Source organism: Patella vulgata, chromosome 1, assembly GCF_932274485.2.
Source record: "Patella vulgata chromosome 1, xgPatVulg1.2, whole genome shotgun sequence".
NCBI classification, from domain to species: Eukaryota; Metazoa; Mollusca; class Gastropoda; family Patellidae; genus Patella; species Patella vulgata.
In genome coordinates, this window is record NC_065879.2 from 34,655,020 (window position 1) to 34,776,915 (window position 121,896).

General features: G+C 35.7%; 8 protein-coding genes across 18 annotated transcripts in view; 3 read left to right on the top strand and 5 right to left on the bottom strand.

Moving 5' to 3' along the window:
• Positions 1-9,690, top strand: part of LOC126823855 (uncharacterized) — a 19,315-nt gene extending 9,625 nt beyond the window's left edge. Inside the window, exons 3-4 of the mRNA XM_050552900.2 lie at positions 7,908-8,150; positions 8,902-9,690. Coding sequence (XP_050408857.1) covers positions 7,908-8,150; positions 8,902-9,494 — 836 coding nt within the window. The 3' untranslated portion in view covers positions 9,495-9,690. The remainder of the gene's footprint in view (positions 1-7,907; positions 8,151-8,901) is intronic.
• A 7,657-nt stretch (positions 9,691-17,347) lies between these two features.
• On the bottom strand, positions 17,348-24,129 carry LOC126823886 (uncharacterized). Of its 2 annotated transcripts, none has more exons than XM_050552954.2 (4): positions 24,035-24,129; positions 23,143-23,342; positions 18,253-18,625; positions 17,348-18,063 (listed from the first exon to the last, which is right to left on the bottom strand). In XM_050552954.2, exons 2-4 carry the CDS (start codon positions 23,296-23,298, stop codon positions 17,555-17,557), a joined length of 1,038 nt encoding a protein of 345 aa, XP_050408911.1. In that variant the 5' UTR covers positions 23,299-23,342; positions 24,035-24,129; the 3' UTR covers positions 17,348-17,554. The 2 variants fall into 2 exon arrangements, with proteins under 2 accessions (XP_050408911.1, XP_050408902.1); XM_050552945.1 differs by lacking the exon at positions 24,035-24,129 and adding an exon at positions 23,470-23,545.
• A 9,837-nt stretch (positions 24,130-33,966) lies between these two features.
• Positions 33,967-38,613, bottom strand: LOC126823898 (uncharacterized). The gene is made up of 4 exons (XM_050552968.1): positions 38,548-38,613; positions 38,212-38,411; positions 35,386-35,758; positions 33,967-34,677 (listed from the first exon to the last, which is right to left on the bottom strand). The coding sequence occupies exons 2-4, from the start codon at positions 38,365-38,367 to the stop codon at positions 34,208-34,210; spliced, it is 999 nt and encodes a 332-aa protein (XP_050408925.1). The 5' UTR covers positions 38,368-38,411; positions 38,548-38,613; the 3' UTR covers positions 33,967-34,207.
• Positions 38,614-54,927: 16,314 nt separating this feature from the next.
• On the bottom strand, positions 54,928-59,332 carry LOC126823976 (uncharacterized). Of its 2 annotated transcripts, none has more exons than XM_056101607.1 (4): positions 58,942-59,332; positions 58,073-58,272; positions 56,831-57,203; positions 54,928-55,658 (listed from the first exon to the last, which is right to left on the bottom strand). In XM_056101607.1, the coding sequence occupies exons 2-4, from the start codon at positions 58,226-58,228 to the stop codon at positions 55,117-55,119; spliced, it is 1,071 nt and encodes a 356-aa protein (XP_055957582.1). In that variant the 5' UTR covers positions 58,229-58,272; positions 58,942-59,332; the 3' UTR covers positions 54,928-55,116. The 2 variants fall into 2 exon arrangements, with proteins under 2 accessions (XP_055957582.1, XP_050409014.1); XM_050553057.2 differs by having other exon boundaries at positions 58,938-59,332.
• Positions 59,333-67,807: 8,475 nt separating this feature from the next.
• Positions 67,808-86,411, bottom strand: LOC126823795 (toll-like receptor 4). Of its 3 annotated transcripts, none has more exons than XM_050552800.2 (2): positions 86,113-86,411; positions 67,808-70,696 (listed from the first exon to the last, which is right to left on the bottom strand). In XM_050552800.2, the coding sequence occupies exon 2, from the start codon at positions 70,691-70,693 to the stop codon at positions 68,165-68,167; it is 2,529 nt and encodes an 842-aa protein (XP_050408757.1). In that variant the 5' UTR covers positions 70,694-70,696; positions 86,113-86,411; the 3' UTR covers positions 67,808-68,164. The 3 variants fall into 3 exon arrangements, with proteins under 3 accessions (XP_050408757.1, XP_050408772.1, XP_050408762.1); XM_050552815.2 differs by lacking the exon at positions 86,113-86,411 and adding an exon at positions 85,798-85,980; XM_050552805.2 differs by lacking the exon at positions 86,113-86,411 and adding an exon at positions 74,678-74,842.
• Positions 86,412-89,852: 3,441 nt separating this feature from the next.
• LOC126823910 (uncharacterized) lies at positions 89,853-103,473 on the top strand. Of its 7 annotated transcripts, none has more exons than XR_007681371.2 (7): positions 89,865-89,967; positions 92,368-92,496; positions 97,009-97,122; positions 99,937-100,112; positions 100,279-100,389; positions 102,446-102,592; positions 102,784-103,473. XR_007681371.2 is itself a non-coding variant. In XM_050552986.2 (7 exons), the coding sequence occupies exons 2-7, from the start codon at positions 92,444-92,446 to the stop codon at positions 103,051-103,053; spliced, it is 906 nt and encodes a 301-aa protein (XP_050408943.1). In that variant the 5' UTR covers positions 89,865-89,967; positions 92,368-92,443; the 3' UTR covers positions 103,054-103,473. The 7 variants fall into 7 exon arrangements, 1 of the variants encoding a protein (XP_050408943.1); XM_050552986.2 differs by having other exon boundaries at positions 96,974-97,122; XR_007681366.2 differs by lacking the exon at positions 92,368-92,496 and having other exon boundaries at positions 89,853-89,967; positions 96,974-97,122.
• A 1,542-nt stretch (positions 103,474-105,015) lies between these two features.
• On the bottom strand, positions 105,016-111,045 carry LOC126823969 (uncharacterized). Its single transcript, XM_050553048.2, has 5 exons — positions 110,734-111,045; positions 109,210-109,318; positions 108,263-108,330; positions 107,610-107,678; positions 105,016-107,386 (listed from the first exon to the last, which is right to left on the bottom strand). Exons 1-5 carry the CDS (start codon positions 110,873-110,875, stop codon positions 107,064-107,066), a joined length of 711 nt encoding a protein of 236 aa, XP_050409005.1. The 5' UTR covers positions 110,876-111,045; the 3' UTR covers positions 105,016-107,063.
• Positions 111,046-112,368: 1,323 nt separating this feature from the next.
• LOC126823832 (transcription initiation factor TFIID subunit 6) lies at positions 112,369-121,137 on the top strand. The gene is made up of 12 exons (XM_050552856.2): positions 112,369-112,628; positions 113,360-113,446; positions 113,953-114,106; positions 114,552-114,772; positions 115,922-115,987; positions 116,563-116,640; positions 117,637-117,738; positions 118,294-118,418; positions 118,657-118,789; positions 119,042-119,167; positions 119,687-119,854; positions 120,298-121,137. The coding sequence occupies exons 1-12, from the start codon at positions 112,461-112,463 to the stop codon at positions 120,763-120,765; spliced, it is 1,896 nt and encodes a 631-aa protein (XP_050408813.1). The 5' UTR covers positions 112,369-112,460; the 3' UTR covers positions 120,766-121,137.
• Positions 121,138-121,896: the final 759 nt, after the last annotated feature.

Consider the following 121,896-nt stretch of genomic DNA (forward strand, 5'->3'; position numbering starts at 1 on the left):
TAATCTGTTCTCACCACATCTGACATAAAGTTAAGATACTCCAACATGTTTTTCAACTAGAATTTTGCGATTCAAAAACAAACAAAAGACAGCAAGTTGCGCATGCACGAGTCTCCTAATGTCGGTCCAATTCAAACGCATTTTGTTTCTGTTTTGAATCTCAAAATTCTGCTTAAAATAGTATTGAGTTATTATAAATTGTGCTAGATGTGGGGTAGGGTGAAATTTTCATATTGAACCTTATAGGGATGGACAGGAATGGTCAGACAACCTCGTCCGTGAAAGTCCATTCCGAAGGGGGGGGGGGAAATGGCGTTTAACATCCATCCGACACAAATTTGGTCATTTCGGGACTAACTAACACATGATTCAATTTTATGTCAATAATTCGCTTGCGCGTAGAGGTCTTTAGCAGTGGGAGGAGACCGTAGGACCGGAGGAAAGTAGAAAACCCACGAAGTTGCACAGGCGACCCTACTCCTTGTCATTTACAATCGGGGAATCGAAACCACGCCAGTTGACTCAATGACAGACCTTATGATACAGCGCGCACGCGCTAACCATTCGGCCATCCAACACCCCCACCCCGTTCCGGAAGGACCTAACTTACCTGGGTCCTGTTTCTCGAAATCTTAACTAAAGATAAAATCCAAACTTTACCCAATCCGATAATTAAATTTGGATTTTATGTTAGTTAACATTTCGTAAACCGGACCCCATAGCGGTTTGATACCGATGGTGGCCCAGCGAGTTCCCCGGGATTTTTCCCCGTGGTTTTCTCTTTTTAGTGCTGCAGGGCGGATGGCTTGGCAAGTAACAGTAAAAGAATCCTTTTCATAATATTATACTATTCAAAAAAAGTAGGGGATATTTGATTTTGGGGGCATAATACTAAAATATGCAAATGACTACGAAAAAAGTCACTATAGAACCTAATAGAAGAAACATTTCCAGTTACATGTGACGCCCAAACGCACCAATAGCTACCGCATGGAATGCAGGTGATGCTTGGGATTATCATGGGGGTCCAACCCAAGATTTGCACGACTCTGACTTTGAATGTTACAGTCATTGTGGCATTGAATTCCAGGGTGGAAACATCAGTTTAATTGTTTTAGTGACCAGAAAACAAATTTTGATATGCGTCGGCTTACCCAAAATGAAAGGTTACGTGCCCTTGGCATGCTACAGATCGGCACAACACAGGCGGTTGTAGCGCGGACGACCAAGGGCGACAACTCAAGCCCAGGATCGATTTATCCGTACCTTGGCCTTGAGAAATCGTGTCATCACAGCAAATCAGATCAGCGCTCGTCTTCAAACAGACACTGGTGTGAGAGTGAGTGGCCAGACGATTCGGAATCGACTGCATAGGGGTCACCTTCGCGCCCGACGTCCTCGCGTGATCCCTTGTTTGAGAGATCATCACATTCAGGCAAGACGTCGTTGGTGTAGGGATCGTCAACACTGGGATAATCGACGCTGGAGCAATGTGATGTTTTCAGATGAGTCAAGGTTCACTGTTGATTTTTTGGACAGACGATTTGGGGGTGGTTCTGTTATGGTGTGGGGAGGCATCACTGTTGCTGGAAGAACGGCTTTACATGTTGTTGCAGGGCGTGTTACAGGCCAGTACTACCGGGACAACATCTTGGCAGTCCATGTTGTGCCGTTCGCACGACGTCATGGCCGCCGTTTCATCTTCCAGGATGACAACGCAAGATGTCACAGGGCCAGGATCGTTACAGGTTACCTCCAACAACAGAACATCACCACATTACCTTGGCCAGCACTGAGTCCCGACCTCTCCCCCATCGAGCATGTCTGGGACATGCTTGGACAGAGGTTACGTCAACGTCAACAACGTCCTGCCAATGTCCAAGAACTTGCTGCTGCGTTGCAACAGGAATGGGACAATCTGACCAAAATGACCTTAGACGTCTCATTAGGAGTATGCCACGTCGGATCAATGCTTGTTTGGCAAACAGAGGAGGATTTACCCGTTACTGACTTGGTTGTGATGCTGTGGTAACTTTGCTGTTTGACCCCGGGTATCATTTTACCCTTATAATGGTCAGTCTGTGCCTTACTTAGTCTAACGATCATTTGGAATAAATCGATGAATGTGAACTTCATTTCATTTTGTCATTTGTTTCTTCGTCAGTTTCATTAGGTGACTTTAATAACACTTAAAAATCAAATATCCCCTACTTTTTTTGAATAGTATATTTTTATACAAGCCAGGCGAATTCAGATTTTCTAATATGAATATAACAGTTGATAATAGCAACCGCCAGTTGGCAACAACACAGTTTTCAAAGGCAGTTTGTCATGGTAGTGCAGTTTACATTTGAAGTCCAATTAAGGCCTTTTTACGCGTTAACAAACTACCTTCTGAAGGACACATTTGAGTATCTAAGTTAAATCCCCCATAATAAGGTAAAGGGCAATAGAAGTACGAAAATATGGAAATAACACAGTTTGTTTGCTAAAGTTTGCAGTTGAAATTTTATGAAAGGAAATTGGTGGTCTATAGTGCCAAACATATCTAAGGAGAATAACAATATTTCACAAACAATGTCAGATTTGATCTTGAATAGAGTTGTCTGAGTACTGTGATCTGTGAGTGAACTGTAAAGGTTCTTCAAGATTGTTAGTGTTGGAGTAAGATGAAGAATAGTTTTCCTGTTGAGTAGGTTCCGGGCATTTACTGGTCCAAGCTTGCCTTCTAACAAGCTGACCTTGTTGTGGAATATAATGAGGTGTTGGTTATTGGAGTGTTAATATCTAGAGCAGATTTCTCCTTTAATATCCAAGTAGACAAAGGTTCTAGGTTTGGAATAGAGAATGGCGCAGTGCCCTGAAAAGCATTAACGTCATGATTCATTGTCTTATTCATCTTGAAGTTGGTAAAAACTGTCTTGAAGTTGCTGATCACTATTATTCACAGGACTCTCTGTTGTTGATCTATTTGGGAAAGTATTGATGACTTAAATCAGGTCTTTAGAAATAAATGAAATGAAATGGGGTTTAACGTCCTACTGTTCTACTCCGAACTGGGCTTTAGAGTCTAGCTTTATGTTATAATGTTTTATTAATTTGATATCAGAATGCTACATCAATTTCTTTAAAATCATTATAACGGAACAAGATTACACGTATTGTACCTATTGACATGTTAACTAACATCCCTGTCATCAATAATTTGAATGAATAACGCTTCGATCGCATGATTTGTTTGTAAAAGCTTGCATAAAAATAACCATTTTAAAGAATTGCAATTCACTTTGCTTGACACTTCATCTTTAATAGAGCTCTAGGTCCAAATATAGAAAATACAGAACACAGCAGCCAGAATCATATCACGAACCAAAATATCTACTCACATAACACCTATTCTAAAATCTTTACATTGACTCCCAATTTCCGCTTGCATCAACTTTAAGATCCTGTGCCCCACATGCAAGTTTCTGCAAAATCTGAACTACTAACACCATATCAACAAAGTCGGTCCTTGAGATCTTATAACCAAAACACTCTTGTCGTTCCAAAGTCGAAATTAAAATACTTTGGTGACAGAAGTTTTAGTATAGTTGCTCCTAAAATGTGGAATGATTTACATCCAACACCCCCACCCCGTTCCGGAAGGACCTAACTTACCTGGGTCCTGTTTCTCGAAATCTTAACTAAAGATAAAATCCAAACTTTACCCAATCCGATAATTAAATTTGGATTTTATGTTAGTTAACATTTCGTAAACCGGACCCCATAGCGGTTTGATACCGATGGTGGCCCAGCGAGTTCCCCGGGATTTTTCCCCGTGGTTTTCTCTTTTTAGTGCTGCAGGGCGGATGGCTTGGCAAGTAACAGTAAAAGAATCCTTGACAGTTTGAGTTGTCTACTGTCTTTGATTAACCCGGTTGGTGCAGTAAAGTATAGGACCTTCTAAGTCTCCACTATAGCTATATTAGTTTCTACTGTTTTACGTCCCCATCTTTCACTGTTCTTGTTCATAATATTATACTATTCAAAAAAAGTAGGGGATATTTGATTTTGGGGGCATAATACTAAAATATGCAAATGACTACGAAAAAAGTCACTATAGAACCTAACAGAAGAAACATTTCCAGTTACATGTGACGCCCAAACGCACCAATAGCTACCGCATGGAATGCAGGTGATGCTTGGGATTATCATGGGGGTCCAACCCAAGATTTGCACGACTCTGACTTTGAATGTTACAGTCATTGTGGCATTGAATTCCAGGGTGGAAACATCAGTTTAATTGTTTTAGTGACCAGAAAACAAATTTTGATATGCGTCGGCTTACCCAAAATGAAAGGTTACGTGCCCTTGGCATGCTACAGATCGGCACAACACAGGCGGTTGTGGCGCGGACGACCAAGGGCGACAACTCAAGCCCAGGATCGATTTATCCGTACCTTGGCCTTGAGAAATCGTGTCATCACAGCAAATCAGATCAGCGCTCGTCTTCAAACAGACACTGGTGTGAGAGTGAGTGGCCAGACGATTCGGAATCGACTGCATATGGGTCACCTTCGCGCCCGACGTCCTCGCGTGATCCCTTGTTTGAGAGATCATCACATTCAGGCAAGACGTCGTTGGTGTAGGGATCGTCAACACTGGGATAATCGACGCTGGAGCAATGTGATGTTTTCAGATGAGTCAAGGTTCACTGTTGATTTTTTGGACAGACGATTTGGGGGTGGTTCTGTTATGGTGTGGGGAGGCATCACTGTTGCTGGAAGAACGGCTTTACATGTTGTTGCAGGGCGTGTTACAGGCAAGTACTACCGGGACAACATCTTGGCAGTCCATGTTGTGCCGTTCGCACGACGTCATGGCCGCCGTTTCATCTTCCAGGATGACAACGCAAGATGTCACAGGGCCAGGATCGTTACAGGTTACCTCCAACAACAGAACATCACCACATTACCTTGGCCAGCACTGAGTCCCGACCTCTCCCCCATCGAGCATGTCTGGGACATGCTTGGACAGAGGTTACGTCAACGTCAACAACGTCCTGCCAATGTCCAAGAACTTGCTGCTGCGTTGCAACAGGAATGGGACAATCTGGACCAAAATGACCTTAGACGTCTCATTAGGAGTATGCCACGTCGGATCAATGCTTGTTTGGCAAACAGAGGAGGATTTACCCGTTACTGACTTGGTAGTGATGCTGTGGTAACTTTGCTGTTTGACCCCGGGTATCATTTTACCCTTATAATGGTCAGTCTGTGCCTTACTTAGTCTAACGATCATTTGGAATAAATCGATGAATGTGAACTTCATTTCATTTTGTCATTTGTTTCTTCGTCAGTTTCATTAGGTGACTTTAATAACACTTAAAAATCAAATATCCCCTACTTTTTTTGAATAGTATATTTTTATACAAGCCAGGCGAATTCAGATTTTCTAATATGAATATAACAGTTGATAATAGCAACCGCCAGTTGGCAACAACACAGTTTTCAAAGGCAGTTTGTCATGGTAGTGCAGTTTACATTTGAAGTCCAATTAAGGCCTTTTTACGCGTTAACAAACTACCTTCTGAAGGACACATTTGAGTATCTAAGTTAAATCCCCCATAATAAGGTAAAGGGCAATAGAAGTACGAAAATATGGAAATAACACAGTTTGTTTGCTAAAGTTTGCAGTTGAAATTTTATGAAAGGAAATTGGTGGTCTATAGTGCCAAACATATCTAAGGAGAATAACAATATTTCACAAACGATGTCAGATTTGATCTTGAATAGAGTTGTCTGAGTACTGTGATCTGTGAGTGAACTGTAAAGGTTCTTCAAGATTGTTAGTGTTGGAGTAAGATGAAGAATAGTTTTCCTGTTTAGTAGGTTCCGGGCATTTACTGGTCCAAGCTTGCCTTCTAACAAGCTGACCTTGTTGTGGAATATAATGAGGTGTTGGTTATTGGAGTGTTAATATCTAGAGCAGATTTCTCCTTTAATATCCAAGTAGACAAAGGTTCTAGGTTTGGAATAGAGAATGGCGCAGTGCCCTGAAAAGCATTTACGTCATGATTCATTGTCTTATTCATCTTGAAGTTGGTAAAAACTGTCTTGAAGTTGCTGATCACTATTATTCACAGGACTCTCTGTTGTTGATCTATTTGGGAAAGTATTGATGACTTAAATCAGGTCTTTAGAAATAAATGAAATGAAATGGGGTTTAACGTCCTACTGTTCTACTCCGAACTGGGCTTTAGAGTCTAGCTTTATGTTATAATGTTTTATTAATTTGATATCAGAATGCTACATCAATTTCTTTAAAATCATTATAACGGAACAAGATTACACGTATTGTACCTATTGACATGTTAACTAACATCCCTGTCATCAATAATTTGAATGAATAACGCTTCGATCGCATGATTTGTTTGTAAAAGCTTGCATAAAAATAACCATTTTAAAGAATTGCAATTCACTTTGCTTGACACTTCATCTTTAATAGAGCTCTAGGTCCAAATATAGAAAATACAGAACACAGCAGCCAGAATCATATCACGAACCAAAATATCTACTCACATAACACCTATTCTAAAATCTTTACATTGACTCCCAATTTCCGCTTGCATCAACTTTAAGATCCTGTGCCCCACATGCAAGTTTCTGCAAAATCTGAACTACTAACACCATATCAACAAAGTCGGTCCTTGAGATCTTATAACCAAAACACTCTTGTCGTTCCAAAGTCGAAATTAAAATACTTTGGTGACAGAAGTTTTAGTATAGTTGCTCCTAAAATGTGGAATGATTTACAATTTACCTGAAGACTCGCTACTTTGGGGAGTGCTATGAGAATTAGACTTTCTGTTCACTATTTTTCATTGCGCTTTGAGCAGACTTTTGAATGGAATTGACGCCCTACAATTGTATATTATTAATTATATATTATTATTACATAATATGGTTTCACAATGGAGCCTTAATCCACCATTGGATTGTCGTTAACATAGCCTACCCGTTCACACTGACATAAATATGTGCCCTGTTTAACATTAAGATACTAATATAGTTATCGCACTTGTTTTTTTGAAGAACGAATTTCCATGATTTTGATCAGAGTTATTGCCCTTACTTTAAATTTTGTTTTAGACAACCAAAGTAAACACATAATTTAAAGAATGGCGGTGATTACTGGTGGAGTTATTGTCATTGTTTCAAATATGCCATGACAGATTATTGTTAACAAACCAGTTATTATTAAGTACAGTGCAAAATGTCTATGTTCAAAGCATATTGTCTCACATTTACACGAACGCTCCAAAACTTTGAACCGATCTCCTATGACAAATCCTATAAACAAACATGAATCGTGACGACGAATAAGGATTAATTAAAAAAACACAGTTATGGTCCCTGGAGAGAGAAATCTTACAAAAAATTAAAATAAGAGTGTTGGATGATTTTATGGGCGTTGTCTAGTTACCCCCGTTAGATTTTGTTCATGATAATGTAAAAGACTGGATACTCTAGCGACCGACCTTTTATTCTCAAATGTTAACAACCCATCCAGACTAATATTCGTAGAATATTTTTCTGAATGATAAAGACTAATCTAGTCCGAACTTTTTAGCGGAGATAATGCGAAACTAGATAATCGACTCTAATAAGCCGCTTCTTCTATTAATGAACAAATTAACTTCCGCCAAATCTTTTAAAATGAAACATAATCCTGTAGATCTTCTCAATCACTAATGGAAATAAAACAACAGATCAGATCTTTATGTTTACTTAAATGAGAGAGGTTTAATTAATTAGACATTAAAACCTTATGTTAAAACGAATATCGAAATACAATTTATGATATAAAATGCAAAGAAATCAATTTGTTTTTTTATGTTTTTATTAATTTTCTTTTAAACGTAGATAATAGAACAATGGTCAAATTGGCAAGGTTGACTAGTGCCAACAAACCAACAACTTTTGAGATGGCAACCACAACGGTTGAGATGGCAAACCCAACTTCTATGAGTAAACCAACAACTAAGATGACAAATTCAGTCAATCACGAAATTAATTGCCTACCGATACATGTGTATGTGATATATGGTTCTTTGGTGATTTCATCAATTTCTATTTTGGTGGTAATTGTGGCCGTAATACTATGTGGTGAGTATCTATTAATGTCATTCTTGTCCTAGAGATAAACCTAGACAAACAATATAACATCTCTGAAAGTATGGTGTTAATTTATACTTTATATTTCACACTCATACAAGACAAACTAAACAACGAACTTAACAACAAAATTAATATAAATTCAACTGAATGGACCCGGGGATCAGCCGTAATGACCCACTACATTTGTAATAATACAGGTTTCACTCACATTGGAAAAAATATTGATACACAAGAAGAATGTAATTCGACCGATCTTGACGGTGGCCGTCTTCTGAATGGCGATAGTCTGCCAGTTGACACCATGAGTGAGCACGTTAAAAACTTTAATCCCCATAGAATTTTGGAAAACGCTTTAAAAAAACTTAAGAAAAAAACTGTTTGTCCCATTTGTAGTTTGGTGGTGACAGATGAATACATCTATTTGTTATCATGTGGATACTTTAGCAATGATAGAAAACTGTATTTAGATGAATGTTTCCATCACAGAATATGCCCTGAATATGTATCAACTGATGAATATAACATAACCAGTCAACTTTGCAAATTTATCAATTCAATTATGTCGAACTTTAAATAGTGCTTATATTTGTATTTTTTATTGTGTTTAATGTATTATCATGCATGAAATATTGGTATAATTTTAATTAGACTAGAAAATTTCTTGTAACACCGACAAAATATTTACCGCCGCCGTATATCATCAGCAATTAGACTGATAAAATCACCATTTTATTTTCAGTGATAAAGAAATGGACACGTAGACAAAAGGATGATACATATCAAACGATGGGGGATAGATCTAGAGAGAGTAGACATTATTACGACCACATATCCACCCAACCAAACCTTCCAATTCAAACACAAAAGAAGCGAAAAACGACATTATTCGATAGATTGTTGAAAGCGTTTAGTAAAAAACTCCAATTAGAAATTGGAAATGAATATGAGGAGGTTCGCAATTTAAATAAACCAGCAGTCGTTTCTTCAAACCCCCCTGAGCTCCCGAAGAAAAGGGACGTGAATGTTAGCCTAATCAATGAGAGTAACGGAGATAACTACTTAGAACCGGTAGTCACCCCAACTTTAAGAGAAAAATACAAAATTCGCATTGGGAAACAACCGATTCCCGAAGCACAAAAAAAGTTAAGTATGCCGTCTTGTGGTTCAGATTCGACTGTAGTTCAAGCGACTGTAGAGTCAAGGGCATTTAAGGGGCGTAACCCTGCTTCAGGGAGTTCATCTGTAAAACCCCAAAAGAACGTTGAGGTCTGTAAACATCTTTTAACTAGATCAATTTCTCTACCGAGGAAAAGTACTGTAATTGTCATATGAAATGATTTGTCACTTTCATGGGGACACATAGCACTAATTTGTGAAAAGAACCATTCTAGACATTTTCAATGTCGGGGTCAGGTATGTACTGTAACAACAAATATGACGACCCTCTCACGTTTCGAATTTTATGACAGCGACCTATTCTCTCGGCATGGGATAGTATTCTTCGAATTAAAATAGTTTGAAAGGGGTTTGATATAGACAAATTAATTTTTTTTTTTCCAATTTGATTGTATCTCAGAAACTACTTGTCGGATTGATTCGATGTCTTCGGTTTAACTGGAAAAGTGGGTGTGACTTAGAGATTAAAGCTATTTCGAACGTTCTGCGACAATGCGAAATGTCCGAAATCGTCGAATTTGTCGATTTTTGAAATATTGCCGTAATATTAACAATAATCGTCGGATTTTAACATTGGATACATTTTGACATAGCCAGAGACAAGGCACATAGCCATGGTTCTTTAGATTTTTGATTTTCCACGAATCGTCGGAGATATTTAGGCGCCAAATTTTGAAAATTTAAATTTTTACAAAAAACTTTTTTATTCATGAATATTTTAATGTGGTATTTTACCCAGGGTTAAAGAGTCATCTGATTTGACCAAAAATGGCACCATTTTTTGTCATCGTAAATTTCCTTGACCCCCATTGGCTAATTCAGTTTTTCAGTCCTGGATTAATTATTTATTGCTCGATTTGTATAAAACAAAGTTCATATGCTCCGTAATCCAAAATGTCATTTTTTTGGTACCGGTAAAGTTACCTTTCGGCAACGGAAGTGACGTAAATTTAGCAAAAACTACAATTTTGACAGTTCGGTACCACTTTTTGAAAGCAAATATTATTTTTTTCAAATCTGGTATGACTGAAAGTGTGTGCCCTGTAAAGGCGCAGAAAACATCGGGCTCAGTTTTTTTAATTTCGATTTCGTTTTCGGGTCATTTTGATTTAAAGGTGAAAAAAGGTGAAAAAATGAGCTATTTACAACCCATTCAGGCTTTTCATATTTTAAAATATTTCTTCGCAACTTTCATAAACTTGTAGCATTAATCCATACGAAGAGAATCTATCTCAAAATTAGTTTGTAATATGAGCAGTTGCCGAGAAATGGTCAATTTTGCATGAGTCACTCTTTACGCTATTGTGTCTGTAAAAGAGTCAATTATTATTGGATTTTCATAAAAGTGACACCATTTGATGCATAATGTCAATTGTGACTAGTTCAACTTAATTTAACATTTTCCATGTCACCGGAAATGACGAAATTTGGGTAAAAACTGTATTAATAGCCTTAGAAACAAATAATTTATTGAAATGAGTCGTATTTGTTGTTTGTTTAATATTTTGATATTTGATTCTAATCAACTAATAGAATGAACCCATACGATCATATAGGTATCACAAAATGGTTTCTAACTTGTTCAGTTGTAGAGAAATAGGTAATTTTCAACAGGTCACTTTTCAAGGTTTTTTGTCCATAAAAGTGTCAATTATTATTCGATTTTCATGAAATTTTCACTATGTGATACCTAATGCCATTTACGATTTCATACAAGTAATTTAAGATTTTCATTATCACCGGAAGTAACGTCATTTTGGCAAAAACTGTATTTTTAGCTTTCAAAACAGATATTTTATTCAAATGAGTCTGAGTTGTTATGTTTTTAAAATTATGATATTTGATTCCAATCAACAAATAGAATAAACCCATACAATCATACAGATTCCAGAAAATGGTTTCTAACTTGTATGGTTGCAGAGGAATTGACGGTTTTCTACAAGTCACTTTTTAAGGTTTTTGGTCTATAAAAGTGGCAATTATTATTCGATTTACATAAAATTTTCACCATGTGATGCCTTATGCCATTTCTGATTTCATAAAACTAATTGAATATTTTCATTATCACCGGAAGTACTGTACACTTACATGTAACAAATATATAAAATGAATTGATATTGCTGGATTTGGTTGATTCGGCGTCCATTTTATTTGATGTGTGCAATGATGAGGTGGAAACCTGTTTAATGGTTTCATTGGTACCGGAAGTGACATATGTTTAGGGTAACGTGGCACCGGTGAAACCCGTCATTACTGCATCGCAGTTCTAGTTTGTTTTATTTCTGTACATTGTAATTGTGGGCAGTGCTATGCGTCGCTATATGTGGAAAGTACTGGATATATTAAAATAAAATCATGCTCTACTCTCTCAAACCCAACCATTTCGTAGAACGAGTTTACTGACGGGTCCCACTACATGTATGGCTCTCCTACGACTTAACAGGACATTTTGAACCTCAATGGTCTCTCCCAACGAATCTACAACGTATATTTGCTCTCTCTCCAAATCTACACGGTGTCCCAAAGTTGCCCATTATTTAATTGATCAAATATTACGTAATTAATTATGATGATTGGTTACTCAGCCCAATGATGTAATGGTAATTTTCCAATCACGTGTTTTTATTTCCAAATAAACTCATACCAAAGTTAATTTTTTGACAATGGAGAAGGCAGATAAAACATATGTATCATATTATCAGAGATTTCCGTTGTTTCACGTGCTATCTATTTTACTTGACTATGAATCTGTAAACAATAATTAGTTAAGGCCATACTATTATTATACATATGTGTTCCTTTGCACAAATCTCGCCATCAATATTACTACAACATGTAAAATTTTTAGGTGGGGGCTTATATGGGCTTTACCTGTTTCCCAATTTTAAACTCATTTGTATGCCGATGATACTCAATTATATATTTCATTTACACCTAATTGTCCATCTTCTTTCAATTTATCAAAATTGCAACTTGAGAACTGTATTAGTGAAATTAGAAAATGGATGTCAAAGAACTTTCTAAAATTGAATGATGATAAAACCGAATATTTGTTATTAGGCTCAATGCATCAATTAAGTAAATCTGCACAAGATAACCCCCCTGTTGTAATTGGTAATTGTGATATATTTTCATCTTATTCTGCTCGTAATATTGGCGCTATCTTTGATAGTTTTATGCTTATGGGAGCTCAAGTAAATAATATTTGTAAATTGTGCTATTTTAATATTAGAAATATAGGTAAAATACGTAAATGTGTAACTGTAGAGGCCACTAAGTCACTTGTTAATTCTCTGGTCACTTCTCGATTAGATAACTTTAATTCACTTTTAGTTGGTTTACCTTTAAAGCTTATAGATATGTTATAGTACATATTTTGATATACATGTATTTACTTATCTTAATTGATTAATTGCTTTAAAGTGGATAAGTTAATCTTTACTCCGAACCCTGATCGTTCTAATCTGGACGCACTGTCTTATCTATTTACCTTTTCTACACAACAATCTTAAAATAATTTAATATTACTTAACATGCATCCTAGTCATTGATTTAGTATGTACCTATATTTGAGTTACGTCTCAGTAATGTAAATATGTTAATTTATATCACATTTTGTATTATGAATATCCCTTGTTTATGTACAGTTACTACTTCTCAATTTATTTATCCAGCACATTTAGGAACATGTAATCAGTTTGCAAAAGAAAATGTCACTTTTTTACATCCTGTCAATCTTGCCTTACTACAGCAATTTTTCGACGATAAACGTCTTGAGAATATTTCGGCACATTCACTTTTTCACACACCTATTCCAGTTACTATACCAAATTTCCACATGTATTCTCATAAATTTAATTCTATAATTGCTAAAGATCAAAAAGATCATTTAAGTCTCAGTCGAATGTCCAATAGCGTTTAAAATAATGCCGTTATTCTACAGAGTCTCACTGAATCACTTTTAGATGGTCAAATAAATGTTAATTCTTCATTTTGGAGTTTATCATCGGGTTTAACTGTTATTGCACTTGGATTTTCTGTACTGGCATTACTCGCTTTTATATGGATGTTCTCCAAAATAAGACGCTTGTCTGCACTAATATTACTTCTCCATAAATCTCCCTACGTACGTTCCAGTAGCTTACCCTCATTCGAATATGCATTTACCACTCCAAAACCTGGAGTAAATTATAACTTAGTGCCTTTAATGTTGGAATATGTGCCTTTAATACTTACTATTATCTGTATTATTCTCCTCGTTATAATTTCATATAAATTATATCAAAAGAAAACTGCTCATACTATATTGTTATTAGAATTAACAACAGGTTCATTGTGTGAAATTGTCCCTGTTATGTCCCTGTCATTATGTCCTTCCTATTGGAATTTTATGCTACCAGAGACCATTACTGAATTGTATGTACAAAACATGATTAGACCTTCACTTCATATAACTTGGACAAATTTCAAAATTGCTAATAAGTTCACCGGTCAATCGCTAAATATCCCAAGTTCGATTCAACTGACTCTTTTTTCGGCACGACGTATTCGCACAATACTGTCACAACCATTTGCTACTAATATTTTAGTGTCTCACCATGGATTATATGAAGTGTTGCATTAATGTTTCATTTATATGTACCTATTAAGTTCAGTATTTTATATTTTAAAACTAATGGGTTGTTAATTGTTGCCTGCAACATTTAAATTGCCCATTACTTAGTGTTATGCTTAGTCTTGATATATTTTGTAAATTTATTTCATTAATTGAATTAGTCTATAATCATTTTAAACACCTACTGTGTGTGAATTATTGTTTGCTTTTACGGAGAAAAGCGTTTTTCGGGGCGACGGGGTGTTGTTATAGTACATATTTTGATATACATGTATTTACTTATCTTAATTGATTAATTGCTTTAAAGTGGATAAGTTAATCTTTACTCCGAACCCTGATCGTTCTAATCTGGACGCACTGTCTTATCTATTTACCTTTTCTACACAACAATCTTAAAATAATTTAATATTACTTAACATGCATCCTAGTCATTGATTTAGTATGTACCTATATTTGAGTTACGTCTCAGTAATGTAAATATGTTAATTTATATCACATTTTGTATTATATGGTTAACCCTTATCATGTATATGTTCAAATAATTCTAGTGTAATTATTATTAAGATATTAAGTTGGCGATAGCGACTGGGTATAAATATAAGAGACGAAATACGAACAATTATGTTCATTCGTTAATAAACCCAGATCGACGTCAAATAATTAGTACTTATGTTTCTTATAGGTGAGTTAGTTTATAATTGTGTCGCCTAATAATTCATTTAGTATATATGTTTATGTTATTCCTAATATTATAATGTGTAATAGTTTACTATACTTATTCACATAATATGATAATACTTTATATTTGCTATTGATAAATGTATGTTTCTTTTATGCATAATATGATAATGTGAAATAGCTTACAATTGCACTTGATCACATAATATATGCTTACTTTATATATTCAACTATTCATTACTAGATAATTTGTAAATGATGTTTTAATTATGATTTCATATATCTTTATTTGTGTTATTCATGTTCATTCGTTAATAAACCCAGATCGACGTCAAATAATTAGTACTTATGTTTCTTATAGATTAAAGCTTCTTGAATAACAAGTATTGTGAGAGCGCTGTGTGCTTCGATGTATTAGAGCTACGCACCCCTCAACATAAGAAATCTTAAAATACGTCAAGCTAACACAAAAGAAGCACGCTCGCAGATAAATTACAAAAAGTACAGAATACTGCGGCTAGACTTGTTACTTTAACTAAGAAATGTGACCACATAACTCCTGTTTTATATAATTTACACTGGTTACCTGTTAAATATCGAATTGATTTTAAGATTTTATTACTTACTTTTAAATGTTTAAATAATTTAGCTCCTGTTTACCTCTCAGATCTTTTAGAACTTTATACACCTGGCCGAACATTACGTACATCAGATAAACTACTTTTAAAGCCCAAAACTGTTCAACTAGTCTCTTATGGTCAGCGCTCTTTTAGTTATCAAGCACCTGTTTTATGGAATAATCTACCATTTAGTTTAAGATGTTGTACATCTCTATATTCTTTTAAAAAACAACTTAAAACACATTTATTTAATCAGGCTTTTAACTGACTCTCTATACAATCGTTAACATGCCCATAATCTTGTTGTTTATGTGTGATTTACATTGTCACTTTGTAAAGTGCCCCTGAACATGTTATATGAAAGGGTGCACTATAAATATGCTGTAATAATAATAATAATAAAGTAACTTTCTTGATTATGACCTCTGATTGAACGAGAAATCGCTTCTTTTATTTAGCTTGTTCTCTGTCAATCTCTTGGAAAATGTGGGCGTATCTTTCATGGCAACCGCTTGTTTATATAAAATGTTGTTTTTGGTATAAAATCAGCCACTGTTGTCTTTCGACTTAGATGGGCGTCCACATATGCATGGGGTCGAGACAGCTAAGTTGGTTGTGGTGAAAAACGTTTTGCCGTCTTCTCCAAACGGTTTGATAGATTTCGACGTCGGTTGAATAGTGCTAATTTAGACTTTTTCACACAAAGCTACTTGACCCATTAAGGTAGGGGTCGGAGGAACACATTGGTTCGAAAAGGGATGTTTGACCTCAAAGAGGTGGTACATGGACACTTGTAGGAGCCATTCTTCAAAAAAGGTAGGGGATATTGAAATGCAAATACCTACGCAGGTTGTGATATGATAAATAGTCATGGACACTTGATATGCTTTGAGAGTTTGTTCACAGATGAAGAACTTATCGCCCCAACAGAACCACTGAGCTGCATGTGCGACACGCAATAGCGCAATACACGTGGGAGGGGTTCATTGTCAAATTTAACACTTCAAGGAAGGGTTGATGAAAACTGCCACGGGCTGGTTTATCCTATCCATGTTTGCTTTCCTATCGGTTCTTGCATAAGATTTACTGTTAAGCGTATCTTTGCTTTAGTGTGTTACGTTTAATTTGATCGGTAGACGTGTTCGTCAACGTCAACCGACAACACTGCAAGAATTGGCTGTGGCACTGCAAGAGGAGTGGGCCAGATTGCCCCAAATCGTGATTGGACGGTTGATTAGGAGCATGCCACGACGAATTGCTGAATGTCTGAGGATTGGTGGAGCAATTACTCATTATTAAGACAAAAATCAAAAACGTCCATTTTCACTTTTGATAGTGTATGTCTTTGCGAGTGAAATGGGGCCGTCAGATTAGCCGCCCATATGAACTGTTTATGTTCATGTGTGGGCAATTGGCCTGTTATTAATATACACTGGTTACCTCTAATAAAAACAGCAGTGCATTTCCACAGTTTTGTATTGTTTCTGAATATCCCCTACTTTTTTTAAGAGTATATAAAAGTCCACTCGACCAGAATCAGACCATTTCGGGAGTGCAATATGTTGTTTGTGTTTTTATTTCTCTAAAAGCGGATGGAAACTGTCGTGGCCCGAGAAAATCCCCGATGATTGACACGAGAACATACCCCTTGCCACGTGATAAAGCCCATGAGGTCACTCGTTTATTGGGTTTGTTCCAATAACGGTTCTATTATATAGTCTATAAATAAAATGGGGTTTAACGTCCTACACCGCTACGGCCTGCTCTTATATCGAATTCCAACTGCCAAGAGATATTTTACGTGCACGCCAATGTTTACACGGTACCTTGGTTTTTCGTCCCATCCGAAGGCCCTCCTTCCTGCACCCCTGCCAAGGGGAAACCAAGCCGGAAACCCGCGATGAACTTTCTCGGCCAACACCGGGGGCGAACCGGCGACCTTCAGGTTAGCGAATCACTTACCCACCGTGGCTCCTATATAGTCTATAGTCAGTAACTCAACAATATGGATATTAATGTTAGCAAAGTTGATAAGGATCTATAAATTGAGCCTAAATCCTTATAATAATAAGTCATCAAGACATAAAAATTACAAATTATGATGTTTTTACAATTTTTTATATAGGTACATCTATATGTATTTACCCCTCGCCGAAGAGAACGTGAATAATGCAATAACACCGATAACACATTGATTTAAACATGAACACATCAAAAGACATCGGATAATATGTAACACAGGTAACAGAAAGAAATCAAAAGTTAAAGAGAATGTCACCATTGAACCTGTTCAGTCTTGTTATTTATGCGCATGTGCAGTGAGTATGTGGGCAGAATCCCAGCTGACAATTCGTTTTACACCATTGATCCATATTGTTAGATTTAAAAATACCGTATGAGTTACATTCAGGGACATAAGGGGCACCATCTTCGTCATTTTCATCATCGCAGCTGCACAGATAATCTGGGCATGTACCAAGAGCGCAATTCGCTATACACCAATTATTATAAGCTTGGTCGTTTGCGAAAGCTCCGATTGCGTGACAATTTTTATTGATGGAAGGGCCTTGGGATGCTTGTACTGGTGCGGATGAGGAAGTTTTATGGGTTTGCGGTTGTCTGGTTGTTAGTATTTCTGTTGTTACCACACCAATGGCTGCTGTGGACTTTGTAGGTACTGTAACGCTAGTTACGGGGGACTTTGTAACCATACCACCCGACGCAATAGCAATATCCGCACAAGCATAGAATTCTTCTTGTGGTCCACATCCTACACAAGATTTACCGTTAGGGTCAGTTCCCCAACTATTACCTGAAACATAAAATACAATACATTTAAAGATGTATTCCTGTACAAACAATTGGGCCATCTATTTGGGTTGGTAAAAAAAATATTTACAAAGGTAAATTAAACTTCATCAATTGAACTCTTCCAATTCTACTAGCCAGTGAAAGTCTGTCCTTGTCTCAAGAAGCAATTAAAATGTATTAGAAGACTTACCGGCATGGTATTTCCATTGAAATACACATTGTGAGCAGACAACACCTTCAGGAAGCTTAAGAGAAACTTTTTTGTAGCCCGATTGCTTATCAACGTAAAACTTGGTCCCAGGTCTATCTCCAAGATCAAGCAAATGTTTATTCAAACACTCATGTGTTGCTGATTTAGTAACGTCATTATTAACACATATTCTGAATTCAAAAAATCCCATATGATTTGCTGTGACCTGGACAGTGGCTGTTATAAGGGATCCAGTCTTGTAGGTTCGAACAATTTTTCCCGTGGCGTAAATACCCCCTGCTTCATGAGGCTTTACTGCTGCATCCCAGGGATCACCACAAACCCCACATTGTCCATTATTCTTTTGCTGTCTCTGTGGAAAAAAATAACATTACATTACATGAATATCGTTGTGTAGCGCTGTCTTAGGACCGTTGTTTCGCTGTCAGACTATACATGTATTTGGTACCGTTGTGCAGAGAGGACAATACTTATATTTTCCGCTGTCGCTTAGCCAGAGAAGAGTACTCATACTTCAGGCTGTGGCGTATTAGTTACTCGATCGCCCCCATGTACTACCTACTACCAAAGAAGAGAAATGATATTTGACGTCCTACTTGTCTGCACCATCACGGCTAATGCCTATATGCCATGCAGTCTGCTATGGTTGGGGGTGCGGGGGTACACGGTCAGTGACGTTACGACCGACTCTTTTTTTGAGTTCTGGCTGTCAAGGGTTCTTTTACGTGTATGCCATTTTCCCATGTAATCCGAAAGACTGGGCACTCTTTCGTGCCAAGCCCTCCGCCAGAAAACACACCAGAAAACACGAGGGGCTTTTCCGGGACCCCTCAGGTTAGCGAGTTAGCACCTTATCCACTGAGACCCCGCGGCATATGACATGGGAGTGGCTGATCGACGATTGACCACTCGACATGTTGCCAGTGCTGTGGGAATCTCTCATTAGATGGTTGCGCATATTATTGGCAACGAGTTAGTAATTGACAAATTGACAAGATGGTTGCCAAAGCTCTTGACTTGGGATAAGGAGCGTGGCAGATTCCTTGAAGCAGATCCTGATTAGTGTAAATCTGATTTTTTTTTTCAAGACGTCTCGACAACAAATATGAAATGATGTTTAAAGAATTTTAAATTTCTATTCATTTCTGAACACCACCAAGATAGGGTGCCACCATATCCCAATATAACGTGTTTTTATCTCTATTGATGAAAATGGAAATTCAGATATTCTTTTTCGTTGATTTGATGACAATAATGACATAAATAAACAGAAAGTAGAAATACATTTTAAATATCTTTAACCTTTGGGATTTTTCCGGTGGTTTATACCTCAAATGTCCCTTTTCAGAATTCAGAAATACAAAGGAAATAGATACAAAAGTACAAAACATTTGCTGGGTGTATGACCTCCTCAAGTGAGAATTGGTGCCAGAGTATATAATATAACAATGGCATGGGCAGGTGTATCTGCCAGTACAATTATAATTATTTATATGTTACACATGGAGTAATTAAGTTAGTTAATTAGTCACTATCTCCTCATATTATTAGATAATAGTATAGCATTGAATGTGGTTTTTCGGTTTATTCCCGCGAAGGCGCAGTTATTGACCGTAACGGATTAAAAAAGTCGTTTTCGACGACTTCGCGGGAATCCAGCCCTAAGGATTAAAATGGATTAAAAACGTAACAATGGTGTTATAGATTGTTATGATAAGAATTTACACTTTCATAATCCCCACTGTAACTAATTAACCAACATTTTAGCACCAGATAAGAAATAAAAAACATAACTATACTATAATATTACAAAAATTAATTTAATTTCGTCAAATAAATAAAAAACATAACTATACTATAATAAAAATTAATTTAACTTCGCCAATAAAAACAACTATAATATAACAAAAATTAGTTCAATTTCGCCAAATAAGACATCCTGTCTAAATACTCGACTAATGTCAATTCATTTTGCTGGTGTCTTCGTTTCAATTCCTCGAGCTGGCTTTGAATTTGAGCATATTAATTATATCTTTTCATAAAATCTTTAACACCGTTAATTGGGTCCTAATAACAACATGTCTCTCTTCAAACGAAAGCCGGCACGTCGATATCTGCGCCTTCGCGGGAAAGATTAATTTTGGTCACGCTCTGTAACTGCGCCTTCGCGGGAATACACCATTGAATGTATGTTTATTACATCTAGTTAACACTCGTTAAATATTAATATGGTTGTTTATAACACTCTGGGCCCTGTTTCACAAAAACTTAAATCTGCTTCAAATCGTCTTAAACTAAAATTCCATCCTAACTTAAGATAGATGCGTTTTGGGGTTATGATAATTTATATTATAGGAGCCAAGGGTATTTTATATTAGGAAAAAAATCATTTTAATTTAGTAAGATAGATATAGGCATTATCCAATAAGGAGTTTTACACATTGGCATTTTCAAAGTATGATCGAAAGGGTCCATGGGATTGACATTTCAATCTAGGCATCGGAACATTGGTTATTTAGTGTATTAGTTTAAAAGCTATTAAATACTTTTAAAATTCGACAATACTTTAGTCTAGATTAATCGTTTGAGTCAGAAAAATCACATGTTTGTGACAATTGTCAATAGTTTCTGTTATCCAAAATACTATAAAACTGCGAAATTCAAGCGATTTAGTTTATCGATACGCATTATTTCCATTGAAGCCTGCGAGTAAATCAAATGCCAAAGTCACGAAAGCGATATGCAAGTTCAAGGCCAACCAACTGATACATTTCACACCCAATAATACACAATAAACTTATTTATTTCATCTCTCTACGACTGTCTGACTATGTGCAGACATTGTTACAACGTATGAAACTCTCCTCATTGGTATTGTAACGGTTAGTTCGGTTAGTTCAACCTGGTAACAGTTTTCAGTTCCGAAGCGTTTAAAGGACAATATTGGTGACAGTCATTATCACATATAGAGCTGGTTAAACACATTCCAAATATAATTTTAACACAGAGATCATTGCTACGATAGCTGAGTAATACAGGTTTCCTGAATCGGAAGTGACGAACGCCAAAGGAAAACACGAGTCATCTCTCTATATAACTGACTGATGTGACGAGTGATAACGGATATACGGGCAAATTTATGCTCCCTAATAATTCCTTCGAAGACCAAAAGTTTTTGTGTGAGATTGTGAGAGGATATCTGACAATTCATAAAAAGAATTGACTGCCACTAGATAAGTGAACACGAAAGAAAAACAGAAAAAGTCCGTGCATTACCATGTTTTTATAAGGTATAGAATGAATATAAACAAGGGAATGTACGAACTATTTCTATTTTTCTCGTGTTCTCTTATCTAATGACATTCAATTACTTTATTGAATTATTGAAAGAATTATTAGTGAGCAGAAATTCGGCCGTGTATCTGTTATCACTCGTCACATCAGTCAGATACATAGAGAGATGACTCGTGTTTTCCTTTGGCGTTCGTCACTTCCGATTCAGGAAACCTGTATTACTCAGCTATCGTAGCAATGATCTCTGTGGTAAAATTATATTTGGAATGTGTTTAACCAGCTCTATCACATATGTGATAATGACTGGCACCAATATTGTCCTTTAAGCTTACACCCTGAGTGCTCTCGCCGGAATTGTGCAGTGCGTCAGCGCAAGCAATTTTAAATAAATCTATTAAAACTGCATTTTAAGTTACAATCAATCGATCTTCGTGTAACGCATAAAATTTAAAATTTCATTTTGATTTTAGTTAAAATCTATTTTAGTGATTTTAGTTTTAAGTTTTTGTGAAACAGTGCCCAGGCCATTATAAATGATCTGTATTTGTAACGGAACACAAAAGGTGGAACGAGGACAGCAGACGACGGAAGATGATATAATTACATATTATGTTTCTGCATATTGTAGCCTACTAGAATTCATAATTATATATGTATGAGATGGAAGCGTTATTCGTGGATCCTTTGGTACAATATCACAAGCAAGAGTAAGCTAACTTTGCCTCGTGCCACTGTTGTACAAAGTATTCTCCGTCATTACATTCGTACGTTTTTATTTTTATATAATCAAATATATGAACTCTAATTATATAATTTCAACACAGGATATACAGAGGTAAATGACAAACGGTATCAAATGGCACAATGGCTGACAAGAAAAAATATGTAATGATCATATACAGTGCCTAATATTCAAAGCTCATGGATACTTAGACAAAAACATTTGCAGATAAAATATTTAGGCAGTGGATCTCATATGTTGCAGATGTAAAATTTATGACTATATTTTTTATGAAAACAATAATGTAATAATATCGGACTTCCTTGTTGTGTTTCCTTCTTGATCGTAATAAAACTACAGGTCAGATGGTTTCTGCAACTTTATTGTGGCTTCGAAGGTCCATCGTTCTCAATAAAGCATAGATGATAGCTGCTCGGAATATCTGGGTGAGCTTTGATAAATTTCGCTCAACACCCTCTTTTATAACCCCCTTATTTCTGCACGTTATAGACTGACCTTGGCGTTAATTTCCTTTCCAAATATGGAATAAAAAAAAAACCAGTCTCCCAACATCGGGGGGGGGGGGGCATTACCTTGTTTGGTCTACCAGATACATGACACATGCCATAAACAGATAGAATTTGATGGATATTTTGACAATGGTAAGGATTTTACCAAAATATCACTGTTTTTTATATATAAACATGTTATTTACTTTCATTAGTATGTGGGATTTTACTCTATAGAAATTATTAACCAATAATTAGTTAAAGATACACTATGTTCTTAAGGACCAAAGTACTACAATAATTGTAATGCCCAAATCAATGATCAAAGAATGAATTTAAACTTACATCTTTTCCACCACAAAATCCTTGATTATCATTATAATCCGGAGGGGTATTATATCCAAATCTAAACATGGACGCTCTGGACGGTGGATCGATCAAACGCCCATGTCCATTTGTTTGATGTAATAATACTAGAACAACCAACACGATATGCAACATGATGTTTCCTTTGTAAATTATACTGTTCACGTCCTGGTAAGATACTAAAAAATATAATAGAGACATTCGTAACTAGAATTGTATCAAATAAAATATTTAAGAGATAATTGTTTAATTTATTAAAAAGTGAATAAGGAAAAAATAGTTACAATTTTGATATAATAAGTATACCTCTCTATTTGGACGTAAAGCCACGGTTCAACACTATAGCGCTAGACTTCCGAAGATGTTTTAATATGTAGATAAGTATGTCACGTGGACTAGTTAATAGCCAATAAAACTTAAAAGCGATCTAACCCTCGAAGTCAGATATTGTAAGCTTAAAGATGAATAATTATATTATTTAAAAGCTAAAACTGCGCCTATTTGAGTCGTTATTGCCTGGCTTCAGTTATTATATAATAAATTATTATTTAGACATTTATTCACACAAGCCCATAATCAACTATCGGGAACATCGAATGTGGGTTAAAAAAAATGTCCGTTAAACGTTATGGTGAGGAGTACATTTATTATCGTGGTAATGATTCTTGGCAATCGAGACCATTTCTTGTCAAAAGTTTAAACAATCATTACTTCGCTCAGTAATTTAACTGAAATTTCAATATATTTTCAAATCATGTCATTTCCATTAACGAGAGTAATTTAGGCTTCTCATTTACAGAATGGTTTTTATAACCCATCTTACATAGATGATTTATGATATAAATCCACGTATTAATCAAGAGATAATTACCTATGAGTTTCAATCTGTCTTTCTTTATCCGTATTAAATTTTTTTCTGATACTGATATCAATGTAGTCGGTTTATATATGGCACCAGTAATTATGTTTTGTTATAAAGTATTTCCGTTATGACGTTGTTTACTAGCAATGACGCCTCTAAGCGTCATGGATATCCCTTGTAATTTTATATGATATTTTTATTATCATGGTATATCAAGATAGATAAAAAGTATTATATCAGTAGACCCACGCCTTGTCGTAAGAAGATTAAAGCAACGTAATACTAAATATACAGATAAAAATACACATGGAATAATATTAACAGTTTTATTTATTTTAATTTCGACAAATCCGCTATTCTTAAATTGATTTCAGTCAAAAATGAAATGAAATGAAATGGGGTTTAACTTCCTACTGTTCTGCTCCTAACCTGGGCTAATGAAGACGGGCATACGCCATACAGTGTGCTATGAGGGAAATTTTGCCCCGGCAGCGGCGCTATAGTCTACTCTTATATCGAATTCCAACTGCCAAGTGATCTTTTACGTGCATTCCATTGTATACACGGGACCTCGGTTTTTCGTATCAACCGAAGGACAAGACAGCTGTCCTTGTCAGGCCCTCCGTTCTGCACCACTGACAAGGGTATAGTGATGGGCGTGTACTCTTTGTGATTGGGTGACTTTGTAAATTATATAACGGAAGAGAATAAGATTTAATTGCTAACTGTTAGTTTCTTTGATTTCGTGCCTAATGTAAATATAATAAATTTCTAAAGTCTCTCTTTCAAAAATAAAACAAAAACAAAATTCGTGAACTATAACCAAAGTAAAAAATCAAACTGATCCACTGAATCCATAACTTTAAAAAAGGGACGATATATTATGTTAATCTAGACTATTATATTGACTGATAATAAATCTAGTCCAACGCTGGGTTTCAATAGTTCGAGAGGAAACACTTGAAGGATTGACAGGAAAAGTGGTATATCATAAATACGTTTCAGTTTTTATTTATCATTTGAAATCTGATATCGGAGTGGTGACGTTCTTGTTCATCCTAAGTTAGAAATATTTATTTTGTCATTTAGGTTGAATATTTAAGTAGAGGTACCAGTCAGATAACTTCCAATATGAACCCAATCTAAAAAAAAAAAAATCATCTCTTTAGATAAGCAAATTTTTGATATTCAATACTTGCGTGCATTTCATTATTGATTTTCTAAAATTAGACATATCAAATTAGAAAATTGATCACGATAAACAGAAGACCCGTGTTTGATATCTATACCTGTGTTGTGTAAAACGGGGGAGGGGGCGGGGGCGTTGTCATACATTTATAAGTTCAAGAAGCTAAACTAGTACATTCATTGTCCAGTTAAGTACATGTATTCCTGATTTGTTCGAGGTTTATTGAATCTCTTTTATAAATTATTCTTTTTACGACAACATTTTTGTACATATTTTAATTATGATAAGTAAATCATCACGTTCACATTCCAACAATGAGAACAATAATCGACTTAATTGGAGATGTCAATTAGTTCAAATACAAATGGGTCCACCCGTCGAAAACGACCTCTTTTAATCCGTTACGGTCAATAACTGCGCCTTCGTGGGAATAAACCTACCCGTCTCCCATTGTCTACGATATCACCCTAGGTGGAAGGGAACGTAAAACTCTAGAAACGAACGAACGAAACCGTCTGCCTCTATTACATTTTGGAACACTGCAGCTGTAGATATAATGAATGAGACTGACGATGAACAGTTTCTGCTTAGGTTAAGCAGAGACGAGAAATTTGAACGCAATAACGCTGCTTCTAATTGAGGTAGAACATTCAAGCTTGGTGTAGATGTTCATTAGGGGAGTTTTTGGCGGAGCTTGGTGATGAGCACTGCCGCTAAGGCTCAGCAGAGATAAGCAATTTTGGAAATGAAATGAAATGAAATGGGGTTTAACGTCCTACTGTTTTGCTCCTAAACTGGGCTAATAAAGACGGGCATACGCCATACAGTGTGCTATGAGGGAAATTTTGCCCGGGCACCGGCGCTATGGCCTATTCTTATATCAAATTCCAACTGCCAAGGGATCTTTTATGTGCACGCCAATTTGTACACGGGACCTCGGTTTTTCGTACCATCCGAACGACTAACCAGCTGTACTTGTCAGGCCCTCCGTCCTGCATTACTATAAGGGAAACCACGCCGGAAAATCGGGATGAACTTTCTCGGCCAATGCAGGGATCGAACACCCGACCTCCAGGCTAGCGAGCCAGCGTCTTACCCACTTAGCCACGTGATCCCCCAGCAATTTTGGAACACAGCAATTCTAATTATGTAAAAGAAATGGCGAAACCCGGTGTATAGTATCATGGCATCAATACCATCATTAAGTTCGATAATAACCATCTTTTGAACCTTTATAAAGATAAATATACAAGTAATTCACGAGTGTCATCTATCTTGGAATTTGTGTTTAGGGCACCAGTTTTACTGTTGGTTGGTATATGTATTTGTTTGTTTTAGTTAGGATGAGTCTGGTTTGTAGCTGAATTTCAGACCCCACCCGCCCACTCCCCCACTCCCCTTTACCTACACATATATAAGAAAATTGGAAAAATAGCTTCAGTGCTTCTAAGAGAAAACGTATCTAAATTTTGGCAAAGTGAATATATAGAAGGTGATAATTTTAATTAGCACATATTATGCTATTAATAGAGTATTTGAAATGGTGGAGGCGTTACTCGGTGCTGTTCTTTAGACCCAAGCTGTTTTTCTTGTTTGTAAGGGGGTTGGATGGCCGATTGGTTAGCGCGTGTGGGTTGTATCATAAGGTCTGTCATTGAGTCAACTGGGGTGGTTTCGATTCCCCAGTCCTACGTGACAAGGAGTAGGGTTGCCTGTTCAACTTCGTGGGTTTTCTCCGGGTCCTCCGGTTTCCTCCCGAAATCACCTAGTTTGTTTAGAGTGGACGTTAAACCCATTTCTCTCTCTCACTCTCTCTCTCCCTCTCTTCTTGTTTGTACTAATGATAAAGCATAAATCCAAGGGATATTTACATTACAATATTACATATCACAGCAGAGAACTATTAAATCGCATGAATCGTTTTACTTGAATCGTTTAAAGGAGCTAAATCGCTAACATTTGGGACCTAGAAATTCACAAAAGTGGGTCGCAACGCATATAATACTGTAATATGAATGTATATAAACTGATTTACATTTAATGGTTTCCGTTTTTTCTCCAATTTCAAATCAGTTATGTTCGGCGAAATAAGTCAGTAATCTCAATCGAGTGCAAATTTCTAGCGTCTAGTTATTCTAGTCTACATAACTCCATTTGATTTGGTGCAATGTGTCTAGCCTCGTCCCTCGAGTCTCTCAATACAACTGGGGCTGAAGCGCATTATGGTACACGATTCGTGTTCCAATGTTAAAAAAATTATTTTATCTTAAATATCGGATATCAGAAGCTCATCTTTTCCAGGTAAGTTTACATCATCAATGTTGATTTAAATTGACCAATAATTCGTGTTTTCGATGTCGAAGATTTTGGAGGATTTTGATTTTAATCCACATCCGTTGTTTCATTCATCACAATATAGTCTGCGACCTCACCTTCATCGTTCATTGATTATTGCCAGGACAGTGGTGTTTCTGTCTACTCATCTCCCAACTGTCAAGGGTTATTTTATGTGCCCGTCGATAAAATGAAATGAAATGGGCGTTTAACGTCCTTCTTTTCTGCACCATCAGGACCAATGAAGTCGGGCATGCCCCCATACAGTTCACTGTTTGTTTTACGGGCCAATGAAAGCGGTTATCTTATGTAATTTCAAAGTTGGGAATGATAGGCAAATGATAGGCAGTATGTAACTGTTTCAGCTATTTCATGGAAACAAGCCAATGTTATTCCTCTGTATAAAAAAGGTGATAAGTCGGATCCCAAAAATTATAGACCCATTTCCCTGTTATATATCTAAAGTTTTTGAACGATTAATTTATCAGAATCTTTTTAGTTATTTCTCAAAAAATACACCTTTTAACAAGTACCAATCGGGGTTTTTACCAGTCATATCTGCAATACATCAACTTATAGAAATATATCAATATATTTGCAATTCATTAGATAAAAAAAGAATACACAGGCTTAGTATTCTGCGATATTTCCAAATCTTTTGATAAAGTTTCTCATAAAGGATTATTGCATAAATTGAATAGTTATGGAATCCAAGATTAGAGACTCGTACTAATTTCTAATTACTTGAATAACAGAAATCAAGTTAGAAAATTGTTTATTTGATACTGTCTACAAATTCTGGCGTTCCGCAAGGTTCGATTCTTGGTCCTCTGCTTTTTTTGATCATCTTGATATTTAACGAGAATATTTGCTGATGACACAACGCTATGTTCTTCGTCAACAGATTTATCGAATGTTGAAGCTGCATTGAATTATAATTTAGGTGTGTTGTGTGCCTGGGCTAATAAATGGCCTATAACCTTTAATCCTGAAAAAAAAAACTGAATTAATGACCTTCTAACAAAAATGTTATGTTTCCTTTAAATATTAAATTTCAAAGTACGTATCTACATACGGCTTGCACTATTTATGCATCTCGCGAATAACTTTATTTTGAAACTGCATGCACTAAATTACATGATCGCAGAAAAAGAAGACGATTGTGCTTATTACACAAGCTTATTCACAAAACAGGGCCGTTTTATCTTCAAGAGATAATAGGTTATCGTAGAAACTGTAATGATTTAAAAGTACCCCTTTGTCATTTAACTGTAACAAAAAGCTCATTTTTTCTTAAAACCATTCAACAGTTCAATAGTTTACGTCCGGGTTTAAAATCCACACTATCTTTATCTGAGTTTACATCTAATATAAGGCGAAAGTGAAACCTCCAAAATTAAGAAACATTGGCAGCAGAAAATTATCCATTTACCATAATCGAATACGCCAAACCAGTAGTGTTCTAAATTATGATCTTAATAAATCAAACAGTGTTCAAAATCCATACTGTACGTGCAGTATGGATTTGGCCCACCTGTCAGGTCATTGACCAAGGCCCACACAAATACGCGCCGAAGACGTGTCACGAGCGCGTCGAAGGCACACGAGCGTTCGAGGGGGTTCTCCCCCCAGGAAAATTTTGAAAATTGACAACCGCAAACCCATTTTCCAATTATTTCAGACCAAAGGAGAAGAAGGCAAATTTTTTACTTCCTGATACAATTAGATAACAGAATGACCTAAGAGTGTCAAAAGAGGTTAAAAGATGAATTACACCTTCTCGGTATAATGAGGTCAAACTCATAAAGTTCTTTCCTTGTAGTACACTTCCTTTTTTGTGTTATTTGTCAGTCATTTTTTCCTATCTTTACTTTCTCCTGTCCTATGTCCTGTATCCTCCTTCCCTCTTTCTTTTCTTTCCTCCCCCTCTCCTTTCTTTTTTCTTTCCTCTCCCTCTCCTTTCTTTTTTCTTTCTCTGTTTTCTTTTTTCTTTTTTCTTTATAGGCTTAGGTCCACTTTTTTAATGAGCTTAGGCCCACCTGTCACGGACAGGTGGACAGGTGGGCCCAGTCCGGCACTGTGTACATGCGACAATAAAAGCATTGAAAATTCGTTTCACTTTTTTTTTGATTGCTCAAAAAATGTGTTACAGCGTCATCACTTAAAAATACATTTGACTTAAAGATACATTATGGGAGATTCCATAACGAGTTGGCAGTTCTCACTGTAATAGTTAAAAACTATATAATGTAAAGGCAATTTGCTGAAAATTTCATTCAAATTGACCCACTATGAACCGAGAACTAAGCGGTTGAAATTTCCGGCTAGCCTTGATCATCATTACTAAAGTCAGTACGATAAACAGCATAGACTCGATTATCCATTTAATCGTTAAATCGTGAAGGAAAATTATGCAGTAAATCGGCTCATAATCCAGTACGGATCGCAGGCTAGAAATGCCATCTAGATTTAATTATGGTCTGGATAGGTTAATTAATGTCTAATTAATAATTTAGATAACATTTCAGGCCCAAAGAAAGACCTGCAATAGACAGATTTAGCTCTTGCATAATGTATGTTTAATTGATAATCTTAACTTTATAGGCAATCTACCACGATCTGAGTTGCATAAAATTTATTTAGATTGTTCTTCCCTATTTCCTAAATCTTTTAATACCCATATATTTCTCACCGTACAAACGAAAAGATCCACGGTACTCTGTAGCTATTATTGTAATTCTCCATTGGTTTATTAGTATTAATATTCACTTAATATGTAACGATATGGTAGCATGTATGTATGTATATAACATATATTAAATCAAATTTCAGTGATAATTGTAAATATTTTAGATTATACTGGGAGAAGATTCGTAAATTGTACAATTTGTTCTGATCCCGTTTGTATTATACGCATATAGTATATGTATGTATTTTCTAATAAACTATATTATATTAAAGAAAAAGGGCTATTTCAATTACCATTTCGCTTAAAGCGAGAATTTCATACTTTCTAAGAAAGTCAAAACATAATTATTTCTATGTCTTTTGCTCAATAGGTTGTCAACTCACTATTATACGATCATAGGTGTCATTCTCACACTTAAAATTCTTTCACACCGGAAATAATAACACAATCACCTCACAATTACCTCCCTTGTTTTTCTATTCCAAACCATGGAATAGCTATCTTCAAACGCTTGAATTTGAAGTTGAAAATGATATTTTCGCCAATTTCTCAACTGGCAATAGTGAATTATAGGATTAATAGGATTATTCTTTAACAAGGTAGAACTGTTTATAGATACCATCTATTTTAAGGCTTTATTTTAATACATTTTAAAAATATAACTTAAAAATATGAAATTGTAACTTTAAATGCTGCTGTGACATGGGTTACCCTTTATTAACAACAGATTACGACGTAGGAATAATGTTTACACCGTCTAGTAAACGGCCAACACCAGTTCTTCCTAATGGATTTCGACAGAATGGGAATGTTGAAAATTTATGATAAATGGACATCGACTAAAAACAAATATAACCAATTCTGTATCCCCCACAATCAAGTTACGTGACAAACACGGCTTCTTAGTTTTGCTCGGATTAAAATCTTTTGAGAGGGGTTTGAAGCAAACTTTTGATAGATAAGTTAATTTGAATACGTTTTAAGTCCAAATATATTAACCAATCACACAGTCTGTACGCGGAAAGGCATCTGTAATAGAATATCCACCAACCAGTTTTATTGATACGATAACATAGCTGTTTCTGGGGGTGGGGTGGGGGGAGGGGTGAGGGTGTTTGTATAAAATGTTGTTGAGGTTTTTGTTTTGTATGAAATGTTTGTTGGAAATATGTCTTGAGGTAAAATGTATTTTTGGTACGGAACGTATTTTTTTTTATGTATATAAAATGTTGTTTTTGTTTTTTTTTTTTGCTTTTTTGTATTTTTGTTTTGTTTTGTTTTTTTTTGGGGGGGGGGGGAGGGGGTATAGATTGTTGGGGTTTCTTTGTTGTAAAGAATCAGCCATTACTGTCTTTCGACTTAGATGAGAACATTACCAGAGAGAAGTTCGGTGCATAGACTAGAATTTATAGGGTTATTCGAAGAAAGCTACTTAACCCATTACGGTCGTAGGCCGGAGGAACAAATTGGTTCGAAAAAGGTTACTTGACCCAAAGACGGTGGTACAAGGCACCTGCAGCCGGGACTATACTTAGAATATTCTTTGTTGAAATTTGTTTCAAGGCATATAAACTGGGTTTAAAGTCCATTCGACCAAAATCCGATCATTACTTTCGGGTCAGATGATATTTAACTCACACGCTAGAATAGCATAAAACGCACTTGTGGCGGTTAAATTTTCAAAATGTTCTCGAGAAGGGCCATTCCGCACACAGAGAACTATATACTCTACTTGGAGAATAGATCTCTGCCATAAATCATCGTCACCATATCCAACAATTACTATACTGTTCTGTCGGTTTACATCTGTTATATACACAAATAGACTAATTACACCTTTAGAATTGTGCTAAATGAAAGCAGAATATATACTTCTCATCAAATTTCTCGAAATATACTTAGTGTTTTTTACTACACCCCCCCCCCCACCACATGCACCGCAACCGCAAAGACTGGCTTCGCCGGTCCCGACTCAATGGACTTAACGATTTATTGGTTCTTTGGAATTCAGGTTAGGCTTAGTTTGGACCACGTTGAAGTTATTATATTCACGGACTGTAATAGAAGAAAACGCGTTTACTGCCCTCAAATGTTCAAATTTCCTCCCGTCGGTCGCGTCTTCGCGGACTGTAAACAATTGATTGGTATTCGGTTCAGCCACCAGGCTATATTTTGGATCACGGGCTGGAATAGCAGGAAAACTCGTGTATACGACCGTCAAATTTTCCAAATCTTCTTTGGGAAGCCCCTACACGGTAATCTCTGCGCCTACGTCGCTCTTTGAAGCTCTGCGAACGTGAACATTTTCGGTCATTTCAGTTCTACCCGCTCTAACATTCATCCTGGGTTGGATGGCGAATGATTAGCGAGTGCGCGCTGTATCATAAGGTCTGTCATTGAGTCAAATGGCGTGGTTTCGATTCTCCGGTTGTACGTGACAAGGAGTAGAGTCGCCTGCCCAACCCCGCGGGTTTCCCCCCACTGCTAAAGACCCCTACGCGCAAGCGAATTATTGGAATAAAATTGAACCATATTATGTTAGTCCCGAAATGACTTTGTTTGTGTCGAGTGGACGTTAAAATCCATTTCTTTCTCCCTCTCTAACATTCATCGGACTCGTACGCTTATGTCTGAGACACAGATTAAAGATACCAGGCACAAGTATTGGTAGCATCACTAACTTTAGATAATCACTGAATTCCAAGCAAATCATAGAAGTGGCAGCAGTAGTAAATGTTCCATACAGTAGAAATAAAGAGCATTTCTAATATTATCAGGTAAGCTCTGCGCCCACGCCACTACCTGGCGACCGGCAATGCCGTCTGTAAACGTGAATTGTTTTTCCAGGCATTTCAGTTCTGCTCCCCTAACATTCATCTGGCCCGTACGCCAATGAGCATAAATGAAAACTTAAAGTTTGTATTTTCTTTAGAAACTGTACTAATAAAGACGACTTTCTCTAAATTATACTAGAGACCACCCCTTTTATAACCGGTTTATTATACATGTATAGTATAAGTCAACATTTCCCGAAACTGCTTGTGAAAGAAAAGGCATGGTGTGCACACTTTCAATTTAACATTTAGAAAACTGCCGAATCCCGTATAATTTCAGCAAAAACTTTTTAAAACATCCATATCTTTCACATCAGAAACAGATAGAAATCAGAAATTCAAGGGCTAATTTCTCGGCTGCATCAAACTATATCTTGATCGGTCCACCCGAAGTGTCGCATGGCATTCTAAGATAGGGCTATTCGACGATCCGAAAATTATGGAACCATAAATACAAGGAGAAGCCACGCTGGCTCAGTGAGTAAGATGTAGGCTCGTTAACCTGGAGGTCCCGTGTTCAATCCTTGTGTTGGCAGAGAAAGTTGATCGGCGTAGATCCCCCTTGTCAGTGGTGCATCACAGAAGGCCTGAAAAGGGACAACGCATAGTCGTTCGGCTGAGACAAACAATTGATGTCCCGAGGGTAGCTATCCGGGTAATATTTTCCCTCATAGCACACTGTATGGCGTATGCCCGTCTTCATTAGCCCAGTCGGAACAGAACAGTAGGACGTTAAACCCCATTTCATTTTATTTCATTTATCCAAAACTGTCACTTGTTGGGTTTTTTCCCCGACAGAATGGTATCATTTTCAGTAAAGTTGATCGGGGTCTTTAAACTGAGCCTAATTTCTTACAATAGTAAGCCATTTTGATATAAAAGTTACAAATTATTATGGTTTTACAAATTTTTATTTATGTACTTTTCTGTTGGCATTTACCCCCCGCCAAAGAGCTAAAAAGAATAGTTTGTAATAGAGAAAGTTGGAAAACAAAAGAAAAAATGCGACAAAACCGAAAACACAGTGATTTAAACATTAACACTTCACATAACATAATAGAATTGAAAGTTAAAGAAAATGACCACGACCACCATAACACAAATACACAACACAAACAAACAGTTCAAAACCTTATTTATGCGCATGTGCAGTGAGTATCTGGACAGAATCCAACCTGACATTGCGTTTTACACCATTCGTCCATACTGTTAGATTTAAAGATGCCGTATGAGTTACATTCAGGGACGTGAGGGACATCTTCATCGTCGCTGCCATCATCGCAGCTACACAGATAATCTGGGCATGTACCAAGAGCGCAATTTGCTACACACCAGTTATTATAAGCCTGGTCGTTTGCGAAAGCTCCGATTGCATGGCAATTTGTATTGCTGGGAGACCCTTGGGGTGGTTGTACTGGTGCGAATGAAGAAGTTTTATGGGCTTGCGTGGTTGTCATTATTTCTGTTGATACCGTAGTGCTGGCTGTTGGGGACTCTGTAACCATACTACCCGGCGAAATAGCAATGTCCGCACAAGCATAGAATTCTTCTTGTGGTCCACATCCTACACAAGATTTACCGTTAGGATCAGTTCCCCAGCTATTACCTGAAACATAAAATACAATACATTTAAGGATGTATGCCTGTACAGACAACTGGACCATCTATTTGGTTTGGTGAAAAAATATTTTTATCTTTGAAACCCCTACTACTACGGATACCAAAAGAATAGAGCATACAGAGATTGGTGGGTGCATTCGTTGCTCAAAAGAATGGGCCATATTGTCCCGGCTATCGAAGAAATCTCCTTTTTTCATGAATCCGACTCAAAACTTAGGTCTGGCAACATTTTCGATTGACAGCTGTCAGTTTATAAAAATCAGCATACAATATAAAAAAAAAAATAATTAATGTCACATCTGAATTTAATAGATTCGGTAAAAGCCTATACTACCGACAAAGACCTATCATGCACTGGAAAATCTTCGAAATAGTGGGTTAAATTAAACTCCCTCAGTTAAACATTCCCATTTTTACTAGCCAACGAATTCCTGTCCATGTCTCAATTGAACTCTTCCATTTCTACTAACCAATGAAAGCCTGCCTTTGTCTCAATTTCTACTAGCCAATAAATAAAGCCGATAAAGATCTAACAAGGGATGTAACTTCTTCTAAATAGAAAGGTAAATTAAATGTAACTTCATCTAAATAGAAAGGTAAATTAAACTTCATCAATTGCACTCTTCGAATTCTACTAACCAATGAAAGCCTACCTTTGTCTCAAGAAGCAATTAAAATGTATTAGAAGACTTACCGGCATGGTATTTCCATTGAAATACACATTGTGTGCAGACAACACCTTCAGGAAGCTTAAGAGAAACTTTTTCGTAGCCCGATTGATTATCAATGTAAAACTTGCTCCCAGGTCTATCTCCAAGTTCAAGCAAATGTTTATTCAAACACTCATGTGTTGCTGGTTTAGTAACGTTATTATTAACACATATTCTGAATTCAAAATATCCCATATGATTTGCTGTGAGCTCGACAGTGGCTGTTATATGGGCTCCAGTCTTGTAGGTTCGAACGATTTGTCCCGTTGCGTAAATACCCCCTGCTTCATGGGGCTTTACTTCTGCATCCCAGGGATCGCCACAAACCCCACATTGTTCATTATTCCTTTGCTGTATCTGTGGAAAAAACGAACATTATATTAAAGGGGCCTTATGTAAGATTTAGGTAAAGAGCTGGTCGTTCTTGTTATAATATTTCAAAAATAGATAAAGCAAATATTTCATTCGTTTATTTTGAGCGAAGTTATCAGTGGTTATCGTTTTGACATGATGTGTGCATCGATCGTAACCACCGTACTGGTCATTCGAGTCTTAGCCTCGCTTCTCCATTTTTAAATTAAATCATTAAATAGCCGAGTCGTTCAAATCTACTTAAACCACCCGATGGCATTGAGAGATGATTATGGTCATGTTATGTCATAGGCATATTTAGCTCTGGGCCCTTATTCACGAAAACTTAAACTAAGATACAATCGAAATTTTAAGAAATACTGCAATTCGATTGGCTGACCAGTAAAATCAATTTGCATATATCCAATGAAGTTGCAGTATTTCTTAAAATTTCGGTTGTAACTTAGTTTAAGTTTTCGTGACTAAGGGCCCTGTTTAATTGCCAATTCTTGTATTTCGCATTGTAGCGCAGTCTTATGATAGCCAGGGGATTATACTTGTATTTGGTCCTGTAGTGCAGAGAGACCAATACTTGTATTTTTCGCTGTAGCTTAGCCACTGATCAGTACTCGTATTTCAAACTGTAGCGAATCGGGTACTCGAGATCCTCACTACCTACTACTTGTCTGCTCCACCAGGGCTCATGAAGATGGGTATATACCATGCGATCTGCTCCGGCGGAGGGGGGGGGGTTGCACGGCCAGTGGCCGTTACGACCGACTGTTATTTAGAGTTCTGACTGTCAAGGGTTTTTTTTTTACGTGCACGCCTATTTTTCGTGCAATCCGAACGTCTGGACGCTGATCCTTGCTAAGCCTTCCGTGCTGCGCGACCGAAAAGAAGAGACACGCCAGAAATCACGAGAAACTTTCTTGGGACCCCCAGGTTAGCGAGTCAAGAAAAGTAAGAAAGGGTCGAACCATTAATACAACAAGGACCACAACAATCCCTTGCATTAGTGATATTAGATACATTCAATTTTAGGCTAGTCGTTGATTAGGTCCTATACGATATGCTATGGGACAAAATGCTTAGGACGCTCTGTTAGAACAAGCATTTAACGTGTTAAACCATCAGAGAGTACCGTCTGGGTTACGGCAACTTCATTTAAATGAGGACTAATTCTCGATCAAAATTTATATTCAGGACATTTGGGGCACATGCTAATATATAAAAAATATTTTAGTGTAAATCTGATTTTTCAAGACGTTTCGACAACAAAATATTAAGGGATGCTTAACAATTTTGAAATTTCTATTCATTTCTGAACATCTCAGAGATAGGGTACCCCCATATCGCAATATAACGTGTTTTTGTCTTTATTTATGAAAATGGAATTCAAATATTTTTATTCGTTGATTTGACGGCAGTAATGACAAAAATAAACAGAAATTAGAAATACATTTTAAAAAATTCTATGATATACAATTTTAAAGCTTTGGAGTAAATACGTTAGTTAATTAGTCAATATCTCCTTATATTATTAGATAACAGTATAGAATTGAATGTATGTTTATTACATCTAGTTAACACTCATTAAATATTAATATTAACACACAATACGGAAAGGGGATAGCAGACGACAGAAGATGATATAATTACATAATTATGTTTCTGCACGTTGTAGCCTACAATATGTCATAGTTATAGATGTATGCGTTACAAATGTTGGTCCTGTACTGTTAAAATAAAGAAGTGAAATGAAATGAAATGGGGTTTAACGTCCTACTGTTTTGCTCCGAACTGGGCTAATGAAGACGGGCATACGCCATATAGTGTGCCATGAGGGAAATTTTGCCCGGACAGCGGCACTACGGCCTACTCTTATATCGAATTCCAATTGTCAAGGGATCTTTCACGTGCACGCCATTGTGTACACGGGACCTCGGTTTTTCGTCGTCAGACCCTCCGGCCTGCATCACTGACAAGGGGAAGGAAGTGAAAGCCATAGTTGAAAGCGTTATTCTTAGATCCTTTGGTACTATATCACAAGCAAGAGTAAGCCTCGTGCAACTGCTGTACAAGGTATTCTCCGTCATTACATTCATACGTTTTGATTTTTATCTTATCAATTACATGAACTCTAATTATATGAATTTCAACACAGGATATACAGAAGTAAATGAAAAAGTGTATAAAATGGCACAATGTCTGACAAGAAAAAAATATGTAATGACCATTTACAGTGCCTAATATTCAAAGCTCATGGATACTTAGACAAAAACATTTGCAGATAAAATATTTATCCCGTGGGTCATGACATATAGGGATGAGGATTATACGTTGTTCATGTTGTCCGAGACAATCCCCATATGTTTCAGATATCTACTCAAATGACTATATTATTTGTGAAAACAATAATTGTAATGCCCAAATAATGACCAAAGAATGAAACTTACATCTCTTCCACCACAATTTCCTTGATTATCATTATAATCCGGAGGGGTATTATATCCAAATCTAAACATGGACGCTCTGGACGGTGGATCGATCAAACGCCCATGTCCATTTGTTTGATGTAATAATACTAGAACAACCAATACGATATGCAACATGATGTTTCCCTTGTAAATTATAATGTTCACGTCCTGGTAAGATACTAAAAAATATGATAGAGACGTTCATAACTAGAATTGTATCAAATCAAAGATTTCAGAGATAATTGTTTAATTTATTATAAAGTGAATAAGAAAAAAAGTTAAAAATTTTTATCAATTATAATATAATAAGCATACCTCTCTATTTGGTCGTAAAGATCCAGTTCAACACTATGGCGCTATACTTTCGAAACTGTTCTAATATGTAGATAAGTATGTCACGTGGACTAGTTAATAGCCAATAAAATCGATCTAACCCTCGAAGTCAGATATAAGCTTAAAGATGAATAATTATTTAAAAGCTAAATTTGCGCCTATTTGGGTCTTTTTTTTGGCTTCAATTAATATATAAAAAATTATTATTTATACATTTATTCACACGGCAAGCCCATAATTAACTCTCGGGAACATCCGTTGGCTGAGATATTAAGTGGATTAGAAAATATCTGAAATATGTCCGTTTAACGTTAATTAGAGTACGTTTATTATCGTGCGCAAGGTTTCTTGGCAATCGAGACTATTTACGCTATTTCTTGTCAAAAGTTTAATCATTCACAACTTGCATCAGAAATTTAAGTAATTTAACAGAAAATTTCAATATTATCATTTCTCATGATCTATTTTCAAACTATTACAGCAAAAACTGACTACTCTTTATTTTAAAAAAAACATAATGCATCTTTGAATCTTATTTCCATTAATGAGGGTACTTTAGACTTATAAATTACTGAACGGTTCTTATAAACCACCTTTCAGTGTTGATGTATTCCAATTAACGAGTATAACCCATCTTACATTGATGATTTATAATATAAATCCACGTATTAATCAAAAGATAATTACCTATGAGTTTCAATCTGTTTTTCTTTATCCGTATTAAATTTTTTTTTTCTAATACTGATATCAATGTAGTCGGTTTATATATGGCACCAATAATTATGTTTTGTTATAGAGTATTTCCGTTATGACGTTGTTTACTAGCAATGACGCCTCTAATCGTCAAGGATATCCCTTGTAATTTTATATATTTGTATTATCATGGTATATCAAGATAGATAAAAAAAAGTATTATATCAATAGACCCAGGATATACTTAATTTACAGAATAATATTAACAGTTTTATTGATTTTAATTTCAACAAATCCGCTATTCTTGAATGTATTTCGGTCAAGGAGTGGAGATGAGGGTGTACACTTAGTGATGTATCACTTTGTAAATTATAACGGAATAGAATACGATTTAATCACTGTACGTGGATAATAATTGCTAACGTTTAGTTTCGTTCATTCAGTGTTAATGTAAAAATAATAATTTCTTAAAACGCTATCTTTCAAAAACAAAATTCGTGAACTATAACCAAAAGAAAACACTTGAAGGATTGACAGGAAAAGTGGTACATAATAAGTACGTTTCAGTATTTATCATTTGAAACTTGATATCCACACCGTCACGTTCTGCCGGTTCTGGCTCATCCTAAGTTAGAAATATATCTCGAAAATTCCGTTGTGTAAAACTGGGGGTATACATTTATAAGTTCAAGAAGCTAAACTAACACTTTTATTAATTTGACAAATTAATTTTGATTTTTAATGTTGGTTCTAGGACATTTATTGTCCAGTTAAGTACATGTATTGCTGATTTGTCCGAGGTTTATTGAATCTCTTTTATAAATCATTCTTTCTACGACAACATTTTTGTACAGATTTTAATTATGATTAGTAAATCATCATGTTCACATTGCCAACAATAAGAATAATAATCGACTTAAATTGGAGTGGTCAATTAGTACAAATACAAACTGGTCCGCCCGTCTGCCTCTATTACATTCTGGAACACTGGCTAAGTAAGATATAATGTTCAAATTAAATGTAGCTGTTCTTTAGACTGACTGTCTTTGACTGAGATTGCCAATGAACAATTTCTTGGTATGTAGGAATTTGGAAACGGGAACTGTGATTCTTGGTATATAGGTGCATTCAGAGGGTAGGCAAACCCAACTTAGGGCACGTTGTTGGGGGGGGGGGGGCAGCGCCGGGAACTTTTAGGGTTAGTGGGGGGGGGGGGGAATTATGATTACATTCTGAAGATCTCGAACATAAACATAGTTAGCAACAATCAAACAATTAACAACTAAACGACCTACTAGAACCTGCCAAGTTTCATGTTGATTCTGTTCGCTGGTGAACAAAGAGACGCTCTAGATTTAGACACCGACCGTGGCACCGGTATAAAAAGTTTACTTTAAACCTGGCCAAGGAAGTTACAGGTGACAGAATAATGTCAACAGGGTTAATAACGCTCTAATTCGATGAGATTTCCTACCAGGGTATAGGGATGAGCCCTCCCTCCCGAAAATGTGCACTCTCTTCTGAAAAAATGCCCTCAAATTTAGAAAGGGTTACCTCAAACACTGAAGGAAATGCCCGCGTCAAGGTTATCATATTCCCATTCCCTATGACAACAGTGTGTCCTCTTTTTCCGCTGTCTTTCCCTTGTTCCTACCTCACTCATTTTTCTTCGCGGATTGAGGCCATTGAAGCTCCCGTACCAACTGGGCTCCCCATCACGGCGAAGAATAATACGTGACATGATGGGAAAACGAAACCCAGTTTGATTCACTATTCCTGCACCTCACTCATAGATAATTTTTTATCCTCGAGAGGCCATTACAAATTTAATTATTTTGAAAAAAAACCTATATATCAAATTATGTTTTTCTAATCGGGGCGCTTGGACCAAGTCTAGCGGGCCGAATATGGCACAAATTTCTGGAGAATACGACGCGGGCTAATATTTTGAGAGATTATTTTTTTTTATTTCGTGATCCAACATTCAATCTATTTCTACCAGGCCCGGATTAAGCGGGATGTTGACAGTGTGTTAGTCCCTAAATGACCGAGAGAGAGACAGAGAGAGAGAGAGAGAGAGAGAGAGAGATTTAAAAAATCAAATTCTTAATATTATTTGAAATTGTGTATGGAAAAATCCACCAGTATGATTCACCATGGACGTACACAGAAGCAAACTACATGGGTTGGTAACATATTGTTGTGTTAATTTAACATGTAAAACTTTATTAGTTTTCGATCAATATGTATTTTATCTGTTTGACATTAAATATCTTCCTTTCTCACATTTCTGTACTTGAGTCTTTAGTCCAGTCAGCGGCCCGCCTAACCTGGGTCTGGTTGAAATGAATTGAATGTTGGATCCCGAAATAAAATAATAAAAAAATCTCTATAAATATTATTATTAATCCGCGTCGTTTTCTCCAAACGATTAGTCCAGGGCAAGTTGCTCTAATGATAAACAAGTGCAGTTTCTACTCATCTGTTTTCAGGGACGGACAAAGAAACTATGAGTGGAGTGCAGAAAAAGTGAATCAAACTAGTTTCGTTTTCTCGTCATATCACGCATTCTTAACCGTGATGGAATCCCAACCAAACCAATTGGGCCGAGGACCTAGAGCTACCCAGTCCTCCCCTGGCAATAATTTTAATATGGGGCTAAATGCGGAATTGTGATTATAAATTGTTTCAAACGGCCAAGCTTTTAAAATCGAACCCCCGAGACTGAGAGCAAACAAAACAAGAAGGATTGATCGATGGTGCTTGTATGTACATTGAGCGCTATTTTTTCATGTGTTCCAAGGTGTGTCGTTGGCAAAAAAAGATTGAGAACCACTGGGTAGATGTTCATTAGGTGAATTCTTGACTGAGTTTGTTAAGCAGTGATATGCAAATTTAAACGCGATAACACTGCTTTTCTAACTGGAGTAGAATATTTAAGCTTGGTGTAGATGTTCATTAGATGAGTTCTTGGCTGAGTTTGATGATGAGCATTGTCACTGAGACTAAGCAGTGAGGACAGCGTATAGTCGTTCGGGTGGGATGGAAAATCGAGGTCCCGTATACACATTGGCATGCACGCAAAAGATCCCTTGGCAGCTGGAATTCGATATAAAAGTAGGCCGTAGCGCCGCTGTCCGGACAAAATTTCCCTCATATCACACTGTATGGCGCATATATGCCCGTCTCCATTAGCCCAACCGGAGCAAAACAGTAGGACGTTAAACCCCATTTTATTTTTAATTCAGGGAGACATGAGCCCCAAAGCTGTCACCCGAAGGTTTGGATGCCATAACAATCTCATAATGGCCGATCGTTTCCGGCAGAGATCCACTAGAGATCGGCCACGGCCTGGACGGCTAATTGTGATAACACTTTGACAAGACAGGCCATTATCAGCTCGGAAATAACGTACCGCTGCTTATGTGAGATATCCAAATTCGTACAATCAGGGGCCATAATCAAGAAAGTTAGGGCCCGATACTCGCAAGTATTGAAAGGAACCAAGACCTTTGGGATATAAACATATTTTGTAAGTTTCATCAAAATCGGATAAAAATTGTGACATCTAGAGGGTCCACAATCTTGGTATTACATACTTTTACGTTATATGCGTATAGGGGTGCAGCAAATTTGTCGGGCAGTTTCGGTCCAATTTTCAAGAAATTCGAACATTATGGTGTAAGAGTGATATAACGGTCTAAAAGGTCCACGCGGTAAAAAAAAGTGATTTTTCGTACAATCAGGGGCAATAATCCATGAAGTTACAGTCCGATATGCGCGAATATCGAAAGGAACCGTGATCGTTCGGTTGTAAACAATTTTTTTTTAAATTTCATCAAAATTGGATAAAATATTATGTCCTTTAGAGTGTCCACAAGCTAAAAACGTCAATTTTCGTACAATCAGGGGCAATAATCCACGAAATTAGAGCCTTATACATGCTAATATCAAAAGGGGTCGAGATCTTTGGGAGATAACCCTATGTTTCAAGTTTCGTCTAAATCAGGTAAAAACAGTGACTCACAATCTGGAAACGAATATGTGGCCGTCTAATTTTCGAACTTTTCGGACAGGAGAAAAAAATTGGGCTTGAACGCCAATGTTCGGGAATACTTTACACATTTACAGTATGACATGAATAATTATTAGTATGCATATATATATATGTAAATTCTCAGGCGTGATAATATCGATTGCAAAACAATTTTCGAATACAGAAGAGACAGCTTGTATATATTAAATAAAACAGAAATTACATAAGGTTTTTTGTATGTAAGGTACACATATTGTTCATAATAACATATTTCTGAATAATGTTTTGATATAAACACTCCCTGTATACATTAAAAATGTCTGTGAGTCCACGAAACATACACCAAAGTTATATCGTGTAAGACTATTACAACACACAATGGGATCACCAACGCGCATTAGATGCCGACCCCCATTATCTCGGACCTTTGAATTTAGGTCCGTAATTTAAAAGACGTCGGTTCTGTTAAAAGTTTTCTTCTAATTACAAGATGGGAAGGAGTAAGAGGATTAACACAATCTTCAGTTACTTAAAGGAGCTAAATCGCTAATATTTTGACCTAGAAATTGGCACAAAGGGGTCGCAACACATATAATAATGTAATATAAATTTATATGAACTGTTTTACATTCAATCGTGTCCGTTTTACTTTGAATTGCCATCAGTTATGTTCGGCGAAATACGCCAGAAGTCTCACCGCAAGTCCGTTTCTAGTGTCTGGTTATTCCAGTCAACACCGATATTATTTATTGCGCATGCTCTCCAAATAAGAATATGATATCACCGTTTGACATGAATTGTGGAATATGTCTAGCCTCATTCTTTGAGCACCTTGTTACAAATGGCGCTGAAACGCATTATGGTACACGATTCGTGTAAAATGTTTATTTTGTCTTAAATATTGTCTTAAATATCAGAAGCCCATCTTTTCCTGGTAAGATTACAACACCAATGCTGATTTAAATTGCAAAATAATTCGTGTTTTCAATGTCGAAGATTTTGGATGATATTGAGTTACGGACTTAGCTACTTTAAGTAAGAGGTCTTGAATTTATAACCCCTTCAATTTGAACTAATAAAGTTAATAATTCCCCATAGGTTAACCGCGTACTACCTGGAGTTTCCTTCAAGCATCGCTTAACGAAGCGAACCATTCGCTCACAAAATCCGCCCACCATTATAAGACCACTTAATGTTCTTAGAATTTACATACAAAGACTCGTAACTCTTCACTCTTGAAAGATTAGCCATTATTGGAAATGACAAACGCAGGAATTCCACGTCTACCGATAAACCGTTGAAAACTTTTGATAAACTAGGTCTAAACGGACCGCACGAGAACTCACACACGTATAAATCACGATAAAAACTCTATACATATCATCGCTCTTGGAATAAATATCTTTGACATACAGTGGACCGTGTATGCAAAATTACTTGACAATCTAAATCCGGGGGGGGGGGGGTGTAACACCATAGGATTTTCCGTCTAGTTTTCTACACACTACACATCGTTGAAAAATCTAACGACCGCGGCACACCAAATATTCTGTGCGAAGCTGAACCAACTGTTCTTGAATACCATTGTGAAAAACCATCATATTGGCATTGTGCAATAATCAGTTTTGTTAACGCATGATTTTCAGCAAGAATTGTGTGAAATTTGGTGTCGTGTCCGACCGTAACAGCCTAGGATTTTCCGTCTAGTTTTCTACACACTACACATCGTTGAAAAATCTAACGACCGCGGCACACCAAATATTCTGTGCGAAGCTGAACCAACTGTTCTTGAATACCATTGTGAAAAACCATCATATTGGCATTGTGCAATAATCAGTTTTGTTAACGCATGATTTTCAGCAAGAATTGTGTGAAATTTGGTGTCGTGTCCGACCGTAACAGCCTAAAATATTCTTATCATCTTCTCTGATATTAAGATATAATTTGCATTGCTTGAATTCACCATCATTAGGTATTTGATTCTGAATGTCTCTTAAGTTCGTTTTGATTTGATTGTGCTTTGACATTAAATATAAATCGCCATACATATAGAGAATCTCCTACCAGTCTTTTTTGATATCAAAACATATCAACACAAGTTGATAAAGTAACAAAAAACGAGGCTCTGCCGAGTTTGTTTTTTTTACTTTATCAACGAGTGTTGATATTTTTTGATATCAAAAAAGACGAGTAGGAGATTTTATTTATCACCCAATCCCTTCTTACATGCACAAATAAATAAATATAATTCTTTGCTGTAGATTTCACTTTTACTAAACATTATGGCGTAGTGATACATCATTTTTTGACAGCAATTCAACCATTGCAAAGTCCTTTATATTGACACAGTGTTTCCATCAAGGTCAATTTAATAACAAGGTCAATTTTTAATAAAAAAAAAGTTACTTTAAATAAGAAATGAACTTTTCTTTGAAAATAAAAAAAAGTAGTTCCTTTTCAACTGACCAATCAAATCCATGTAAAGCGATATCTCCTTAAAATATATCACACAAGCGATATCTACTGTAGAATGTATTATTGGGTGATAAAAGCTGTTATACACAATACCTTTTGGAATTTGCTAAATTTAGAAACATGCACGAATTGTTCAATGATACAAGGTTCGGGTATTTGCAATTGTATATCTAAATCTTGGACAAGGAATTTAGAACCATTCCACCATAATTCGTTATTAACTAACTCGTTTGCGTTGCACCCACGTGAATATAAATCCGCAAGATTTTCTTTGATTTTACACTTTATATTCTTTATTCACGTTTTTAATCCAATTAAGCGCAGCTGTGGAATCAGTCGAACAATAAACAGTTACATCTAGCGTGTCCTTTAATGATTCTATTACACTGGAGGCTAACCGAACCGAAACTAAAGAGACCAATAACCCTAGTCTTGGGATCATAGGTTTGTTTAATGGCACAACTTTTGGTTTAAGGGCCGGTCACACAGGCTTCCGCGAGTTGATCACGAGTGTATCGCGAGGAAGAACTGTCAAACGCGAAGTAAGCGCGGTCACAAGTGAATGACACGTGAATGAAACGTGGTGGACTCGCGAATAACAAGTGCGCACACGCGCGAAAAATTTTACACGCGCACGGAGTCCGATTTTATTTTTGAGCAGCACAAAAATTAGGCGCAACGGCCACCGCGTGTCGCACACGTGGTGTAAACGCTGTACAAACGCGGGCCAAACGCGATAACACGTGGTACACTCGCGGATCACAAGTGGACGACAAGTGGTCACTCGCGGGCAAACGCAAAATTTCTTCGTGTGACTGCGTGTGTAGCACTTGTCATCCACTTGTGATCCGCGTGTCTACAGCGTTCCTACCACCTGTGATAGCGTGTGCTCCACGTGTAAAAGGCTTCCTCAGGGATTGTGTCACGAGTCATCCGCGGGCCATTCGCGTGTTTTCGCGTTGAATCGCGATTGAACCACGACTGATTCGCGTGTCGTCCACGACCCAATCTCGTTTGTACCACTAGTTATTTCTGCTATAAAAAGATCGCGTGTGGGCCATTTTTCATCAGTTGTGATCAAGAACACCGGACGCGGCGGCTTTTATACACGCGGGCGGCAAGCGGAGCACAAGTGATCGGCACGTGATTCACACGCGGAGCACATGTGGAGCACAAGTGATACACACGCGCTGCGTGTGACCCCATTTTCTGACCACAAGCGCTCACACACGGAGGACTCGTGGTGGACACGCGATGCACACGCGCGCGTGTGGTCCACTTGTCATTCGCGTGTCCAGCATGTCTGAGACAAATTGGTTGATTTTCACCGCGTGTAGAAAAAATTTGCAAAATTTATAGCAAAATTACACGTGATCAACTCGCGGAAGCCTGTGTGACCGGCCCATTAGTTGCTATCAAATTGCAGTGAATTTTTCTGGAACCATGTATGCAACGAATGTATACACAAAGTGATTAATTGTAAGGTACCGCATGTATATCTCTTACTGAAAGTAAGATACGACATGTATTGACTGTAAGACACGATATGTATCTGTTACTGATAGTAAGACTGTACGCGTTACTAACTGCAAAACACTCATTCAGTCAGAGTATCTGTCTGGTGTTGACTGTAGAATAGGCGGGTGTAGATAACAATGTACCTAGAACAAATTGCAACAGCAATCATTTCTTTGGGAACTGTTCAGGTGTGGTCTCTAGTATTTCCATAACAAAAGCGGCCATTATCGGTCTTGGGGAAATTTGCATAATTAACATAAATCCAAGATGGCCGCTAGTGGATAAGAAAATCGCCGAAATCTCCGAATCGGCTGACTTTAGTGTAAATAAATGTATTAACGACCTATAGGAAATCGATACTCGCGAGTTCAAAAATGCCAACATTTTTTACCTACGACCTTATTATGACGTCGTAACGTCATTTTGATGGCATTACCTCGTTCTCATTATCAAATTGTATTGAAACCACGAACCGCTGTACAATTTCTATAAAAGAACACATCTTCATCCAAACTGAAACTGTACATCATCGTTCATCTATAGCTGGGAGACACGGTGGCATAGTGAGTAAGACGCTGGCTTGATTACCTGGGGGTTCAGTGTTTGATCCCTGCGTTGGCCGAGAAAGTTCATCGGGATTTTACGGCGTGGTACCCCTTGTCAGTGGTGCAGGGCAGAAGACCTGGCAAGGGACAACGTACATCTTCGGATGAGACGAAAAATAAAAGCGCACACACTTGTCATATAACCTATTTGAATTCATAAGAAAAATCAAAATAAAAGATACACCAGATAAAAGCGCTATTAAAGATAGTTAACTTGAATACGCTTTTAAAAATCTGGCCCCGAGTTCACAAAGCATTCTCAGACTTATGTTGAGAATTTGCTCAACTTTCAATCACTGTTTATGAGAAATATCTTTGATGCAGAAACACAAAACTTTCCACATAGTTTCTTATTGATGTATTTGATACATTAAAACAACAAAAGTTTTATAAAGGGCTATACTAGTATATTAGTTAAAATAAAGTGCTCGAAATTCCATGACTTTTGGTCTGGTGATATTCCGGATTGTGTGACAGTTTTCGGTCATCGATCATTAATTGTATCATCAATATTTCGGGAATCGAAATTTCTTTAAATTGACTAATGGATAAAACATTTAAAATCAGTGTAATTTAAATAAAAAAAAGTGTGTTTTTCGGGCATATTTGTTTCATCAGTGAAATTTCTGGTGACATGTGAATGCAACGACAACAGCCTGGTTGATTTATTTGTTTATTGGAGTTCAGATGTCTTCATTATGATGGACCACTTTCAGGTTGCTGTATTCACGACCTGAAATGTGTAGCAAGAAAACGCGTTTTCCGGCTTGTAATTTTCGTCAATTTTGTGGGAAAGACAGGCCCCAACAAATCCCCCGACGGCGTGTTTCACGACTTCTACACTCGACGGTGACCTTTAATTCAAAGACATCGACATCCATTTAAAAGACATAGTAAATTATTGCCGGTCTTATCGGAAAAATGCCATTTTAGTACTAAGTTCATCTCAACAAATCTGGAATAATATAACAAGCTCACTTTGATTTGACAAATACGTAAGACGACATGAAAATATGTAACACATGATATATGATTCAAATGAAATGTGATATATATGCGACATAGATTAACAGATCTACATTCAAGTTAAACCAACTGTATATACTTAATTTAAATCTTACGTCGAACTGAATAAACTATATTATTTGTTGTCATTAAAACACCAAAGGCTGGTTAACAGCGTGTAATTAAAGACTATAATTGGATCTTTGTAAGAATAATCATATTAATAAATTTAAGGTGTCATACGGTTGCACATACCTCCAAGGTAGATTCAAAGACATGATATAAACTAAGATATCATTACATATTTTAATTACACAACTCAGTGGGGGAGCGGGAGGGGTATAATTTAGTGTGTAACATTGTGATTACAATTAAAACAATAAATCCCGTCCTATACCACAAACAAGTCATAGCAAAAAATCCCTCCTGTTGCCAATATTTTAATGTATCTAGAATTTTCTACACCAAGTCTATTACATCCAGATATTTAAAGCGTGTTAACAATATATCATTTAAGAAAAACTATGTCATTTTGGGATTAACATATCGCACAATTCATATTTATGTGATGATCGACCTATAGTGCATACAAAAAAAAACTATAGTGCATACGAACTACAGTATAAACATGGTTTAGAAACTTTGTCTTAGCTACAGAGTACATCCGAACTATAGGGTACATGGTTGTTTAGAGCGACTCTATCAGAACTACAGTTTACACCATGGTTTAGAGACTCTATCCGAACTACAGGGTACATCATAGTTTAAAGACTCAATACGAACTACAGGGCACATCATAGTTTAGAGTCTATATCCGAACTACAGGGTACATCGTGATTTAGAGACCCTCGACACCCGGTCCGTCCCTGGTAACATCAAGACCGATAGTTACTGCGGGTTCATTTCTGTTTGTTATTCATTTCACGACCGGCACTTGTGATTACCTCAGTAGTACAGTTTTTTTACAAGCCAGGGGGCCGAGGGGTTCCCACTCTATTGGAGGTCCGGTGAGGTTCTGTCCTTGCTTTTACAAAACTGACCGTAAAAAATGATTTCTGTAATTTGTCCTGATGTTTCTAGCTTACGCACAAATTTGGTGGGTGACAATCCTATTTGAAAATAAGTTTTGAACCCAACATTGAATTCAGTAACCCTAAAAACCACCAAATCCACATATAAGACATATCCAACGGAAAACAATGACGGTTAATTAAAATAGCCCCAATTTAGATTTCATTATGCCGGCCATTTTGAATTTCTACCATCAAGAATTCTCGAAATTTCTTTTTGAAATCAGAGTTGTACCAACAACTCCAAAACACATATATAAGATATATAACCAAATTCCGCAAATTTGGAAAACACTTCGCTGACCATTTTGAATTTCTGCCATCATGGAGTCATTTTTGAGATCAGTATTGAACCCGGCGAGGGGATCACGTGGCTAAGTGGGTAAGACGCTAGCTCGCTAGCCTGGAGGTCGGGGTGTTCGATCCCTGCATTGGCCGAGAAAGTTCATCCAGATTTTCCGGCGTGGTTCTTCCTTGTCAGTGATGCAGGATGGAGGGGCTGACAAGTAAAGCTGTCTAGTCGTTCGGATGGGACGAAAAACCGAGGTCCCGTGTACACATAGCCGTGCACGTAAAAGATCCCTTGGCAGTTGGAATTCGATATAAGAGTAGGCCGTAGTGCCGCTGTCCGGGCAAAATTTCCCTCATAGCACACTGTATGGCGTATGCCCGCCTTCATTAGCCCAGGTTAGGAGCAGATCAGTAGGACGTTAAACTCGATTTCATTTCATTTCATTTCTGAACCCGGCGACATCGAGAACCGTGTAAATGACATGTTACAAGTAATATCCAACAAGGAAAAATGACGATTAAATTAACATCGGCCGATTTGTGTTGCTGCCATTTTGGATTTTAGAAATTTATCTTTTAATTCGGACATCGAAAACCATATACAAGTCATAGCAAAAGTCATATCTTACGAAATTATGGCTGCCCTTTTATTACCATATTTATGTTGGGTTTTTTAAATTGCATTATATTACCAAATTTGGCAGCCACTTTGAAAGAACTGCTCGGCACCATATGAAAAATACATTTTTTTAATTGATATTTGTCAAATTCGACTTTTCGGCACATTTGGCTTGCATAATCGTTCTGTGTTTGAGGAATTTAAAAAATTATTTATTCTTCCACCACTGAAACACATTGATTACGAGATGTCGCTCTCCGAAAATTCCCGAAGACCGCCATATTGAATTATGTTGATTACGTCATTTTACCTTGGCCAAATTCGACCGATTTTGAGTATAATTTTGTCTGACATATTTATCATTGAACCAAACTGCATTGGTGCAATTTGTTTAAGGTAAAACGTTATATCTTTCCCCACCTATATAATGCTGCATGAAGTAAATAAAACGTTTTGTAATGATAAGTAAAGCTGTATGACGCCATGGTTTTTGTGGCGTCATAGTTGGGACCCAAAATGGCGCCTGGAAATGAGTTGTCGTAACTTTCCTTATATAGGGCTTTGCAATTTTGAACTCGGGAGTATCGATTTCCTATAGGTCGGTAATACATTTAGTTGCACTAAAGCCAACCGTTTCGGAGATTTCGTCGATTTTCTAGTCCACTGGCGGCCATCTTGGAATTAAGCTATTTATGCAAATTTCTCCAAGACCGATAATGGCCGCTTTTCTTATGGGAGTACTAGATACCATATCTGAACAGTTCCCAAAGAAATGGTTTCTGTTGCAGTTTGTTCTACTCCCCCCTATCATATTGTTATATCTACCCACCTAGAAGGTAAGACGCGACATGTATCTCGTTCTAACCTTAAGAAATACTAACTGTATCTTTTACTAAAATTTTATTAAATTACTGTTATTTTCTTGAGCGGCAGGTTTACGTACGTAAGATACTGCATGTATATCTTACTGACAGTAAGACACGGTATATATTAAATGCAGGACACAAGGCGAACATGTGGACCACGCCATATATATGTTACTTACTGTAAGACTCAGAATGTGATCAATGACAACTGCTACTTTCCTTGTGAAACATCGTTCGTACTGAAAGCGGAAATAGCGCTGAAATTCACAGGTGAAACTGTAGCATTGATAATTTGACCATGCGTTTCTTTTGATCTTGCAAGACACGACAGGTAAGACACGACATGTATCTTTTATTGACTGTTAGACACGACCTACAACCTATATGCCCGAGTCACAAAAATTAATATCATCCTTAGATACCATTAAAAATCACAGCCGGATTGGACTGACATCGGGGTAACTGTAACATGTGAGGCAGTGCCGGATTTACATATAGGTTTTGCAGACTGAATTCTAGGGCCCATAAAATAAAATGAAATGGGGTTTAACGTTCTACTGCTCTGCCCCGACTTGGCTAATGAAGACGGGCATACGCCATACAGTGTGCTATGAAGGAAATGTTGCCCGGACAGCGGCGGTACGGCCTACTCTTATATGGAATTCCAACTGCCAAGGGATCTTTTACGTGCATTCTAATGTGTACACGGGACCTCGGTAGGGGGCTTTCAACCAACCAATATATTTGACACTGTCATGCGCTTTTCTTACACACATATTTATGTGGACGTATATTGCCGTCGCCCCCGTCCGTCCGTCTGTCGGTCCGTCCGTCCGTTCATCGTCCACAATTTCTTGTGAACGCTCTAACTCCAAAAGTTATCATCCGATCTTTCTGAAATTTACATGCATTATTTAAATGCCTGTTGAATTTCCGTTTATTACCTCTAGAGTTATGGCCCTTGTTTACTTTATTGAACCTTGTGAACGCTCTAACGCCAAAAGTTATCATCCGATCTTTCTGAAATTTATATGAATTATTTAGATTACTGAAACGAAGAAGCCTATTGAATTTCGGCAATTTCCGTTTATTACGTCTAGAGTTATGGCCCTTGTTTCTCTTCATTAATCCTTGTGAACGCTCTCACGTCAAAAGTTATCATCCGATCTTTCTGAAATTTATATGCATTATTTAGATTGCTGAAACGAAGAAGCCTATTGAATTTCAGCAATTCCCGTTTATTACGTCTAGAGTTATGGCCCTTGTTACTCTTTATTGATCCTTGTGAACGCTCTAACGTCAAAAGTTATCATCTGATCTTTCTGCAATTTATATGTATTATTTAGGTTACTGAAACGAAGAAGCCTATTGAATTTCAACAATTTCCTTTTATTACGTCTAGAGTCATGGCCCTTGTTTCACTTTATTGATCCTTGTGAACGCTCTAACGCAAAAAGTTATCACCCGATCTTTGTGAAATTTATATGCATGATTTAAATTAGTGAAACGAAAAAGCCTATTGAATTTCAGCAATTTACAATAATTACTTCTAGAGTTATTGCCCTTGTTTCACTTTGTTAAACATTGTTAATGCTCGATTGATGATATTATCATCCGATATGTATGAAATTTATATGCATCATTTAAATTTGTGAAACAGGTCTATTGAATTTCAGTCAATAATTTCTAGAGTTATCGCGATTGTGAACGTTTGAATGACAAAAGTGATCATGTGATCTGTATGAAATTTATATGCATTATTTAAATTAGTAAAATGAAAAAGCCTGTCAAATTTCAAAATTTGCTGTAGATTACTTCCAGAGTTGAGACCCTTGTTTCAGTTTGTAGAACCTTGTAAACCCTCAAACGACAAAATTTATAATCTGATCTGTATGGAACTGTCTTGTAAAGGCCCCCAATTACCTACAAAGAAATAAATATGCGACAACCCTTGACGACCGCTCGGACGATTTAGCTGCTGTGGGCGTATGTTTTGTATAGCCCGTTCAGACGCTTAAGTTGAACTGGTTATAAAACCCCGGGGATCGTTAAACCAGTTTAACTTAAGCATCTGAACGCAAATGTGGGGCATATAAACCAGTTTAAAAACCCCTGCTCGCGACCTGTCTTCGAGAAGGCTTTTTATTTTATACTGGTTCATCTTAACCGTCTGAACGGGTTGGCTTTAAAACCCCGGCTCCAACTTGCTTCGAGCATGCGCAGTACGCAATTAGTTACATTCCTGTGAAAATATCGAGGTCAGACAGTGCCAATGTTATCGGAAGCGTGCGAGAACCGAATAAAAGAATATGAAGCTACCCATGCGTAGTTAACTCTAACCTCTAACCTCATGAACGCAACACGATGCTGTCTTAAAAACCCCAGCGATTATGAACTGGTTTAAAAATAAGCGTCGGAACGGGTTGTAAACCCATTCATCTTCCTCTAGTCGTGAGGGTCGGGGATTGGGAGGTGTCCCACAAGTGAAATAACCTCTCTTCATCTAAATCTGACACTGAGGTAACGATGCATCTATAGATATATCAAAAATATTATATGAAGATGGAAATGACATTTCCCGCTTGCTCGAGTCTGCGTCCCCGGTGTTCTTGACTGAGTAAAATAAATTATTATGTTGTGTTGTCTTTGCCTCATTCCATTGACCATAAGTCAAAATAATATGAAAATCAATTTTATATTTATTGGCTTTAGTTTATATTATAAAACGGCGATTGTTATTTTACTTTGCTATACAATTATATTTGTGTGAAACGGCTTGCCACTATGTTATTTAATGTATAATCGCATGTCGAATTTGGGGTTGTATTAAATAGATCTATCAGGGTCAAACATGTGCAGGGCTATAGATTAATTAGTGGCTAAATTATGATGTATGCTTTTAGAAATATTGTAATCGTTTTCACTTACGTGACAATTTTTCATGATAAAAAAAATGTTAAACACATGTAATACAATATCATTTGTGATCTAAATTGGATAGCAAGATCTAATCGAGGGCGTACTCCATGGGTATCAACGTCAGCAAAGTTGATTGGGGTCTATAAATTGATATAATATGACACACAAGATGTTATTTACAAATTATTCATAATACTGAATGGATTTCTATGGTAACATATTTTACTTTACTTTTGGTATGTATTCATCTCCAAAACAAAGTAAATAATTTGGGGATTTTTTATTAAGCGAAAAATATAAATAAAAAAAATAAAATATACATAAAGAAATAAAAAATAAAGTATAAATAAAAGAGAAAAGACGGCGATTTAGACATGTTGGATAGTATGTCATGGAAAAAAGAAAAATGTCTAATATATAAATGGTATAAAGAAACAGTCCAACGTCTTGTCATTTATGCGCATGTACAATGAGAAGCTGGACAGTTTTTCAGTTGACAATTTGTTTTACACCACTGGTCCATACTGTTAGATTTAAACACGCCATGGGACATACATTCAGGGACATTAGGGGCGCCATCTTCGTCGCTAACATCATCGCATCTGCATATGGTATCCGGACATATATCTTGAGCACAACTCGCTGAGCACCAATTGTGATAAGTTTGGTCGTTTTTGAACTGTCCAATTGCGTGACAATTTTTATTGGTGGAAGGCTTTTGCGATGATTGTACTGGTGCGAATGAGGAGGTTTTGTGGGGTTGAGATTGTCTGGTAATCGGTATTTCTGTCCGTACCGTAGCACTGACTACTGAGGATTTGGTAGGTACCGTAACACTGGTTGCGGGGTACTTTGTTGGTATTGTAACGCCTGCTACAGGAGACCCTGTCACCAAACCGCCCGACACAATAGAAATGTCCGCACAGGCATAGTATTCTTCTTGTGCTCCACATCCTACACAAGATTTACCGTTAGGATCAGTTCCCCAGCTGTTACCTGAAACATAAAATACAATGCAATTGGAACATCTATTTGGTTTGGATAGAAAACATAACGTAACTTTCGAAATTTGTGAATTAAAAACTATAAGCCAACTGCCTGTCCTCTTTCCGCATCCGACCCCGACAGGTAATTTGGGCCTAGTCCGGGCCTGTAGAACGGTCCAATGAAGGCGAGCACTCGGTTATCGATGGCTCTATGTAGGCTAACCGGTAACTGATCATTAAAAACGAAACCTTTACTTTCGTTTTCGTGTCGTTAGGTGCTCAAACAATCTCGATGTTTTTCGATATATTGGCCATTTTCCGACCAATGTCTACAAATGAAATGAAATGGGGTTTAACGTCCTACTGTTCTGCACCTAACCCGGGCATACGCCATACAGTGTGCTATGAGGGACATTTTTCCCGGGCAGCGGCGCTACGGCCTACTCTTATATCGAATTCCAACTGCCAAGGGATCTTTTACGTGCACGCCAATGTGTACACGGGACCTCAGTTTTTCGTCCCATCCGAACGACTAGACAACTGTCCTTGTCAGGCCCTCCGTTCTGCGAATTATCTACAAGGTATCGAATTTACCCACTACATATTCTATTGAACTATCATTCCGCTCGTTTTGTTTTGTTCTAATGTTGATGTATTAAACTTACATAGTGGGTAACAAAATGGCGCCTGCGGTCCCAGCTGGCCAGCCTCTATATATCAGGGGGCGGATCCAAAGGGGAGGGGGATCGATCACCCGCCACTCCTGCTATTAAACAAATGTAAAACATCATCTTTTTTATGGGAAAAGTGTCACGGTCGTGTGCTTTGTCCGTTATCATCAGATGGTGGAATGAGATGGGCATTCAAAGCGCGAGATCATGTTATAGACATATGTGATATCACAATTAATGCTTTGCATCAGCGAAATTGAATCACAATGTGATCTTATTAATTCATAATAAAAATTGACTTCCCAAGGGTGTTGGATTTTTCTCTTTAAAAAGCTCAGTGTGTATGCATGCCTATGTAAATTGGAGACGATGATGGCATCATATATTAATAGAAATCTGACAAACCCCCTCCTGATAAACGTCCTGGACCCGCCCCTGTCTATAAGTCTCTGGGCTTATGTCTCTGGTCTGTACTTTAAGCAATTTAATTAACATGTATTAGCAGACTTACCGGCACGGTATCTCCATTGAAATACACACTGTGAGCAGACGACACCTTCAGGGAGCTTAAGAGAAACCTTTTTATCGCCATTATTTTTATCAATGTAAAACTTGCTCCCAGGTCTATCTCCAAGTTCAAGCAAATGCTTATTAAAACACTCATGTGTTGCTGGTTTAGTAACGTCATTATTAACACATATTCTGAATTCAAAATATCCTATATGATTTGCTGTGACCTGGACAGTGGCTGTTATAAGGGCTCCAGTCTTGTAGGTTCGAACAATTTGTCCCGTTGCGTAAATACCCCCTGCTTCATGAGGCTTTACTGCTGCATCCCAGGGATCACCACAGACCCCACATTGTCCATTATTCTTTTGCTGTCTCTGTGGAAAAAAGAACATTACAATGCTTTGAAATTCTCTTCGACGACAATGCTTGTATTTCACGCTGTAGGACAGGGGATGGTAAAATAGTCGTATTTCGTGTTGCAGTGGCGTAGCAAGAAGTTGGGGTTAGGTATTCGAGCTCCCAAAACCCAGACCGCTGTCCCAGGACCTGAATCCGGTGGATTACGTCATCTTCAAGGGTCTCTCAGAAAGTGTTGATAAAATACGCAGGAAATTATTTACATAAAAAATATACTCATGTAAAATGGGCTAAATTAGAAGAAATAATAAATTTGATTTCCCAGTGGAAAATGAGCTTACGAGCATGACGGGGGACATATTGGTCATTTGTTCATGTGAATTCAGGTGAGTGTGATGTGACTGCTCCATTAGCAAAGCTTTGGGCGGTCGATCTGCAATTTGGAGTTAAGTTATCGAACATTCATATTGTATAATTCTAATGATACAATTCTCTTTTTGTTATTCATTTTAAATAGTGTACTTGGTTTTTTTCTAGGCCACCCGATACAACGGGTAACCAACACAATATCAAGAAGCAGGGTGTCTGGCAAGAGGATACCTGTAATGACCATCTGTATATAAATGTGCCGTTAATTCTGGAAAAAATATTGGTGCCCGTAGGCCTACAGTGCCCAACATTCGAACCTTGTCGGTACTTTGACAAAAGACATTGCAGGTAAACATTTTGATGCCGACCATCATGGCATACAAGAACAGGGAATATACGTTGGCTAAGACACTAACGGATGTTTACTGAATCAATTATGTTCTTACGAAAACAGTATTTTAAAAAATGATACGACAGTTTTTTTAAATCAATGAATAAAATATGAATTTAGACTTACTTCTTTTCCACCGCAAAATCCTTGGTTATCATTATAATCCGGAGGAGTATTATATCCAAATCTAAACATGGACGCTCTGGACGGTGGATCGATCAAACGGGCATGTCCATTTGTTTGATGTAATAATACTAGAACAACCAATACGATATGCAACATGATTTTTCCCTTGTAAATTATACTGTTCGCGTCCTGGTAAGATACTAAAACATATAATAGAGACATTCGTAACTAGAATCGTATCAAATAATTGTTTAATTCAGAGTCTGCTACCATGAAGTGAATACGCGTTAATGATAACTGAATAATATAATAAACATACCTTTCTATTTATTTATAAAGTGCAATCTGATTAAAACACAGATCCTTTCGTTCGTTCGTTCCTGAAGTTTAACGTCCACTTTCACCAAGAATGATATCGTAGACAAAACACAGATTCAATTTTGTTTCGTTTTTTTATAGTTCAAAATTTCGTTTACTTGCCTTCATTACACTGACACTTGACATGACCTCCCACTAGAACAGATCAGATCTTCATGTAGTGGAGGTCATCGAAAGTATAAAAAATGAAACGAAATATAGATCTGTATTTTCATCAGATTGTTATAAAGATATATTGATCAACCAGGTGTCGATATCTTGTGAAATAGCTTTATTAAACGGCCGCTTCTACCAAAGAGATGTTGCTTTATTATGCAGAGTATTTGTCACGTGGGCTATATAGTTAGTCAGAAATAGGCTTAATGTCTTAATCTAATATCCATTTACGGTAAATAGAATAAACACAATGGTAATAGGGGCGAAATATCTATCAAAGTTAATATATGATTTATAATATAAATCCACGTATTAATCAAAAGATAATTACCTACAAGTTTCAATCTGTGTCTTTCTTGATCCGTATTAAAGTTAATTCTGATACTGATATCAATGTAGTCTGTTTATATAGGAAACATTTGTTTTGTACCAGCTATGTATAGTTCTAGAAGTTAGTGTTTCCGTGATGACATTGTTTTCTAGCAATGACTCTTCTAATCGTCATGGATATCCCTTTATATGATATTTGTATTATCATGGTATATCAAGATAGATAAAGAGTATTATATCAATAGACCCACGCCTTGTTTTAAGAAACATGTCAGCACTTTTATTAATTCTTAATTTAGACAAATCTGATATTCTTCATTGATTATTAAATTGTCTTCGGGAGAATGAATAAACTCTTTATGATTGGGTGATTTTGTAAAATATAACGGAATAGGATTTAATTACTGTACGCATGGACAATTTTACTTACTTTCATTTTTTTAATTTTTTTTATTCAGTGTTTAATTGATGTCAAAATAATATATTCCTAAAAACGATATCTTTTAAACACATTTAAAGAAAATATGAACAAACGTGAACATAATGTAAACGAATAATCAAGAAAGTGATATAAGACTGAAGATAAATTATGATAATCTAGATTATGATATTAACTGACAATAAATCTAGTTCTACGCAATTCGAGAGGAAACATTTGAAGGATTGACAAGAAAATTGATGTTTAATAACTGCGCTTCAGTATGTATCATTTGAAACTCGATATCAACATGGTGACTTTCTGGTTCATTAATTTCTTCTTTTCTGTCTCTGTTCATGAATAGTTAAGCAAAGATGTCAGTTAGATAACCATCCCGTGAACTCGACCTGGAAGATCATCTCTTCAGATAACCAAACCCATTTCAATTGTTTTGATATTCAATACTTTAGTGCTCTTTAGTACTTGTTTAGTTTTTTTTTTAATTAAATCAAATATTTAAAGATACATTATGTAAGATTTAGATATAGAGCTACCCAGTCTTGCTATAATAGTTCGAAAATAGATAATGTAAAATGAATAATTTGAAAATTTAATTCAAATTACTCTATTATGAGCGAAGATATTAGTCTTTGAAGGTTTGACAAGACGTGTGCAATAATTTCAACCAGCGTACTGGTTGTTCGAAGCTAAGTCTCGCCCCACCATTTTTTAGCTTAAATCAAAATATGGCTGAACTGTTCTAATCTATTTAATATTGAGAGTTGATTTTGGCCTGGATAAGTTAATTAATGTCTCATTAATAATTTAGAAAGAATTTCAGTCCAAAAGAAAGACCTGCAAAATAGTTAGCTCTTGCATAATGTATGTTTAAGTATATTTTATATCTCTCAAAACGGTCATTTTTTGCAATATTTTCGTCGCCTTTAAATAAAAAAAAAACGCTCATGCCGGTGGTTAGTAGAACCTTTTTTGTTAAAATTTCAATTATCCATATTTTTTTTCATTTTCTTATGAAATCATTTACTCTTTGGATATGAATTGTAGAATATGTATATTATCTAATATTCTTTGTCATACGTGTTTTACAATGCTGTGTCCGCCATTGTCGGTTCTTGTCGGTGATTAGTTATAGGGGGAAAGAAAAATGCGGTTTAACTCCCACTTAACACAAACTAGGTCATTTCGGAACTTATATATTGTTCAATTTTATTTCAATAATTCGCTTGTGCGTAGGGTCTTCAACAGTGGGGGGGGGGGGAATCGGAGGACCCGGAGAAAATCCACGAGGTTGGATAGACGACCCACTCCTTGTCACGTACAACTGGGGAATAGAAACCGCGCCAGTTGACTCAATGACATATTATACAACGCGCACGTGCTAACCATTTGGCCATCCCCCCACCCTGTGATTAGTAGGACAGAAAACCAGAACTGAATTCAGAGTTTTTGATTCCAATAAATAAAGCAAACCATGTTGATTATTTATCATTATTTAACAAGTCATGAAATTCTTATATTATTTCATATATATTTTTATCTATTAGAAAAACAACTTATTTGCATTCATTATAATTACATTCTCATGTTTAGCAATGTAATTAATTACCATTACCCATTACATTGCAGTAATTACTTACCGTTCATTGTCCATTGACTTTATGACTATATAAACAAAAAACTTTTTATAAACATTAAAAATAACTTATTTTTCTGCCATAAAGAAATGAAATTTCATTACATAATATATTTTTTGTATGAATTGTTATTTCTATGAAATATCACATCAAGGCAAAAATAAATTTTTAAACGAGGGGTAGTGCATAACAAAAACTATTGTTGTAACTTCAAAACTTTGAAAAATAGATTGAAAATATAGTTCACTAGATAAAATTCACAAGCAATCCAATTTATTTGTCTATATACATGGGAAATTATTCCACATGACTGTTAAACTGAAACCATAAAATGATGAGATAGTAGGATGCATTTGTATGGTTTCCTACTTGTCACCCTCAGATTAACCTGTAGGACTATCTAATTGTCTTTTCATCCAACTGACTGATTAAATAACTGAATGCTAATTAGCACTTATCTTTGAGGACATGTACCTCTATAGAGGATTCAACTTTGCTTATTTTTTTAAGTCTAAACATGATCCTAAATAGAAAGTAATAAAATGAAATATTTTTTTTTTTTTTTTTTTTTTTTGCATGAACTGGTAAAATTCAAATAAGTTGATGGTTATGGTTAGAAACCAAAACAATTTTAAAATATATATATATAAGAAATATAAAACCTTATATATATGTATGTTAAAGGAAAAAAATTAGCTGAAATAATGAAATAACATGTGTGCCGAATAAAGTGTTCACTCTCATTTCGACTGCACCCCATTTCGACTACAAATTTTATTATGCCAGCTTATTAGCATTGTATCGTTCCACTGATTATTTGGACTACTAGTGCCATAAAATATGATTTTTATGTAAATTACTTTTTAATCTGTGTTTTGTGTTTCTATCTATTTATAAATTACCTTTTAATTGGTGGCGGGGGGGGGGGGCTTCTGTCTAAATGAATTACTTTTTAATCATTGCTTTCTATCTATATATAAATTACTTTTGTTATAAGCTGTAGTCGAAATGGTGTATTTTCATGGAAGAATCTATTTTAGCTATAGAGAGTGTATATAAGTAGGGATAATAAAACCACTAGACCGTATAATCTGTTGTTATGTAGTCGAAATGGGAGGGTACCGAATAAAGCAGGAAAAAAAAAACCTGCTAAGCTTAAACCAGTAATAAGCCTATGCAAGTCAGACTAATTAATCCGCCTTAAATCGTACTAATTGTTAGGTATGTATATCAATTTAGAAATCTAAGCTCAATATTCTTTTATAATTCATATCTCTTTATAACGTTCTGTTATTTTGGCGGTCAATCAATTTGAGAAACAGTTTTCAAACATTTTATTTGAGAAATGTTGAGGATTGTGAGATTCAATCAGTTTATAGAGATGATCGTAATATAGTATGACATTGTTTTAACTTCATGCAAAGTTGGACATGGTTCGTTATTATGTTATAAATTCTTAAAATATTTAAATAAAAGCAACACTGCATACACACTACAAAATATGATAGTATTATCGAAAATTTGTATGTTGAGAACAAGAGTATATCTGACCATTTTTGTGTTCTTCCAGATCTTTAAAACATTGACAATAAAGAATTAATTTAAGAAAAGTATAATCAGTTCCTCGCTGCTAGGAAGAAAGAAAGAAAATTGTGTCGACAGGAAAATACGTCTATAAATTCAACACTTTTCTAAAATCATACCCTATCTTTCCGAAATAACATTACTCTCTGACCAAACAGGAAATGATTTAATGACGAAGCACACGAATGTAAGTCATGACACATTACTGTCGAAGCTCTTAGCGGAAACGAAACTTGAAATCCATCGCCAATTATCTTCAAATCTAGAAATGAAATAAATTATTTTAATTATAACACGTAAATTCATCCCTTATCAAATCAAGGACAATTTAGAAAATACAAAAGACATATACAACATTTAAACAGCCTTATAAAGTCATTACATAGTTTGCTGGATCTTCCAGACTCTGATTGTAGTGTTTCTATTGGCAAATGTTTTTTCAAATTATTTTATTGACAAAATAAAAGTAATTCTTAAACATCTAGAATGGAAAAAGCTATAATAAAAACGTTAATCAAAAATAAACTGAGAAAACGAAGTAAGCTGGATTGATGAAATGCTATATTCAGTGGCGAATCTATGATGGTGTCGCAGTTATCGCTGAAACTTGCCCTTTTTCAACTTGAGCTCGCACCGCTCGGCGCTAAACATTATGTGTTTTGTTCTAAATTACTCACACACACACATTTGATTATGTACATTCTACATGAAACATCATCATATGATGAAAATGACAAACCGTGTTTTGTATATCATAAACCACATGTTCACACTTTCTAAATTATCTGATAGTAAGTGCAGGGGGACCGCACTACACGGAAAACAAATATCTACAAGATAAACCTGCGGACAAGACAGAAAATAGATATGTATCGTCCGAATTTTATGGATCCCGGTTAGGGACAAAGCAAACAAAAGAATTGTAGCGAGCGTTAAATATTGTACGTCAGATAATGACAAGTGTACGCTAGATAATAACTAGTCACACGAGGTCCATACTAATTAAGGAGTTATATATGGCGACGAGTGCCGTGCCAAAGGCAAAACATGCTTACACTTTCTACAGCACCTAATACCACTTTTCAGTTTAAATAGTCAAAGTTCAAGCAGTTTAAGATACAAAGTAATTGTATTTATTTAAGGGGACATTATTGGAGATTAGATAAAGAGATGACAGTTCTCGCTATAATAGTTAAAAAATAGATGAGGTAAAAACTTCCAGTCAAATTGCTCCACACTGAACTGAGATATTTGCAATTGAATTTTAGGCCTAGCCTTCTATCATCATTACTAAAGTCGGTACGATAAAAAACAAAGTCTCAATTATCTATTTTGGCGTTAAATCATCCATCACAAAATGTATTCAAATCCAATAAATATCGCAGGGTAACGATGGCATGGGGCGTTGATTATGGCCGGAATAAGTTAATTAATGTCTAATAGATAACATTTTAAGCCTAGGCAGATTTAGCTCTTGCATAATGTATGTTTAAGTCACTTATAAAATAAGAACACAGTGGATCGATGGATTGGTTTTTCATTTTGTACATGCAATGTAAGATGACGACAGAATCCAATAATAGGGAAACTGAAGTGGATATGCATGTGGGTAGACTATAACCGAGTATACCTCAGCTATGGCATGTTATAACGATATATCGATCTGACTATACTTAAACATACATTATGCAAGAGTTAAATCTGCCTATTGCAGGCCTTTCTTTAGGCCTGAAATGTTATCTCAATTATTAATTAGACATTAATTAACTTATCCAGACCATAATCAATTCTCAATGCCATCGCTAGCCTGCGATATTTAGAGCATTGGAATACATTCTTTTAAAAAGATAATTAAACATATAAATGGATAATCGAGACTTTGTTCTTTTATCGAACCGACTTTAGTAATGATGATCGGGGCTAGGCCCAAAATTCAATCGCTAATATCTCGGTTCAGAGTAGAGCAATTTGACTGACATTTTCTACATATTCTGTTTACGTTATTTATATTTTAACTATTATAGCGAGAACTGCCATCTTTTTATCTAATCTCCCATAATGTCCCTTTAAAGCATCAACGTGAAAGAAAGGAGAGGAGTGGCGAAAGGAGGGCAAGACGTTCAGAACTCCTACCCCTTTGTTTATTTTCTAAGCCACAATCTCAAAGATCAGCAGTAAACATTCGCTCAGTCGCTACAAAAAGGAAGTTCCCCAATCTTTCTTTTATCCTTTAACCGACCAATCTGTTTAGTAAAAGGGCTTGAATTAGCTGTTATGTTACTCAGAGAAAATGGACTTCTTAGAAGCAATTATCAGAGGTCATAAGTCAAAATATATAATTATTTAAAATCAACCTGAATAAAATACAGATCTATACTTGTTTTCGTTTTTTTATACTTTCGGTGACCGGTTGTAGCGATAGGCCGCGGCTTTTGACCCTAAGACGTCAGACATTTGATTAACTAATCAGCATTGATGTTACTAGTGGATTACCCACAGTTCCGTGCAAAACACGCCTAAAGCTCGCCGTAACAGACCGTTTCATTGGCTAATAGCTCACATCATTTAGAACAAGTCAATACAACTCTTCCAGATTCTAGTGTAGTAAAGACAAGTAAAACGAAATTTTGAAGTATGAAAACGAAACGAAATAGGATCTGTCTTTTAATCAGATTGATTTCAAATTTAAGTTGATTACTAACCATACATTCCAAATTACAAAAAAAGCTGATTTATAATAATACTATCGTCCAATCCAACCACCATAAAAAATCTTAGAATATACTGCAAATCCGACTCTATATTATAGATCCAGGTAGAAATTTTATAATGCTGGTATAAAGGGTGCCTACTATTATAAATTATTAAAAAAAAAAATACACTGTTACTTGATCCACAAGTGGAAGAATACCAGTGACTTTTCTGATTGTGGGTACATGTACCTAGTGGCATGGATAGGATTAGAATCGGATTCCGGCAGTCGACTTAATTTTGAAAATTTGGTGAATTTAAACTGAAAGCAACCTGTCGGACCCTCGTGCCATGGGGTCCTGCCCCCCCCCCCTCGTTCCGTTTGAGGTTCTAGTCAACGTTATGGTATCCGCTCTGGTTATCAATCGCTCTAGGTAGGCTAAACTAAACATAAAGTAAAACTTTTACTTTCGTCTTCCTTAAAGTTTCCTGTCAAAATCGTGTACATCTGATTGTTATTACATCAGTAAAACTAAAACGTAGTACACGTATTTGGTATATGCTGCTGTGTTAAATATCAGTTTCTGGGTTTGAACAAAGTGATCCCCAGTTATCCCGGGGATCACGTGGCTAAGTGGGTAAGACGCTGGCTCGCTAGCCTGGAGGTCGAGTGTTCGATCCCTGCATTGGCCGAGAAAGTTTATTCAGATTTTCCGGCGTGGTTTCCCCCTTGTCAGTGATGCAGGATGGAGGGCCTTACAAGGACAGCTGTCTAGTCGTTCGGATGGGACGAAAAAACAAGGTCCCGTGTACACATTGGTGTGCACGTAAATGATCCCTTGGCAGTTGGAATTCGATATAAGAGGCCGTAGTAGGCCGTAGTGCCGCTGCCCGGGCAAAATTTCCCTCATAGCACACTGTATGGCGTATGCCCGTCTTCATTAGCACAGTTTCATCCAGTTATCCCAGATATACGCCATGTATCTTTCAAACAATTTCGAGACGGGGGGGGGGGACAGACCGCCCCCCCCCCTCACCTCCCTTGCCGAAATGCTTATCCCAGCACCCTCAATGCCCTGCCACGGGCCCCGATAGGAATCCGTTGCAATATTGTAAAAGTCGAATCTCAAAGGGTTAAAGTTGTTTAATTGTCGGCCGAGAAAGTTTATCTGGATTCTGACGCCGTTCCCTCTTGCCAGTTGTGTAGGACGGAGGGCCTAGCACGGGACAACATATGGTCGTTCGGATGGGACGAAAAACCGAGGTCCCGTGTACACATTGGCGTGCACTTAAAGGAACCCTTGACAGCTGAAATTCGAAATAAGAGTAGGTCATAGCGCCGCTGTCCGAGCAAAATTTCCCTTATTTCCCTTGCATACCATATACCCGTCTTCATTAGCCTAGTAGGAGCAGAACAGTGGGACATTAAACCCCATTTCATTTCATTTCATTAGCCCAGTCGGAGCAGAACAGTAGCATGTTAAATTTCATTTCATTTCATTTATTAACGGTTTTTGTTTTCTATATTAAATAATCAATCGGAGTACACATTCGCGTGTATTAAGCCGTCAGAAATTTGATATTTTCCGAAAAATGCAAAACATGCATAGTTACATTAATAATAAAAATAAGAGTAAAACGTTAAATCCCATTTCATTTCATTTCATTTATCTTGCATAGCTACAAAAATAATAAAAAAAACTATGGAGTCTGGTAAGGAACATAAACACAAAATTATATCTGGCGAGCATCAAGTGCACAGTGTAATTAGATCGAACAGTTTAAAATAGGAAAATATTGTGGTTTTCCATGTGACTAGATTAGAATTTTCATGAATTCTGATAAATTCTTTGTATGTTAACTCCATATTCACTTTGCAGAATCTTGTGGACGTTTATATTGTTTTATTTTCGTGAGACGAAAACAGTCATTGAATTTCCCGGATTTCTGATCAATTCTTTCAGAATTAATTTAGATTTTGGAGTCATATAGCTAATCACAATCGATACAAATAGACCGAGCAGTGTAAAAAAGGAAGACAAGAAGTCGGTAAGCTGCATAGTTGGTCTGTTGACAGTTTAACAAAAGTTCGCAACTTTAAGAGAAGAACTCACTTAAAGAAAAACTTACGAATAAGATACGAATCAGATAATAGAATATTGTTTTAATGCACAAAAATGATTCCATTTGACTACATACGAAAGTCAGTTGCCATCCATTGTCATTTGAAATAATAGTTATCTGAATGACGGTCACTATTTTTTTACTTACTTTTCGCAATATTGTTTTCGATTTTTTTTGTCGACTTTGCATTTCATGTAATCTCATCCCTGTTAAAGGGGCATTATGGGAGAGTGGATAATCTGACCGGTCTCGCTATAATAATTAGAAAATAGATAACATAAGAGAATATGCTGACAATTTCAGTCACATTGCTCCACTCTGAACCGAGATATTAGCAGTTAAATTTTAGGCCTAGTCTAGATCATCATTACTAAAGTCGATACGATAAAAAAAACAAAGTCTGGATTATCCATTTTTTTATTTAATCATCAATGAGTGTTGAGCAGCAGATCGGGTTCCAATCCAGTAAATATCGCAGGCTAGCGATGACATCACGAGTTGATTATGGTCTGGATAAGTTAATTAATGTCTAATTAATAATTTTGATAATATTCCAGGTCTAAAGAAATACCTGCAATATGCAGATTTAGCTCTTGCATAATGTATGTTTAAACATGATGTTGAAACTTGTGAAAACTAAAATTGGAGATTATTTTCCCTTCGTTTCGTAAATGTTTATTAAAAGTTATACGAATCAACACTTACTAAACAGGGCCATTAAAAAGGGCATTAAGGCTATCCTGGGTTACAAAATAATTATTGTGCCGTTTCTTCATACACGATTATATCGGCCAACCTGGAGTAATTAAAACATGTATTTGCCGTTTCAATGTCAGCAGTAATAATATTTCTTTGTGAAACAGCTTCCAACACGAAATCGATATTAGTAGGTATTGTCATTTGATGATCGATTACAATGATTAATCGTTGTGGTGTTGTAAGTGTCATAGCTGACAAACAGTTACACATTGTAAAATATGCCAGATCACTTTTCAGGAAATCTTCGGTTAAAATTAAAATTATTTTCCAACTGTCTCTAACAGCTTCTAATATATCATCTGCGTGAGAACCACCGGGTAAATGATCTCTGTCACGTATGTTTAATTTTATTTTACGATTGGTTTCTAGTTCAGTTCTTAGTTCGTTACAAACCCAACTGTAAATAGAATCAGTGTAGATTATATAGGCGTCATACAGAAATTCATTCCGCTTCTTGGGATAAATATTTTGTCCGATCATTCTTAAAAGTATTAATTTTAGCTTCATCTTATTTTTGATGAAAACAAAAGTTGTAATTAGAGTAACAACAACCACACTTGCTCCACCCATAGCCATATTTAACCAAAATCCTGAAACACAGTGTCTCTGAAACGCTTTCCACTGGGTTTGAAGTACTTTAGTGTAGCTCATCTTCCCGGTAAAGTCCATGCAAGAATAATTACCACCATCTAACTTAACACTGGTTTCTTGTAACCAAATTAAAAACCCAGTCGATTCACAAATACAGGAGAAGGTGTTTCCCCAAAGTGACAAATGGAACTCATTATTATTTTCTGCTGTTATATCAAACATCAGTCTGTATTTATTTTCAAGTGTTGTAAATGAGTTGTGACTCAGATCTATAAAATCCAGTTTATCAAGAGATGTTAAATCTGGTATTGTGATCAAGTTATTAAACGCCAGATTAACAACTTCTAATGTAACAAAAGAGCTGAATATATCATATGGTAAAAACACCAGGCCATTGTCTGATAAATCAAGGCTTTCTAGATTTTTTAAAGGACTAAACAGTCTTTTACCATGTTGTGATAGAAAGTTACTATCAAATTGTACGCAGTTTAAACGTAATTGTTTCAGTTTTGGAAATGTATCAAAAAACGTTTCACTGGTGGTGCTCATGTCATTGTGACTGAAATCCAAAATTTCCAGATTTTTAAGGCCTATAATTGTATGGTTAAAATCTGAGAAGCCAGAGTAGGAGACATTTATTGACTGCAGTTTGTTTCCATTCAAAAAATAAATATCGAACAAAGGTCCGGTGTGTGCAGATATGCCAGCAACATTTATTGATTTGATTTTTGGGGGAAGTAAGACTGGTATCCCAATGGGAAGATGTGTATGGCCCGGCCGATGTACCGATGTCGGATCATCAACAGAAAATTTCCTCTGTAGAGATATGTCAATCGTTTCTAGGTTTGAAAAAAGTCGGACGAAAAGAAACCATATTTTATGTAGACTACCAAGGGTAATTTTGTTATGCCTTAGTTTGATAGATTTCATGCATTTCATTAGGGGACAATTAAACGGGGGTACTCCTTCAAAATCTATATATATTATGGAACTTGAACTTAAATCAATATGGCTAACACATATACGGTATACGGTTTTTACAGAAATTGAAGACGCTGTTCCGATATCATTGCTATCGGACTCAAAATTGGTAATGGAAACAGTTGACATGGTCTTATCTCGATACACACTCAAGGCTTGGAAAACATCCTGCAAACCTCCTTTCATTAATGATGTGCTTTGCATAATGAAATCTGTTAAGTTAGTCAAATACTGAAGTGAATCACGATGGAATATTTGCAAATTGCAGCTATTTAATTGTAGATATGTTATCTGTGTTTTCAAGAGACCTTTAAGGGTTTCGTTAGTTAAGGTTCCAAGTCCACACGCAAATGAAGTACCGTGAACTAGCGTATCACCTATAACCAAATACCGGAGTTCAGTCAAATTTGAAAAACCAGATTTGAATACGGTTTTAGAGCCGGTGTCAATATTTAAATGTCTTAAATTTGTGAGTGATCCAAAAACCCGGTCAGGTAAATCAAATTGTCTTAGAGGAAACCGTGAAACATCTGATCTCATACTTAGGTTGGTAAGTGATTGAAGGGGTTTAAAAACATTAACTGGCATGGAAGTTTCACTATAATCCAACACATGTCCATTAAATTCCAATATCAACAATGATGATAATCCGTTAAATGATGATGACTGTAAAGTATGGATAGGATTAAAACTAACATCAAGATATCGCAGATTAACTAGATGTAAGAAATTATTGTTATATAGAATTGTTATATTATTAAACGTTAGATCTAGAGTTGTGGTGTTTACAGGAAGTTTGTCGGGGACCCTTAGGATACCCGTGTGTGAACAATCAATTGCTGTTCCATTATACCTCAAATCTGCTCTTTGCCGGCAATCTATGTGTTCACTATGAGTTGTTTGAAGCATAATTAGGATGAAAACCCAATTTTGGAAAGCGATTCCTTCCACCATTATCTGCAATAAACAACAAATGTAAAAGTTTTAAAAAGCTAATAATAACAAAACGTTAATAAAATATATTAATCAACAGGGTCAAATCCACGAGGGTGCTCAAATGAACGTCCTTTTGAAGATGAGAGGGAAAATTGCTTTTTTTTTCGGCGATGGGATGGTGAGGTAAACAAATATGTCTTTTCTAAATAAGCCGTCCAACCACACACACACACACACACGCACCCACACACACACACACGAGCTTGATATACTTAATCTGTTACCGTAGCCCAAATATAAACAGCCTGTAAATCTACTGATAGAATATCCACTCACCCATGAATAAAACCCATTTTTATCAAAATAATAAGTATCTACATTATTCCCAAACCCGATACCTATATATATAAGACTCTCGTACACAAATTGATAATCACTTGCCGATTTTGCAGTACAGATAATAACGTATAGTATTATAAATAAAACATAAAAAACATCATCGTGTGATAAAAAAAATGACAACCTGCGAATTGTACTACAGATAATTGAAATTTTGTCTCGATAGCAGTAGAAAACTTATGCTTTCAAGAAATCTCGCTTATCGTGTGTTCACGGGGTCTTCGGACAACTGTGGGGTGTTTTCGGCAAAGGGGGTGGCGGAAATCGGGTAATTACAGAACACACGGTTGTGGAATGCTCGATATCGATAGGGTTCGTCCTGTCCTGACCCCAGTGCTTAAAACGGTGGCCTATATCGCGTAAACAAGATTTTCGGCAACCACGGAACGCTGAACATCAAAAGGTTGACCTTCTTATAACACCAATGCTTCACGTCAAATTTGAAAAAAAAATCCGTTAAAAACTAGAGCCTCTATCCTATCCACAAAGTTTTCGACAAAGGGGAGGTAACTCGAAGAAAGCCAAATATAGGTAGGATTTGTTCTCTCATGATCCTAATGCTTTACACCATATCTGAAAAACATCCGTTAAAAACTGTAGCCACTATCGTGTTCAAATGGTTTTCGCCAAAGGAAGGTCCTCCCATGACCACAATACTTCACACAAATTTGTAAAAAGTTAGGTTTCCAGGCAACGAAACATACGCCCAACAAGAGTTATCACATATTTTTACTTTTTTCGGGAATGAAACATTTATATTTATAATACACTAAAATCCAATTAAGAGTAACAACTCATTAAGCAATTATCAGAAAATTATTAAAATTTGTTTGGTATTTATAAAGTTCTGCCCCATGCTAACGTTTAGTATACGAAACATTTAATATCATGAAATTAGCTGTTCGAGTTACCAAACTTCATTGAAAATCTATATACTTGTTCGTCGCAAGACCTTAAAGGTGCTAAATCGCTAACATTTGGGACCTAGAAATTGACACAAGTGGGTCGCAACTCATATAATATTGTAATATGAATGTATATAAACTGATATACATTCAATGATTTCCGTTTTTAGTCTAATTTCAAATCAGTTATGTTCCGCGAAATAAGCCAGCAGTCTCAATCGAATGCAAATTTCTAGCGCCTGGTTATTCCAGTCTACATCCGCCGTTTGGTTTGGTGCAATATGTCTAGCCTCGTTCCTCTAGTCTCTTGCTAGAACTGGGGCTGAAACGCATTATGGTACACGATTCGTGTACCAATGGTAAAATGTATATTTTGTCTTAAATATTGGATATCAGAAGCCCATCTTTTTCCGGTAAGATCACAGCATCAATGTTGATTTAAATTGACAAAAAATTTGTGTTTTCAATGTTGAAGATTTTGGATGATATTGAGTTAGAGACTTAGCTACTTTAAATATTGTGTATAAATTTAAAGTCAATCGGATATTAACTTTGGCCTCTAGAGCATCCACACGATTTTTTGAAGTGATCAAGTGCCATAACACTGGCAGTAATTATCGGATATGCTGAAAATCAATAGGCCTCTTCGTCTCATGACTTTAAACACTGTGTATAAATTTAAAGTCAATCAGATATTAACTTTAGCCCTAGAGCGTCCATAAGCAATTGTGGACGCTGAACGGACGGGCGGGGGCGACGACAATATACAACCACATTTTAATGTGGGCGTATAAAAAGTGAAAAAAGCGGTTGTCATGCAATTTACGATCACATTTTGCAATAGGGTTCGTCCTCTCATAACCTTAATACGTCACACCAAACTTAACAAAAAATAGTTCAAAACTTTTGCCTCTATCGTCTTCACAAGGTTTTCGGTAAACGAGAGGTATGTACGGAACGGACAGTCGTACCATTTAATTTACGCCCTCATTTTGAAAGAGATAGATGGGATCAAGTAAAATCGATAGGGTTCCTGCTGCCATTTTCCCAATAAATTACATCGCGTATAATAATATCAGGGCTGCCGACAACCAGTATCGCAGCGCAATTTGCGATACATATTTTGTCCGTTGCTAATCAAAAATTAAAATCTAAAGTTTTTGATTCGCAGTAACTGCGAATCATTAATATGCCTGTCATTTTGGATATTGACACAAGGATAATCCACATTTGAAGACTAGAAAGCTTTCTCAACAATTTCAACGAGTATAAAATGTTGAATAAAATTTTATAAACAAAACTGAATTCTCCGTATGACATTTTCTTCACGAACTACCCAGACACAATTCATTATACGGTACTATATAATACAGGGACATAACTCTATGAATAGGGACTATTAAACCGGAAACAGGGAATCACGTAGTACCACTCACGTTGCAAGACATCAAGAAATTATATGATATTTTGAAAGAAATAAATCCAGTGTATCCTCTACGTATTGTAAATAAAATATAAAAAAATAAATGTTAACGTATTGTAAAATGATAAATCAAAGTAAAAATTCCCGTAAAATATCACGTGTGTCTAGTCAATCTAGGTGCGCCCGATTGAACAAAAAAAGCAATACACGATAAAAAGCAGACGAAATTGTTTTCTAACGAAGATTTCTAACGTACAAAAAATAACAATTAAAATGATTGGGGCTTCGGAAGTCACTGTTAAGAATTGGCTTCAGACATAAGACCTAACTAAATGTCTACATCACATTCACAAACTGTCACAAGTACTTGTGGCAGTCGTAAAAAAATCTAAGATTAGTAAGAATGGAATCTAATCATATTTGTTATGAACTAAAGTAATATCTTGTTATTTAGGTGTTTTATGTTGAAACTGAAAACCTGCTAATCAATTTTTAAATTTGCTAATCAAATTTGGCAAAATTTGACTTTTTGATTAGCAGTGCTGCTAATCAACCGTGAAAAATTACCGACAGCCCTGAATAATATCCGTTAAAACTATAGCATCTATCGCACTGACAGAGTAATTCCGGAACAGAAGGTCACATAACTTTGAATATCAATAGGTTTCCTGTTTTCTTTGAGACTGTTCCTTTAACATTCACAGTAAAGCTTGCAGTTATTAAACAGGCATTATGCAAGAGCTAAATCTGCCTATTGCAGGTCTTTCTTTTGGCCTAAAATGTTATCTAAATTATTAATTAGACATTAATTAACTTATCCAGACCATAATCAACGCTCGATGTCATCGCTAGCCTGCGATATTTGCTGCTCAATGCTCATTTGATGATTTAATCCAAAAATGGATAATCGAGACTATTTTTTTTATTATCGTACCGACTTTAGTAATGATGATCGAGGTTAGGCCTACAATTCAAAAGCTAATATCTCGGTTCAGAGTGGATCAATTTGGCTGAAACTTTCAGCAAATTCCCTTTACATTTTCTAGGTTTTAACTATTATAGTGAGAACTGACATAATGCCCATTTAACTAGAATTATATTTGGGTTTTAAAGCGTCATAGCTTAAAGACAAATAAAAATAGCAAGTGAACAAGAAGCTAAACGCACGGGATATTTTTGTTCATTTTTGCTCTTGGTCGAGCTCCGTAGAATTTGATAAAACCGATTAGTTTCGGTCAACGGATAGTATAAAGACTAAAAACCTGTATCTGTTACCTTTTTTTTAAAACTGTACCCTCTTTGTACATTATCTGCTCACTGGCGTTAAAATAACAATGTATAACATCATAGTAATGAATATTACCCGCACATATTATAATAACACTGGAATCAATCACTTCACACACTAACACTAAATCATACGTTTCAGATAACTTTAAATTTCTCGGAAATTGCATATCTAAAGAGAGTCATGTTTATTTTTAAACACCACATCAGTTGCTCGAGTAAGCACGCCTCCCGTTAACTGCAATGTCTATTTGTCTTCCTGTCTAACCTTTACCCCCAGACTAGATAGATTATAGAAGACATATTAATTGACATTGAAAAGGCCATTTATTTATTCAGTAGATGGCTAACTAAGCTAACATGCGTACTATGGCTCCCCGATAACACCTATTATGTGTGGTTTAATGGTCTAGGGCGAGATATTAAGTAAAATATTGAAACAACACGAGGTACCTAGTCCCGAGCTGTTGTTTCAATATATTACGCAATGTCTTAGCGTGCAAAATTTCAACTAATACGCTTGGTACATAAGGATGACGCCACATCTGTATTTTAAACAACTTTATAAACTAACATCATTGAAATGAACACCATCACAGAACAAATGATTGGGTGGGTGTTCGGTCGACAGTCCACGCAATCTAGCCAAGCCCAATTTGCATTCATACATAATGGAATGTGTTATCCCGCTCATATTGTGAACTTTGATTTTGAATCTTCTGATGAAGACAAAGAATAAATTACAGTGATATCTATACATGTCTCTTATTTACTGTGTTTTTGATTTACATTTCTGGTGAAGACAAAGAATAAAGTACAGTGATATCTATACATGTCTCTTATTTCTGATGAAGACAAAGAATAAATTACAGTGATATCGATACATGTCTCTTATTTACTGTGTTTTGTCTGTCAGACGTGGAGAGCGGGGGAACCAAATCCGGTCGCCACAACCCACGTATGACCCATGCATCTTTTCTTACTACATATCTTAGTATCCTTGTGATCGTCTAGTATTTTCACCTGTCGTCTTTGCTTCCCCTTCACGATGTGTATTTACTTCTTACTGTTTTCTCAATTAGTTAAGACGTTTGTCTTACCAGGAATAACAATGCGACAGTTCGTTTTTACATTTTATATATCATAGCCAGATACATACATGTAGATACAAGTATAGTACATTAACAGTAAAGTCATTCTCTCAAACCCCATCCAGCCAAACTCGCTGCGGCGAGTCTGCTGATATAGAAATTGCTACATCTTTTCCCTTCCAGAATCAAGCTGCTGTCTGACGAATTCTCACAAGTACGATAGTTTTGCAGCTTTGGGTTTTGGACCTTCAATTATCTAATTGGTCAAATATGATGTAAATAAGTATAGACAAATGATGCAATCGTAAATTTCCTATCACGTGTAATACATGATATTCTTTTTCCCACAGAACCAGCTAAGGTCGAAAAATCTAACGAGAAGCCACTCTTAAGGTCGATTTTGATTTTGTCCACAAAAATATCTCGAAAACACCCCTTCAAACGCATGATCACCATCCAAATTCGGAATCTGTGCAAAAAGCTGGTCTAGAAAAACTTGGTCTCATAAATTCACAGCTCGGGTGAATATAGAACTACGGAGTGCTTTTCCGAAAAACGCAATACAAATAAGATAGCTACGGCTACCAGTAACACAACCCATGACTCGGAAAATCGATCGTCCTCGATCGAAATATTCAACATTATTAACCAACTGAACATTTTAAAACACAGATAACTGGAATAAACTTTTAAAGTTCAAAATGTCAAATCATTAAAACACAGTTCAAGTCTCTTTTACTCAAACACGCGACATATTGTCCAACGTTTTAATTCGCAAACGTGACGTTTTCGCGATATCAGTTCTCAGTAAGGATGAAATTATATCCAATCACAGATCTGTACTCACTTCATTTGGTACTCCATTTGGAGATACCTATACAGATCTGCCCTTGTTATATTGGATACCTAAACTACATAAAAAGCCCTACAAGCAACGTTTTATAGCAGGTTCATCCCGTTGTTCCACAAAACCACTTTCAAAAGTATTGACATCTATACTAACGGCAGTGAAAGAGGGTATTCAAAAATACTGTGACAAAATATACTCTCGTAGTGGTTTTAATCAAATGTGGATATTAAAAAAGAATTACTTGATGGTTTACAATCTAGATCACTTGCTTCAATCTCATCTATACAAACGTTTGACTTTTCTACTTTGTACACTAAAATTCCCCATAGTAAATTAAAAGCCCGGTTAAAAGACATTATTCACAGTGTCTTTTCATCTAAATCGGGAAATGTTAGATATCAATATTTAGTTGTTAATTACAACTCCACATATTTTGTTAAGAACCGCTAACAAGATAATTCAGATGTTGGATTTTTTAATTGATAATATCTTTGTTGAATTTGGTGGGGAAATTTATCAGCAAGTGGTCGGTATCCCCATGGGCACCAACTGTGCACCTTTGTATGCTGATTTGTTTCTCTATTCCTACGAAGCCGATTACATACAGGCACTCGTAAAATCAAATAAACAATTAGTCAGACATTTTAATTTCACTTATCGATATATCGATGATGTTCTATCACTGAATAATCCAAAATTTAGTGATTATGTAGAATTCATATATCCTGATGAGCTCGAAATTAAAAACACTACTGACAGTGACAATTACGCTTCCTACTTGGATCTGCGTCTCGATTTTGACAATTGCCATAAACTTAGTGTTAAATTGTACGATAAACGTGATGACTTTGACTTTCCGATTGTTAACTTTCCATTTATTAGTAGTAACATTCCAATATCACCAGCTTATGGAGTGTTTGTGTCTCAACTAGTTCGTTACGCGAGAGCTTGTTCATTTTATTCTGATTTTTTAAGTAGATCGAGGCATTTGTCATCTAAGCTTCAACTACAGGGATACTTGCGAACTAAACTTATTAAAACCTTTAAAAAGTTTTATGGGCGTCATATTGACTTGATTGGTAAATATAACATGTCTCTCTCGGCTATTATTCTAGATATATTTAATTGACGCGTATACAATCTCCCTGATTATGTCTGTCTACTACATCATTAACACTGTTCATCACGTGCATTTTGCATACCGATAGTCTATTGGCCAATCACGCTATTTTACCGAGATTTCGCCTAATAGTTTGGATGCATCTATGGCGGGTGTGGCGCCAGGCAGGGTAAGCTTACTCTTCCGGACACCTGTTACCAATGTTTGTCGTGTATTTTGTACACGGTGAACAGTCCATATGCTGATTACACTATTTTGCCTTATTACACTATTTTGCCTATACCGTTTTTTTAGGACTTCGAATTTTGTCTAATGGTTTGGATTGTTCGTATTTGGTTTTATTTTATTCACACTGCTTTATCATTTGTAACAATTAGTTATAAAATCACAGTTCAAAGAATTAACATAGTCATTACAGTTGAAAATCGCTGATTGCTCTCGCAAAATATATATATATATATATAAAACAATAGTATGAATTGAACAACTATATCATTATTAATTGTTTTTTTTATCACTGTCTAATATTTTCTGCCACAGGAAAGCAACCTCGTCATAGCGACGTTATGTATAGTAATTCGGGAAGAAGTTAATAGTTGGACACGACTGCTCAATTTCCTTTTGCATTGAGTTTTGCTCCGAACATTTTATTGAAGCGAAGCTCTTTGGTTTCAAGCAAAATCGTGTCTTCAAAATTCAGTTTATAGATGGGACTGACTTTAAAGCAACCCTTCCCACATTCATGCAAACGTTTGCTCACAGGTATCATTCTATTTTCTGGAATTTTGATGTGAGAGCGATGGAGATTAACTCTGCGACTTAGTTATTGGTCAGTCTTTCCAATATATCGTTCACCTCATCCAGCACACACAATCATGTACACCACTTTCTTTGAATGACAATTCATGTTTTGCCTAATCGTAAATGTTTTAGTTGGGGAGACGGTTATACTGGTTTCTTCGATTATATCATCACACAATTTTCACCATTTGTCGCCGCATTTTGAAACACACGGTGGAGTTGAACTATTTTCTGTATACATATCGAATTTAGAAGATGTCAACATCCTTCGGCTATTCGGCGGTTGTTTATAACTGCTAATAAATTTTGTTGTACAAAGGATGTTCTTCATTTTTGGGCATCTCTCTAGAATCGACCTGTTAGCCTCCACAAAATCCATTGGTATAGTATAACTTGGATAAAAAGTCGTTACCAATTTCATGATGTTTTCAGGTTTAGTTATGGCTTTTGGTGTTCTTGGGGACTGCTGATTGAGACTTAAAGCTTTCTGAATGCATCTTTGATCAATTTGATTGGGTACATTTGTGTCAGAAGAAATTCTTTAAGTTCATTTAAGCGTGTTTGCTTCCAATCACCTTTCGACACTGTTGTGCACACTCTTCTTGCTAAAGTATATGAAATATAACTATTGGTGTGTGACGGATGGCACGAATGAAAGTTAAGATATTGATGCGTATCCGTACTTTTATAAAATAGGTCTGTCTCCATAACACCTGAATCTTCTGGGCATACCGTAACGTCTAAAAAGCTTAATTTGGTTTTGTTCTTTTCCATGGTAAATTGGAGTGATGTATCCAGAGAATTTAGCAAAAAATTCACAATATACTAAATATATATATTCATCACGACGAAACTCCAAAATGCCTTTCACAGCACAAATACAAATAACGTGTACCGTCAACACACTTTTATATCACTATTAACCACGATCAGTTCAACACTATAATCGTTGATTAAACATTAAAGTTCACTTCGCGCTACAGCGTAATCTTTTTTCTTCTAATTTTTTCAAAGGCGGTGGAGAAGCTTCATCTGCGCGTTAATACAAAGACTGTAAGACTGTAGCCTTGTCCTGAACCCCTTTAGTTTGCCATTACCATCAATGTATGTGACTTCCTGTCCCCATCTAGGTATAAGTCGATAAAGGTCCGTTCATTTCCAACAGCCTCTGATGGTTTGTGTATGGACTCTTTAATGATAAATCCCAATGGCTCATCTGTTTTGGACATAGCAGTAGACCATAAGGGCGAGGGAGATGTTGATACACTGGTAGCTTTAGGCCTTGCATCAGAATTCATAGGTGGATTATTCTTCCTGGGACTCGTAAATATTAACGAAATTGCAACAGATTCTTTAGGACTAACAGACATATCAACAGTAACATTATTTCAAGATCAACAGTCTTCTCTTGATTCGACAAAAGAGCATCTGGCTGTTGAGAAATTTAACAAGCAAAACGTTTGGTAGCTTCCTAATCTACAACACAAGCTGGACAAAAGCCAACAGAATTGATTGTTACCGTTTCTACCGGAACAGTCTTGGGTGTAGATTTTGAAGTATTACCTTTAGACTTTGCAACGTCATCCACAACAAACTTAGCATAAATATCATCTGTATTGTCGTTCTTCGGCAAATGTGTAGCTAGATGCCTTCTCCAGAAATATTTTGAGCGAAACCTCCCTTTACAATCAGTAAAATGACAATGATAACTGTAAGACAAAACACCTGACGATAATTTGGATGGTTGGCAAATCGGTGGATGACTCCCAGTTTCAATACGATGAGATATAAGTTCAGTTCTACCAACGTAAGGTAGTCGCTGCAATATTATACTGCTGGCCTGTTAGGCTTTCCTTACAAGATTTCAGCAATGTATCAATCAAACAATCACAAACCAAATCATCCTTCTCGGGACCCGATTCGGGGATAACCCTATCAATCTTCCGTAAAAGAGTTACAGTAGTTCCCTTTCTAAAGGTTACAAACTCTTAGGGGAAGCGACCCATCACTCTCTGGTTTAACTAAGGTAATCCAATTAAAGGATAATTCGAAGGTGGATTTCTTAGAGGTTCACAAGACAATCCCCAACTGGTTTGGTACCATCCTTAATATCAGTTTTATCAGTTGATGACTACAACGTTAAAGGTTTGTGCCGGGATGGAGCGACGGCCGCCATGTTAGTTCCGGGGAGTATGAACGTAAATACCCGTATGTTCACTATGTTATCGCATAAATCAATCTGTGTCAAACTGTTTTAAAATGTGCACAAATATTAAATTTTTAAATTTTCTCTCCCAAATTTTTATTGTTTAATAAAAATAATAATAAAGATCCATGGACCGACTTATCTCCGGGCTCCACTTTCCACAGTAAAGGTTATAGAACATTTTAATTTGACATGTCAGCGATCTCGACCGCAGTTTCTCTGCGTCTACCTACTTGTACTTACCTTCGCTTTCTCTTTTAATTTTTATTAAAATATTGATCTTTTAAATTAGTGCAATGTACACAATAATTATTCCTGTACAGTAAATTTGTTAAATTGTTTTAGAAATTTATGGAACTAATTAATAAAGAGTGTAGAGAAATGAATGGGTTTTTTTAACAATAAAAGTGAACAGAAATCAATAGCCCGCAGAATTATATGCAGCCTACCGGTATTTTTATTTATTTGTAAATTATTTTATTTTAGGAAATTAGGGAATGAAAAGTGAAGAAAAATTAATAGCCTGCGTAAAATGTTGTATTTCTATTTACCGGTATTTATTTATTTGTTAATTATTTTTAGAAATTTGTGGAACTGAAAAAGTGAAGAGAAATTAATGGCCTGTAGAGAAATGAATAGTTTTAGAACAACAACAACAATAAAGGAAATATGTTTCCAGAATGAAAAAAGTATTTATGAAATGAAATGGGGTTTAACGTCCACTCGACACAAACTAGGTCATTTCGGGACTAACATATGGCATATGGTGGGCAATTCCACGCTAAAGTAATACAATTAGGTGAAAAATTTAATTAGTTGATAAGTGGACAAAAATAGTGTCTTATGGTGGGAAATAATCCATATTTTGAAGAAAAATCTCAATTTGGGTGGAGACTCTTCCAATTTTTTTTTATTTGGTCTTGTGTCAAGGTTTACGTTGTAAATGTCGAATTTATAATTCTATTGTATTTTCTTACTTTGTGTTTGTTTGATTATTCTGGCTCATAATGAATGATTTGGCATTAGTTAATTATCTGACAATGTATATAAACATAATATTTAAACATTAAAATATAAAAGTAATATATTTTTGTGAAGGTAACCAACATTGAAAAATATCACTATGAGAATGTACGTCCGTTACCAAATATTTACATTTTTTTTTCTCTCATTCATATTTTTATATGGAATTATTTAAAACTTCATATCTAAAGCTATAATAACCCATTCTTACTATAATGACTGTAAAAAGAAAAGATTTGCAAAAATTCTCAGAATAACTTGGGTTTTCATAGATGTACGTCCGTTACTTTTCACAGTATTTCATGTTACCAAATATTTACATTTTATCTCTCTTATTCATATTTTGATGGAACTGTTCAAAAACTCATATTTAAAGCTAATAACATCATTCATTCTTGTTACTATGACCGTAAAAAGAAATCATTTGCCAAAATTCTCTGAATTACTTAGGGTTTCATAGATGTATGTACGTCCGTTACCAAAATTTTAGGGTAAAAATGTACGTCCGTTGCCAAAATTTTAGGGTCACAATATTTCATTCAAGGAGTAATGTTTTTAGGAAAGTAACTGCTCCATTAATTCAAATGAGTTAACTATTATTTTTGTCTATAAGTCCGATTATTTGTAAGTTTACATATCTAATGTAATGGGTTACATCCGTTACCAGAAAATATGTAAGTCCGTTACCACAATAATTTCTAATTTACTGGGTTACAAGAATCCAAATGTGAGAAGTGATTATGCAGTACACATGTAGTATTAGTGCCCTTTCTTAAAAGGATTAAAACTTTTAAATTCCACAAGACAATTCACAGAGTTTTGAAACTATGTTCATGCAGGCAACTCATGGTGACTGTTCATTTCTGTATGTCCGTTACCTATACTTTGAAGAGCCAATATTTATTTCCAGTGTTCATGAATAAATTAAATTATATGTCAATTGATACTGAAATCATATGTCTTTAATGCTATATAAAACTCAAACAGTTAATTATTCGTGGTTACAAAATATTGGAAGGAATAAAAATATGGTGAGTTCAAAATGTACGTCCATTACCGTGGAATTGCCCTGGTTTAATTTTTTTATTTCAATAATACGCTTGCGCGTAGGGGTCTTTAGCAGTGAGAGTAAACCAGAGGACCTGGAGAAAACCCACGAGGTTGGACAGGCGACCCTACTCCTTGTCACGTACAACCGGGGAATCGAAACCCCGCCAGTTGACTCTATGGCACATAGGCCTACGAGTTAGAAGATATGGTGGCTGTATAATTTAATATTATATTTTTTTAAAAAAAGGTGTTAAATGTGTCAAATTGTGTGTGTGCGGGGGGGGGGGGGGGGGTGTAGGCGCCCAGGGCCTAGTTGTGTGAGGTTGCGGTTGAGTAATGAGTGTTTGTTTTCGGGGAGCATTGAAGAGACAGCGTCTCGTTCGGATGGGACGAAAAACCGAGGTCCCGTGTAGGCCTACACCTTGGCGTGCACGTAAAGAACCCTTGCTAGTTGGAATTCAATTGCTGTCCGGGCAAAATTCCCCTTAGAGCACACTGTATGGTGTATGGCCGTCTTCATTATCCCGCTAGGACGTTAAACCCCATTTCATTCTTCACCTAGTCTAATTTGTTTTCGCTTGTTCAGCTGAACTTGTTTGTGTTTAGAAAAATAATATGACATGAAAATTTATTATATATCTTAAGTTTCTTATAAAGATTTAGTAGTAAAGGGTTTCTTTTATTTTAAAATGACTTTTAGATTAGGTCTTCACATCAAATTAATGACATTAATTCGATTGTTATTGAGTAGGCCTATTGACGTTTACATTGGAATGAGCTTGACCCTAACCCAGTGCTAGAAGTAGAAGAATGGACCGATTTTTGATAGGTACAGTTGATAAATCAATCTAACCTGTGAAACGCTATTCCACTACCCTTTTTTCGGGTGTTTGAGCAGCCAAAACAGCAGCAACTTTCTGGCATATTGATTATAAAACACGATTTAAAAGATCTAATGGTCGTTACTGTCGTCAGCGTCAACTCCCCGGAACTAACATGGCGGACAAGGCCCCTACACTGATCCGCAGTGAATATTCGCTTGGCCGCTACAATCACTGATAAGGATGACATCGATGCGACTTAATGACTACAAAATATTAACTTTTTTCTTTCGACAAATTAAATTCTGAAACATTTTGTTTTAGTATTAGAAAAATAAATAAAGGTGTTTGATGTATATCTTGATAAAAAAATATTCCATATTTAGCGTAAATAGGTACAGAAAATAGTACGCGGAGGCGTAAAATGGGTTAAACGATATAATTTTGCCCGTACTAGTTCATATTACTACGTTCGATGTAAACAACGCACGTGTGACCATCAATTTGACGTTTTTTTCTGTTTGTTTACTCTGAATTCTTTCAGAAGTACATTTTTTTACCGTCTAATCTGATTCACCTGCTCGTGTTTGTTTTAAAACAACACAAACAAGCCACAGAAGTAATCATTTTTGGCGTTATCGATGCCATCTTGCTTTGTTGGTAAACATTGTGATGTGACGTCACCCTTAGAACTACAGCGGTCTGACCTTTTAAAGGTCAGTCATCTTGGACAGAGATAAAAGACGGATGTCGCATTATTAGGTCTGTAAAACAGATTGCAAGGCCCCATGTCAGCACGCTGTCACGTGAGTAAAGGCAAGTAAAAACGAAATTTTGAACTATAAAAAACGAAACGAAATTGGATCTGTGTTTTAATCAGATTGAGAAAGTTCATCCAGATTTTCCAGCATGGTTCCCCCTTGTCAGTGGGGGATCACGTGGCTAAGTGGGTAAGACGCTAGCTTGCTAGCCTGGAGTTCGGGTGTTCGATCCCTGCATTGGCCGAGAAAGTTCATCCAGATTTTCCGGCGTGGTTCTCCCTTGTCAGTGATGCAGGACGGAGGGGCTGACAAGGGACAAAAAACCGAGGTCCCGTGTACACATTGGCGTGCACGTAAAAGATCCCTTGGCAGTTGGAATTCGATATAAGAGTAGGCCGTAGTGCCGCTGTCCGGGCAAAATTTCATAGCACACTGTATGGCATATGCCCGTCTTCATTAGCCCAGGTTAGGAGCAGAACAGTAGGACGTTAAACCCCATTTCATTTCATTTCATTTCATTTCCCTTGTCAGTGATGCAGGACGGAGGGCCTGACAAGGACAGCTGTCTAGTCGTTAGGATGTGACGAAAAACCGAGGTCCCGTGTACACTTTGGCGTACACGTAAAAGATCCCTTGGCAGTTAGAATTCGATATAAGAGTAGGCCGTAGCGCCGCTGCCCGGGCAAAATTTCCACCATAGCACACTGTATGCCCAGTTCGGAGCAGAACAGTAGGACGTTAAACCCCATTTCATTTCATTTCTTTAAAGCTCAATCAATATATCGGTACCTCTTGAAAATCCTGTAATTGGATATGCATAAAAATGTAGGCCTCTAATCCATTCTATATAATCGATTACGTGTCAACTTTTGTTTATTATAACGATAAACAATTTATAAAAGCCAAAAGGATAATGAAAGGAGGGGTCCAAGCTTTCAATTATAGTGGTTTATCTTCCCAGTCAATATTATAAAAATATTTAGGACAGGGTACAATAAAAGCTGAAATTGACATACACTGAATCATTTGTCTCACTTTGCCCCCGCCCCCACACCCCTACCCTAGACCCGGCACTGGGTGGACCTATTCACAACAATCACCAACTACACAAGAGTTGTGAGGTCCATGCATATTTCATTACGATAACGACAATAGGTCCTAAAAGTTCATTTTTTAAAGGTGCGGCGGAAGTTGCGGAAGATGTATTCATACAAATAATATAGCCTATTATACTATATTTAAAGAATTGATATTATCCAGCAATACTGATAAATATAGCTTATTATATAATTTATAGAATTCTTACTTCTTCAGCAATACTGATAAATTAACGGGACTCTCTAAAAGGCCTCACAACCAATAAAATTATATAGATACAAACTCACCGAATAGAAATGAATGCATATATAAAAATATGGTGCATAGGTCACTTTTTCTTGTCTTTCCGATCTTTCCGATTAGTTAGCAATATATGTTCAGTAAATGGGCTTGATAAAGCTCTTGAGTAACTCGGGAGAAAATTGCCCTAGCTTGAACTAATAAATCAAATATAACGTGTCTATTCTAAATTTAGGTCATTAAACTGGAGTATACACAAAAGTGAATTGTTGGGCTGTACAGTGTACTACAGATAAACATCTTACGCAACCGGGAGGGGGCTAGTTTAACAAAAATGTCGTAACTTTAAGATAAAATCTTACCTTAAGCAAAACTTGCGAAAAAGAAACGAATTGTTTAATTACGACGTTTCCACAAACGCTGGCGTGACTTTTTTCTTAGCTCTTTTCATAAATACCTCATGAATGATAGTGGCATCATGCACTTCATTCAAACTTCGGTGAAAATTCCCACGATATGAATTTTGACAATGGCTACATTTTATAGCTGCTAAGTTGAGTCGACCCGTTGGAGAAGTTAGAGCTATTCTTAACGACGAGAATGTTTTTATATACGCCAAGATTTTACTGGCAATTGTAGTCTCGGGCATCCAGAACCTCCTAATCTTCAACGTACGAATATACGTAGAATGTCTGTCTGAATGATAGAAACCACAATTGATAAATAAAATGCTATAGCATGTCCATGCCTTTGGTTTACTTGTTTTTGTTTACTTCGTCATAGCGTGTGATATTTATAATAATAATAATTTGTTATTTCCATAAAGGGCCCTCACTGGACCATTCCATATATTAACATATTTACATTAATTTAAAAACATAATAATAACATATTTACATTAATTTAAAAACAACAACAGCATAAATAATATGACATTAATATAGGACTACAGTTGTGTTGCTGGATGTGACCTTGACCGTAACTGTTTACCCTAATTTAATACAGTGCAGGGGCGGATCCATAAAAAGCTCCAGCTTGCTTGATCAACAAAAATGTCTTAGTTTTAAAAAGAACGTGGTCCGTTAGTTACAGTACATATACATTGTACCTTTCCTACTGCACACGAAAGTTTGACTCTACGTCCATAAAACCTATAATTTGTAAGAAACAATGATATAAATGTAAGAGCGTTCAAATGTGATGATACGTTGATTTGAGTCCGAGTATTGGAAAATTCGGGTGATTTTGGGTAGATTTGGGTAATGGCTAAATTGTATTGTGCCACTATGTCGGAAGCCAGTTAACACACGTGTGAATTGAAACTCCGGGGAGCGAAATCGAACCCATGGTCGCGACAAGACGAGCATTTTCAAACGCGAGGAAGCTAAAAGTCTAAGAAAACTTCAAGACCTTGATTAGACGTCGAGGTTGTAAAATGGCCGTAACAGACTTCCATACATCGGTATGATTGGAATTCTGGAACGGGCGGTCTTCCAAAATAGATACAAATATTGGGCGTCTTCAAACAGCTATAGAACACTTAGATATTATCATATTCCTCGCGGTGCTTCGTTTGATTATATCTTATCCCACTTAACACTGCGGTAAAGGGAGCAAATTTATGTTCCAAATTATGACTGGTCAATAGCCCGATTAACTACCAATAGCTAGCTGCGTAACAAACTCATTACGCCTTAAACAGAGCTCCAAATTGGACCAAATAAATATGTTCACATAACGTTACGTCATGACTCACGATTTTATTATGCCCAATTAAAGATACATTATGGGAGATCCGATAACGAGTTGGCACTTCTCATGATAATAATTAAAACTAGATAATGTAAAGGCAATTTGCTGAAAATTTCATTCAAATTGATCCACTATGAACTGAGAACTAAGCGAATGAAATTTCTGCCTAGCCTCGGTCATCATTACGATTAAAGTCAGTACGATAAACAGCATAGTCTCGATTATCCAATTAATCGTTTAATCGAGAAGGAAGGTTATGCAGTATATCGGCTCACAATCCACTTAAGATCGCAGGCTAGCGATGCCATCTAGAGTTGATTATGGTCTGGATAAGTTAATTAATGTCTAATTAATAATTTAGATTATCCAATTAATCGTTTAATCGAGAAGGAAAGTTAGGCAGTAGATCGGCTCACAATCCACTTAAGATCGCAGGCTAGCGATGCCATCTAGAGTTGATTATGGTCTGGATAAGTTAATTAATGTCTAATTAATAATTTAGATAACATTTCAGGCCTAAAGAAAGACCCGCAATAGACAGATTTAGCTCTTGCATAATTTATGTTTAACCAGTGCACAGCAGAATATTGCCCCCAACCCCCCGAAAAAATGTTTTGCCCCCACCCCCGAAAAAAAATTTGCCCACCATAGCTCTAAAACACCTACTGTTGACTGGGCCGGGTGTGCCACCCCCCCCCCCCTAAAAACTTCACTGTCCCTCCAAAGCTAGCAAGCTGGCTACGGGTCTGTTTGTAATTAAACCGGAGTTCTTTGTTGTGTTTTCTTCATGATCGTAAATATAACTGACATACTAAAATATTGGGGAATCGGGTTAGGCTAGGCTCACTGCGCACAAAAATAACTTCTAAACTAGCTTTGGTGGCTCCAAGATCTTTATTTCACCAAATCGACAGATGCATAGGTATGAATTTGCCAAATTTCATTAACTTCCTATGTTGGCGTATCGAGTTATACCACCGCAAATTTCCTAGCACTCGGATTCGCGATGGCGTTCGTGAATTCAATAAACAAGGGGTACACCCACGCTGCATCAAAAAGCACCAAAACCAGCTTTGGTGGCAAAATTTTTTTTGTCTAACGGAATCAAGGGATGAATAAACTACTAGAATACAAAAGTTCAGAAGCGTCCTATGTTGGCTTTTCGAGATATATCACCGTAAACAAACTAAAAATATGAGGGAATCGGGTTAAGGTAGGATCACTGCGCACACAATAACTTCTAAACTACCTTTGGTGGCTCCAAGATCTTTCATTCGCCAAATCGACAGATGGCTAAGGTATGAACATGCCAAATTTCATTAACTTTCTATGTTGGCATATCGAGTTATACCACCGCAAAGTTTCTAGCACACAGATTCGAGGCGGGGTTCGTTGGTACAATAAACAAGGGGTACCCCCACGCTGCATCAAAAGCACCCAAACCAGCTTTTGTGGCAAAATGTTTTGTATTTCCCTTGATTCCGTGAAATAAAAAACATTTTGCCACCAAAGCTGGTTTGGGTGTTTTGTGATGCAGCTAGGGTGTACCCTTTGTTTTTTGAAATGATCCTCGGCTCGAATCCGGGTGCTAAGAACTTTGCCATGATATAACTCGATACGCGAACATAGAAAGTTACTGAAATTTGGCATGTTCATACCTTATGCATCTGTCGATCTCGGAGCCACAAAAGCTAGCTCAGAAGTTATTTTGTGCGCAGTGAGCCAACCCTAACCCGATTCCCCAATATTTTAGAATGTTTACGGTAATGTATCTCGAAAAGCCAACATACGAGGCTTCTCGAATTTTGCAGTCTAGTAGTTTATTAATCCCTTGATTCTGTGAAATAAAAAACATTTTGCCACCAAACCTGGTTTCGGTGCGTGGACGTAGCCTACCCCTTTTCTGCATGCTCAGCGTTAGCCTAGTGTGCGATATTTTAGTATGTTTACGTTAATGGAATTTTTTTTTTTTTGGCGGGGGGGGGGGGGGGTCTATTGACTTTGCATTAATATGTCTTAAAATGTTATTTTCTAGTATAAAGGTAACAATTATTTTCGTGATATTTATATCTAGGTTTTTATTGGCGCTAGATATATGTGTTAACTTCATTTCGAATCCGGGTGCTGGAATATGGGTGAGGGATTCCGCTCGGTTGTAATGTATAGCCTATGTAGTTAAAAAAAAAAAATAACAAAACAAAAAAACAAAAAAAAACATTAGTTGTTATCTGTAAGGGGCAGATGTGCCACGGTATGGTTAATTCGGCACTGATCATTCTAATTATCAGCACAGGATGGATAATCTTTAATTCTATGGCTAGATCGAAGACGGTCAAGCACATTACATTGATGTTGATATAAGCGGCCCCATTCTTCAGCGTTTAGAGTTAGATTGATCGTGCAGGAGAGATTAGTTATTTGTGAAAATTTAAAGAAAATAATCAAATGTCTCTAAAAAGAAAGAGGTATGCATTATTGTTGTCGCTGAATATTACAATTTACTTGTTCAGTCAATCATATTGATAACCGTGAATGTCGTTGAAACATGCAGTAGGCCTACAACGGAACTCACCCAACTGTCAATTATTATTTTTTATTTATACTTGATCTACTATTCGTCGGTGGGGAGTCAAAAGGTCGTATCTGGATTTTGCGAAATTGTCCAGGAGAGTCAAAACTAGCCCAGAGGTTAAGAATCAAAATGTCTTATAAAACCATCACGTCAAAATGACGTATGTAAAATGTCGTATTTCTGAAGCTTTTCTCAAATACTTATTTACAAAATCGTAGGCTATACGCTATCTATGTGTAGCCAAGGAGTGAAAGCTAGTTATTTGCGATTTTATTCAGCAAAGACGTATCTCATGAAAATATTCAGCTTTACCTGCGTCAATTTCATACGTTTCACACAGTATACAGAGCCTCAACAATAATTTCAATAATTCGTATACCGGTATTTAACCATAAAAAAAACCAATACTAGCCATATTTCGTTTGATTGTAATGCTTTGGTTAGACACAAAGAAAGTTGATTTCTTCAAGAAAATACAACATTTTCACTCTTAATATTTTTTTTTTTTTAGAACACCCCATATACGGCATTTTGAAACAGTATCTATAAAACATATTTTTATTGGCTTAGAAATACGACAACCAGATGAAAAGATGCACACGAAAATTCTCATTCTGAAATAGCAAAAAAGTGAATTTTGCAAAATATGCCAGATACAACCTTTTGACTCCCCACCGACGTATTGTATTATTATATTATTGTACGGTATCTTATTTAACTAAATGGATTGATTTGTTACCGAAATTTTAAAATATTTTTGCTTTTCACTTTGAACGGTCAAATAATGTGACGCTGTCAAGCATTTAAAAAACATGCATTTTTAGTTGTTGATAGCCGCAGCCCAGTAGTGACTATAGCTGGCATGCCCAGCCATCAATTATACATTGATTACCACATGTCAAATTGCGCCAAGTAGGCCTACTGGTGTAAACTTCCCCTTATGTCAAATTGTAGACAACCTAAGCAAGTATATATAATGCTAAGGTAGTTACCAGGGGCGGATCTAGGAATTTTGAAAAGGGGGGGCGCCGCAAAATGAGGGCACTGACCGCGGAGACGGGGCACGCCGCTGAGAGGGGATTTTTTTGGGGGGGGGGGGTCCCCCAAGAAAATTATCCGTCGTTTCCTTGCATCTGTAGCCATTCCAAGAGCTATTTGGCTGATATTTTCGTCTAAGTAAACGTTCGGAAATCGTTGAAAAAGAGCCTTGAAATCGAGCAAAAAAGCCAGTTGAACATGCGGCTCGAAAATTGTCAAGGGCGAGCGAGGCATTATGGTGGGAAAAAAGACGAATCTATTCCCTAGCCACTTCACTATTTAAGCCTTGTAACTTGTACTTTGTACTGTCCACACATGAAACAATGCAACATCAAGTTGCACTCATGCGCGTCGGTGATGGACATGAGTGTATACGCCGCCGATTCCACAAGATGTCTGTCTATAGTCACTCTATAGGATTAGGGCACCGTCAGCTAAACAACAAGAATTCATTTGAAAGTGGAAGCATTAATTAGACCAGACTGATGTGTTTGAATCGATGGTTTGAGTCATTTGGGATCCCTGCAACGGGTTGGCAACGGACATATTTGGGTCTGAGAAAAGGCACTTTCAGCAGTAAAAAAGGGCACTGTCGAAAATTAGGGGGGGTGCGCGCCCCTCGCGCCCCCCCTTGAATCCGCCTCTGGTTACATGTAGATTCGGTGGGTTGTGTATCACCCAACGTTCGGGGCTATTCTGCGTTCGAATATGCACCCAGGTGATACATATGTAATATTTGTAGATATGGATGAGCTAGGATTGGGGGTGTATAGCTCATTCGTGGAGAAGTATTATATAGTGAAGGTGGTCACTGCATTATAAGTCCAATACATCCATATGCCATCTACTGAAAATCTCGTTAACAGGTAGAGGAAGTTTCTCTTACATCTTTGGCAATCTTCACAGGTCTTGACATATTGATGAATATCATTGAGCATATTGCGCCAGTAGTACTTCATTCTGATGGTTTCAAATAATCTCTCTTGGCCTTGATGACATCCACCAAAATTTGAGTCATGGTATGCAATTAAGACATCATTTTGAAGTGCTTTTGGTACTGCCAGTAATTTTTGAAATCTTCCTCCTTGTTCGGGCCTTTGTGTTTTAGTTTGCGCATATAGAACAAGATTCCATCTTCTAATTCATAATCTTTGGACCTAATGTTGATACATTTCGCCATCTTCTCGTCATCGGGCAATATATTACTTTCTTTAAAGATTATGATATCAGATAGATCTTGACAATTTCGTTGCAGGTGGCACAAATTTGGATCGTTAAAAATTGTACAAGAGTTGTGATTACCTTGATCATCCGGGACATCAGCTTCATCCATGGCTGCAGCAACAAGTGGGAGGGTGCACGAGGAATGCTGCACTTCATATCGGTCTGTCTCATACTCAAATGTGTAGATTGTTTCTGGCTTTTTCTCCTGACAACAATAGACTGGCTGATCGTCAAGGAACTTATTTGGATTGTCTGATGGGGGGTAGATTCTTCTTGACAAACCATCAGCATTTCCATTCTTAGAGCCTGCTCTATGTTGGATGTCAAAGCGATACTCTCCTAAAAGCATAGACCATCTTCCAAGGCGACTAGTTTTATCCTTAAACCCTTTTTAACCATTTGAGAGAAATATGATCAGTAAATACAAGAAATTCTTGGTTAACTATATATGGACGGTATGTCTTTACCGCTTCGACTAATGCTAAGCCTTCTTTTTCAGAAATTGACCATTTCTTTTCTGCACCATGTAATGCTCGCCCTCCATAAGCAACCACATATTCTCTATTTTGATCATCCTTCTGCCCTAAAACAAAGCCAATAGAATCATTAGATGCATCTGTTAAAATAATAAATTGTTTTCTAAAATCTGGAAATTTTAAAATAGGACCTGAAGTTAGATGCTTCTTAAGATCATCGAATGCAACATCACATTCTTTTGTCCATAGAAATGTTGCATCCTTTTGCAGTAAAGCATTTAAAGGAGAGGCAATCTTTGAATTATTTTTGATAAATTGTCTATAATTGTTACAGGTTCCTAAAAAACTACGTACCTGCTTCACATTCTTTGGTGTTGGAAATTCTGTTACTGCTCGTATTTTGTCTTCGTCAACGCTAATGCCTTCTTTACTTAAAATATGTCCCAAGTACTTAACTTTCTTCTTAGCAAATTGACATTTTGATGGTTTTACTGTAAGATTTGCTTCGCGAAGTCTGTTGAAAATTTGCTGTAAGTCATTTAAATGCGATTCAAAGTTTTGGCTAAAAATGATTAAATCATCCACGTAGACCAACGTGATTTTCCAATTTAGCTCTCGCAACACGGAATTCATCATCATCTGGAAAGCAGCCGGCGAATTACGTAAGCCAAACGGAAGCCGATTAAATTCAAATGATCCTTGATGCGTGACAAAAGCAGTTTTATGCTTTGTTTCGGGATCTAATTCCTGTTGCCAAAATCCTGATTGTAAGTCTATTACGGAATAAATAGTAGCGTTTGCAGCAGCAATGAGATCTGTGGTGTCTGATAAGAGTGGTAATGGTTCTGTGACTTGGTTTAATTTTCTATAGTCTACCGCAAACCTATGACTGCCATCTGGTTTCTTAACTAGCACAATTGGAGATGCCCAACTGCTAGAAGATGGTTCTATTACACCATTGTCTAACATTTCCTTGGTTAATTTTTCAGTAATTCCCTTTGCCTCAGTACTTTGTCTATATGGGCGTGATCTAATTGGTGGTGCATTATTTGTAATAATTTTGTGCATATACCCTTTTGCTTTGCCTAATTCTGTTAGATTTGTTGCAAATATATCTCTATATTGACCTAAGAAGCCTAGTAATTTTGTCTTCTGTTTTTGTGATAAATCAGAATTTTCTAAATTGAATCCCAAAGACTTAGCTAGTTCCACCGATAAATGTTTTGGACACTGGATATTTGAGACTGTAAATTTATCATGATTTTGTTTATCTTGCTCTATGTCTAAAATATGATCTTTATTTATGATATGGGCTTTCGCAATTATAGTATTAGCTTTAATTTTAATTTGTTCCTCAGAGGAATTTAAAAACCTAACATAACCTCTATTAATATTTGTTTTTACAATACTTTTACCACCTAATAAATTTTCTTTTTTTGAATTCTCGACGTGGGTTCAATATATACAATTTCATTTAAAGGTATTTTGGATATTTTAGCTGGAATTAATATTTCTGAGTTAGGATCAATTGATATGTCTTTGATGGTCCTGACAAATCTCACTTGATGTTTTCTATGTCCCTGGCACTTAAGTATTTTATCTGATACATCTTCCTTTGAACTGTTTTGTTCTTTTAACTTAGTACTCTTTTGTTCATTTTCTATTGTGCCACTGGGAGTGCATATGCGACATGTATTAATCCCTCGTTTAAAGTCAAAGTTTTGTTTTTATGATTAATTTCAGCATTTGTATCAATAAGTAAATCATTACCTATTATAAAATCGTGTTGGATATAATTAAAGATGTAAAATTTATGAATAATTCTAGTGGTTGAAATTTGAAATTCGAGTAGAGTACTCCCTACGACTTTGACAGTTTGACCCCCTACACCAGAAATGTAAGTTATATCTGAAGATGATATTTCTGCTTCTGGTAAAACCTTATCTAACAGTGATTTGGAAATACAAGATATGCTCGCCCCTGTATCAATGAGACTTTTTATGACAGTATTGCCTAAAGTCACATTTACAAAATTTTTATTTAGGGAAGCGATAACATTTATATCGGTAGTCGAAGATTTGGTATTACTATCTAGTTCCTTTGAGTGAGAATGACCCATCTTAATGACTCTGACTTAGGTTGAAATTAACTAGTAAATAAGTCTATTATCAAAAAGAATGATAATTATTGTCACACACTAAATGTAAATTTTCGAGAATGGTACAAGAAATAGTTGATTTAACTTACCAAACTAATTCTGTGATCTCATATGAACCAAATCTAGGAATCCACTTGTATCTCCAATCTGTTCTTGACTGTCTCTGTTCAAACCATTAGATCTTCAGTTGTTCTCGCTTGGCATGTGAGAAGTTCCGAGTCTTGAATTCATCTTCCACCATTATATCACCCAATGTTCGGGGCTATTCTGCGTTCGAATATGCACCCAGGTGATACATATGTAATATTTGTAGATATGGATGAGCTAGGATTGGGGGTGTATAGCTCATTCATGGAGAAGTATTATAGTGAAGGTGGTCACTGCATTATAAGTCCAATTCCAAATCCATTTCAATATTACTTTATATACAGTTTAAAAATACATTATTTACAAGATCATATCAAAGGGTTACTAAAATGTCTTAAGCCTATCTCATCTGATGTCCCTGTATATTTTTCATTCTTTTCTGTCTGTGTAGGGGTCTTTTAAACAAAGTAATTTGCATACAGACAAAAAGACAATTATTTCAACAAATCAGATTAAAGATAAAATTAGGGATAAAAATATATAGTAACGAATCACATGAAAGAAGTTAAATTAATATATAAATTTCATTGGGTAAAAGTTTTACAATAACATATAGAATTAGTTAATAAGCTTTTAAGCCGTAAATAAAATTAAAAGCGTCGACACTTGATTGGCACTGATCTGACTGCATTGTTTAATGTATAAATCTTTATTTCGAGCTTTCTACTAATAAGCCTATTGGCACCTCAAAGATTATAATAGTACAGTCAAGACCATTCTTGCTTAGGGCAATCACTTTAAGAGGTTTAAATCAAAATATTAAAGTCAGCCATATTGATGAATATAGAAGTAAGAATTAAATTATGTATTATTTGGAAAAGAAATTAATATCACTATTCGGTGATATGTGTAACCTGGGCAACCAAAGTCAGGGTACTGTTTTACTGTATTGGTTTTGGTTTCGTTTGAAATTCAAACGATATTCGCAATACCTCTTACTTTATCAGAGAATTTAAGCTTAGACTGTCTGATATTGATCTACAAAAATGATCAGATATGTATTATCATATAGTCTGCAATATTACAAAAACTTTAAAACGAATATTTGTCAAGAGCAATATTTATCCCTATATTTGGAGTAAAGTGTAAAATGAATTTTTATGCAAGATTAAACCTACTACCTACAAATGGCACATTTGTTTAAACAAATACTGAATAAACTATATACATGTATATATGGGCCAAATGGGGCCCAGGCACACAGTTCATGACAATTAAAGAGAAAAAACCTATTAAATTTCAGATGAAAGTTCCACTCATCGTTCTAGTGGCGTGATGGGTGAAGACTGAATGAGTCTGCAATCCCTCAACCTTCTCTGTGATTGGTTGACACCTATGATGTTATGTCATTTCCACGCCTATTCTGTTTGGAACTGAAAAGAGTTTCCTATTTCAATTTGATTATGTAATTTCTTCTTGTATTGTAGACTGTTTAATTGTGTGTAACACATGTGTGCCATTCGAAACAATATAAAATAATCTTTTCGGAGCAGTAGGGGTCCTGCAATACAAGTCTGGCCCAGGGCCCCGCTCCATTTAAGCTGGGCTTTATCTAGTTACCTTAGTAATGGATATTCATATCGCTTCGTTCGAGCGATATGAATATCTGTTACGAAAGTAACTAGGCTTTGATGATAGACACGTTAGTAATAGTAAAACTTTTTGAATTTTATTCCTCAGCACTCAGTCAGTATATATATATGCATTTCCTAATTTGGGAAGATTTAACCAGTATTGGTATCCTATAAGTTGTATGCGGTCTTAAGTACCAGTATTACCATATATTATTATAAATATATACGGTAGGGAAACACACACTTTATGTACTGAAACAATAGGTTAATGTTTATTTTCAGACTTCCTGAAAATGATGATTTAGAATCTGTTACAGGTGGAACTCTAGCACAAATTGAAGAATTGATAAAAAAACATGAATTAGAAACATTATCAAAATATGTTTGTAAAAAAAAGGATAAAGATTTTGGAAAAGAAATTCTGGAAATGGGTAGGCTACTGTAAATACTTTGTTATGGTTTTAATAGTATAACTTTAAGATGCATTATGTAAGACTTTGATAAAAAGCAGGTCGTTCTATAATAGTTCAAAAATAGATAATGAAAAATGAATATATTAAATATTTTATTCAAATTACTTTATTCTGAGTGAAGGTGTGACTGTTTGAAGATGTAGTGTAGATCATTTATTATCGTACTACGTAGCAATGGTACTTGACAACCAAGACTAAGTCTCGATTATCCATATTATCCTTAAATATTTATACGCCAACATTTTCATGTGGACGTATTTTGTTGTCTCCCCGTTCGTTCACAATTTGTTTGTGGACACTCTACAGGTCACAATTTATCCGATTTTGATGAAACTTGAAATATAGGTTTATCTCCCAAAGATCTTGGTTCCTTTCGATGTTGGCATGTATTGATTCGTAACTTCATGGATTATGGCCCCTGATTGTACAGAAAATCAAGTTTTTAGCTTGTGGACACTCTAGAGGTCACAATTTTTATACGATTTAATGAAACTTGAAATATATGTTTATAACCCATCAATCAGTTCCTTTCTATATTCGCACATATTGGACCCTAACTGCCTGAATTATGGCCCCTTATTGAACGAAAAGTCACATTTTTAGCGTGCGGTCCCTCCAGATGTCACAATTTTTATCCGATTTAAAAAAAAGATGTTCACATATATCACCGTTTTAATTTAATGATTGTTGAGTTTGAAGTACGTGAAAATTGGACCAAAACTGCCTGACAAAATGGCACACCTTGTACACAAATAGTATAAAAATATGGTATATCAAGGTTGTGGACCCTCTAAAGGTCACAAGTTTATCCGATTTTGATGAAACTTTTTAAGTCTGTTTAAAAGGTATCACCATTACACCCTAATGACGGTTAAGTTCGAATTTTGTGAAAATCAAGACCTAAACTGCTAAAATGGCTGCTCCCTGTTCGCAAATAGTGTTAAAGTATGTAATATTAAGATTGAGGACCATCTATAGGTCACAGTTTTTATCCGATTTTAGTCGAACTTAAAAAAAATGTGTTAATATCCCAAAGATCTCGGGTTCCTTTCGATATTCGTGCATAACGAGCGACCGTAACTTCCAAGATATGGCCCCCTGATTGTATGAAGAAAAACAAAATGCAATTTTAGCTTATCAACCCTCTAAAGGTCACACATTTTATACTAATTTAAAAATTGTATAAGTATATCATCTTTAAACCCTCATGATGATTGTGTTCAAATTTCGTAAAAATCGGACCGAAACTGCCTGACAAAATGGACACTTCTTGAACGCAAATAGTGTTAAGTAAAAAAGTATGGAATACCAAGGTTGCGGACACAATAGAGGTCACAGTTTTTGTCCAATTTTGATAAAACTTAAAATATATGTTTATATCCCAAAGATCTCAGTTCCTTTTGGATATTTGCACATACATTTGTATCAGACCAAAACTTCCTGGATTATGGCCCGTGATTGTACGAAAACTCATATTTTTAGATTGTGGATCCTCAAGAGGTCACAGTTTTTATCCGATTTTAAAAAACGGTTTATATATAGCACTGTTACACCATAATGAATGTTGAGTTTGAATTTTAGGAAAATCGAAATGAAACTACCTTGAGCAAATGGCCGTTCCTTGTACACAATTGTGTAACAGTATGTAATACAAAGGTCGTGGACCCTCTAGAGATCACAATTTTTGTTTGATTTTCATGAAACTTAAAAATATATCTTATATTCCAAAGATGTCAGTCCCTTTCGATATTTGCGCATTTCAGGCCATAACTTCTTGGATTATGGTCTCTAATTGTACGAAAAATCACATTCTTTTTTTAGCTGGTTCTCTATCCATCTCTTGCAAAATGTGGGTGTATCTTGCATGGCAACCGCTTGTTAAGTCTTGCAGGTGTTCAAATCCATTTTAATCTCGGCCATCCGATGACCTAGAGAGTTGATTATGGGCTAGTCATGTGAATAAATTTCTAAAAAATAATTTATATAAGATTTGAAGCTAGGTAAAAGACCTGCAATAGGCAGATTTAATTCTTACATACATGTAATGCATCTTTAATTAAGGGGGGAGGCTATCCGAAAAAATTTATTCTGAAATGTTAAAACTATTATATTGAAAATTATAGGCCTACAAGTAGTTAGGAAATGTTATAAACAAATGTAATAACACATTTTTGGGGAAACAATTATGAAAAACATAGGTACACTATATCTCTGTAACTAATATATAAACTAATATCTACCACAGAATCAGACAGAAAGCAATTTGAATTATTAATATTTCAAAAGTTATCAAAATATTTCTCGAAAGACAAAATATTGTGGTGAGGCAAATATTTTAAACATCATTTTCTAAGAAACTATAAAAAATAGAGAGAAAAACTCTCTGTCTGGTTTTGGGGTTATCATTAAAGAATAAGCAGTCCGAAAATGAGACATTTATCTTTATTACTGTCACAAATATGGTGTACCTACGTTTTTCATACTTTTTTCCCAAAAATGTGTTATCCTGGCAACAACTTTTTTTTCTTTATTTTTAATGTTAGTTTTCCCTTGTTTATTAGATTTCACTAGCTTTAGAATTTCAGAAAGCATTTTTCGGGTAGCCTCACCCCTTAAAGAAAGATCTTACATACCATACTCAATTATTTGTGGTAATACGTACATGTATATTAACACTTGTAGAAGTAGCAATGGAATTTTCTGGGGTTTTTTTTACCCAAACCATAAAGATTATTATAAAAAGCTTGTTATTTATTTATTTTTTTTAATTAGACTTACAGACACGAGCTGTGAGATTCTGCGACACACAAGAAAATGCCTGTCCAGCGATTCCCTTTGATGGCATTCCTTTCATAATAATAGGAAGAAAGATATTAGAGTGCCATCAAGGGGTAGATCGTGATCTTAAACTGAAAGAGAAAAGAAGGCTGGAAAGAGAACTTTTGAGTGTAAGAGACCATTTTCCTAGAAATATTTTCCAATAAAAAATAAAATCTAGTAGGGTTACAAACTGAGAATATTTTAGATCTTGTTTTGCTTAGTTGAGTGAATTTTTGATATTTTAATGGATTATCTTTAATAGTTTTGTATATATTGTGAATTGTGTTTTTTTAGGAAGATGACAATAGCTTCAAAAAAAGAAAGAGGAGGCACCAAGAGACCAAAAAGAAATCTTGTCCCGCATTTATAAAAATTCGGCATATTGTTAAATTCCCAGATTACATGGTGAGTAACAAGCAATATTGTGTTTTTGTTATTATTTAGATATCAATTTGTTTGTGGACACTCTACAGGTCACAATTTTTATCTGATTTTGCTGAAATTTAAAATATAGGTCTATCTCCCAAAGATATTAGCATGTATCGGACCATAACTTCATGGATTATGGCCCCTGATTGTACGAAAAATCACGTTTTTAGCTTGTAGACATTCTAGAGGTCACAATTTTCACCCGATTTGGATGAAACTTTAAATACATGTTTATAACCCAAAGATCTTGGTTGCATATCGAATCGTAACTTCCTGAATTATGGCCCCTGATTGTACGAAAAATCACATTTTTAGCTTGTGGTCCCTCTAGAGTTTACAATTATGATCCGATTTAAAAAAAACCATTTGAATATATCACCATTACGCCATAATGTTAGTTGAGTTCGAATTTCGTAAAAATCGGACCAAAACTGCCGGACAAAATGGCTGTCCCTTGTATGCAAATAGTGTAAACATCTGGTATATCAAGGTTGTGGACCCTCTAGAGCTAACAATTGTGATCTGATTTTGATGAAACTTGAAATGCATGTTTATATCCGAAAGATCTTGGTTCCATTCGATATTCGCTCATATCGGATTCCAACTTCCTTAATTCAGGCCCCTGATTATACGAAAAATCACGTTTTTAGCTTGTGGTTCCTCTAAGAAGTTACAATTATTATCCGATTTAAAAAAAACCATTGAAATATATCACCATTACACCGTAATTTTGTTTGAGTTCAAATTTCGTGAAAATTGGACCAAAACTGCCAGACAAAATGTCTGCCCATCGTATGCAAATAGTGTAAACATAAGGTATATCAAGGTTGTGGACCCGCTAGAGGTCACAATTTTGATCCGATTTGGATGAAACTTGAAATTCATGTTTATAACCCCAAAGATCTTGGCTCCTGTCGATATTCGCGCATATCAGATCGTGACTTCCTGAATTATGGCCCCTGAATGTACGAAAAATCACGTTTTCAGCTTGTGGTCCCTCTAGAGGTCACAATTATTATCTGATTTAAAAGGAGTTTGAATTTCATGAAAATCGAGTCAAAACGGCCGGACAAAATGGACGCCCCTCGTACCGAAAATAGTGTAAACATCTGGTATATCAAGGTTGTGGACCCTCTAGAGGTCACAATTTTGATCCGATTTTGATGAAACTTGAAATGCATGTTGATAACCCAAAGGTAGTGGTTCCTTTTGATATTCGCGCATATCGGATCGTAACGTCCTGAATTATGGCCCTTGATTGTAGAAAAAATCACGTTTTTAGCTTGTGGTTCCTGTTGAGGTTTAAAAAAAGCATGTGAATATATCACCGTTACACATTAAGATCTTGGTTCCTTTTGATAATCGCGCATATCCGTACGTAACTTCCTAGATTATGTCTCCCGATTGTTTGAAAAATCGCATTTTTAGCTTGCAGATTCTCTGGACGTCACAATTTTTCCGATTTTAAAAAACATTTAAATATATCACCATTCAACCTTAATAAAGGTTGAATTCGAATTTTGGGAAAATCGAAATGAAACTGCCCAACAAAATGGCTGCTCTTTGTACACAAATTGAGTGAAAGTATGTATATGAAGGTTGTGGAACCTGTAGACGTCACAATTTTATCCGATTTTGATAAAACTTCAAACATAGTTTTATATCCCTTTTGATATTTGCCCATTTCAGACCATAACTTTCTGGATTATTGTCCCTGATTGTACAAAAAATCACGTTTGTTTTAAGCTTGTTCTCTATTCATCTCTTACAAGAGAGAGAGAGAGAAATGGGTTTAACAGCCACTCAACCAACACAAACTAGGTTATTTCGAGGTTAAATTTTACAATTTGCTTGTGCGTATGGGTCTTTAGCTGTGGGAGGTAACTGGAGGATTAGAAATAATCCATGAGGCTGAGTTGGAGCAATGACAGACCTTATGATTTAAAGCACAGGTGTTAGACCATTTCGCCACCCAACCCACCTAATTCAAAAACAAAGACTGTCTTGCTTTTATTCAACTATTACAATACAGGTTAAAGAAGATTGTAAAAAAAGAGAAAAAATGAGGATAAGTACACAGATAAAAGAACAACTAAGCCAACACACAATAAAAATGCAGCATCAGTTCATTATATTATTACCTACTGAGGAAGATCATCAAAACCATTTTAAAGGGGAGGTAATTATATGATTACATTTATATCAATATTAATTTGGTTTACTCAATAAAAATTAGTGTGGAAATTATGTACATATATTTTTGAACTACATTTAAAAAACTATGATTAAAAGATTGATAATAATCATGATTGAAAGTTCAGGGTGGAGATATGATTAAAGATGGGCTATTTAATTATTTGATACTTTTAGGCATTGCAGCTGGAACCCATTGAGATAGACGTCTCCAAGTTGCCAGTACCAACAAAATCAACGTTGGAAATAGCTTCTTCCACTACATCCGATATATGCAACCAGATAATGAGTTATTCACATGCCTGCAATGACATCAATGTTCTTCTTAAACTTAACCAAGAATTAAAAAGTTCTTTAGAATTTTTAACAATGTCATTAGACCAGATAGACCATTTCATTATTGAGGATAACCAGTTTACCTACATTGGATCAACGAATGCAACATAAAATTAGCTTATATTAGAACCTCCATTTCTGCATGTAGTGTCTCTCTGTGATTAAGGCACTAGCTAACTAATCAGTTGACTGAGAAGGTTCCTCTGGATTTCTCAACGTGGTTTCCCCTTATCAGTGTTGTGGGACGGAGGGTCTGGCAAAAAACAATGCCTAGCCCTTTGGATGGAATAGAAAACTGAGGTCCTGTGGAGACATTCGCGTGCATGTAAAAGAACCCTTGCAATTTGACAAAAGTGTAAGGGGAAACACCGCTGTTTGGCCAAAATGTCCCTTGTAACACACTGTATGACTGTCTTTTTTTAGCATTAGTTGATGCAGAAAAGTGGTTGGTTAAGAAAGTCGAAGTTAGACCCCATTTCATTTCCTTATATAGTTTAAAACAAGGGTCAATATTTATTTATTTTGACATATTTACATTGTTATAGTTCTTGTTATATTATGAATTTGTAATAAACTATAACATATACTTATGGAAAAACATCTACTTATTTATTTTTGCGACGTTTCAAAAAGTTTTCTCTCAACGTTACCGAGCTAAGTGGACTAATATAATATTAAAACAGTATCAGCTCCTATTCAGTGTGGGGATCACGTGGCTAAGTGGGTAAGATGCTGGCTCGCAAGCCTGGAGGTCGGGTGTTCCGATCCCTGCATTGGCCAAGAAAGTTCATCCAGATTTTCCGGCGTTGTTTCCCTTTGTCAGTGATGCAGGATGGAGGGCCTGACAAGGACAGCTGTCTAGTCGTTCGGATGGGACGAAAAACCGAGGTCCTGTGTACATATTGGCGTGCACGTAAAAGATCCCTTGGCAGTTGGAATTCGATATAAGAGTAGGCCGTAGCACTGCTGCCCGGGCAAAATTTCCCTCATAGCACACTGTATGGCGTATGCCCGTCTTCATTAGCCCAGTTTAGGAGCAGATCAGTACGATGTTAAACACCATTTCATTTCATTTCATTTCCTATTAAGTGTAATATTTTGTTTTATTTAGGTTCAAAGTCAGCTATGTGTAGTACAAGTTAATTCCATTTATTTCAACATTAAGTGGGTGACCAATGACATCATATTCTAGACCATCTTCGATCTGGTATTCTTCGTGCAGAATACAAAATAGGCAGTAAATGAACGAATCCCAATCATCATTTTTATACACCCACGTATTGTGTCATGAGAGGACAAAACATATTGATATTCGTACCAGATTTATGCCCCGTTTTCCAATAGCCTTGTGAAAGCGATAGAGGCTAGAGTTTATAACAGATGGTTGTCTAATTTGATGGAAAGCATTAATATTGAGGCCATGAGAAAATGAACCCTGTCGAATTTCAGCATCCTGCGACTTTTCGTTTCCAGAATTATTCCACTTTGCCAAAAATCCTTTTGAACGTGATAGATGATTTAGTTTTTAACAGATTTCTTTCAAATCTGCTTCGTAGCATTGGGGTCATGAGAGCATGAATCCTATCGATATTCATTGTTCTGCGACTTTATTTTTTGTAGTTATCCCCCCCCTTTGCCAACATCATTCAACAGATTTCTTTCAAATCTGGTGGGAAACATTTGGGTCATGAGAGGATGAACCCAATCGATATTAAGTCTTCCAAGTGATATTAAGTTTTACTTCAGATAAGCTGCTGTGTGGGCATGTGGCTATCTTCCATATTTTTGGCATTTAGGGGCCTACCAATTTTATTTTTCGGCGGAAAAAAGAAACCGACGCACAAGGATAAATAGAAGTTCTTCCTTGTGAATTTCTTAACCACCATGGATCAACATTATGCAATTTTTGTAAATCAAGGACAAACATCAATTATTACCTAAAGTAATTAATACCGGTATCCACAAGGAAATCCTCTGAAATAACTCTACTCTATTTCGAAAAGTCTGCAACAAAACACAGGATTGTAACAGAGGAGAGTGGGACATTGATCACAATACAATTAGTAAGACAAATAACTTTTTAATGTGTTTTATTGGATTGATTAGAGTAAATTGTATGATAACAAATATAACAGTAGTATCACAGCTAATTTAAACATTTACCCATTATTTAATAGATTTCTACATTTAACAAAATAATATATATAGAAAATAGTCTCCTGGACTGTTGAATACAGAGTAAGAAGTCGACTTTCACTTGAATCAGCAGGTCACATCAGTAAGTGACTTCAGATGTTGGTCATTGTGGAAAATGATTAAATTCCATAGACTAGGGACTGTCTAATAGGCTTGCAGTAACAATCAACAACAGTAACTATATATCCTAATCTTACTGTAACAATAACCAATAACCTTAAAGCATCAAAACTGATATCAACAAGAAGTTGAAGACACTTTATCTCCTTAAAAGGCACTTAACCCAATATAACATATTGACTCAACAAGCTGTAGTTGCTATCTTATTTATCTTTTTAAAAAAGAAACCGGTAATAAAAATGTTAAAATTCAACTCCTCTTGCGAAAAAAAGACATACCGTACTCAGAAAATACTGTCTTTCGAAACAGGAGCACCTGATTAAATTATTCTTATTGAAAATTACTGTATATAATCGGGCATAACAGAGTTTTTTCTACCCGAGATCAGACAAATGAAATTATCACTGGAATAATGAACTGATAATCTCCAGAACAAATAATTTATATCAATCAGACCTAAAGAATTCTATTATAATCAAACACAAGTAATGACTGGTATCTATATATTATTATACAAATTAAAAAAAAAAATATTATACATTTACTAAAGGACTAGTTCTACATTATGATGTATGACAATAAAATGTGCAATATACAATAATATAATATTACCAGATGTTTCTCCTGTGACATAAATCTACATTTGACACCTATTGACTCTGTAATATTTAGAATGCTAGACTATACAATCTACTTTAAGATTGTGACTTGGTAAAATCTGACCCAGATCAACATAATTCAATTACTTGCTTTACATCAAATCTTTTCCTCTCAGAAGGCAACAAATAGTTCATTATAAGAACATATTTCCTGTTTGGAGAACTTATCACTGTTGACTACAAAGATCTGTTTTCTAAAATCAATAAATCAAATCTTGATTTGTTCCAATCTGATGTCGATTACTTTTCCCTTTATTTTTCACTTCCCATCAGACACTCTTTTTCAAGAGGGTGTTTATATAAATTGCGTGGACTATCTGTATGGATATACAGGACTTGATTCTGTTGTGAATAATGTAAACATTAAAACCCAAGCACATAAGAGCGGACCTTATAAGACTGGTTATAAATAGAACTTAAAGTGACAGAACATGGTTGTGATAGAAAGTAGGTCAGATATAGTAGATTACGCTGTGTAAAATCGTAAAAAATAAACAAGATATTTATTCCTTACACCTATCTCTTATAACTTTACGGTTATTTTTATACTAGCAGCATACCCTACCGCGACCCGAATTCCACAGCCTAAAACATTCATGGGGCCATGCTTTTTAATTTGATATCGCGGCAATTCAGCATGATGGGGAGAACATACACATAGACATCTTTTATTTTATTTATATAGATTTCTGACACCTATTTCATGTAAGTTTACAGCTATTTTTATATTCCTGACACCTGTCTTATACAAATTTACTGCTATTTATTATTCCTTTTAACTGTCTGATATAAGTTTACTGGTATTATCATATTTCTTGCACCTGCTTAATATAAGTTTACTGGTATTTTCCTCGCACCTACCTAATGTAAGTTTACCTGTACATTTTTGATTCCTTACTCCTTACTCATAAGTTTAATGGTATTTATTTGTAAAAACTAAAATGAAATATGGTCTTAAATTCATTGCTACCTGTATAATGTAATCATTTCACATTTTGTGTTTTCAATGAAAACTGCCAGTTTTCCCCAAAAAAATGGCCTGGTTTTTATTACATTTAGAGCTCTTCAAACTAAGTTCAAATTGATATGGTAATATGCAAAAAATAAATATACATCACAAAAATAAATTAAGATTAAAAATAGAAACTATGCAGATATGTCATTCCATTGAGAAAATTTCATAGAATCCCGACCATAGTCAATTGGCATCTCTCTTGTATAATGGTCATTATCCCATCCTCTAGCTATTTGTCTTCTTAAGGCAGTATAAGGCATGTGGGCTTTAGGTATAGAAGGCTGTGGAATAAAGTCTTCTTGGTTGTAATATTCACTGTGTATAGGTTTAGTGTTATAACTGAAGGCTGTTCTAGGTCTTAACATTGTAACAGCGGGCACACGACGAGATATAGCATGACTTTGATGGTGTCTTGGTGCCCGTCCGATAGTGTAACTTTCACCGAGGTCCATATCTGTAAATTCAGAGAAAATATATTTAAAATCAGATAAGTCAACATAAATATTTCAGTTTAATCTCTTTGTTTCAAAATAAATTGTGTTGTGTAGTTAGTACAATGGACTCTAATTTTCAGGACATGTATGATGGACAGATATTTATCTATTGCATTATTTTCATATTCCTGAAAACAAGTTTTTCTAATACTGATAAATATATTAACATAATCATGAACTTACCATCAACAGAATAACCTAATCTATGACCATGTTTATCAGAAAGTCTTAAAGGAGCATTTACTTCTGGTTCTGAAAAATGAATATCATACATGTACATCAGGTATACACCGTATCTAACTATACAGATCTTCACAGAGAGGAATCTGCTAAAAGCTGTAGGTTACAAGTATACAATATTTAAGTATAATACAGATCTTCACAGAGAAATTCTGTTCAAAGCTGTAGGTAACAGAGGAGGTATACAATATCTAGCTATATCAAGTGCAGGATGGAGGGCCTGGCAAGAAATAGCATCTATTCATTCAGATGGAAAGAAAAGTCAAGGTCCTGTGCCTGTAAAAGAATCCTTGACAGTTGGAAATGTATGAAGAGTAGATAGAAAACCTTCTGTCCATGCAAACTTCCCCTCATAGCAGACTGCACAGTGTATGCCCATCTGTAGAAGTCCAGTTAGTGCAGAAAAGTAGGACGTTAAACCCCATTTCATTTCATTCAACAATTGGTGAACTGTGTCGCATTAAGCCTGCAAACATTAAAATACAAAATCTGGGATGGAAGATGGTTCGAGAATATGGATTCCTTTAAAAGCAGCCAGTAAGTATGTACATACAAATTTAAACTTTAGCTATATGAAACATATAATTGTTACTTACTTTGTGTGTCGAATAATGGTTCTTCTATAAATGAGTCATAGCTTACTCTGTAGTATTTATTATATGTACTGAAATAAATTAATTTCTATTGAATTCTAAAATTTATTCGAGAAAATCCTATTTTTAGCAGGGCATTTGAATCTAGCTGGGCAGTGTACATGTAGTTCACAATTTAACCTCACTAATGAACTCTAAGCTCATGTCGGAAAGAGAATACCGGATATATTTATCTTAAATAGCTTCACACCTGATGAGAATTTCATTTTTCACATTCTTATCGCTCCCTGGTTAATTTACCTGTCAGACAAACAGTTATTAGCCATTAATTAGAAACTTTTTAATGATATCAATATTTATAGTTCAAATTAACTAGTTTTATTCATCTAGGACTTCTCCTTAGTTGAGGACCCCTATATAGTTGCACACATTTTTAATGTAAAAACCAGTTACCAAGCATGGACATACGGCACCTGTCACAGCATGATCAGGCAACATATTATGTATACTCTTCAAAAAATGTAGGGGATATTGAAATGCAAATACCTATGCAGGTTGTGATATGATAAATAGTCATGGACACTTGACATGCTTTGAGAGTATGTTCACAGATGAAGAACTTATCGCCCCAACAGAACCACTGAGCTGCATGTGCGACACACAATAGCGCCATTCACGTGGGGGGTGTTCATTGACAAATTTGACACTTAAAGGAAGGGTGGATGAAAACTGCCGCTTTCTAGTTTATCCTATCCATGTTTGCTTTCCTATCGGTTCTTGCAAAAGATTTACTGTTTAGCATATCTTTTCTTTAGTGTGTTACGTATAATTTGATCGGCAAACGTGTTCGTAAGAGTATCATGCCTGGAAATAAGGCATCTGTCACAGACATTGTCAGACTTGCTAGTTACTGATACTTAATTCTAAGCAAAATCAATCTATCTTCCTACCTTCTTACACTTGGAATAAATCTGATTTTATTAGATCGAACAAATATTCCATGTTTGTCCATACACTGAAAATACCTCCTTCCGATATATGTTCCATTGTGATCTCCAACTGAAATATATACAATAGTCATGGGTGAATCAATGCACAAGCCTACTGACTTAGTTACAAAGTCTTCATCAAACATTATTCATGAAAGAATTTTAAAATTTTCTTTTAATTTTATACATTCAATACCTTTAATGCCTAATTAATAAATAAATAAGCCAAAAGTGGCTCTTGATATTCCAAAATAAACAGCCGACACTTATTAATTACTTGCACATTTATCTTTTAATAAAGCATCGAGCAACCCAATTGTTTATCACTCTAGCTACTTAAAGATACTTTCCCATAAAGTTTTTATAGGGTGGTTATTTCCAATAAAAGTATGTCAAATTTGGTATATATGGAAAGTACAGACATCGTCAGGGCAGATGTAGCCATGCCCTTATTTTGTTTATTACAAATAGTCGGATGAAACTAAATTAAAACAGTAAATCCGAAAACCAATTATTGTTTATATAATTTCATATTATATTTTATTTAAATCATCTTGAATAAATTAAAACAAAAGAACAGATGACCCATTCATTCTTGACATAATTTTAAATAATACTGTAAATTTACTGTAATATTGCAGTATTATAAAGTGTGTGTATGCACTTCTTGGGTAGTTCACCAGGTCCATTAACGCATTATAATCTGTAAAACCTGTCAGTTATAAGAATTACATTACAGATTATTAGCAGCTTATCTAAGGATCAATTCTTACACATGCACTAAATCCTACATATAAATACAAAACTAATCCCAAAGATTAACTGGTTAAAGGATTAATCATATTGGGTTGTGCTTGAGCTCAATTCAGGCCTTGAAAACTTGCAGTGTTAAAATAAACACTTTGTGGTTGATTAGATTCAGTATGTGCTGTGGTATAAATATAATAAGATTTAATCAGTACCAGTAAACACTGTTGATATGAACTTATTATACCCATTTAAAGATTAGAAAATTTACTAATCCATCACTCTATTTTGTACATCCACACAACAAAAATATTTATTTTATAGACTAATGAAATGAAATATGAGATTTATCTTCTTACTTTTTTTCAGCTTAAACCAGAGGTTAATGCCATGCAGTGTGCAATGAGAGAAATTTTGCCTTAATTGCAACTTGGGCCTACTCTTATTTCCATTTTTTTAATTTAATTCAATATAGTAGTAGAAGATTTTGCTGTATGGATGATCAATTATACAATTTTTAATATTTTGCTGTTGCTATTGACAGATCTATTGATTATTTTACAAATATAATTATATCAACTTATCAAGGGGGGATCCATATCCAATTGGTGTAAGTGGCTACTTAAATTCTGGTACCGGTTTAATAGAAGGAACAATACACATACAGAATATTTTTTTTTTCATTTAATTTCAATGCATTTCTATTGATCATGTTTTATTTTTTTTAAAAAAACTCACATCTTTCATCCAATGCTACTCCTACCCAATCTCCCTTTTTAGTGATAACGCATCCTTTATATTTTACAACGCCTCTACAAATTATTCCTTTCCATAAAACTTCTACAGGCTGTCCTTCGTTGATGTTTAAAAACAATACCATTTTGATAATCCTCGAAATAACACAGAAACTGGATACTTATAATGTTCGTTCAACATGTGCTTACACGCTAAAATGTTCAGCGGTTCTTTACATATGCAAATCAAAATGTTAATGAAGCTGTCATTCGCTTATCAAACGGGCACCTGCAACCTCCATATTGTTTACTTTACGTCACATCCGTTTCTAGGAAAATAAACATGACGATAGTATGCGAGGCTTTGTGAGACTTTAAATCCAATATGGAGTATTTTGAGAGAAATTTTCAAAAACTTACCAAAAAATGCAACAATAGGCATGTAAATATTCAAAACTCAAAAAAAAAGAAAGAGAGAAAACCTAACAGATTATAAAAGCTTACCGTACAATTGTTGAAAATAAGCAATTGCTCAGTCAACGAATGTTGACGTTGTTTATAAATTTCCATTCCCCCATAAACATAACTTTTCATGCGAGATACCGGTATCTGTGTATATATCGAGAGCTCAGATAGTCAGAACCAGAAATGAATTTCTCCAATTTTTCCGATTTTGAGGTTTTGTTTACTTTCAATTTTATTTTGTTTTATCTTTATGTGACAAAAGTATATGATCTGTCTACGACGACAGCCAATCAAAATGCATAAATACAAATAACAATGCACTGTCTCAGTCTGTTTTTGATTAATTTAAAGCCCACATTGGCCACATCATAAACAGTTTCGACCAGAAGTGGATATTTGGCACACGGTCACTTCTAGCACTAAAATACTCATGCCAGAACTGGTTATATTCTATATGACACATATTTTCTTCTCGCTGGACTGTTTTGGGCTATTACTATTAAGAGTAACATCGCTTTAGCAGCAAAAAGCAGGACATGGATATAATAAAAGTTGATACTTGATATCATGTTGTTTCAGTTAATATTTTGAATAAAGAGCTTTGTTACATGGATAAAACCATTTAATTGATTTACAAACCACTATTCACCAATTAAATATCAACCAAGAATGTTCCAAACTTTTCTTACCAGAATTTAATATAGGCCTATACCATTTAATTTGAATATTTTACACTTTTATGGACAAAATATCCCAATTTTGCTATAATATCAAAGTTATTATAAACCAACAAAAAACAAAGAGACAAAATTCTAAATAGATGTATCCTTATCTTGATTTAATGCAAGCTTTCAAATATTCGAAGGCCATTATCTCAAAATCATGTTTTTGGAAATAGGGCCTATGCACTTCTGGTTCTTAGCCCTCGATATGTACAATGATTAAAAGCATAGCCACGTTCATTTAAGGCTTATCATTCCTTATTGAATTTCTTTAAAGTTGAAACCTAATGAACCAAAGTAACCATTAAATTAGATACACGTCTTAAGCCAAGGCTTTTGTGCAGCAAATAAAAATGTTGTAACACTACTATAGTATGCAAGGAACTTTCCGATTTCCATATATGAAAAATAATCTACATTAGGCCATAATTTTGCATATGTTTTTCAGATAAACAGGATTGGTACATGTAGTGTGCAATTGACAATAAAATAACTATCTGGATTTGCATTTTCATGATATAAGATAAAACATCATAAATCCACAATGTCTCGTCCAAGTGATAAAGAAGGGAAGGAAACAAAGGTTGTTGGCAGTTTAACGATGGAATCGATGAAAGCGATATCAGAATCTGTAGCAATACATGGTATAGCGGATCAGGCAGCAGGTTTTTTAGCAGATGATTGTACATATAGAATGAAACAAATAGTACAGGTAGGATGTTATAGAACACATACATAATTAGTTCAAGAAATGAAAATGCTTATAAATCAATGAAAACTTCTATGAGAGATTTCGGAATTTAACATCATCAAATTCCAATGTTAACATGTGAGCATGATGTTTTCATGGTCACGTGAATGCATAAAAAATATTCTCTCAAACACAAAATATCAAATTTCTACTTGGGCTATAAAATGTGGAAGATGCAATGATATGCCAAGGTTGACACCTCGACCCCTAGAATGCACCATTGCATTAATTCCAGAGGGCACGAGTGCCAGAGCAATCAGCCAATAGTTTCCAGTCTGGACAGGCTTCACTAAAAATCAGCTAATTGCAATATGTGACAATGCCTCGACAAGATAGCATATTATCAGGCAATACCTTTATCTGCAGGATGGCATACTGCTAGCTTCCTTGTACTGCTGCTTACTATGTTTCACTATAAAGTTGTTATGGCCTCAATGAGTTTATTTTCTTGTGTTGGTAAATGTCCAGCCAACGAGCATGCTGAAAATCTTTCAGCCAGTCAAATCAGCCGTGTGTTTTCATTGCGTTTATATCAGATGGAAATTGATTCAGACATTTGTACATCCTAGAAAACCACATGCACATACATGTCCATGCAGACAGCCACATCAGTAAACAATTTGGAGAGCTTTTTTTTTTTATCTTTCCTGCCTTTTATTCATTTCAAGCACTAACTTTTGATATATTTGTAGGAGTCAATAAAGTTTATGCAGCATGGTAAAAGAAGAAAACTAACAACTAATGATTTTGATATGGCTCTAAGAGTTAAAAATATTGAGGTGAGTATATGAGTATATAAATGAAATAAAATGAAATGGGGTTTAACATCCTACTTTTCTGCTCCGACTGAGCTAATGAAAACGGGTATAAGCCATACAGTGTGCTATGAGGGAAATTTTGCCCGGACAGTGGCGCTACGGTCTACTCTTATATCGAATTCCAACTGCCAAGGGATCTTTTACGTGCACGCCAATGTGTACACGGGACCTCAGTTTTTGTCCTATCCAAATGACTAGACAGCTGTCCTTGTCAGGCCCTCTGTCCTGCACCACTGATAAGGGGAAACCACACCGGAAAATCTTGATAAACTTTCTCGGTCAACACCAGGAACGAACACAGAGGTGAGTATATACATGTAAATAAATTTATTACTTTCATTTCAAGTAACACTTCCATTGAAACTTAATGACCAATATATTATTGAAACAAAGAAAATTGCATGTAGAAATGTCATCAGATCTATTTATTATCTGATTCACTCAATTCTAATTTCTTTTTCCTGCAGCCTTTGTATGGTTTTCATTCACCAGATTTAATACCATTTAGATTTGCTAGTGGTGGAGGGAGAGAACTCTATTTTAATGAAGAAAAAGAAATGGATTTACAAGAGATTGTTAATACTCAGTTACCTAAAGTACCATTAGATATTGCCTTGAAAGGTACCCTATGCTTCATTTTATATATTTAAAGAATAGCATAGAAATTGATAGAATAGAAGACGAGAAAGTTGGGTGATCTTTTGGGTGTTGCCACGAAACTTAATAATATTTTATAGCCTGGTTTCCAGTTGTAATGGCTAATGCCTGTGAGGTTGATAAGGAAAGTGTGTCTAGTCTTTTGGATTAGACATGATATCAAGATGACATCAAGTGTACACATTGTCATGGATGTAAAAGAACCCTTGGCTGTTGGAATTCTAAGTGGATTGCTATTTTAGCAAAATTATATTTCTCATTATTTATGCAAAGACATAAATATGAACAGCTTAATCATATCATAGATAAGAAAATAATTTTTAGACTTGTCTTTCGTATAAAATATTTTTTTAAATTTTGATTTTATGGGATTATAAAATGCTTCATATATATGGTACACTCTTTATAGCACATTGGTTATGTATTGATGGAGAACAGCCAGCTATACCAGAAAACCCACCACCTGCTACTAAAGAACAACAAAAAGCTCAAAGTTTAGACACAACTATTAAAAGTCAAATAGATAAAGTTAATAAACCAAAAACTAGCGGAGAGGGGAAGTCAAGATTAAAACTTAAAGGTGCTGATATGGTTAAATTAAAAAATATTACAACACATGAATTATCAGTGGTGAGTTGTTTTATTTGATATTAATTGGTAATTGCTTTTGCTGGATTAAAATATACGTTCCCTCAAAGTTAATTAGGTCACTTCTTTAAACCCACAAAATCTGAAAATATAATGTCTTTAAAGACCAGAAGAAATAAAATTGTAGATGTTTATGTAGCCTGAAATATTTCTGGCTGTCAACCTGTAAAATGGCAGCCATTTGAATACAAGACACAAGATGGGTTATGATATAGATGTAGTAAACATCTAAGACAGCAGAAGGAAATATGTGACCATTGCGCACAACCAAATTATTGAAATAAAATTGTGTAATATACTCTTCAAAAAAAGTATCTGACAGCCCCTTTTCACTCGCAAAGAGATAAACCGTCAAAAGTGAAAATGGACGTTTTTGATTTTGGTCTTAATAATGAGTAATTGCTCCACCAATCCTCAGACGTTCAGCAATTCGTCGTGGCATGCTCCTGATCAACCGTCCAATCACGATTTGGGTCAATCTGACCCACCCCTCTTGCAGTGCCATGGCCAATTCTTGCAGTGTTGTCGGTTGACATTGACATACACGTCTCCCGATCAAATTAAACGTAACATACTAAAGCAAAGATATGCTAAACAGTAAATCTTATGCAAGAACCGATAGGAAAGCAAACATGGATAGATAAACCAGCACACGGCAGTTTTCATCAACCCTTCCTTGAAGTGTCAAATTTGACAATGAACCCCTCCCACGTGTATGGCGCTATTGCATGTCGCACGTAATGCTCAGTGGTTCTGTTGGGGCAATAAGTTCTTCATCTGTGAACATACTCTCAAAGCATGTCAAGTGTCCATGACTATTTATCATATCACAACCTGCATAGGTATTTGCATCTGAATATCCCCTACTTTTTTTGAAGAGGATATGTTATTCATAAAATGACATAGTTTGTGTTAAGTGGGTATTAAACCACATTTCTTTCTTGTTCTATTGAATTTATGTCAATGAAAATCAGACTGTCAATATAGCTTTATTTTTATTTATTACAAATTCTAATGATTGTAGGTGCTATTGATGTTTTGGGCTGTTTACTGTTAGAGATGTTAAGACAGTTAATGGAGTAATTGATACTATCGTTACAATACTTTAAGATAATTTGAATATTATTACAGGAACAACAGTTATATTATAAAGAAATAACAGAAGCTTGTGTTGGATCAGATGAAACTAGAAGATCGGTAAGATACACAGAACTGTTCACTATATGATACACATATTTCCATTTCCAGTTCTCTCTAATAAGTGTAAAATAAAACCCTGCTAAAGAATAATGTGTTATTAAAAAAAAACTTATGGAAAAAGAGCTACAACTATAAGGCAACATTTTATTAGAGTATTCTGGGGGGTTGGATGATCTAGTGGTTTAACAGTTTTGCATGAAATCAAAAGGTCTGTCATTGAGTCAACTGACACGGTTATGGTTCCCCGCTTGAACATGACAAGAGGTAGGGTAACCTGTCCAACCTTGTAGGTTTTCTCTGGGTCCTCCAGTTTCCTCCCACAGCTAATGACCCCTACGAGCGAGCAAATTATTGAAATAAAATTGAACCCTATGTTAGTCCTGAAATTACCTAGTTTGAGTTGAGTGGACCTCTCTCTCTCTCTCTCTCTTAAAGAGTACTCTATCTACATAGGTATAATACAATGTTTAGTTTATATATGATTTATATCAACATGTTTGTTATATTTTATGTTATAGTGGTAAATTAATAAAGTGTTTTCAGTGAGTTTAACTCAGTTACTTATTTTATAGGAAGCATTACAGAGTTTAGCTACAGATCCTGGTCTACATCAGATGTTACCTAGATATAGTTCTTTTATATCAGAAGGGGTAAGATTTATATATTATTATAATATGTAATTATTGTAAAACAAATAATGGTTGGTGTCACGAAAAAGCAAACATTGATTGGGGTTGCTGTAGCTCTTAATGTGTTAGGGGAATGGTCTATTGGTTTAATGTGTGTAGGTGGTATCGCAAGATCTGTCATTGAGTCAAGTGGCGTGGATTTGATTCTCTGCTTGTACGTGACAAGGAGTAGGGTCGCCTGTCGAACCTCATTTGTTTTCTCCACGTCCTCAAATTTCCTGCCATAGCTAAAGACCCCAACGTGCAAGCGAATTATTGAAATAAAATTGAACCATGTTAGTCTCGAAATGACCTAGTTTGTGTCGAGTGGACGTTAAACCCCATTTCTCTCTTAATGTGTTATGAAATGTGATTCCCAAGGCATATGTAATTTTTGTATTAATTTCATTTATGCGAGATCAAGGCCCTTATTTATAGTATGGTTCTCTGGTTTCCTTCCATCTCTACTAAAAAATAAAATAAAATTTACCCTACGTTAGTCCCGAAATGATCCAGTTCTTGCCAAGTGGACATTAAACCCCATTTACGAAGACAAGAAATGGAGTTTAATGTCTCGTCAGCCCATACTGTTGTTATTCAGCCCCAACAGTAAAATTTCTACCTTCTCTTCATTCAATCAACTAATTAAATACATGCACACATGTATAAAGATGGACCTCATTTTCTTTTCTATCCACACGACTTCTCATCCCATAACAATTGAACCACTATAAGGTTCATCATAAGGCTTAGGATATTTGAATGGAGAGATCAGAATTTGATAATGACTACACTACAAACAGTACTCATGAATCTACCAAACATTTACTACTTTAAATAGTTTCAGCAAATGAAATCACCACCCAATCTCAATTGATATTTTATAGCCGCTTTGAAAGTTTTTCCTAATATAGAAATGATGATGTGTTATATGAGAATTATTTATGATAATTTGTACTTGTTTTTATTATTATACAGGTAAAGATTAATGTGGTCCAACATAATTTAGCTTTGTTAATATATTTAATGAGAATGGTTAAATCACTGATGGACAATCAAACACTCTTCTTAGAAAAATATGTAAGTAAGAATTCAAGAATGAATTTAATCATAAGGGGCCATCTGTGATATTTTTTGATGGATAAAACTGGTTAATTCCATGTTGGAGATTCCAAGAAATGTTCATCCTTCTCCTAGTAGCACTATATGAACGTCTGTGATACTTTTCAAAGAAATACAGTTTATTTTGTTGGATTACTGATGAAAAGTTTCTATATTCTACCCTATATATTTCTGGATGAAATTATCTATAAGCTTGCTTTAGTTAAAAAGTTTTTGAGCTGGTCACATTGATCTGGTCACAATTAAAAGGGAATTTCTGTAACTGAGTTACCCTGCCTGTTAAAACAATTTTTGCAATCATTTCCAAATAGTTTAATATTTTGAGCTGAAACCACCCAGTAAATTTCTTTACGTTTTTTTTTTTACTTTATCTAGTTTCGTGAACAAGTATTTGTTTCCTGTTCTTAGGAAGAAATTTTGACAAATTGTTATTGATATTTTTTCTCTCGTTATATTGATATATTTGTTGAATGATGTTCGATCACACCATGTATGATAATGTTATAATTGTAGTTACATGAAATGATACCAGGTGTATGTACATGTGTTGTTAGTAAACAGTTATGTTTAAGACCAGATGTTGATAATCATTGGGCTTTACGAGATTTTGCTGCTAGATTAATGGCACAAATCAGCAAGTAAGTTCTTTATACATTTATAGTCCTATTCAGTAAAATTTTGACAGATAATGTCAATGACTAGGGTTTTATTGAACTCATTACACACTGTAACTCTTTTCAAAATTAGGAATGGATAGTTTCTTTTAAGTTGAACAATTAAGAAATTTCCACAATAGTATAGTCACCATTTTGAGGAAAATTGAATGATATGCATTTTTAATTTGATTTGATTAAAATATACTTGGTTATTTTATAGAAATTTCAGCACAAATACAAATAATATACAAGCCAGAACAACGAAGATGTATACACAGGCTTTACGAGATGAAAGATCAGCTTTAGCTACTCAATATGGGGCTGTAGCGGGATTGGGAGAATTGGGAGCAGAGGTAGGATCTAGATAATATATAAAATATATAGTGTCTATTATTTGCACCCACTTCAAATCTTCCCAGTCTGACAAGCATGCTTTAATTATTTAAATCACCTGGGATCGTCATTTCTGTTTAATTTGCCATTTCTGTCTGCACTGGACTTTTTTGCCAGATGTAAAGAATTTAATTTAATAAAGTAATTTAAGATGTTTGAAAACAGGAATTTCCTTAAAGCTGTGTAAAATATTTCATGTTTGTTTGTTCCAGGTTATAAAAACATTTTTGGTACCCAATTTAAAATTATTAGGTGAGAGAATGAGAGCAGCAATAGAAGGACCAATAATAAATAATGTAGATAAAATAGCTTCTGATCATATCAAAAAATTATTAGCAGTAAGTAATTGATAATATGTTGTTATATCCTTTTTAATTTATAAGATTTTACATATTCATATTACGTCCTTTTTAGATGTATTATCAATTTTCTTGTAGACATACTTCAACCTCAAAGGGCCGTGCTGGGTTGTGAGTCTTGATCTTTAACATTCGAATTGCTATTAAGTGACACAGTTATGCTATTTTCCTTATAATGAGGTGTGCATGGAATTGTGACATAATCAAAACCAGTGGCTTGTTTTCAGCTATGGCGATTGGTCGAAATAGTATTACCTAAAATGTTTATTTTTACTCAATTATTGACCTATTCCACATAACAGATGGAATTCAGTACTAGAAATTTCAATCGAGTAACCCTATTCTTACTCATGTTTGATTTAAGAAGTGACTAAAATATATAACAGGATAATATAGGAAAAAAATCTGCTGTGAGAGTTTAAGTTATTATAGGGGAGAATTGAGTTCCAGAATGGTTAGACAATAGCATTAAGATAAGATGTGTTTGTTATTTTGTAGAAGTATATGCCATCTGTATTAAAGACTATACATCCTGTAACAGATACTGTAGATGATTATACTAGAGAATATGGTTATTTAGGTCCAGGTTTACATTCAGCTGTTATAAAAGAAAGATCTACGATAATAACACAATCAACAACAAAACCTTCACTTAATATACAACAGGTCAATTATACTTTTATAAAATTATATTTTAGGTACTTTCTGCATGCCAACATGGGCATTTTGATTAAACATTTAGTTAAATCAAATAAGCTTTACTGCTCACAGGATTTTCCAAACTGGGCTGCTGGCAGTCTATTAATAGAAATGTAGGTTTTGTAGAATCCCCCCCCCCCCCCCCCATAAAGAGCAGAATTTAGAGTTCTTCATCTACAAACTTCTTTGTATTGTGGTTATTACACTTCTGACAATCCTTCACCTAGGAAGGATATCTACTAGAGACATTCACTTGTTCCAGTGAACATAACAGTTGAGTAGTATTGTGAATTCCTGACCCCATTCTCTCCTATTGTATCTGTTTTCCTGGGTTTTGTTTATTACTAGCTAATGGTCAAGTGTCATAGAAGTCCCAGTCATTTCATTTACTGTTTTCTTTTTTTTATCAGGCACAAAGAATAGTTATACAATCTGGTACTTCTTCACAACCTAGTACACCAACTACACCTCGCTTTCCTACACCTGTCTCAGTTCCACGAACCCCAACTACTCCATCTATACCTGGTCAACAAAAATATGTTATAATGACATCACAATCACGTCCTACACAGCCTACTGCACAATCAATTTCACTGACCAGTGGTTCGACATCTTCAGCACCAACCATTGTCAAGCTGGTCACAAATCCAGCGCAACAACAGACAAGCACAGTAGGCTCCTCACAAAGTGCAACAGTTCAGGGACCATCAGGACAGAAGTATGTTGTAATGTCATTACCAAGGGGAGAGGGAGGTAACTCTCAAGCGACCAGTACAAGCACAACAGGAAGTAATCAAGATCTCGGTGTAAAGACTATATTTACAGGAACACCTGGCAGTTTATTAAATGTTAAAAAAGAAGGTGATCCTCCTACTTGAACATCAGCGGTAATTCAATAAGCTATATTGTGTGATAGTAAATACAATATAAAGACAATAACATTGAAAAATATTTAACATGTGTATGCGTACTGCTACTAGAACAGTTTAAAACAGTAATATTTGTATTGGTTAGATCATGTGATACTGTAAATAACCACAAATTGTGAACAGATGAAATTGCAAGTCAATTTGTTATTGGATCATAGAAAATCTTGATCAAGAACACAAAATATTGTTTTCTTTTCCAACTGAAGATAACATGTATTTAATACCAATTCAACAATCAACTCCAATAACAGGTGTGTTTTCATCCAGGCTTTGATATTCCATTTTTATGCATTATTAAATGTCATGTTTGTAACCTCTGGAGATGACAGTTAGGTCTACATTTGTGTGTGTGTGTTAAAAAAAGTAAAAACTAATAATGCTGGATACAGTGTTTCGGTGTGGCAACTTTAACCCTTGTGTCAATAAGTTTGGAGAACTAAGAATATTTTTTTCTTGAAAGAGAAAAAAAAACAAAGAAACAAATTGATATCAAAATAACAATTTTTTTTAGGTGCGGTAACATCTGGACAATTTTATGTCTAAACTAAAAATAAAACAATCATTATATATTATCACACATAAAAATTTTGAAATTAACTAAATAAAGAAAATTTACTTCCTTCTAAATAAATGAATACAGGGCTTGTCCGACCCATAATATGCCCACTGGGGGGGAGACTGTAAAAATCCTGAATTTTTATGTTGTTCTTACTTATGACTCAATGAGCAATCCTTGCAAACTGAACAAGATATCTGTCAAGAACTCTGACCTATACAATGTTGACAAAAAATTGTGCACAGACAACGACAATATAGGTTCACATTATCTTAATATTTTTAAGGTGTATAAAAACAATATTAACAACAATTGGCATGACATACCAAAGTATTTTTTTTTTTTTTTTTTAAACAATATTTTTATTCATTAAATCTGAATTTGGATTGGGGAACAGGCTATGCCTATGTGTAACCCCTCTCTCTGATTTAGGTACATGTACACATTATAAATATTTACATACATACATACATACATACATAATTATAGAGCATATATGATACATCATGGATAATATAGAGACT

Excerpts from the sequence above, each read along its gene's own strand:
- LOC126823886 (XM_050552954.2), bottom strand. The coding sequence starts at position 23,298 with ATGTTGCATATCGTGTTGGTTGTTCTAGTATTATTACATCAAACAAAT. Across the intron at positions 18,626-23,142 it reads GATTTTGTGGTGGAAAAGAT|AGACAGCAAAAGAATAATGG; the intron begins GTAAGTTTAAAT and ends TTTTTTCCACAG. Across the intron at positions 18,064-18,252 it reads TCAATGGAAATACCATGCCG|GTAATAGTTGGGGAACTGAC; the intron begins GTAAGTCTTCTA and ends TTTATGTTTCAG.
- LOC126823910 (XM_050552986.2), top strand. The coding sequence starts at position 92,444 with ATGGCTGCAGCAACAAGTGGGAGGGTGCACGAGGAATGCTGCACTTCA. Across the intron at positions 100,113-100,278 it reads TGGAAAGAGAACTTTTGAGT|GAAGATGACAATAGCTTCAA; the intron begins GTAAGAGACCAT and ends GTGTTTTTTTAG. Across the intron at positions 100,390-102,445 it reads TTAAATTCCCAGATTACATG|GTTAAAGAAGATTGTAAAAA; the intron begins GTGAGTAACAAG and ends ATTACAATACAG.
- LOC126823976 (XM_056101607.1), bottom strand. The coding sequence starts at position 58,228 with ATGTTGCATATCGTATTGGTTGTTCTAGTATTATTACATCAAACAAAT. Across the intron at positions 57,204-58,072 it reads GATTTTGCGGTGGAAAAGAA|AGACAGCAAAAGAATAATGG; the intron begins GTAAGTCTAAAT and ends TTTTTTCCACAG. Across the intron at positions 55,659-56,830 it reads TCAATGGAGATACCGTGCCG|GTAACAGCTGGGGAACTGAT; the intron begins GTAAGTCTGCTA and ends TTTATGTTTCAG.
- LOC126823795 (XM_050552800.2), bottom strand. The coding sequence starts at position 70,693 with ATGGTGGAAGGAATCGCTTTCCAAAATTGGGTTTTCATCCTAATTATG.
- LOC126823898 (XM_050552968.1), bottom strand. The coding sequence starts at position 38,367 with ATGTTGCATATCGTATTGGTTGTTCTAGTATTATTACATCAAACAAAT. Across the intron at positions 35,759-38,211 it reads GAAATTGTGGTGGAAGAGAT|ATACAGCAAAGGAATAATGA; the intron begins GTAAGTTTCATT and ends TTTTTTCCACAG. Across the intron at positions 34,678-35,385 it reads TCAATGGAAATACCATGCCG|GTAATAGCTGGGGAACTGAT; the intron begins GTAAGTCTTCTA and ends TTTATGTTTCAG.
- LOC126823969 (XM_050553048.2), bottom strand. The coding sequence starts at position 110,875 with ATGGTATTGTTTTTAAACATCAACGAAGGACAGCCTGTAGAAGTTTTA. Across the intron at positions 109,319-110,733 it reads AGTAGCATTGGATGAAAGAT|TTGGAGATCACAATGGAACA; the intron begins GTGAGTTTTTTT and ends TATATATTTCAG. Across the intron at positions 108,331-109,209 it reads TTTATTCCAAGTGTAAGAAG|TACATATAATAAATACTACA; the intron begins GTAGGAAGATAG and ends AATTTATTTCAG.
- LOC126823832 (XM_050552856.2), top strand. The coding sequence starts at position 112,461 with ATGTCTCGTCCAAGTGATAAAGAAGGGAAGGAAACAAAGGTTGTTGGC. Across the intron at positions 114,773-115,921 it reads CAACACATGAATTATCAGTG|GAACAACAGTTATATTATAA; the intron begins GTGAGTTGTTTT and ends ATATTATTACAG. Across the intron at positions 117,739-118,293 it reads CACTCTTCTTAGAAAAATAT|TTACATGAAATGATACCAGG; the intron begins GTAAGTAAGAAT and ends TTATAATTGTAG.